This window comes from Vipera ursinii, assembly GCF_947247035.1.
Source record: "Vipera ursinii genome assembly, chromosome: 2".
NCBI lineage: Eukaryota > Metazoa > Chordata > Lepidosauria > Squamata > Viperidae > Vipera > Vipera ursinii.
In genome coordinates, this window is record NC_139513.1 from 97,837,375 (window position 1) to 97,981,553 (window position 144,179).

The window sequence follows — 144,179 nt, forward strand, 5'->3', positions numbered from 1 at the left end:
TTTAGGCTTCATAAATTGCCAAAATAGTATGTGTCAAACACAGAAAATGGGGGGGGGAGGGAGAAGCTAACAATGCGTACGGAGATGTATCCTATGGGTCAGTTCAATGCTTAATCTTAGAACAACTAATATAGGAATCTGAAGCTTATATTTATTTGAACACTATTTTGCATTTTTGCCCGGAAGAAACCGGGAAATACGAGTTAAGTAACCAATATCAGCCTGGGCAAACATAGCTGAAGGTGGGCAGGCACGCACCCACAGAGTGAGGAGATGGAGAAAGCAGCTCTAAAAAGTGACCCAGTGAAGGGAGGGAAGGGGAAAAGCGCGCGCCACAGAAGGGGGGGCAGCGGGCCACGAGCCCGGCGCCCCCCCCCCCCCCGCAGCAACGCGCGCGCGCGCGCGCTCCAGGGAGCACAGACCATTGTTGTTGTCTACTTCGCAGACGGTCGCACCTGGTCCGGAAGGGCGGGGCAAGCGAGCGGAGTCGGCCCAGCAGCGGCCAGAGGTTCGCTCCACGAAGGGCGCATCTTGACCGTACGGCGCTAAGACCTGGCAGCCTTCCTGAGGCGGAGGAAGCGGCAGCAGGGAGGGACTGCGCGGCGATTGTTGAGGGAGCCGGCTGAGAGGTTGACATTTGTGCGCCGTGGAGCGGCGCGCATCCCCTGTCCATACTCGGGGCCGAACCAAGCCGAGCCGAGCCGCGCTGGGAGCTTCCCGGCGCTCAAGTAGCCGGCTTGTGGCAAGCGAGATCGGCCGGGGGGGGGGGCGCACGTGCTGGCCGGGCTGTCTCCTGTCTGCCGTCGTTCATGCTCCGGACCATGGACAGACTCAGCGGTAAGGCTTGCCCGAACGAGGGCTGTTCCAGCTTTCCTCTCAAAGGCGTCTCAAAGATTTTTATTTTATTTTACAAAAATCTGTTTAGCTGGAGCGGCGGCGGGCTGAGGGGAACTGTCAGTTCGCGCTCCCGGGAAAGGGCGCCGCTGCTGCTTGCTGTTGCTGTGTGATGCCGAATATTGCAGCGCCGTCTCTCCTGACTCTGAGGGGACTCTCCCGCGTCGCTTTGGGAGGAAGGCGTGCTAACTTGGGGTGGGGGTGGGGGAAATGCTTTCAAAACCAGCCTAGGCTGCAAGCGCGCATCCCGAGACGGCCGAGCGCTTCCTCTCCGCGCGTTATCTTCTTTTGCACCACTTCCAATAGGTAGCCTCGTTTCTGGGCGCGAGAGCAGCAGTTTGCCCCCAGACTGAGAGCCCTCGTTCTGGTCTGGTCCGGGGAGGGGGGGGCGAGCCACGCCCACTCGAACTCGCATTCACGACACGTTCCGCCTGGGGCAATTCCATTGCGGGGCTCGAGCGCGAAGTGGGGGGGGAGAGAGAGAGGGAGGGAGGGAGGGGAGAGAGAGAGAGAGAGAGAGAGAGAGAGAGAGAGAGAGAGAGAGAGAGAGAGAGAGAGAGAGAGAGAGAGAGAGAGAGAGAGAGAGAGAGAGAGAGAGAGAGAGAGAGAAGGAAAAAAAAAGAGGACGGGTGGGGAAAATTTAGGCGGGCGTGGGAGCAGTGCAAGATTCGCGCGGCTGGAAGAATATTTGGAAGCCTGATTGTCGTAGGTTGCCAAATCGACTGTGCGCTGTGCCCAGAAGCGTTCGGGTCCACGCGCGTGCGTGTATCTTGATGAAACGGGCAGTCGGGACCACGTCGAGAGAGACACGGGGAAAGCAGAATTATGGGAAGTCTTTCTTGTGTGCAAACCCCCCCCCCCAAAAAAACACCTAAAAGCATAGCCAAGGCGAGCTGTGCGCACCCAAAAGCTTCCACCCCGGCATTGTCTTCTTAATATAGGGCTTTGTGTAACCTGTACGCCGGAGGCGGAGGCTTGCGGTTGCCAAATGGCGCTCCTCGAACTTCCTTGGCAGGCTGACGGCGTGCCTCAACATTGTTTCTTTGCCGTTACTAAAGATCCGTCGGGGACTATAATGCCTGATATTCGGTGCAAAGGCCGTCGAGGGGTTACATCTTTCTTAAACGTACTGGGGGTGGTGGGGAGGGGGGAAGGGGTCTGCTCGGACCAGTGCTTTTTTTTGTAAAAGAAAAAGGTGCCGGAACTCACACATGTCATACAACCCGCCTTGCCTACCCTACAAGGTTCCATCCAAAAAAGGTGCCGGAACTCCGTCCTGAGCGTTCTATGAGAAAAAAAGCCCTGGCTCGGACAATGACTCACACAACGTTGAGTCTGAGATGGAGAAGGCAAAAAATGATAGATCGCTGCGTGTAAATAGGCAACCCACTTTCCAAAAGACGTCGCGATCTTAAGACTGTGGCTCCGTCTGTTCGCGTATGCATTGTGCACGAGAAAGAAAAAAAACCCAATAACAATTCCTCAAAAAAGGGATCAGGAATGTTGCTTGAGGCTTTAAAGTGTGTCTGTGTGGGGGGGGGCATTAGTGTACAAAGACCAAGGAGATCTAGCCGTATTTACTCCATATTTATTCACTGTTGTAAATATAAAATTAGATAAGCCAATCCAAAAGTACTAGACAAGAGGAGACAAGACTTTTGACCTGGGTTATGTGAGCGCCTGTTACTCATCCCAGCTTCTGCCAACCTAGCAGTTCGAAAGCACGTAAAAATGCAAGTAGAAAAATAGGGACCACTACGGTGGGAAGGTAACAGTGTCCCGTGCGCCTTTGGTGTCTAGTCATGCCGGCCACATGACCACGGAGATGTCCTCGGACAAGCGCTGGCTCTTCGGCTTTGAATCGGAGATGAGCACCGGCCCCTAGAGTCGGAAACGACTAGCACGCATGTGCGAGGGAACCTTTACCTTTACCTTTTATGTGATGCTAAAAAAATGGGCAACTTGGTTCCTATTTCTGAGTTCATTTTGCTACATTACTTTGGGATAGCTGTTGAAAATGCTGGTGCTGTTGCTAGGTACAGAGACGTATGAAAATCAGCCTGGACTGAACTTAGTTCCCATTGACTTCTGGGCAGCCTGTCTCCAACTTGGTGTCTCCCAGATGTGTTCAGGAGTCCCATCTGCCAGAATTTCCAGACAATGTTGGCTCTGCTACCTAGAATTTTGAGAGCTGTAATCCAAACACACCTGGAGGCAAGACCCCTGTTGGGGAAGTTTACACCAGAGGCCTGCTCTTAATTTTGAAAGGTTTTTTAAGAGCTGTGTGTGCTGGGGTTCATGTATCATTATGCAAGTATCCATTAACCTGCATCTTGTGGCCATCTTTGGTCTAGCTAGTGATTAAGGCTAGAAAGCCAGAAATTGTGAATTTTAGTCCTTCCTTATGCATGAAAGCCAGTTGGGTGACCTTGGGCCAGTCACTGTCAGCCAACTCATTTAATAGGTTTGTTGTTGTAGGGAAAATAGGAGAAGGGTGTCTTGTTGGATATGTTTGCCACTTTGAGTTATTTGTAAAAATAAAGGTGGGATACAAATAAATAAACAAATGTCTCAGGTGTCCTCCTCATGATTTCACTTCAGACATAGGTAGAAGAATAAGGCAAAAAAAAAAAGGAGCGGGGGGGGGGGGAAGGTTAATTCAAGCATTCTTAGGCACACTCATAACTGATTGTGCAACCAGAAGATCCTTAAATTGCTTTGCATATTTTAAGACTACCAACAGAAGAGAATATTTGTAGCTCAGAATTGAACTTTTGGTGCCCTCTGAGGTTGCTTGTTTACTTGCAGATGTTTCATAATCCAACTAAGAAATCTCTTCAGGGCTGTGGGGAGTGGGGTTTGTTTTAATACACTGGCTTGGTTTGTGATAAACCCCATTTTCTCCTAGTTGGATAATGTAATGTTGCCTAGTTGGGTAATGAAACAACTAAGCTCAGAAAGCTCTAAGGACCCCACAATATTTTAAGATTACATTTCCCCAAGATGGAAACCTCCTGATGTTTTGAACTTCAATCCCCATAATTCTCAGCCAGAATGGTCTAGAACAAGAGTCTCAAGCCCGATTGCATTGCAGGCCATCACGTGACGTATCAAGCTTGGTTTGCCCTTGCAAGGCCAGGGTGGGCGCGGCCTGCAAGGGCTGGATGCAGGCCATGTGTGGGACATGCCAGGTCTAAAAGTTAGATCTAACAACTGAAAGTTCCCAAATTGGGAAATAGTGGTTGAGATGATGTGTCCATATTTTGGGGAGGTGGACTTTTGCAATTCAGTTACTGGACTAAGATAAAAAGATATTGTACCTTTATTTTTAAGTTTATTTTGGGGGGGGGCTTAGACTTTTTATTGTAATATTTCAGTGACAGTGACTTTTCATGCATTATCAGTCTTGACAACTTTCCTTTTATCTCTCATTTGGAGAGAAATTGCAAAAGACTCATGTGATAGCCATTTTGCCCTTCTTTCCATTATTATTATTATTATTTTATTATTTATTAAACTTATATACCGCCCTTCTCCCGTAGGACCCAGGGTGGTTCACATCTCATTCATGAGGCAGAACCAGATCTTGGAACTGCTTAGATTAGGAAATTAATTCTGATACACGTTTTTGCAGGCTACACCCCTCTCATAAGCTTCACAAAGCATTATTCTGAAATTGGATGGATGCTCATACTTCATAAGAGAGAACTTTAGAAAAAAAAGTTCATGGGAAGGATACAGAGGTAGTAACAATTACTTTATTAAGAGTGACCATCCATAGAACAGTTGTTGGGTGTGATATAGACATTCTTGTCTTGGTGAGCTGATTAACAGATGTCAGCATGATTTTTTTAATATGTAGCAGATTACTCTCTCTCTCTCTCTCTCTCTCTGGAAACTGGCATTCAATGGAATCTTAACTGTTCATGTCTGGAAATGCTATGTATATCTCCTCTATATACAGGGTGCACATTCCAACAATAGTCTGAGCAGCTGTGAGGACAGCCTTGATGGGATCCTTGCTATGATATGTGACTATAAATAAACCCTCTTTTGCACTTGACCACCATTGGCTTCTGCTAAAAAACGAAAACTTTTTGACGGAAGAGGAGTTTCAGTAGAAAATAACATAATACAGTACTGTAGCAGCTGGCTGCAGGGCACTGGCACCAAGAAATAGGAAAATAAATTTCCTCTTTCGTGCTTACATGGGTGGTACTAATATGATCTTACTTACCATGGGTGGTACTAATATGATCTTTGGTTTGGTGGGGTTGAAATCAGAGTGGAATAATACTGCAATCCTGGAAAAGCCAGCCCTGCTCCCTTTTCTTACAAAGAAAAAACAGTCTATAATGGCACACTTCCTTTGTAGAACATGGAAATGGTGATGACTCTGTCCCTGTCTCCTACCTTGAAGCTGTGTCTGACTATATTCAGGCCCTTATCCTGTTACACATTCATTGTTAAGGTAAGAATGAAGATCCAGTGTCTTTCAGAGGTTGGATTATTATTTCCATTATCTCTGTTCATAGCCCTGGCTTGGTTGGGGCTGATGGGTTAAAGTCCGTCACTCTCTGAAAAGACTTTCCTCACCCTGAACTCAAGGCTTGCCATTCAGAATCTCAGAATAACAGAGTTGGAATTCAGTTTTTCTGCTCCATTTTTGCAACCCTTCTGAAACAGAAAACAGTAAGAAGAACAGATAATATAACTCTTAGAAATGTTTTACTTACCACCTTGATCCCAGTAGAGAAGCTTCTTAAATGAAAATAAGTTCTGAAATATAATGAAATTGATCTGCAAGTGACCAAGTGTATACCTTGGTTACTGGCACAAACTGTTTATATATAGACTGGATTACACATTATTGTTTTTAACATCAAGTTACATTGTATTATAATTACAACTATCCTTTTCTATTAAAGCTCTAGGCAACTTATGTGACATGTCTTCCTTCTTTTTAACCCTGTAAATTAGACTAGGAAATAGTGACTTAACCAAAGTAACTTAGCATACTTCATAGAAGAGAAATGTTAGTCTATGGCAGACATGTCAAACACAAGGCCCGGGGGCCGGATCCAGCCCACGAAGTGGTTTCATGTGGCCCGCGAAGCCATCCTGGAAACAGTGAGGGAACGGCCCCCACTGCCTTGGCCCTGGCCCAGAGACCCTCCTCCTGCCAGAGACCCTCAGATCTGTCCCACTCCTGCCCGGGCCCCCATAGGCACCCTTGATGCGAACGATGTAGAGCTGGCCACGCCCACCTAGTAGGCCATAAGCACTCTAGCCATGCCTACCCAGTAGGCCACGCCCACCCTGGCCATACCCACCTGGCCCCCTGAGGGCAACCGCAATGCTGATGCGGCCCTCAATGAAATTGAGTTTGACATCCCTGGTCTATGGTGACAGAAATCAGCCCACTTCTCCTGATTTCATCTCATGAAAACTTATGCCTTTTGATAAAAGACTCCTGATTTTTTAACGGCTTTTGTATTTGAGGGCAGGTTGAACCTGCATTACTCAGTTCCCTTACAAAACCTTAAAACACTACACTGTGTCAAATAAATGGTAATGATGTCTATTACTGGAAGAAAAGAAGATGCATTAGATGGTGTAATAATGAATTTAGTTTGAAAAAGCTTATATGTACCACAGAATTACTAATGGACTCAGTCGTCATGTTGTCTATTAAGCACTTGAACAAACAAACAAACAAATAAAACAGGTACGGTAGTTCTCAACTTCTGATCAGTCATTTAGCAAGTATTCAAAGTTACAATAGACCTTCCTAGAGCTATTCAGGGTCTTCTTTGTAATCCATTTTTATACATTTATAATCACAAACTCATTTTCCAGTCCTCTGAATAGGTTGCAAAATGGGACAAGGTAGCCAAAGCTTGGTGATTGTTTATCTAAAATATCACTGAGTATGTTATTTAGAGTTAGGAGGTAGCAATATTTGTACTTTCTTTGGAGACACCTGTTTTTTTTGCAGCTTGCAGCACCTAAAATAGCATTACTGTGAACTTTTCTTTAGGCTGGTGGTTCCAACAGCTCTTTAATACAGTCACACCTTCAAAAAAATGGTTAGAACCAATTTATGTGTGTTCCTCTTGCCTTCTCTTTCCTCCTTTCCCTTGTAGAAGTAGTGTATGGACATTCAAGCCCAAATCTCTAAAACAAGTATTACAGAGAAGCAAGAAACAGAAATCCTGGGTGAGCTACTGAAAGGGCATATCAAGAATAGGGCATCTCAACCTAAAATGGTAGTCTCTAATCTTCTCTGCAGGACTTTTATTACTATGGCAACCTCCTGTTGAAGAGCCACTGTTTGTAGACCTAGCTTTATTTAAACACTACAGAAATGCCAGCATTTTAGGCTGCTTTAGCTTTTATTTTGTGGTAAGTTTAATGGCTTACATACTTAAAAGGAACAAGATTTATAATAAATTGCTATTGGCATCTGGACTGCCCTGAATAGGTGGATAATGTAAAATCTTGATATCCTTCCAAAACCTAACTACCTATCTTCCTTTGATGAAAGCCATGTGAGAGAAACAGGATAATAAGTAAATAGGATAGGTTGAATTCTTTCCAAAGTGTGTAGAAGAATAGACTTGATGCACCCTACAGATTCATGATTCCCCTGGCTATATAATTAAATGCCCAATTAATGGTTGATGTGGGTATAAAAATATAGGTTAAATGTGACATTAGCCAAAATCTGGTCGTTATATTGTCTATGATCTAGCTTTCTTGAGGTATTTTCAGTTAGATGCTGTGGCCAAGATATATTATAGCTATCCTCTGTTTTAGTCTTAATAATTTACAGTTGTACAAGAAAATACAAGAAATTGGAGAAAACACACAACAGTTACGAATGAAAGGCAGTATTGGAGAGATTGCATGATAAAAGCCTTGCCTGAAAGTATTAGAGTCATAAAGTCCAGACATGTTGTCTGTGGAGAGATTGAAACCATTTAGCAATCATTGTATTGATTCTTAGATTGAACTGTTATCTCATCTGATCTAACTTTATTCCCATGATAAGAGGATTTTTTTCTATGTCTGAATGCAGGTAAGATATTTGGCTACTAGCATATATAGACTGTGATAGGGAAAGGAAATATTTGCATAACTATTAAGTAAAGGTAAAGGTTCCCCCGCACATGCGTGCTAGTCGTTTCCGACTCTAGGGGCCGGTGCTCATCTCCGTTTCATAGCCGAAGAGCCAGCGTTTGTCCGAGGACGTCTCCGTGGTCATGTGGCCGGCATGACTAGACGCCAAAGGCGCACGGAATGCTGTTACCTTCCCACCGTAGTGGTCCCTATTTTTCTACTTGCATTTTTACATGCTTTCGAACTGCTAGGTGGGCAGAAGCTGGGACGAGTAACAGGCGCTCACTCTGTTACGCAGCACTCGGGATTCGACCCGCCAAACTGCCGACCTTCTGATCGACAAGCTCAGCGTCCTAACCCACTGAGCCACTGGGGCAAAGGTCATGGTTGGTTAAAACTATGTAAGTGGATTTTTGTCATGATGTCCCTCAGTTTGAAATGATCCCCTCCCAGCAGAATAGAAACTGGGAATCTGATTGTAAATTGCATATAAATGCAATTAATTAGCTATCTCTTCTTCATGGAAGTACTTCAGTGTTACAATGGCTGAATGAGCTGAGCCCAAAGCAGAACTGATAGAATAATCTGAAAGACCTCTGCAAAGTACAACTGATTCTAGCAACTTAATTGTCTTTTAACTAAACTCTGTGAAAATAAAATGGTGATGCCCTTTGTCTGAATGTCCTGTTGTTCCTAAATACATTTTCCTTGCTCTTTGGAAAAATTCCATAATCTTGCTTCATTATAAAAAGGTTTCTGATCAAATAATGAGTTATGTTCAAAGAAAAAATGGCCATAGTTATGCTGGCTGGCTGGCATGTTAATAACTTACTGTATTTCTACTCTCCACTGAACTTGTCCCGCTCTTGAGTCCTTTAGTATGTACAAATAGTGGGGAAGAAGAGGACAAAATCTTTGTTTCTTCATGCACAAAGAAAGTTGGAATGCTTCCAGACAAAACAAGAAAATGTTGATGTTAAGGTCCTTCCTTTTGTCTAAGCTGCAGATACAGGTAGTCCTTGACTTACATTTATTTAGCGAGTCTTCAAAGTTACAGTGGCACTGAAAAAAAAGTGACTTATGACTGTTTTTTACACTTGTGATTGTTGCAACATTCTCAATGGTCATGGGATCAAAATTTGAACGCTTGGTAACCGGCATTCGTTTATGATAGTTGCACTGTCCCGGGGTCATGTGATCAGCTTTTGCAACCTTCTGACAAGCAAAATCAAGGGGGAAGCCAGATTCACTTAACCAAGTTAACTTAAATCTGTTAACTGTAGTGATTCACTTAACAGCTGTGGCAAGAAAGGTTAGATGAGGCAAAATAGATGAGGTACTGGTAACGGTGTTTAAAGCCCTCCATGGCATGGGGCCGGAGTACCTTAGGGAACATCTGCTGCCGGCATCAAGCTCCCTGCGCCCTGTGCGTTCCCACAGAGAGGGCCTCCTCAGGGTGCCACCGATCAGAGAATGTCGATTGGTGGCCCCCAGGGGGAGGGCCTTCTCTGTGGGCGCCCCGGAGCTGTGGAATCAGCTACCGGTAGAGCTCCGGATGGCGCCCGATCTTCGCTCCTTTCGTCGCGATCTTAAGACGTTTCAGTTTGTTCAAGCCGGCCTAGCCTGATGGGGATTGGTGGGGTTTTTTATTTTTGGTGTCTTAATTTTAACTTGGTGTTTTAGAATTTTATTCCAATTGTTTTAACTTGGGCAATCAATTAATCTTTTTTTTAATGTTTGTATTTAGTATTTTATTCTGCCCTGTGAACCGCCCTGAGTCCTCAGGGAGAAGGGCGGTATACAAATATTATTAAATTAAAATTAAATTAAATTCACTTAACAACTGTCTTGCTTAGCAAACGAAATTTTGGGCTTGACTGTGGTTGTAAATTGAGAACTATTTTTATGCTTGGAGAAAAGAGTCCACAGAGAGAATTGGAGTGAGGGGAAGCTATTGCCTTCATCTCTTGCTTGTGAATCTGGAGGGGCGTCTGGTTTCCAGATGGGAAGCAGAATTCTATATTAGATACATTTTCTTCCCCTTCTGGATCAGCTGTTCTCAACTGGGGCCCTAGGATATTTCATAGGGGCCACAGAGGGAAAACATGTGGCAGGGCCACAGTACAAAATCAAATTGTGTTTGTTTGTTTATTTATTTATTTATTTATTTAGTTATTTAGTTATTTAGTTATTTAGTTATTTAGTTATTTATTAGTTGAATTTATATACTGCCCTATTCCCAAAGGGAATAGTACTAACATGTTGGTGCCAGAAAATGCACCTGCCACTGTCCCATGTTTATACCCAAGAATAGGACCTGGACAGGGGGAGCCACAGGAGAAAAACATAATTTGGAAGGGGGCCACGGGTGAAAACAAAAGGTTGAGAAATTCAGTTCTAGATGACGACATCTACAAGCTCTTGATGTTTTCATTAGATTGATGAAAGTGGTGTTGAAGGGTAATGCTACAATCCCTGCCTGTTTTGTAATTTGTATCCTGTGATCACACAAACTTATAAAATGGGATGGAGCTTGCAATGTAACATTGCAATGGAAGTGCTAGATCCTATGGATGCCTCTGAATGTACAGCACTGTTTTGTTTGTGATTACTTTCTGGATATATTGGTCAAAACAGACTTATCTGCTTCTGTTTTGGATGGCTGAAGTATAAGCCTTGAGCATTTTTAAGAGGCCAGAGGCTGTCTAAAATCTTTTGATAGCATAATGTAAATTGTATATTTCAATGTGTGTTCCTTGTGGCATGTTTTAAGTTCCAATTAAGAAGAATGTAGAATGAGAAAGACTATGAACAATACTATTTTAAAATGCCCCACTGTATAGACAACTGCAAGTTAATTACGAGGCTGTGGGGACTAATATCCAGATTCCTTGTAAGAGAGTCAGAAGCAAATGTCTTCCTATTTACCTAACAGTAGTTGTATATATATAAGTCTGGAGCAGTTACACAGCTACAAAAGGAAAATTCTTTCTGTTTAGCCATTTTCTTGATTTAATCTTTCCCTAAACCATGATTAACTTTGCAGTATATTTTAAAAGCATACCTCCTCTGACTTTACACGTATGCAGGAGAAAACTACGATGGTCAAGAATTGAGCAACTGATTCTGAAGGAAGATATATTACTGTCTATTGTGCTGTCATTCTGACAAAGTCTTGATATTTTAACTGAAGTACAGTATGTGCCTTTAATTTATCACATATTAATTTTCCTCCAGTTGCATATTCATTTTTGTTTTATCAGGAGCTGAGTGATGTCATGTAAGGAACCTTATAATTACTAACTTGGGTTTAACGTTTTGGACTATTATGCACATGTGGAGCTGTACAGCCCCAGAAGAAGGGTGACACTGGATTGGGTGGGAGGAATCCTGAATCATTCTTGATTAGTTGCCTAAAATCCACTATGGGAATTCCACCCTTTTGTAAAATGCAGCCAAATGTAAGGGTGTGTGTTTTGAAATGGGAAGGGAAGGGATAAGATCACCCCTCAGCTGTTACTGAGAACAGCAAGAAGCTCTCCCCCACACTGTTGCAATGTTTCCCTTAGATATTAGCCCAATGCACTAGTCAAAAACTCATTACAATGACAACTCTCTACAATATATTCCCTCCTCCCAACTCACACACACCCCCAAATTAGAAGGATGTAAAGCCATTTCTCCCATATTTGTTTTTCTCTACATGGCTTTGAAAATTTGTACTGAGATGTGAACATGAGTACTAGGAAAAAAAAGGGAAGTGTTAAATGAAAATTGAAGTGGTATAAATGTTTATTCACATCAGCTCAGAAAAGCTGTCCTTGCACTATTTTACCATGTAGATTTCATGACACCACAGAGATCTTCCTTTTTTTCCTAAAGGTGATATGACAAGCCTCCAAGAAACTGCAAATATTGCTATTTAACCTTTCCTTCTAGTGCTATTTATATATTCATGGGTATATTTATATTATGTATACTTACATTTCTGTCATGCAAATTCCATAAATCCACCCTTTTCCATTTCCTTTATTCTTTTCCCCATGTTTTTCCAGGGATGGATTAGTGGAGGGTAGTCTGTAGTGCTACTCAAGTCATATTTATGTGTAATATAACTTAAAGTAATTGTGGGTTATATAGGTAGTCCTTGACTTACGACCATAATTGAGCCCCAAATTTCCACTGCTACGCAAGACAGTTGTTAAGTGAATTTTGCTCCATTATACATTTCTTGCTACAGTTGTTAAGTAAATCACTGCAGTTGTTAAGTCAGTAACACGGTTAAGTGAAGCTAGCTCCCCAATTGACTTTGCTTGTAAGAAGGTTGTAAAAGGTGATCACATGACCTTGGAACACTGCAACCATCATAAATACATGCCAATTACCAGGCGTGTTAATTTCGATCATGTGAACACAAGAATGTTGCAATGGTTGTAGGTTTTAAAAAATAGTCACAAGTCACTTTTGTCAGTGCTGTTGGACTCTCAAATGAGGACCCAGATTGTTGGGGGCAATTAAGCTGACTTTGTAATAATGCCACTTGGGTGGGTGTGTGTGAAAGCCCTAATAAGCAGGCATATACATAGAATGAAGGCTACTGCTAAGCTTGTAAGCCGCCCTGAGTCTTCAGAGAAGGGCGGGATATAAATGGAATTAAAATAATAAAAAAATAAAATAAAAAATGGTCACTAAGTGAAAGATTGTAAGTTGAGGACTACCTATACCAGATATATGAGTAAGAAAATGTTTCCTTTATTATCAGCTGTGCCAAATAAGAACAAAATTGTGGAAATAAATCCAAACACTACTGAAGATCCAAAGTTTCACATGTGGGAGAGCTTTTAGCCAAGAATAGCATAGCTTTTTGATTACTGGCTAGCATTTATTTCATTGTCAAGTAGGCAAGCCCTGCTTATGCTTTCAGTACTTGTCTCTTTATCTATAGATGGTGCTGATGTCAGCAAAATCAATCAAAGAAAAAACCAAAGTATCCTTTGGATCCTTCTTTCTATTTCCTTGGTGGAGCAGCAGGCTAATGCCTCCTTAAGTAACACCAGCTGCCTGCAATTAGTGCAGGTTCAAGTCCCACCAGGCTCAAGGTTGACTCAGCCTTCCATCCTTCCGAGGTAGGTAAAATGAGGACCCAGATTGTTGGGGGCAATAAGCTGACTTTGTAATAATGCCGCTTGGGGTGTGTGTGAAAGCCCTAACAAGCAGGCATATACATAGAATGAAGGCTACTGCTAAGTTTGTAAGCCGCCCTGAGTCTTCGGAGAAGGGCGGGATATAAATGGAATTTAAAAAAAAATAAAACCACAGGATTTGGTAACACAATAGAGGCGCTTATTTCATTATCTGAACATGTGTAACCTGGAATGACAATTTTCAGAAGGAATACATAGCCTAATTGCCCAGCTGGAATAGATGACAGGCAGAATTTCTTGTTTGGCTATTGCTGATACAGCACTGATGAACATTGTAATCATGCTTGCATATAATTATACCATTGTAAGTTAGGACTTGAGTGTCTTCAAGAAATAAATACTATTACTATGGATGTCTGCAGGAAAAAGCATGGGCAGCAAATAATGAAATGTGCACAACTATCAGGATGTAAATACCGTGACAGCCATCCCTTTGTCAGATGTCAGACTGCCAATCCATAAGGCCAGAGTTTGCATGATGACATCCTTTGCATGCATTGTCGTTTTGATATCATCATGGTTTTCTGTGATCCTCACAGAGGCTGATAATAGTTATTTGAACTGTTGCATTTTTTTCAAATATGATTTGGAGAATTGCTGTAGATCTTGTACATACCTGAGCACAGCACCCCTATTCTGTCTACTAAACGATCCCATCTATTTTTACACTTCTTCATTAGTCTGAAGAAATTTGTGTCTGGTTTTAGGGCTATCCCCTTAAAACAGCCTTCTCATTTATCAGGCTTGTGTGGATACCTGAACAAAGAAAGTGTTTTAATGAGTAGCAGAGAGGTGCTGTTTTGCATGATATCTGAAACATTTCTTCCATATCATGTTTGAAATGTACAGGCCTGGATCTCAAAAATATTTTGCCTTTCATCTTATAACTGGGGAATAGAACGTGAGTGTTTTTGTCCAAATGGGTGGGCGAGAAGAAAGTTACTGTTGCAAATTGTGCTGACAGTGTGATTTCCACCTAATACCAGTGTCATTTTGCAAATTTGATTGAGCTCATGAAACTGTTAGATCCAGAAATAAATTGCCCACTTATCCCTGAAGCTCACTGGGTGATTTTGAGCCAGGTAATTAATATCTCTGCCTAACCTATATCACTGGTTGCTCTTGGAATAATTTTGGGGAGAGTGGGAGACAAACATTACATGTCTCGTGCTGATTTTCTTGGAATGAAATGCACAAATACATAAATATATTTTTGTGATGTGGGAACTCATATCATTAGATGCATCATGAATGATTCAGTAACAGCTCTGATGGTTCATCCAACGTTGTCTTTGTCTACCTACCTGCTCACTCTATAGAAAGGAAAACTGAGATAGGAGCCAATGCATGGTGGTCTATGCCACAAAAATAACTAGACACGATCAAAGCTTCAGATTTCCACCTGGAAAACATTCCTCAAACTTTATTCACAAATCCAATGCCATTTATCAGTGCTGCTGCTAAAAGGCAATAATCTTCCTCACAAGGGGAAAGGCTGTACTGATAGGAAGTGCCTTAACAAGCGCTGGTGTTCATGTTGCACCTGACTTGTCAGCAGTGCTTGGCAAGGGGCGGATATGACAGGCCTGGCCAGGAAACACACTAAAACTGCTTCCCATCCTGTATTAGAACTACCTAAGAAGAGCCTTGGTGGAGCAGTGGGCTAATGCCTCCTTAAGTAACACCAGCTGCCTGCAATTAGTGCAGGTTCAAGTCCCACCAGGTTCAAGGTTGACTCAGCCTTCCATCCTTCCGAGGTAGGTAAAATGAGGACCCAGATTGTTGGGGGCAATTAAGCTGACTTTGTAATAATGCCGCTTGGGGTGTGTGTGAAAGCCCTAATAAGCAGGCGTATACATAGAATGAAGGCTACTGCTAAGCTTGTAAGCCGCCCTGAGTCTTCGGAGAAGGGCGGGATATAAATGGAACTAAAATAAAAAATAATAATAATACAACGCAACTGATAAATTTGGGTGCTTCTTTACTTCGGGCCCTCTACCTCTGTCTGTAAGACTATGAAAAAGGTCTAGTTACCACACAGTTGTTATGGGCAGGCAGGTTTCCAGGCTGAGTGCCTCTCTAATATGGTTTTTGGTAGCTTTAACATATGTGGAATTCAACTCTCGGAATTCCCCAGCTAGTTGAGAATTCTGGGAGTTGAAGTCCATACATCCTAAAGCTGCCAAAGTGGAGAAACATACTTAATGGATCTTTTTTATGAAAGACAATGACACAACATTGCCAAGGAAAACCATAGCACAAGCCGCATCCCCATTCCAACTTGCTCTGACAAAAGGCCTGTGTGGCATTTGTCATCCCCACGTGATTGCTCTGCATGGGGACATAGGACTCATGTTGATATAACTATGTAGCCGTGTGAAGAGCATCAGGGCATTTGAAAAAGAAAACACAGAGATTTTATTTGAAGATAACAGTTTCAAAATTATCCTGTAAGGCTAGATAGACTTCAGAAAAAGAGCACCAGAGTCAGGGTTTCAAGAAAACTTTAGTCAGACCTTACCAAGTCAGAAAGTTAAATGGAGTCTGTACCTCTTTGAAGCAAATCTATTTATGGATCTTTACTTTGGAAGTAGCTGTTGCCCTGCCTCCATTGCATTTGGCCATAGTAACTGGGATGTCATCAGCCCCATTACAGCTGAAGGAACCAGGATGAGGAAAACATTACATTCATACAGGATGTTTATGTCATCTTTGCTCCATGATCTATCTTGGCCAGCACAATGCCAAGGGATGTCCTGGAGAAGCCCTGTTTGCAGGAATCTACAGTTTTTGAAGCCTGGTATAGGAAATGTCTAAAGCCCCGCCTAAAAGGGCTTTCATTTCCTGTTTGAAGGCGGATGGTAAAATCTGTCACTTTATATATGGAGGTTTAACTGCTTTACCCTATACACAAAAGCCCACAGAGAAACAGTCTTATACTGCTTAAAATCTGACAGTGGGATTCTGATTGTTGATGGTCCCATTTATTTGTTTTGTATTTTTGTTTTATGAAGCAAGAAGTGCTTATAAAAATCCACATCATTTTTAAAAACTGGTTGTGTTGGATATTGCCCTGGGGAGCTTAGTTTAGTTGGAATGCAGGATAATTTTTTTAACAATAACAAAGAATCCTCCTTTGGAGATTAGGGGCAGGACAATGCTTTACTCTGTCCAACAGTATTTGAATGCTTTTCCTTACCAACAAATAATCTAATATTACTAACAGGACTAAAAGTTTACTCTTTGTATTGTTTAATCGAGTGCTCAAGACTGGATGATAGAAAATCATATATCCAAGATGTAGATTCCACAAACAAATGCAACAACAAGATATTTTTGTTCTATTAACCTCTTTCTTTCTGCTATCTTGCATTTGTTGGCCTTGTTTTAATAGCAGCCACTGTTGCCACTAGAAGGATCTGGTTTTTGTAACATAATATACAAATGCAAAACAGCCTTTCCACATTCCTGGGGCTTTAATTCCTCTTTAAACTCTTATCAACTTTTCACCAATGTTTTCACTGCTTTTGATAATAAACTCTTTCTTATAGGGGTGGAATTCTAAGAAAACTGCTGCCTACAGTCCAACTTATCATTGCTTCAGGGCTGGAAATACCCAAACTTCAACAAGCCTGTGGTTTAGCATTCTGAATCAAAGCAGTTGTAAATATTAAAATGTGGAGAAGGTGATTCTGATCCTGCGACGTTAACCATGTCTTCTGAGAAATAAGGACATAGTTAGAAATAAGGGTTCAAGGAGATTTGCTCCCAGGTAATTGAATAGAGCAGACATGTCAAACTCGCGACGTCATGTGACGTTGCGCAATGTATCGGGATGGTTTTGCCATTGCCGGCAATGGGGTGGGCGCGGCTTCCGGATAATGCATCTGATCCGTGGGCCGGCACTTTGACACACCTGGAATAGAGGATTACAGTCACTGCAAATTAGCTAGGCCCAGCATATCAAAGCTGAGCTTGAAGCTTCTACTTCATAGGGACTAAGTGATGTTTAAGCTATCAACTTGGCAGTAGCATTCTTAAGATAAATAAAACCCTGAAATGAACTAAATCCTAGAATTGGGTGGAGCTCTTCATTTAGATGCCCTGCGGAAGCATCAGCTAGAGCAGGATTTCCTGGTATTACATCCAAGTTTTTTCAGTTCCTGTATCACTGTAGTGGAAGGAGCTTTTGTGTCTTGAGAGCTACTGGGTTTTCCAACTCTCAGCAACCTAAACTCAGTGTCCATGACAGGCTCTGGCCAAATAGTGCCCCCATTGCTACATTGTTGCTCTTGAAACCCTAAAGACCAGGACCCTCCCATCTAAAGAAAACACTGAGCTTCAAGCTACACAGCTAATTCAAAGTTAATTAAATCTGGAATGCTAGTATATCCCTTCCCCCAAACAAACAAAATTAATTATTGAAGTGCCCCAGAGCTTGGATATAAATATAGTTGTAGGCTTGGCAATAATCAGTACAGCTCAGGGAAAATATTTGAGGGCAGAGATACTAACTAGAAATATAGATCACACTTTTTGGTGTAAAGTAGAATACAACTTTATTTGTGACAGAATCCAATTTGAATAACTCCTATAGCATGCCAAGTGTTTTTATCACTTTCTGACAAAGATGCAGAGAATCCTCTTTATTTTAGACAAATAAAAGATGTTATAATCTGTCCTCTATTTGCAGATTTCAGAGAAATGACTGGCAAGCACAAATAGGAATAAGGTTTTGAAATGCTCACTAAACTTTTTGTGTGTGCTGGAGTTCTGGAGGAGAACAGTGGAACAGGAGAATTACCTGAAAATGTGGCCCCTTATGCCACAGTAGAATTAATTTCTAAGTAAACACATGATATTGCATTAAAGGACAGGATCCTTACGATCGAGATCAGGTAAAATGTATGGGCACATGCTCTCTGCAGGGTGAATGGACTTGGACAGAGTGGCAATGGATGCAGTGTGGAAAGACCAGGTTAGGGAACCTCATCAGGGAGACTACCTGTGTGGTCGCTAGGAGTAAAACAGCTGACTTTATGGCATATAATGACACGCTCCTTATTGGTATACTAGGTATCTGTGGGCCTGGATTTTAGCTTTCAAACATCTTTGCCTTTCCTCTGTTTCAGTCAACTCCTGTGAAAAACACAGAGAGCATTCCATGACAGGGTTCTCAAATACAAAATGATGCCCACAGGCAAGTTATTTAAATTCTCCTGTCACAATGCAGAATCACGGCACTTATTCCTCTTCAATCTCCTTCCCAACTCAGAGAAAAGAAATTGAAGCTGCTTGTCCTCCTCTTGAAGATGAACACTTCCTCTTGGTTGAGCTCTTCTTTGGTTGCTTCTCATTATGTCTGTTGGCCAGGGCTTTTTGCCGATTCTTTTCTGCAAAAACCCTTTTCTGTTTGTGGCTTTTATTCTTAAGCTATTTACACTGTACCTCTTCCCAAAAGCAAGGCTGCTACAGGGAAGAGCGAGTGCCCCAGAGCAGGAAATGTCATTCCCCTGGGCATCTTGGGGGAGCTTTAATTAGGGGGAGATTGAAAACAACACCAAAGAGGGGATGGCATTTCCCTCCCATCAGGGGTCTGTCCTTTGGCACTGACTTCTCTTTCAGTTCTGTGCCAAGAATCTGTTCTGGAGTTCAGTCTCCAATCTCCCCTGTGTGCTCTTATCTTTGAGTCCATCTCCTGTCAACTGGAAGGGTATGGCTCCAAAGCCTTGCAAGCCTGCTGCTTTTCCCCATTCCATGGTGATTGTTTTTAAGAGGCCCACACCAGAGTAGGCTTTAAAAAAGCTAGTTTACTCTAGGTTGTGTGTAATATTAACATTCTCCCCCTTTGGTCTTAAAGTTTGTTTTTACACATTAGTCAGAGCTGACTGTTTCTTTAAAAGGATGTGTTGGTTGGCCCTCTCTTCTTCCAAGCCCCTTGATTCTTCTTTTGTTATGCAAAATGTCAAGGAACAGGCTAGAAGAGCTTGCAATAATGTATACATATCTTTATACTTACAGTAAATTACACTGGCTAATGCTTCTCTAGTGTCAGGTTTAGGGTGTTGGTACAGCCAGCTAACATTTGACCTCAAGCAGCTGTAGCCCTCCCTTAGCTTTGTTCCCCAGCATGGAACAAAATGTGTTAGCCCAGGTTGCCAACTTCAGCTTTAAAAGATTTGGGAAACTGGGTGTGTTTCAGGGAAATAGCCTGGATGAACGAAAGAGTACTGTTACTAGGAAAACTTGTTCAGCATTTGAGGCTTTCAGAGTGGACCCAGTCTTGGGGCTTAGATGCTTAGGGAAATGGATGACAGAACAGCTTACAGCTGTTGTTACTAGTCTTCTGGTCTGTACTATACATTGTCTCTTTCAGTTCCTTAAGGTATATGGAAAATACCTATTGAAGAGCTAATTTGTATGCACCAGTGTGTGAAATGAAGCTCCCGACCTCAGCTCAATACAATCTTTCATCAGGATGGCACAGTCCCAATACAAACTAAATAGATGCACTACTGCTGATACTTTCTAAACTAACTTTCTGAATGGGAATTAGGATGGGGTAGAAATCAGCAAGAGAGTAATTTTCTGCTTCCTTCCCAGTTATACAATAGCTTTGGAATGGATCTGGTGGAGATGCCTATGCCATAGTTTTGCAATGTTATCTGGGAACAGTTTGAGTACGGTGGGCCTGAGAAAGTGGACAGGGTCCTTCCAACCACAAGCTTGGCCATCTACTCATTAAATCTATGCCCATTGTGGTTAGTTAACACTGCCTGGTAGGTGATATGTGGTTCTAGTGGTGGTGGATTCATCTTTGAGAGAGGAGGTTGTTCCTCCACATCTTAAAAAAGTCTTGGTTTGCCTCCTTCTCAAGAGGCCATTGCTGGATCCCACCTTACTCGACAACTTCTGCCTTTTTTTTAGGGGAGAATGTGGAGAAGTTGATTGCACAGCAATTTGAGCAGATCTTGGACTCTTTCCAGTCAGATATCAGGTCAAACCTGAGATGGAAACATTGGTTGTGCTTTTGGATAATCTCTGGTGGGAGTTGTGTGACTTGACTTGACCTCTCGGCAGCTTTCAATACCATAGTACAGGGGTCTTCAAACTTGGCCCTTTTATGACTTGTGGACTTCAAAGCCCAGAATTCCTCAGCCAGGCACACTGGCTGAGGAATTCTGGGAGTTGAAGCCCACAAGTCATAAAAGGGCCAAGTTTGAAGACCTCTGCCATAGTACCAACTATGATATCCTTCTGGAATGGGTCCAAGTATTGGGAGTGGAAGCAGAGTGTTGGGCTGGTTTTCTTCTTTCCTACGGGCCTGATACCAATTGGTGTTAAGCGGTAATGAGAAGTCTTGCCTTCTCCCTCTACTTTGTGGGGTGCTGTATGCAACGAAATTTCATTTTGATGTATGCCGATTGGTGTACATTCAAAGTGACAAAGTTATCATCAGTTTTTCCACTCCTGTCTAAATCTACATTTTTGGGATAAATACATGTCTATCATCTGACAAAAAATAATAGTAAAATAAAAATTAATAATTAAAAATAAATTATTTTTTTAAAAAACAAAAACAAACAAAAATTCACAGGGAAGATTGGATGGACCACTGGGTCTTTTTCTGCCATCAGTTTTTTTTGTTTCTACATGAAACTGCTAGGGAAGATCATCTGCCGCTATGGAGTGGGATATCATTAATACAGTGATGAAATTCAAATTATCTGTCTGTCTGTCCCTGGTAAATTAAGTGGTGATGTGGATGTCCTATCTTGGTGCCTGGGCCTGGATGGGGAACTAGGCTTCAGCTGAACTCTGGCAAGACTGAGTGGCTTTGGGTTCCAGGGCCTTCTGCATCTGGGACTTTACCATTATTGTTACTAGATAGGGTGGCATTGCCTCAAACAGACCCGGTGGGCAATCTGAGGATTCCTGCTGAACTCACAAATCTTGTTCGAGGTTGGTCAGAAGGGCCTTTGTGCAACTTTGTGTCACAGGTGAGTTTGCCACAGTGATTCCTGGATTGTAAGGCTCTGCTCATGTCACTCATGCCTGCTCATGGTCACCTCCTGAATGGATTATTGTAATGAGTCGTAGATGGGTCTGCCTTTGAAGAGTATTTGGAAGCTTCAACTGGTACAAAATGCATCAGCACGGGCAGTTATGTGTGCTCCTGGAAGGATGCTCTGTTCTGTGAGCTGCCTTGGTTACCAATTTCTGCCTGGGTCCAATTCAGTGTGTTAGTTTTGACCTTTAAATCCCTACATAGCATGGGGCCAAATTATCTGAGCAACCACCTCTCCCCAATTGTAACTATCTTTTGGAACATCATCTCCCCTGAGGTGAAAACAGCCTGATCCTCTGACCTTCCACAAATCCCTTAAAACATGGTTTTTCCAGCAAGTCTGGAGTTCTGCCAACAAGGAATCTATGTGTTGGTTGCATCATGTTTAATATTCTAATGTGTTCCTCTTTGTCACCTTGTGTTTTACTTATATTTCTTTTAATTGGTTTGCGTATACCATTTTAACCCTTGGTTTTATTGTATGCCTCCCAGTATCACCTTGCATGAGATGTGTGGCCTTATATATTTGATAAAAATTAGTTTTGAGCAAGTTCAAACAGTACTGATAATGGGGGGGAGAGTAAAAATAGAGAATAATTAGCTTTTAAAAAATGAAAGATAAAATTGAAAAAAATTGGGATGCAACAGGAATCTATTTAGGTGTAATGTGGAAGGGGAAAAAAACAAGGAAAAATGGGACCTTAAAAGTAGATGCCTGTTTGATTAAATGGAACAATACATTTGGTAAGGCATCTTGGAGGCTGTATGTACATAAGACCATAACCTATGGTTAATTGAGCAATAGTTTAAATCTGGTATCTGACATCAAAAGACACATTATGCAATTATTAGGGCTGTCCAGATAGCTAGATTGAAAGGGCAAAGTGATTTGAAGCTCCATGGGCATACACACAAAACATCCCTTGGCAGTCCCTTAAACCAATAGATTCCCAGAAGTTACTCCAATCATATCCACAGTGCTGCTCCTGATCATTTGACTCATTACTACAATAGCTGGGTTTGCACAATACCCTAAATCATAGTCTATCCAAACCCATTTTAGCTTAGCATGCCAATATGCAGCACTGTATGCTTGGATTTGCCAAAAGATTCAAGAGCCCTTAAGTGGTAAATATTCTTAATAGCTAGGAGCTTTTTAAAACCATTTATTAATTCTTGCTGGCTAACTAACTACAGAAATATTTAAAGATTTTTTTTTACGGAGTCCAATAACTTTCTTTTTCTTTCTTTCTTTTTTTCTTTCTTTCTTTCTTTCTTTCTTTCTTTCTTTCTTTCTTTCTTTCTTTCTTTCTTTTCTTCTTTCTGTTACAGTTTATAATTCCTTTCATCTTACACCATGCTAGAGCAACAGTTAAGCCATTAAATAGTCAGTAATATGGTTCATGCTGCTATCCTTCCACATAACTTGATGGAATGAATCTAAATGATTTTTTGTGCAGACTTGACTATTGAAAAAAGTGCATTTAAATATGTTGGTTACCTGGGGTCCTGGATTGTTGTGAAGGTTCTTTCATGTTGTATCCATTGCACATTAGAATAATTGCATGTTAGAGGTTACGGATTCCCAGTGGTGAGGAAAAAGAACATAAAATCTAGTTTCCATGCATATTAAATGTTGCTGTTTCCTTTTAAACTGCTTTTTCAAAACTTATTGGAACTTGATTAAACAGATAATTAGTTGTAAACACAATTACCCTTGATTTTTGCCTGCTTCAGTCACTGGCCTTTGCATCTCTCAATTGCTGAAAGACTCTAAACACCCCAGGCCAGAAACTGGTTTCTCCATTCCACAAAGTTACATTCCTCAATCTGATGCCCTTCAGGTTGCTGACTAGGTACCATAACTCTATGATCTCTAGCCAGCAAGTAGAAATATGTTGGTTAGAGTCTATCTGATAGGCAATGAATGTAAGGCTGAAAGTAACACTTTATTGACATTGTCAGATTGCCATACAAATAGTGTCTGAAATAAAAGCAAGGGACCACCCCTTTCCCCACGATTATTCTGGAGCCATCTAGATTGGCAGCTATATTTTGGCTCAGTATTGGCCACAGAACAGTGTCCACTATCGCACTGAAGGCCACAAGCTAACTTACTGAGAACAGACCGATTGCTTGATGAACGCACCTTTGGCCTTCAGGTAGTGGCTCTTCTTTTTTCATTTTTTTCTCTCCCAGGTTCTGGTTTCTGAAGCTAAGGTACTCCAGCCTTGATGCATTTTCTGCTCCGAGTTTTTCAGAAGGAATAGAATAAAATTCACAATACTCTTTAGAATTCCAAATCAAATACAAACCCCCAACTGAAATTATCCTATTTTTGCTTTTAACACAACCCAGTTTAAGGACTTGGTGTAGTTTTCCCCCCCACCCTGCCATTTGCTAATCTTTCCCCTCCATTTGCTTATAGTTTATAATTGATCATGGTTAGAGAGGACAAAAGAAAGAAAATAAACGGTGTAAATCTAAAGCCAATCTTTTGGATGGAACTGGTGAATGATTTCATTGGTAGCACAAGGAGCATTCAATTTTGAAGTACCCCGATGTTCATTATCCCAAAAGTAATGCCGAAAACACTCTTGGAAAATCATTAACTCTTCCATTAATGTTGCAGATTGAAATAGCTGCCAATTAGCTATGCCAGAAACAAACCATATCTTAGCTAGATATGTGAGGATATTGTTTTTCTTTATTATGTCATCAGTCTGGCACAGCTTTGTTTGTTTTCCTTTTTTCTGGGAGATCAAGCATTGGGTATTCGTGATCTTAAAATCCTGTTGATCTCAAATATACATATGTAAACTCACATACAGCCATCTTTTGAAACAGAGATTTAAACTAACTTTTGTTTACAAAGTACCCTTTTCTCTCCCATTAGATAGAGAAAAGCTTGCTGCGACAGGACATATAATACCTGTCAAAGGTACTATAAATCACTATTCTTGGTCCTCTATAAACATAGATGCAGGTATGTAAGAATCTAATCTAGAAGTTTTGGGACTAAAGTCCAACAAAGCTGGAGAGTGTCAGGTTTGAAAAGGTTGATGTAATAAAGTGAGTAAGAGACACTCTGAAATCACACAGTCTAGTATGTTTAAACTTGTGATCATTTTACTTTCTCTGCCTCTTTGTCTTTCTCTGGAATTCAGCAGAGAATTGGTCATTGCAAGGTAAATGAATGCCAATAAATATTTTGATCAAAACAGTTTTGAGCAATGGGTTAACACTGAAGAGGGTGATAACAAAAATCAGAAGTCTGGTTCACATAAGACAACCATAGAGTGGCTAAATCCATAATATTATGTGCTTGGGGTTGTTGTTTTTTTTTTTGGAATGTTGGACAAGCCAAGCATTGTGCTTGGTAAATCATGACTTATGTCTTAATATGTTGGGTGAACTCAGCCAATAGAGGTTTGGTCAATAAAACATGCCAAACTTAGAAAAACGTACAAACCCATTCAATAGCTTGAATGACTGTCTTAATTATAACAGGGATATGTAAGAATATCATAGAAGTAAACATGCTTTGAGAATCCAAAGCAATCTGACCAGGTAAGGATCAAAACAGATGTAGTTATTTCCATTATTGTTCAACTTTCAACGTCTAGCTCCAAGATAACTGATAGCATACAAAATGGGATACTGGGTAATAGCTTCACATTAAAGTAACACCTTAAGTGACCTTAAGTAACACCAGCTGCCAGCAATTAGTGCAGGTTCGCATCCCACCAGGCTCAAGGTTGACTCAGCCTTCCATCCTTCCGAGGTAGGTAAAATGAGGACCCAGATTGTTGGGGGCAATAAGCTGACTTTGTAATAATGCCGCTTGGGTGTGTGTGTGAAAGCCCTAACAAGCAGGCATATACATAGAATGAAGGCTACTGCTAAGCTTGTAAGCCGCCCTGAGTCTTCGGAGAAGGGCGGGATATAAATGTAATAAATAAATAAAAAATAAAAAGACGCACATATGGAGAGGAGCAAAGCTGATCCTTCCATTACTTTACATCTATGTGCTCAGCTTTTTTTACAAAAAAAAATATCTGCCCCCCCCCTCCAGATCATTTCTGTCTCCAATGTAGACTGGAGGGAAATAATTTAAAAGCAGCAACACAGGGAGACAGTGTGGGTAAGGATTTAACAAACACATATTAAATTGAAGTTCCATTGGCAAATAGGATTTTTTTAAAAATTCCATTTATATCCCGCCCTTCTCCGAAGACTCAGGGCAGCTTACAAGCTTAGCAGTAGCCTTCATTCTATGTATATGCCTGCTTATTAGGGCTTTCACACACACCCCAAGCGGCATTATTACAAAGTCAGCTTAATTGCCCCCAACAATCTGGGTCCTCATTTTACCTACCCCGGAAGGATGGAAGGCTGAGTCAACCTTGAGCCTGGTGGGACTCGAACCTGCACTAATTGCAGGCAGCTGGTGTTACTTAAAGAGGCATTAGCCCACTGCTCCACCAAGGCTTTTATTCCATTATAAATGTATTTCTTCAGTGGATTGGTATAGTGCAGAGCCAGTCAGGTGTAATAGTTAAGGCATCAGGGTAGAAAACTATGAGGGGAAAATGTGAGTTGCCCTCCCACCTCAGGCACAAAGCCAGATATTGACCTTGGCCTGGATACTCTCTCAGCCCTAGGAAGGAGGCAATGGCAAGCCTTCTGAAAAACCTGTCTAAGTCAATATTGATTCAAAGAGACCCCAAATAAATAATATATATATATTAAAGATGTTTAGAACTATAGTTTTTCATGCCTGTTGAGAAACTCTATGTTATTCTAGACATATGGGCACTCCTTTTCACAAGCAACTTCTTGTGAAAGGCATGAAGACACAAGTATGGTCCAAAATCAAGTTCTAAGCACTAGCTTAGCACTTCCTGAACACCTGTGCTACTGTGATACGATTACAAAGTCCCTAATACGAGTAACCGGATACCATATTTCTGTTCCAACTCGGTGACAGGATGTGATTAGAACAGAATTAAGAGATTAGGGCTGGACTAGAAGACCTCCAAAGTCCCTTCCAACCTATGATTCTATGACTCTAGAATTTAGGCTTTGTTTTCATTCTGAGCAGTGGAAGTAGCCTGCAGGAAGCATTTGTTTCTTTGTTCTGTTATTCTATATACCATAATATTGTTGAATATTTCTGTTCAGCTGAATACTTCTATCCAGCAGTGGCAGTTCATGCATATCCCACTGCAAGACCACCGGTCTTTTCTAATTTAACTAAGATTTGCAAAATTAGAACCTGTATGCCAAATCAGAGTTCCTTGCATTCTTGCCAGTACAATGTGTACTGAATGGAATTTACCAATGAAGCAGAATAACAAAGGCTTAAATAGGCTCTAGACTCACTGCAGGGCATTGGGGAATTTGATATCTGAGAATGCAAATATAAGCACATCTAGTCTAGCTTTCTTGGCTATGTTTTTTATCATCATTGTGGTTGACGTCTCGGGGCGGGGGGGGGATAGCAGAGATGAACCTGTTTTTTCTTGTTGGTTTAAAAAAATGGGCAGGTATGTTCCTACATTTTCCTCTCCCATTGGGAAGCAAGGTTATAAAAATAGAATACTTTGTGTTCTTTGGGTCTCTGTGGTATGTTTCAGTAAATGAGTACTACCACTTAAAACAACATCTGGCAAAATTGTCTCCTGTGTTTCCCATTGCAATTGATATGTAGAAATAATGCTTTCAGCAAATATGAAGACACTCTAAAGATACAAAAAACAGTTTATATGAGAAGTCTTGGATTCCAATTGTATGATTCTTGCAGTGTAATAGATAGATCCAAAATTGAATTAGCATTATTTGATCCTGTCTCCCCCTTCTTTGAAGAAGGGAGCGGAGCACTATTTATTTCTTGGTTATTTCTTTTTTTGAACTTTTAAAGCTTGTTCTGGATAACTGTCTTTCTCTTTCCGTAACACATCACCTCATTATTTATAATAATTGCATTCAAATCAGTTTGAAATAAAGTATTAAAAGGAAAAATAGGATTGTACATGCTTTTGAAATAATTTGGAAGAATGTTTAGGAATAGATGGCAATAAAAATGCAGCAGATCTTTAAAGCAACTGCATGTTTTTTCAGGTTTTCATTCAAGTAACTAAAAGATGTAGTTACTTTAATGAACTGACTCATATCGAAACACCTTTTTTGAATTAATTTAAAAGCACACAGTACCCTAGAAAAATATGGTTCACAAAATGTGATATAGATGGTTGTTGGGTTATTGGGAAAACTTTCTAGTGACAACTTTTTAAAGCAAAAATTAATATAAGTAACATGGGACATTTGAAAAGCCTGAACTTGTCCATAAGTATCCTTTTTCAGAGGAGTTTGCAAATCTACATCTTTGCCTTTGAAATAAAATAATATCCATTCTTCCAAAGTCTCAACATATGCTGTCTTGAAAAGTTTCAGATATTTTTTTTAAAATAGTCCTTCTTGGATTTAGACAATACATTCAGAAGTTTGGTGGAAACCACTAGTGTAATTTCAAACTTCCCAGTCTGCTTTTTAAATAACCTGTTATTGTATCTGCAAAATATGCACTACCTTGCACAGAATGCAAAACACCAAATTAAATGCATCTACAAAGTGTCTAGGGAGCAAACAAACAAAGTTCCAAAATAGCAACATCTGCAAAACTCTGTCTCTGTTTATATCAATTTCACTGTCATCCTACAGAAGAAGGAAGTTAGGAATACTCCTCAAAGCCATTGGCTATAAGATGAAAAATGATTCTCCATGTCAGTTGTTTATATCTTTGCAAAGACAGAACATTTCATCTGTGCCCCTTAGGCTATTTTAGATGTAAAATATAGGCAAATATTGCTACTGTTGTGCAGAAATAACTTTTGCATTCCCTATTGTACATATATTTCAAATGGGCAATATAGAATATACTGTATACAAGTCAAACTATTTGTCTTTCCACTTAGAATTTTCTATAGTGACTGATGGTTGCTGGTCTTCATTTTCTACCAAAATCTGGGAATACATGAGATTGAACTTGAAACTTTAACATTCACATTATGTTTTCTGCCAGTGAGCCCATGACCATTTCACCAATCATGTACAATATTTATCATATCTCTATTAATTTCACTAGTTGTGGTTGTTTATTGGGGAAACCCAATCAAAAACTGGGCCAATGAAAGTATGAATATGTCTTCAATCTTAATGTTGCTATCCAGATTCCTTTATCAGTCCTTTTATGTGCTCCCAAATCCTATATTCTTTCCACTAAGATTCCAAACACCAATTTATAGCAATTTCAAACTCCCAAAATGCACTAACATGCCTAGAATTTTTCCATATCCTAGCTTTGCAATGCTTAGTAAATTCAAGTAAAATTTCTGATTTTTCTTTTGCGGAGTACTTTTTCCCAAATCCTTCCTGATATATTCAGGTTGGAGGCACATCTATATGTTTGCAAATTAGAATTTGTACCAGATATTTCAAACAATCAGTGCCATCCTTGCTTCTTCATATTTGACCAATTGCTGAGTGACCTTTCTGTGGGCTCATCATGGCTATGGATAAATAACTATATCTTATTGGCCCTTTGTGTGTGGGGGGGGGAGACACACAATTTATTAGCATTTCTGAAATTCACTCCTTGTAATTGGCCACATCCGTTTGTACAGATGGTCCAGCAGTTTGCAAAAAACATCATGCCAGCTGACTGTTAATGTACTGTTCCCTCAGTCTCCTCCACCCAACACACCTGGTTTAGGAAGATACTTAACCTGAAGTCAGACCTCATTTCGCTTCACAATTCAGGCAGGCTTTGGAATGTATTGTACATCTGGCGTGATGGTGACCAAGCAGTCTTTTGAGACTTCTCAGTACATTTTTTGCTGTGTCTACACAAACACTGAAACATTGGAAGCTCTACAGATGCTTGGAGAAGATGTTTTCGCCTTCTTTTTTCTGAGTAGTGGTGATTGTTGTGGGATTTGATTGCTACTGTGTAAAAATGTATACTGGTTGATTAAACACAAACTGGAATGCAATGTGACTAACAGAAATTTAATCTGAGAAGAAGACAAGGTCCCCTCAGTGACAGTACAATCATGGCTGAATTTTGTCTGCTTCTGAAGATTGTCTGCTTCTGCTGTCTCCTCAGATTTGTGGTCTCTCTGTGTGAACAATCATGAATCATCTTTCTGTCATTAAAATAACTAAAATGAATGTGTTGTAAAAAAATGCTTATATGGTGAGGTGGCAAAGGACAAATCTAGTTTGATTTTTTTTCTGATTATATTGCAGCAGAGTGTTTTCAGCATAGACATGTGCACTCTTTCCCTCTTTATTTCTCCTTTGCTCCAGTAGTCTGTTGCTGGTATCTAATATTCATGTCGAAACATGGTAATTGGAAAGAATTCTATATTTATTGTCATACCAGAATAGATCAAGTAAACATAAAATACAGGGGAGGCTTTATTGCCTGAACTGCACAGAGGGTGTGTCAAACAAAAACACAGAGAGCACACTAAATGTGTGCTTTATACTCTTTTGAGTTAACACTTTTCTGTTTAAGGTTTGACCAGAAACAAAGTCAGAATAATAAGATAAGATCAAACAGTTTGTGTGTGCTCTGTTTTCCAAAGGAATGTTTTACTTTCTTTGCAGTACTCAGGCTCAGGCTGCTTACAAGCTATTCCTACTTCATTCCTGAGTCCTTTGCATGACTGAAGTCATTTTAGATACTACAGTACAGAAAGATCAGACAGTAGTCTGATCTATCCTTTATGGGCACTATGTTCTTATCTCTCACTTTTCTTCCAGCAGCAAAGCAATTCTTTCCTGCACATATATTAAAAATGTAAAGGTTCCCCCGCACATGTGTTCTAGTCGTTTCCGACTCTAGGGGCCGGTGCTCATCTCTGTTTCAAAGCTGAAGAGCCAGCGCTTGTCCAAGAACGTCTCCGTAGTCATGTGGCCGGCATGACTAGGCGCCAAAGGCACACGGAATGCTGTTACCTTCCCACCGGAGTGGTCCCTATTTTTCTACTTGCATTTTTACATGCTTTCGAACTGCTAGGTTGGCAGAAGCTGGGATGAGTAACAGGCGCTCACTCTGTTACGCGGCACTCGGGATTTGACCTGCCAAACTGCCGATCGACAAGCTCAGCGTCCTAACCCACTGAGCCACCATGTCCCTATCCCATATAGAACCAATACAAAATATATACTATACGTTGGGTTATATTCGAGTATTCATAAAAAAGAAGGAGGGGTCTAGACTTACTAGACACGTTATCCAGTAAATCAAGCTGGCTAGTTAGACATGACCACAGATATGTAAGAATCTCCACTCCCACCCTGTATTTTTTGTTCCCTTTTATAAAATTAATGTTTTTATAGTCATGATTCAAGGAAATTTTGTCAGGCTTATCAGAAAGTAGAACATTAATCATTCTGATTCTATAGAGGTAAAAGCCACAAGAGTCAAAGATCTCTTTTTGTTTTACAGTGAGTTCATCATAATGGAATTTTTCATCTCTTTTTCTTTTAATCTGGGCTGAAAAATGATCCTTTGATCTTTTAAGATTGATACATGCATAGCCCAGGTTCACTCTTCCTTGTGACAATATTGAGAGGTCAGCAGGTCTGGTTAATTTATTACATACTCTTATTTGTAAACCAGTTTTAGGTACTTAGTAATAGTATTCTTAGCATTACAGTCAGAATACAGAATGCAATTACTCAATTTTCCCCTTTTCCAACTTTAAGATATGAAAAAAAGATGGGAAAATTTTACAATCAAGGAGTTTGGGGAAGGATCTCATATGCAAGTTCATGTTTGAGAAATGATAATGTACAATCTAAAGTGTATTTGAAACTACTCTTTGGCTTGTTTACATATATACAGTGATGTGCTTTCTTCCTGTCTTCAAGATGTGAGGACAGCCTGTTGCTTGGAAAAATGATGCAAACAAGGTTCTTCTTGCTATGCCTCAAAATTAAGGCATGCGTCCTGTGCAAAACCGAAAAGAAAAACTGATTAGCTTATTCTCTTTACCTATTCCTTCTCTGCTTCTTTGGGGACTGTCACTGTCTATAAGGGAGTTGCTAGGAAAGCTAGAGGGCTAGATCCAGGACACTCCCATCCCCATGCACTTCCCCACCAAGGGGACAATCCCTCCTTTTGTAAGAATAGATGAAAAAGTTGGATCTACCGTAGACTTTGGAGATGAAGCAGATGTTGGGCCTTATGAAGAACCAGGGTCTCCTCAATGAGAACCTGTGTAGTAGCCGCAGCAACCAAATTGAAAATGCCCCCAAGAAGTGAGAACATATGTAAGGCACAAACCAGTTTCCTCTCTTCTCCCACTATCTGCCCATTGTGTCAAGGTTTCGATAGATAGAACCAAATAAATCAGAACTCTGACGTTTGAATCTTCCTCAAAGAACATGTTTATTGGATACAAAATATTGGCACAGTCAAAAGTGAAACCAAGTCTAAAATGCCTTCCAATGAGCTACACTATTACAAAATAAAAGTTCCCACCTGAGGGCTATGCAATAACTACGCTACTTAATGGAATAGTTTGGCGGGCTTCCTAACAAAACACTCAACCCTCTTCTCCCCAGTAAGAGAATGACCTTGGTTCCCATGGGACACAATATTGTTTAGGCTAACAGAGATATTCCATCCCCCTTCCCTTTTATGTGGCAACCTAAAATGAGCAAGATGGCTGCAGCCAGATTTGTTGTAGAGTTGACACATTGTTTCACAGTAGCTTCTCTATCCCCCTTCCTCCTTGCCCCTGTTCCTGATGTAGCTGCACTGATGCCATACAGACCTTGGTTCTCATTCATCACTTTCCACACCCTCTTCCTTATCTCATGTTCACATGCATGGATGTGTGGCAGCAGCAGTGGTTATCTATAGAAATAGAGACCTCATAGAATATAGCCCACATGGATGTTATTCGTACCAGGGCCAGAATGAGAAAAGGAAAACATTGGCTGCTCAGCAGGGCTCTAGGGAAAGTCACAGGAGTGCTGTAGCCAGATGGGAAAAGTATATGATATCAACAGTATATTATATCAACATTTCATTGTGGTCATGGACCAAGCATCCCATATAAGAAATCCTAAAATGTAGTAAAATATTCAACGTTTCATATGTAAGCAAGGTTACCTTTGCAAATAGTCATTCTGTGCCATGGAGATGGACCTCTCATGATGTATCCATGTCACTAAGTAGCAAAGTCCTGCAGCAGACCTATTAAAGTCTAAGAAATTACTGCTCTTGCTGATGGTATTCCTTCATATGAATCAGAATATTTGCATAGAAACGTTTGTTTGGATTTTTGTTGGAAAATGCTACTTTCTGGCCAGATCTCTTAGATCTAGCCTCATCAGCAGCCTGGCCCCAAGAGAAAGGCTCCATTGGGAAGACCTCTATAAATGGTAAGCAGCCCATCTCAGAGGGATAGTGTGTCCATAAGCTACTTACTTCCGTTGTCAGAGTTGCTTTACTAACAGAGTTATTTTAATAAGAGATTAGATCAAGAATAGTAGAACAGATTTAAATCTCCATTTGATGAAGATGTTTACTGTGGGACTCTTATCACATAGGTTTGTTTCTTACAAGGATAAAATGAAGGGAGATCTTAGGTAAGTTGTCCTAAAATGTACAGTATAAGTAAAGGTGAAGTAGAACATCAGCCAGGTGGTGGGTGTGTGATAACAAAGAGAAACAAGTTCAGTAAAAATAGGTTATCTGTAGCATATACAATCCTAACTTGAGAGCAATAAATGGAACAGGAAACTTCAGAAAAATCCAAATGAAACAGGATACTTCATATGCTATCTGTCAAATTTGTTCTTTATGTAATATATATATATATATATATATATATATATATATATATATATATATATATATATATATATATATATATATATTTGTTTAAATTACTAACAAAGAATTTAGGGAGGCTGATCATTTCGAACTCTTTTATGAATGAAATGAAAGAGTTAATTAGCAAGGTCCATTCAAAAAGCCTTGACAAATACTTAAACATACATTTGCCTTGCCTTCCAGCTAATAAAAAGGGAGAAAGAACCCGTGGCTCAGGACGTTAAAACACTGCCTGATATATATATAATCAGCCCAGGTTCGAATCTCAGATAAAGGGTATGACTAACTGATGAGAACATAAAAGAGTTCGAAATGATCATCTTAGCCTCCCAAATTCTTTATTAGCAATTTGAATAATTTGCACAAATAATGAGCTGTCATAAGTTGACTAGTTCCTGTGGATAAGCCCTGAGTCGGGCCAAAACAGGAATGAAAGAGTTAATTAGCAAGGTCCATTCAAAAAGCCTTGACAAATACTTAAACATACATTTGCCTTGCCTTCCAGCTAATAAAAAGGGAGAAAGAACCCGTGGCTCAGGACGTTAAAACACTGCCTGATATATATATAATCAGCCCAGGTTCGAATCTCAGATAAAGGGTATGACTAACTGATGAGAACATAAAAGAGTTTGAAATGATCATCTTAGCCTCCCAAATTCTTTATTAGCAATTTGAATAATTTGCATATATATATATATATATATATATATATATATATATATGTGTGTGTGTGTGTGTGTGTGTGTGTGTGTGTGTGTGTGTGTGTGTGTACATTTGTGTTTCTCTGTGCATCTTGTAGTAAACAAGTGTCATATGAAGATGAAATTATTGGATGCCACTAGGCAAGAAATTGCCAGTTGTGGCCATTCTGTGTGTACTTTTGTTTACAAATAAATTGCACGTGCAACACAATACTTTTAAGTAATTGATCATCTGCCACTATTTGGTTTAAATGGAATTAATCTATTATCAGAGTAATCCCCTTACTTCATATTTGTTTTGAATATAATTTATCCATCTCCTCCAAACTGAAATATATCTTTCCTGTGAATAATCTTTCAAATAAGCAGAAATCTTAGACATTTCTGCAAGATTTGAAACTTTAAGCACCCATTCTTCTATAGTGGGCAAACTATCCTTCTTCCAATATTGTCCCACCAGTAACCGTGCTGCTGTTATCATGTTCAACATCAAGTTAGTTTCTTTAACATCACAATCTACAACAATACCCAATAAAAACAATTGCGGGGAAAACTTTATCTTTCTCTTAAAAATCTTTTGAATGTTCCACCAAATTTTAATCCAAAAAGCTTTTATATTTCTACAAGTCCACCACATGTGGAAATAAGTAGCTTCTAAACTACTTAGAACATTCAAAAGAGACCTGCAATTCTTAAACTGTGGACAAATAGACTGATCCGTGAGGTTTCATAAAAAGATAGGGATATTTATTCTGAAAACACAATTCTTAAATAAGATGATTTTTAATTGACTTTTCCTTTGTTGTGGTGACAGCTTTGAACAACCTTTGGGCCATATCTGGCATTATGTTGTGCATAAATAATTTGGGTAACCAATATACATCACAGAATAGAAAGAAAATAATGGGCAAAAAGCAGCAAATATGGTCACAGAAGTAGTCTTTATCCTTTAGGAAATTCTTAAATTAAAATAAAGATGTGTAGAAAAATAATTTTGGATCATAGCGCTCTTTTTATTTTTTTTTGAAAGCAGGCAAAATAATCTGAAATATATCAGAATTATTCATCTCAAAAATTAGCTGTATTTTGCCTTTGGTTGAATAAATCTGCACATCTTTATTAGTGATTTCTTGCTTTTTCATCACTATCCCCACTCAAGCCTTATTTTGTGTGTGTGTGGTCAGCACTATTCAGTCTACTCAACTAAACACAGGAGAGAAAAACAATTAAGCGTAATTTCTATAGTTGTTTCAATGTATGTTAGCAGACAATGGGCAATAAAATTGTTTTATTCAGCAAACTGGAATTTCAGCCAACCTAGGAAAACCACAGGCACAAAGGAACAATTCTGGGAGAGTTATATTTCCCCTCGGTGGAGGATTTCCTAGAGGTTCTGGCCTTAATTCACATTCTTCCTTTCTCATTGAAAACATTTTATGAATGGAAAAGACCCGGGGGGGGGGGCTATTGGCAAGAGAGATAAACTTAGTTCTTGAATGTTAGTGTATAAGGGTTCAGTGCCCAAAGGTGGGCACTGAGACTAAAGTCCTAAAGGGCAAGAGAAATAGGCGAGAACACTTTGAAGGATTAATTTAAATCAAGGTATTGAAAGAGGTGGTGTTGTGGTCACTTTCACAAATCACTATTAGAATACTCTTCAATGATAATTCTTAGAAATTATGCCTCATCCACTGTATTTTCTCAGAAATAAAAAATGCAAGTTAACTGAAGATACTGACATGTCATAAAATTGATAATCTTTGCTTAATTTTCAATTTTATACATACACACACTCACTCCACATTTAGCATTAGGAAAGCAAGATAGAACTTTCTTTTGTTTATGTCCATGAAGTTTCTTTTGTTTATGTCTATGATAGGCCTCAATTTTTAGGGTAGGTAGCTAATTATTTTGAGGCCTGAGCAACAGGAAGTCCTTTGTACTAAATTAGAAACAATGATTATTCCCTGGCCCAGCCTTTCAGCCTTCACCTGCAACTGGAAGGAAATGCTTGCAAGGAAGACGGAAACCACAGGAACCGGGAGCTTCCAAAGCTGAACGAAGTTGAAAGATTCTAAATCAAGAAATCTGCAAACAGAGTCAGAGAACACTATGGGCACATGCACGGGAATGATTACATAACAGCTCTTTCCAAAACTTATCTTTTGTGTACATTTCCTCAGAATTTTGCCTCTTTACGGATCCAATCAAATGCTTCTCCCCGCCATCCCTTATATCAGGGGTCTTCAAACTTGGCCCTTTTATGACTTGTGGACTTCAACTCCCAGAATTCCTCAGCCAGGCACACTGGCTGAGGAATTCTGGGAGTTGAAGTCCACAAGTCATAAAAGGGCCAAGTTTGAAGACCCCTGCCTTATATAGAACAGGGGTGTGCAACCTTGACAACTTTAAGACTTGTGGACTTCAGCTCCCAGAATTCCTCAGCCAGTTATGCTGGCTGAGGAATTCTGGGAGCTGAAGTCCACAAGTCTTAAAGTTGTCAAGGTTGCACACCCCTGTCATAGAACATAGAGCACTTTCAATCGCTCCTGTTTTGTGCTTATGGCAGCCTAATTTTAAATTGGCTTAAGGAAAAACATGTATGGCTAAGATAAACAGATTTGAAAGTTATTCAGTCCCCACGGCAGACTACCTTACCCTCCTGTGCACAACTCCCCTGCTGCTGTGGTCTCTCACTGACTTCTGAACCTTTATCATCAGTGGTAGAATTGCACTGTGATTAGAACTTTGCCCAATGGGAGTTAAAGCACATTATGAATTTGGTTAATTTTATAATGGATAATTTTAGTTAGAATATGATTATTATATCTATAACCCTGTATTCAGCTCTGGGAAGTGGGAGGGGGAAGGGGGGTGGTTTGGGGTGGGTGGGTTTTGGGGATATGTATTATAAAAAATGTTTCTAAAACTCTTTAATAAAAAAAAGAACTTTGCCCAATGCAGGTAGTCCTCAATTTATGACTACAACGGAACCCAAAATTTCTGTTGCTAAGCAAGACAGAATTTAGCCCTGAATTTAGCCCTGTTTTACAACTGTACTTGCCACAGTTGCTTAAGTGAATCATTGCAGTTATATTAGTACCACAATTGTGAAGTGAATCTGCCTTACCCATTGACTTGGCTGATCAGAAGGTTGCAAAATGTGATGTGTGACTCCAGAACACTACAACTCTCATAAATACGAGTCAGTTGTCAGGCATCTAAATTTTGCTCACATGACCATGGACATATTGCAATGGTTGTAAGTGTGAAACATGGACATACATCATTTTTTTCAATGCCGTTGTAACTTCAAATGGTCACTAAATGAACTGTTGTAAGTCAAGGACTACCTGTACTGTATATGAATGTTTGCTGACTTGAAACCTTTTCTTGTCTTTTTTTTTTTTGAGCCAGCTAACTAAGAGCTTTTATAGAAAGGGAAAAGAAAGAAATAGTAGGTGCAGGTGACACCATTTTGTTGTTTCTTCAGTCACTTGAGGTAAATGGGTTTCAGATATCTAAAACCCACAGGAGCATTCAAGGCAGGAAAATACTACTTTAAAACCACACCCAGAGGTCAAATATGTGAGGAAACACTGAGGAGTAAAGGCTTATTGCCACCTGTTTCTGTCCTATTTTTTTTTTGGTTCTATCCTGGCCTCATGGCAACTAGGCAGCATGAATTATCCCAGACTTAACTGCTTCTTTATGAAAACTAAACTTTAAATATTGTTCTAGGATTAAAAGTTGAGCATCACTTTGCATTCTGGGTTTTCCTTTTACCTTTTTTTAATTGTTGGGTTGTGGATAACCTAAAAACTGATTGTGATAGAAATAAGATGTAAATCTAGGCTGGATTCTGAAATGCTGCTTGCCTCAGCAAAATACAGGATAAATTTATGAAGTGGAGCAATTTTGAACAGCTAGAATCCTAAGGGGGGAGGAGGGGGAGACACTCCTAATTTTACTAAGGTAACTGGTTATAAACATATGAAAAAGAAATCCATTTAGGCACTGAACTTTTCATTAATGCTACAGGGAGCCAGAGAAGATATTTTCTGTAGATTAAGACGCTAGGAGTCTCCTGCCTTGACAATTGCTCACCTGCTTATATGTCCTTCCTTCTATTCCACCCACTCTGATCTGCAGTAGAGTTCATCTAAAGGATGCAAAAACATCTTTTGATGTTTTCATTTGTTTGTTTGCTTTTAACATCTGAGGATGTTGTATCCGATTCCAATGCTATAGCTCATATCATTTATTGACATTGTTGCTTCCTGCATCTTTGAGGGAGAATTCCAAACTGGCTAGAGCCTTGCTAATTTGACCTTCTTCTTTTTGGATTTTTGGTGTTTTTTGTTAATATTAGATAAACAACATTGCCTCTGGCTGAAAATTTCTTAAAACCAAAATACTTTTCAAAGAAAACTATTAAATATTTCTCATTAAGAAGTATCATCTAAGAGCTACACTATTTACACAAGATAATTATATGGGAAAATTTATTTATTTATTTATTTATTAATTTAATTTGTATACCGCCCTTCTCCCGAAGGACTCAGGGCGGTGAACAGGGCAATACATAATAAAAACAAGATACAAAAATTAAAAAGTAATTAAACAGCAATGCCCATAATAACTTAGTACAGATTAAAAGTTAAGACCAATTTATAAAACCCAACCCCATCCCATCAGGCCAGGCCAGCTTGTTCAAAAAGGTAGGTTTTAAGATTGCGCCGGAAGGAGCGGAGATCAGGCGCCATCCGGAGCTCGACCGGAAGGTGGTTCCATATATTAATAAGAGTATTAATATAAGAATGATACTTGTCCCTATTATGATTTGGATCCAAAGTCCACCCTTCCAATTATTGAAGAACTGCTTCATGTTATATATCAGATCAAGTAAAGTCAGGAGTTGTATGGATGGTGTCGATAGCAGCATCCTTGAGTAGCTCTAGTCAGTGGTGGGATTCAAATATGTGAACAACCGGTTCTCTGTGTGGATGCCACTTTCAGAAGTCCATCTGGGCCTGGGCAACAAAAAATTAGCTACCGGTTCTGCCAAACTGGTGCGAACCAGCTGAATCCCGCCACTGGCTCTAGTGTACCAAGAACCTGACAGAATGCAATTGTTGATACCTGTCAAATGTTTTCTAACCAGTTATTTTAAGCAGCAGCATTAGTCACAGGCATGGTTTCGTTGACATCAAGTGAAAAAGCAGGCACAGGCTCTTTTTTCTCTTTAAAAAAACAATTGAGTAGAATATTGTTTGAGTGTTTTTCTTCCTATAATTTGTTTTTCAATGATCAGAGACCTGCTCTTTTTGTATTTGTTTAGTAACTAGGAACCTAGGATTAGGATCCACTTTTGAGGAGACGACCTGACTTTTAACAGCTATTTTAGCCATAGGTAAACCATATATATGTAGAAAACAACATTTCCTCATGCTATTTTCTACTAGGAAAACAAACATTCAGAAATACACTTGGTATATGTTCATCCTTTTCCTTACTGCTGCAATAGGTCTACCGTATATCAAGAATGCATTAAATACAAGTTGACAGTGCAGCCCATATCCATTAATTTTAAGATATTCAGATGGATTTTTACTTTCTTTGTCCTGTTCTACTGGCTATCATAGAAGGAGAACTGTCATAATTCTGATAGGTACACCAATATTTAATGGTATAAATAAATATATGATTAATGTAAAGCACAATTTAATAAGCACTAGCTAAAGTGAGGAAAAGGTTTCAGTAATTTTCTACATACTGCAGCAGGAACATCCCTTCAGTTATTTGATCAGCACAGTACTTTCTTTTTCTTTTCTATATCAAAAATGTTTTTACTAAGGAGAAGATTCATTTTATGTATAAGGACTCAAACTTTGAGACCCTAATTCTCCAGAGTAATTGCAAAGATCAAAAGGAAGGATTTTCCCAATTAACATGAAAAACAGTATATATTTTCATTGTGACATTTTGGTAATATCTAAAAAAATCGAATGCAAAGGCAACATTTGACTGTTATAGAAAACTAAGCAGAGTTGACCCTAGTTAGTATTTGGTGGAGGAATACTTGGGAATTCCAGGGCTGTGGCCTAGATTCTGAGAAGAAATCAGTACCAAATCACTTCTGTGTCTTATGAGGAAAACTGATACGTTCCTGTCCTCTCAAAGATTTATATGTACTTATAGTAACGTGTGTTTTCCAGTGAGATATAATTCTAAATACTATCTGGGCTACTTGAATTTCCAAGTGAACAATCCTGTGATGGAAATAATGTTTTGATATGCAAGTATTAAACTTGAATATACTGGACACAGTGTTTTATGTTATAGTATGTATGTATGTATTTATGTATGTATGTATGTATGTATGTATGTAATCTGTATGGCAACCCATCTCACAAAAAAGTGAGATGCATAATTAAAAAACATTAAATAAAAAGCATTCACTATTAAAAAAATATAAAAGAGAGGATAATGCTAACCAGAGCAAGGGACCCATCGCAAAGTCTTATTGACCCCCAGATTGAAGTCATATCCAGACCTTGGGGGACTTGGGGTTAACAGAGATGGAGCTAATCTCACTTCCAGGGGAGAAGATTCCATAAGATGGATGCAATGGCAGAGAAGACCACTTCCTGGGACATGCCAACCTGAGAATTGCAGCATGCATTCGCCTGGGGAGAGGTGAGGTTGTCCCTTAGGTAATCTGGCCCTCATGAAGTGTTTTAAAGATCTTTAAAGGTTAAAAACAGCACCTTTGAATTGGACCCTGAAATTTGCAATGTGCAGTTCTCAGAGCAGAGGTATAAAATGATCTGTTCTAGGGGAACATATAATTGCCTCACATTTTGCATCAGCTGAAGCTTCCAGATACTGTTCAAGGGTAGCCACAGGTCGACCACAATACAGTAGTCCAATTGGGAGGCAACTAGACATGAATGACAGTGAACAGGGCCCCCTGATACAGGAATGGGAACAAGAGGCACACAACACAAAACTGTGCAAAGGCTCTCCAAGTCATGATTACCCTCTGCTGTTTCAGCAGGAGTCATCAGTCTAGGAGGCTCCCCAGGTTGCAAATTGGGTTTATCTGACAAAGTGCCATCCATTCCAACATCAAAGATGGCATAGTCTTAAAACCAGAAGGCCCCAAACCAAAATGCCACTCAATTTTGCCAGAGTAAGCTGAAACCTGCTTTTCCTCATGTAGACCGTCACAGCCTCTGGGCCCTAGGATAAAATAAGAAGTGTGATGAAACCAGACCTTCTTATGATATAAAGCAGGCATGTCAAACTACCAGCCTGCAGGCCAGATGCATCACAATGAAACCACACCCTCCCCATAGCTGGCAATGGGGAAAAAGTCGCGATACGTTGTGCGACATCACGTGACGTCACGAGTTTGACATGTCTGATATAAAGGAACAATCCTCCTCTCACTAAAGGAAGAATTAACCACCATTAGAACTCCCCAGGCTGCTTTAACCAGCCAGGAGGGCCATGGATGTAAAAAAACAGATGTTTCAGCTCATAGTCCCAATGCCTCTGTCCACATGTTGATGTGGTTTCCTTTTAAAACATAACTCAGAAACCTATTTGGAATCAGTAGATATGCTTCAACCTTTCTTGGCTGTTCTCTTGCCAATAAGTAATGTTTGTCTTTTCCTTTTGCATCTCATTAATTGTTGCCCATCCATCTTAAGTATTAGTGTTCTAAAGAAATATCCTTATTGAAGATCAAGAAGTCAGAGTATTAGTTTATTTCAATCTGATGGTTAAAAATCTGTTTGATTTTGGGGAGGTATTGCAGTCTGAACACATTTGAAGGCAAGAGATGGGAGAAGATTGCATGATACCCTTCCTGAACCTTCCTGGTCCCATTCTCTTTTGGATGTTGTTGGGTTCTCCCAGCCACCACAGATAATCATGGCCAGGGGGTCAAAGATAGGAAGTCCAACGTCACCTGGGGACTACCGATTCCACATTTCCTGATGCTCAAATAACTCAACAAATAATTAAGTTCTCTTAGCATATGCTGTCCCAAATAATGTTTCACAAACATGTCCTTCAGTATATAAGCTAATCAGTCTTATCAGTGGATGGAGATTGCCCACCTCTGAGTGTTTTCCTCATTAAAGGGAGAGGATTCAAGTTCTCTGAAGCATGAAGCATGAAAACAAGTTATGAAAAGCCAGACAGTAATTGGTTATGGACATATGTATGGTTAATACTTCATAGAGAATAATCTTATATTGTCAACAATCTTATATTAAGAACTTCCAGGTTATGTTTTAATCTGAATTTTTTTTCTTTCTCTATCTTCTCTATTATTTCATATGAGAGGGAGAGACCGCACACATCCAAGACCCTTTTTCATACTGTTTTATATTCTAATGCTACCCTCTTGTGGAACACTCAGTGACTACAAAATATGCAGTGTTCTACTGTACTGTGGCTCTATTGTTCATTTAGGTACTCTTTGATTGCTGTTATCAGTAGATTGAATCTTCTACTTAATTACTTGATTTGTGTTTGCCTAGAGACTCATTCAAGTATGAATAGAAGCTCTCTTCTGGCTATTTCTAGGCTAGTGGTGATGGATGGGAACAGGAAAATAAGTGTTCTGTGTCATGCATCTTAAATCATGCAATTTCCACACCACTTACTATTTGTCCTAACTGGAGCACACATTTAAGAACTATATTTTTCTATTCTTATCCTTCCCAAAAATATTTATTGACTGCAACTGAATCTAAGGAGAAAGAGGTGCCTATCAATGCTTGCTCAAAGCTGCCATATTTGAGAATAAATGTCTAATGAGGTCAGGTATGAAGCATTTCCCCTTCGCCTTTCTCTCTTTGTCTGTACATCTAACACAAAGACACTTTAGTACAGTCCTTTGCCCATCCTTTTCTTAACCAGTAGTATACCTGCTGTTTAAGGTATTTATTAAAATACGGTGTTTATATTTAAATGAGAAGCTAATGCCTCCAATTACCACCTTACAGCAATACCAGAAGAGGAAGGGGGAAGAGAAATTCTAGATTTAGGAGTCCTTTCTTATTCTTCCTGAGGCGACTAACTCAACATTTCCTGATATCACTAGTAGGCTTCTCCTAGGTATAACCCCTTACTTGTAGGTGCCCATATCCTCTTTCTGGCATGTGCTTTCTTTATAGCCTCCTAACCTAAAACACTCATATTTTGCTTGGCTGTGAAGAAGGAGGAAACAGAAGGCTAGGGAAGATAAAGCACCTCAGCGGAGGCTGCAGGAAAACATTTATGATAGAGGCATCCTGAGCCTGCTGTGAACTTAGGTTCAGAATCTGTTCCCAGCAACAGGAGACCAAGAATCTTTGCATCCCAATGGTAGGGAGAGGGGTAAGGCAGAATGAAAAGAAGATTTTGGATATATATATTTAGGGTCACTTTCATCTCATGTTGCCATTTTTGTAGTGCATGTAAGGGGATTTTAGATGAAGGATGCAACAGTGGAAGGATGTTGATACTTTCAACCTCTACTTGGAAGTTTTCTAGGTACATCTGGTCAGCCACTGTTTGACATAAGATGCTGGTTTAGGTAGACACAGCAAAGAAAATCCTTCCATTCTAGCCTTGACCAAATACATTGAGGTTGAGATAGAAAGCATCATTCTGTATCCCCCCCTCTCTCTGTTATTTTTTTTTTCATTTCAAATTTTCCTCACAAATATTGCCATTCCCCAGTGGCCGGATTCACACAACATACTTCAGCAGGCCAATGATGGAAAAGCCTCTTGTGTGAACCTGCTGCTAGTACAGTTTAATAGCTAATACAGGTCAACACTTAGCAGAGAGGAGCAGCTTTAACACAGAACTTTACCAAGCATTTTCAAGTCAAAGCCCATTAGTCAGCCATACTACAGAAACTGCCAAATTCAGTCAGTTTAGGACAGGGTCAGTCCTCAAGAAAAAAAGAGAGTTGTTCAACAGCTGAAACGAAAGGCCTGGGTACCACAGAAGGTGCATTCCAAAATTGATTGCCTGTAGCCAAACCCTACCCTCTGTTTGCCAGAGTGGCCATGGGGGGGGAATCATTGTTATAATGAATTTTTCCCAATGCCATCTTGGTACAAGTGATTATGAGATACTACAAAGCCTTAACTCAGTTAACATAATTATATGCTTCTAGAACCAACTGTGAAGCATTATGTTTTCACTTGAGGCATGATGTGTGTGTGTGTACCCTGTATATTTTATAGGGTCTAGATTGGGTCCCCAAACAGTCTGTCTCCAGATATGGGAGATATTCTTAGGTTCTGTAGTGAAGATCTACATGGTAAAGCCCTCCTTGTGAAACCTTTGCATTGTAAATGAACAGGACGTTCACATGCCTCTCACATAATTCAGAAAAGAACTTAGGTTTTTCTGTTCTTGTGATGTTTCTATAGGAATGTGCAGTGTGTGTCTGAACAACCCTGCTTACCATTTCCCATAAAATGCTGAGTCAGCATTCTGGAATTCCCACCGTGGGCAGCTGTGCTGAGATCTTGCCTCTTGTGCAAGATTCATTCTCACAAAAACGTGATCTTAGTGAGGTTGTAACATAAGCTGGGATATATCTGATTCGCATGGAATCGTGGTTTGTTCATATTCACAAGTTGAAGAGATTAAAAACCAGTTCCCATACCTGGCTCACTTGGTTGGAGTATCTTGAAAGAAACTGTACAATGTCCAGTTGCAAAGCTCTTGTAATTGCAGATTCTCCTGCAGAGCAGGGGACAGTTTTGCTTCTGAATTCCTGTGTGTGAATCTTATTACTATTGTAGCCATATGTATCTGTGACAGTTGAGTCGATCCACTCACAGAAAAGTATTTTTCAGCTGCAAACAGTGTTGGAACTTAAGGTCAAAGCTTGTAAAAATAAGTCATGAGCATGAAGGATCATGGTATCTTTTTTGTGTTGAATACAGTACATAGTCCTCCTCAACTTACAACCATTCATTTAATGACTGTTCCTTCAAATGCCTAACTCAGCTGCTGCAATAGTGCTGAAAAAAGTGACTTACAATCCATACTCACACTTAAAACCATTCAGTGTCCTTGTGGTCAGGTAATCAAAATTCAGGTGCTCGGCAACCGGCACACTGTATATTTATGATAATTACAGTGTCCCAAAGTCACATGATTGCTATATGCAACTTTCCAAGTCAATGGGGAAATACAAATTTGCTTAAGAATCATGGCAAAAATAGGTAATAATATTGGTCATGACTCACTTAATGACTGCATCACTTAGCGGTAGATGATCTGGTCCCAATTGTGGTCGTAAGTCACGGGCCATTTCCCCCAAATGTTGGTTTAACACAGGGGTCTTCAAACTTGGCCCTTTTATGACTTGTGGAGTTGAACTCCCAGAATTCCTCTGCCAAGCATGCTGGCTGAGAAATTCTGGGAGCTGAAGTCCACAGGTCATAAAAGGGCCAAGTTTGAAGACCCCTGGTTTAACATCATGAACTCTGGATGTGAAAATGGGATTTATTTCTCAAGGCATTTGTGGCACATTCCAGGACGTTCCATGCAAACTGTTTCTCTTTTGCTCCTGTCCATATTTGGGGAGTCTGCAGCTTTTCATTTCATATTATTAATGCTTTTTTTCTGAAGAGTAAAGACTTTTGTTGCCTTAAGTCTCATAATTCTCTATTGCAATTAACAATGCAAGACATCATATTTATTACAAGCACATTCATTTTGAACTCTAGCTTGCTAAATTACAAGGCTATCTGCTTGGATTAGAAATACCTTCAGATCTGTCATACAAAGGGAGTTTTACAGTAGTGGGACAAATTTGTATCCATAGAGAAACATAATTATCTCATGCTCTGTGTGCCTCAAGGTTGGCATACATATTTAGTAGACATCAAATGAATGATCTTCTGTGAAAGCTTGGCACAATGCTCTTTTCTTTTAAAGACTAAGTATATTAGCTTTTAATTATTTGGAATTAATGTCTTCTGTTGCACCAAGAAAAGAAAGATATTTAATAGAATGATCCAGTAACAAAGAATTCATATTAAACAACAGCATAACCTGTTTTCATTAAACTATAAAAATATCTTTACCTGTACATCTATTCTTCCTTAGCCAGAGTTAAGGACTCCTACATCTTTTAAAGCTCAGTTGAAAAGTTAAGCATGTATCTGACTTTTCTCTCTCAGATCAGTAAGACCTGAAATGTTTCATTTTGAAGAGATCTGATTCAGTAGTATTCCCAACAGAGCTGTGACCAATTTTAAAATAAATATGCATTTTAAACCATTTGCTAATTTTTGAAATACGTTTTTCTCAATTAGATGATTTTTCTGCATGCGCATCTTTTATGAGACATTGTAAGCGATGCCTAAATTTTAAGGTAGTATTAGTCCATCTGTTTAAAAATTCTGAACATCCCACAGCTCAATTCAGTATTTGATAGTGATGATAGTGATGATAAATATAAATATGTTGGATAAAGACAGCCAGTTTGGTGTAGTAGTTGAGGCACCAGGCTAGAAACCAGGAGATTATGAGTTCTAGTCCTTCTTTAGGTATGAAAGTTGACTATGTGTCTTGGGCCAGTCATTCTTTCAGTCCATCTCACCTCACAGTAAACAGTCTACTTTTGAATTTGCAAATAGAGTAAATAATTTCATATTTTCTCACTGAGAATGTAATTATGGTCTGCTTTTTAACATTTTTGCCATAAATAAATAAACATCACAGTTCTTGTGAGGAAAATACTGTAGGAGGAAAGACCATTAGGAATGTTCACCATCTTCAATTATTTATAAAAATAATAAATATTGGATATAAATAAATAAATACAATGAATGAATGAATGAATGAATGAATGAATGAATGAATGAATGAATACAGATTCCAGGTCTGCTTCTTCTTTCACTTCTATTCTGGTTATGCTCTGTTGAGCAGTGTGCTTTTCTTTATTGGCGTTGTAAATATCTTTGCATAAAATTGGATATAATAGCTAACTAGACCACGCTGCTGTTCAGATGATGTTAAAGAAATAGTGAAGACTGAATCAAATATTTAGAAGTGGATGGTCTATAATGTAGCAATAGATTTTCAAACAAAAAGGCAGTTATTTGCTAAACTGTCCTAGAGTGGATAATGTATATTTGAAGAATACCACATTATATTCTAAACAGTTATGGAGATATGACTGAGCTCTGTTATTAAATGAGAGGGTGATGGAAATAAACCTTAAAGTGCAAGTAGGGGATTATAAAACAAGCCTTCTGTTAAGTACTGGGCTTTTGGAATATCACCACGTGCGTTGCTGGAGAACTAACGGTTCTCCAGCAACCCAGACAGGACGTCTCCGGTCCTGCAATTGGTCAACTTTGGGCGGCAAACATGGGTTCAATCCGATTGGTTGCTACCAGAGGGTCTGGCTATATATTGAGGCAAGGTGACTCCAAATCCTCAGTACAGTATCTGCTTAAATAAAGAATGAGTTTCTCTGTACTCAACTGCGTGTCTTCATTCCTGCTCACGACATAATACCTTCCAAGATAGCTTTATGGAAATGTTAGTTATTCGAGATAAAGGGTGTGTATGTATGTATTTTTATATGTATGGGATCTCAGTGTATAAATGAGGTGATAATAAATGGGAATCAACCAACAGACAATAAGCTAGCTCTAGTGGTAGACTAGAGAAGATAACATGTCACCAATGGCCTCATGATTCAGCACTGATTGTGGACTTCTTGATGATTTGATAGTTACTTTAGAAGATATTTCCATTCTTCTACAATATCAGGCAAGAGCATAAATAGCCACAGCCGCTGTTTGTGCTCCAAAAATCCTTCATTAGAACTCATGAGCAAAAGCAGCATATTAAGAAGGATTAGATAAATTCACGAAGGATAAGTCTCTCAATAGTTACTCGTCATTCTGATTATTTATTAGGGCTGTGCCAGGTTCAGATTGAAAAAGAAAGAAGTGCTTCAGAACATGCACGGATAAATATAAACACTTGGTAACTCCTTAAAGCAAGTTTGTCTGGGATGGTGCTACAGTTGGGGAAGACACAGCTGCTTTAAAGAGCTGCCAAGAAATGTTATGTGAATACTTCACTTGCTCCAAAGCAATTCCCCACTGATTTGAAATTGAAGCATTCCATAGCCCTACTAAACATTATTTCTACTGTCATAGGTAGTATACAGTATGTAATTATACATATCAAATGTCATAAATTTTCTGAGGCACGTAGGTGAACTCTTCCTCAGTTAATCATTCAAGGACTTTCCTTCATATTGAGCTATGGGAAAGTCTTTAGGAGAGCCTTTTTAAAAGGCACATGATAATGAAAGGATGTAGATTGACAGAGGAGTGAAGTAGGTGGGAAAAGAAACTGCATTAATACCTCTTGCAGCATTCACAGAATTCTAGCAGTGTTACAGAATTACTATTTCAATGTCCCTTCCTGCCCTTTCATTTCAGAAGTCCTGATAACGGCTAATGGCTCTGAGCCCCTAAATGTGAACTGGAAGAGAGCACATTTCTATGAAGATACAGAAGGATTTCTCCGCTCTTGGACTTTAAGATTCTAAGACAGATTAATATGGACATAGCTACAGCAACATTATAAATGAGCAAATGCAAAAATGACAAGAACTTGGAAGGCCAAGTAGGTGGGACATTAAAGAATTTTGCATTCCTTAATGTCCCACCTACTCATAAGCTTATGAGAGACCTTTTCTAGAACCCAGTGCCAATGGTTTAAATGAAGGAAGCTGCAATACCTGTCTCGTTGCCTTGTTAATCAAGTTGTCCTATGCAGGGAAATCAAGATGAAAGATGCGATAGTGGTAGTTTAAGAGATTACTGAAATGCAGTGTAAGATCCAGTGCTGGCCTAAAGTTTCTTCTTGAACTATAAAGTATTGACCAGCATCTCTTGTGGGGAAGAACCCAGGCCCACGTGAAACTTATCAGCACTTCCATCCCTATTCCTCTGTTCTTTTTTATTTGAACTAACTTTTATATCAGTTACAGCAGAGGTCCCCAACATTTTGAGCATCAGGGACCGGTTCTGTGGAGAGAGGTTTTTCCGCGGACCGGAGGGTGCGTGGTTTTGTGTGCTGCCTGCATCCCATGGATGGGCCTTTGTTTGTTTGTGTGGAGTGGTTGCTGGCATACTGCGGCCCACTACTGGTCCATGGACTGGGAGTTGGGAACCCCTGATTTATAGGGTTGGCTGAGGTGGAACTCTTCATTCTAAGATCTTCCTTTCTATCCACAGTACTGGATCAGCTCCTTCCCGAGCTGAATGTTCTGCTCAAACTCTTGGACCATGAATACCTGAGTGCCACTACAGTGGAGAAGAAAAACACCGTTTCAAATATCTTACAAAAGCTGCAGCCTCCAGCAGGTTAGGAAAGCCTCCCTGTCATATTTCATCACTGTGTTTTAACATACTGTTTTCTTCCTTTTTCTTCCTTTTTGTACAACCATAACTATAAAAAAATATGTTTGGCATGTTTTCTTCCTCGATTGTGACATGTTTTGGCTCCTGACATGTCTCGGCAGGTGTCAGTCTTTTGTTTAAGTGTTGGGGAATCACTGGAATAGATTGCAACATTTTTCCAGTTGTTTGCCTCCAGTGACAGTTGACAGTGATCAGTTGCCTGGCCAGCAAGTCCTGTTTTGCTTTTTAAAAAGCAAATGCCTCAGAATGGTCTCCCAGGGGCAAAAGGCAAGTTGAGGCTTTGTTATCGAGGACTGTCCACGATGCCAGAGAGGTATAAAAGTATATTTTCATGAAAGATGTTAATTCAGGCAAATGAGCTGTTCCTTTTCAATCAGCCCTTCACAATTCTCTAAATGCAACTGCTGTGTAATTGCTGCGAACATTAAACAAGGAGGCAGATACCAACACATTACGTACATAAGGGCAGATTAAATGCTTGCCCTCCAGTGCTTTAATCCTGCTCCAAGTAGGAGAGAAAGAGAGAGAGAGAGAGAGCTCTGAACTCTTATAGTAACCAAAGGATGTCTAAAACGTAGGTCTTGTGATTTCACAAATGAAACATGTGTACCCTATCTTTGTCTTCTTTACAGGAACAGGAGATTGCAGGGAGGGGTTCTACATCCCAGAAAGTTAAACAATTCTCTAAGGCAGCTTATCTCTAGCAACTTCTTCATATCTCTCCCTCCCTCCCTCCTGCATCTCTTTCCATTAAGGTTTTAATACTACAGTATCCTTGGCCCTTTGTTGTTACAAGTATCTGACTCCCTCTGGTGGAGCATTCCATGCTAATGGACTCCAACAGATGACCTTGAGGAGCAGAAATAAACAGGCATCAAACAATCACTGGCAAGAGATGACTGTTCTATTCTTTGAGACATTTGAGCCTTACACACAGGGTTTCTTTATATTTATGATTGTTCCCAGTACAGGACAAATGAAATTGTAAGCCTTTCAGGGTGGATATTTTTCTACTTTTAATTTTTGATACTGCATCTCATGTCAGCCCATTACTTTTTGGGAATTTGTGTAATTAGTTCTATATTAGTATTTCCAGATGGGATGGGTTATCTGTCAGAATTCATGGAGTGTCTCCATCTGTGTATGCATGTGACTTTGTGTGGACACGCATGTGACTCTGCGTGTGTAGAAGAGCAGAACCCTCAGATATTAACCTTGCTTTAGTTGGCCGGGAATTGTTATTTTCTTTCCTGTGGAAATGTATGTTTCCACTAGCCTTCCTGCTGACTGATTTCTGCTGAGACAGAAGATTTCCATAGGAAGAGCAAATGGTTCGCATTCTCTGATCAGGAGATTTCTCTCTTCTGTCCTACAGCAACATCCAGCATATATATTCTTTATAACTCTGGATCACTTGAAGCAGTTCTGAAATGGCCCTCTCTGAAGGAAAATGATACCTCCTCAATTTGCCTGATACAATTCAGATATCAATTCTTCCTCTTGAGTATAGGCATGGCTCCCTTTGACCTTCTTTGAAGTTTGTCTGAAATTTCTATTTAACTAGACTGGCTGAAGTTCTGGGAACTATAGATACATTAAGTATCTATACATTAAAAATTTTCATTCAGATAGCTGGAAATATAAATGCAACATTTGTTCAGATATTGTGAACTTTACTGCAGTCTTATGAAATCATGATACAAACCAACAAGCAATTTAAAGTGCAATGGGCAAATCTGGATGGTCTCATATCTGTTCTGTGAAGTCATGATGGAATAGTCAAATCTATGAATCAAATCTACAACTTAGTAAAACAGTACTGATTTGAGAGATAGGGAACTCAAGATTCTGCAAGGACTGAACATCTGTTTGGCTGTATTGGATATTTTTTCCTATAGATTTGGAACAGGAGTTTAAGCTGTTCTTTATCTTTATGTTTCATGAATGCTCACCAGTTTTTACCTGTTAAAAGATCACACATGGCAAGTAAATTTTTATGGGAAAAATGCTACCTCATTACTACTGATTGCTTCTTTAAAATGTACAATAGGAAACATTGAGTATGTTCTGCAGTCTTTTGTGTACATTGCAGACCAATGAGAAGCCCAAGAGTTTAGCTTCCTGCATAAACTAAGCTTCCGGTAGAAGTTGTCCTAGCAATGGCTTGCAGTTGTGAGAGGGAAGGTCAAATATTAAAAATTGAATGTTATTTTTTGTGTGTTTATTGTATCATTTCTGCCTTTCAGGGAAGGATGCGAATTACATGTATATGAATACAACAGCACTGCATAATGGTACTAGTTTTGTGGAATCACTGTTTGAAAAGTTTGGTATGTACAGTGGATTGATGTGATTATATTGTCACCTATAGATGTGATTATTTTTGTCCCATTCAGTACCTGAAGTGGAAGAGTAATGAAAGTACTATAAGTGATAGAGAACCCAGAAGTTATCAGAAAATCAGGAGGAGTCTAGTATCCCCTTTTCTGACTAACACATTTTATTTAAAAACATAAGCTTTCATGAGTTGCAGTTTACTTCATCTCCAACAATTGATTGATTTGATATACATATGTGTAAATGTATATGTATGTGTGTGTGTGTGTGTGTGTGTGTGTGTGTGTGTATAATTTACCTGTAGATTTTGACAAATTTAAATACTACCATTTTATTCCTAGTGGATATAGGTTTAGGAGCGAATACATTCCCTCCCTGCTTTAGTTCTAAAACACAATAGCAATTTTGAATAAATTATTTGTATTGGAGAAGAATTCCCCCATCTAGTTTGATCTTTTATTTCATAGTTGTATCCAACTTAATACTTTCAAATTATAATTTTCCCCAGGGCTAACATATCACAGAATCAGCACAGATTGTCATCAGCATAACTATCCAAGTCTCATCCAAGACATCTTCTGTTTTTCTTGATCATCTCTTTACTTCAGTAAGAAGACAGCTGACTCTCTCTTTGTGTCTTCCTTTCTCTGTCTCCCATAGAGATTCAGAGGAAAGAGGCTACGTAAATCTCATGCCCCATACCTTTGTGGGCCCAAATATTAGGATCTGATGTAACAGTGACTATACATGTTACTGTACTACTCTGGCTTCTAATTTTTTTTTCTCAGACTGTGACTTGGGCAACCTTCAGGACATGCAAGAAGATGATGGAGATGGTAAAGAAGGTATCAACTTGGAGCTCTCAAGGAGTCAATCAGCTAAAAATGTAAGTTCCATCATTTCTCAGTTCCTCATTCCATAACACATGAGACTATTTTATACTAAGCACAAACACCGGTCATCTACTTCAGTGCTGTTCATTTTCATGTTCTCTAATTTGGTGCTCTCCAGAAATATTGGAATTATAGTTCCCTCAATGCTGGCTGGCAACATCAGCACCTTCTATCTTAACAGAACTGGCGGGCACCAAGCTGGGGAAGGCTGGTTAGCAGTGATTGACTGTGACATTTAAAATTTTGTATCTGAGACTTTCTTAGCTGATAGATTGAAGAGGCCATTTGTGGGCGAGAGGTTTGAACTCTGCAGAGGAGATATTTTCTGTACTTTTTTATTTCTTTCTACAAGCTCTTATAAGGCTGGTCATGGTGGAATTCTCTGGGCACTTGATGATGCCTGGGATGGAGCTACATTATAGATCCCTTCAGGTAAGCAAAGAGACAGAAAGAAATGCTAAGAACCAAAGGATCACATCATGTCTGAAAAAGTCTGCTTATTTTGACGTTTGCAAGACACAAAGCTTGGAAAGAAGCCATCAGAACATTTATTTCATCAACTATTTTCAAAGTTCTGGTTAGATGATAACATTCTATCCAAAGAGAAACAAAAACCCATTCCTTTTTTATAGGCAAATTTAGGCAAATTTATTTCACAAAAAAGACCTGATATGCAATCAGATGCAAATATAATAATATGGAAGAGGCATAATAAGATTGGAGACAAAAAATAATAATAGAAAGGTGGTTTTTCTTCCAGAAATAGTTAAAAAGAAGCATTGCTACACATGAAGACATATTCACTCCACTGAAGCAACAAATATTTGCAAATGTTAGTATTACTTTTATCCAACAACTGTGGTAGGATAAAAGAATTGTATGTGTATGCATTGTAGAGAAGCAAAGAACTATCTCTCTCTTATTTAAATGGAATAGTTCTTGTTGCTCAGAGCAAGATTAAACAATGGTCAACCTAATAATTTCTCCTTGTTTCCAACTGATTGCTCTAAGGCCACACACACATCTAGCACAACACTATGGGCCCTTAAATATGATATTTTTATTGTGCAACTGCTCCACATCATTTACAGAGTGATATTGGGGGGAGGTTATCTACACTAATATCCTTGAGTTTTCCCATTGTTTCTTTTTTTCTTTGTTTCCTACTTGAGAACAATCAGTTAATGTTAGAAAGCTAGACTGGGTATCTTCTGTTAGGTAGTTTAATGGGGTCTTCCAATGGCCATTGAAACTATCTTATCCACACTGATACTATAGACACAAGAAGAGAAAGTAAATGGCTTGAACAAAAACAAGAACATGATAAGATTTCCTGCTGATGCAGCTGACCCATTGCACGTGTGCCATGAGAAACATGAGGAAAGAATAAGATATAAGGATTCTGGAAAGACCCTCCTGTATTAAAGTCAAGAAGGAGAGGCTGTATTGACGTGGTTTTGGCTCTGGGACTCAGCCCCCTGGGAACTCTGAACGAATGTGAAGAACAACCAAAAGAAAGTGGATGGCATACTGAGGTTGTTTAAAGGCAGAGTATGTGCTTTTTAATAATTTTTAATTTCTCTGCAAAAATACCTCCATTTGGAAGATGCATTCAGAGCGGATGATAACAGTGCAACATTCAACCCCATTTGAATACTGCATTCTTTCTCTCACAGGCTTCTGGGGAGCCACCTCCACCCTTGCCCACGACTCCTCCTCCAGAAGATTATTATGAAGAGGCTCTGCCATTGGGCCCCGGCAAAGCTCCTGAGTACATTACATCTCACAGTAAGCCTTAAAGAGGGCCAGCTAAGGAAGGAAACAGCTGGCATTCTGACACTCTCCTATCAGTTAGGAAAATAAAGGCTCCTCCCAGAGGTGTCTGGCAGCTGACAGGCTTATAATTGGTACCCGGGGCAGGCTTTCCTGTTCCTTTCCTGGGTTTTTTTTCTTCCTCCCCAGTCTTTGGTTGGTCAGATGTCACAAGCAGTTGTTGTTTGTTCAGACTTGCATGGAAATGTATAGTAAATCTTGAGTGACAAGAAAGGAAAGGGCCTGCCTGAGAACAATGTCATTCTCTCTCTCCCGTAGCTTGTCTGAGAGATTAGGGGGAGGCAGAGAAAAGGGCCCAGCACCTGTTCTTACAATCACTGAGCCCCTAGTGAAGCCATTTACAGGTCTTGCAACAAAAACAAGAACATTATAAGATTTCCTGCTGATGCAGCTGACTCAGTGCACGTGTGCCATGAGAAACATGAAGAAAGAATAAGATCCTGTTATAAGGATTCTGGAAAGACCCTCCTATATTAAAGTCAAGAAGGAGAGGCTGTTTCGACGTGATTTTGGCTCTAGGACTCAGCCCCCTGGGAACTCTGAATGAATGTGAAGAACAACCAAAAGAAAGTGGATGGCATACTGAGGTTGTTTAAAGGCAGAGTATGTGCTTTTTAATAATGGTTGCAGTAAGGAAAAGAATGTGAGAATAAGGATCAGAAAGCAGTTGGGAACAGATAATTATGACTGGCACCCAATGAGCTCTATTTTATATTTCTTTTGTGATCTATAGTATCCCTTTAAAGGTAAAGGTTCCCCCGCACATGCGTGCTAGTCGTTTCTGACTCTAGGGGCCGGTACTCATCTCCGTTTCAAAGCCGAAGAACCAGCGCTTATCCAAGGAGGTCTCCGTGGTCATGTGGCCGGCATGACTAGACGCCAAAGGCGCACAGAGTGCTGTTACCTTCCCACCGTAGTGGTCCCTATTTTTCTACTTGCAAGTTGAAGTTATGACAGATAATTTATCAGTGAGATGGGTGGCACAGAAATTAAATATAAAAAAATTGTCTCAACTTATTGTTAGTCTTTGTGCTGACTTATTGGTAATAAAAACTTGTCTATATCCTTCAGAGTTGACTTACCCTGCAAAGTCTTTCTCACTGCTTAATTTGTACAATTTAAAATATTTCTTCTGCTTTCTGTACAGACAGCTCCAGTCCTCCCAATTCAATAGAGGATGGATACTATGAGGATGCAGATAGCAACTACCCTGTCACCAGAATAAATGGAGAGCAGAAAAACTCTTGTAAGTAGCACTGCAAGTATATGTGTTGTGTACATCTGTTGGAGGAGGGGAATCATCCTGACTGTAGAAGACTCAGGCAGTCAATACAATTTTATGGAAATATTATACGCTTATATCTTTTTGGTTGTTGTTAATGTTGTTACCATTAAGCCACAGTAGCTTTAAGAAGGAAAGCCTCTTCTTATTTCTCTTGTTTTAGTCATAGCCATCTTGGATTTTAGGAAAAGACAAGTCTACAGTACCTCTGTATATTTTTTCTTTCTTGTCCTTCTACCCTTGAATTTCTCTCCCAGCTTCTCCATTATTATTCCAATGCATCCTTAGTGTTATTGAATCTTTCTACACCACTAAAGAGATTAAGGCTCTCACATGGAGTTCAATTTAAGTTGACTATTACTAATCACATGTATTCATTATTTAAAGTTCTTTCTTCCTCACAGTCCTGGAGATTTTCTTACCTATCTAGCACTCTTCTTAATCACTGTTAGTAGATTAACCTCTTAATCACTAAATCACATCAAGATGTTTCCTTTGTCATTGTCTCTCTTTTGTCTGTTTGGCCTTGTTGATTTAAAGGTTGCCTGTGTTCAAAGAAGAAATAAAACCTTGCATGGGAGAGATATGTCATGGTAAACAGAAAGATCCCTGTGCTATACTTCTCCCAATTTCAGAATTTAAAATCTAGTATCATTACCGTTTGCTCTGTGTTTGCAAATTTCTTTAACAGTGCCATAATCCTCTTGTTTTGTTCTTTTCCATTTATAGATCTCCTTTTTATCCTTATAGAACAATTCAGATGGCTTAGAACACACCTAGTAAACTATTCAAAACCTCTACTGAAAAAGGTGTATTTTTTTTCTACACATGAGAGTGTGGGAGCCAAATATATTTCTCAAAAAGAAGTAGTTTGTATTTTGGAAGCAGCACTTAAGAAGGCTTAGCCCAGGTGCCTCAAAAAGCAGCAGCATTTTTTTTAAAAAACGACCTTTTAATGTCCAGACAGGTTGATAGCAGGAGAGACAACATGGTCTATTTAAGCAAAACCAAATCAGTCCTATCTTAGGACACCATATTTTGAGGATCTCTAATATGTTGAATAGATTATGACTGATTTGGCATAAAGAGCCTTTCATATACTCACATATGAGTTTTGAACCCTGGCATCTCTGTCCTGATCCACACCCAAATCTGACTCTTTCTAGGGCTGCTGATTACTTGCCTCATCCATAAATTGCCTACCTTCTCTGAGACGTCAAGAAGAGAGACGATGGCTCCTGGCCCACCAACACTTTCAAAATGCCAAGCTAGGCGTTAGTTCTACCAAACCATTCTGTTCTGATTCACCACCCAGAACCTTCTGGATACCATCACACAGACTTTAGCCCAAAGGGGCTGTGTTGTAGAACACAAATATTAGGAAGAGATGCCTACTTGTCTAATCTCAGGACTATTCTAGACAACTTGATAGCATCCTGGGCTATATAAATAATTGAGGGTACACCAAACAAAGTGGCTGAATATATCTGGCCAGCTTCCTAATTCACTTGGTTCTTTTGCAGTTTATTTTCTTTCTAGTCTTTCCAGCAGCAACTAATTGTTTTCAAAGGCTTACAATGGGTAATAATCGTCTTAATTTATCATCTTCTATTTTATATGGTCTTATTCTTTTAAAATCTTCAAGTTTTAAATTTTTATATGATGCAAAAAAGGGGAATAGATAATATGTTAGGTTCTTACTTCTATGTATTATGTCCTACCTTATATAATACTCTTATATATATATTTTAAATCTTAAAAAAAACCTTAAAAATAGAATGTATTTTCATTTAAAAGTACAGAATAATACTGCTAGGAATATTGCAAGGTATGGTTTGTTCAGAATATCAGTATATTACTATTTCAATTAAATAAGTTCCTGTCTCTGTGCTGCTCTCATGTTTCTGTAAAATAAAATTCTTCAGATTTATATCTGCTAATTAAAGTAATAAAACATTTGATAATGCAGATAAGGCATTTTTACAAGAAATATGTTCTACTTAATTGGGGGTGGGGTTTTGGTAGCATCTGCCTACCTATATTTACAAAATTAATGGGTTATATTTGCCATTCTCTTTTATTTTCATGATTTATATCTTACGATGTAAGAGTTCTGAAGCTAACCATAGTTAAAGACTCATCATGTCTTAATCTTGCCTACCAGATGCAATCCCTTAGATAACCAGCATATGTAAAATGTTTAGGACTTTGTTTCCAAAAAACAGTAATCAAGGGTTTGTTACAATACAACACTGAACAGTTAGGTTAGTTGTTGCCAAAGTTAGCATCTTTCCATTGTTCCCGATATGTTTCATGGGTAACCTCGTGTAGAGGTAATTGCAGTTAAGCTGGAATACAATCAAGGCACAAATAATTGAATGATTGTAGTTAATACATGAGATAAAACTATACAAACACACCAGTGGTGGGATTCAAATATGTCAGTAACCGGTTCTCTGTGTGGATGCCGCTTCCGGAAGTCCATTATGGGCCTGGACAACAAAAAATTAGCTACTGGTTCTGCCAAAGTGGTGCAAACCAGCTGAATCCCACCACTGAAACAACTCTTTTGCCATTGCCATCACCTGAGGATCTAGAGATAAGATCAGGAAGTATTTTCAGACAATATCCTTGCTCTTTCATGGAATAATACAATCCAAACTCATACAAGGTGAATCCCAAACCTCTTTTTCATTGCCCAACACCACTTCAACTTTATCTGGATTTAATTTATACTTGTTTTCACCTCACCTTGTTATCAAAGTTGGGCAACATTCAGTGGTATCATTAAGAACTTTCTTGGAGTTAATATGGCAGGAAATCCATAGAAAAGAGGAATAATAAATATTTTTGCATAATGAATAAGGAAGTTTTCTATTAGCTTACAGTAAGGTTGGGCAACTTGTTCAATAGTGTGATGTGAGCAATTAAGCATCAGCCAAAATAAATGTCTTCAAATATAATTTTTATTAATTCGGTTAAGAAATTGTTGCTTGCAGTTTTTTGGACAAAAATGCTTTAGGAACCATATGTAGTCATTGTTATCAACATTTTTATCCTCTGCTCTAAAGTCAATGACCAAATTATAGCCAATATAGCAACAATTCATGCCATTTCCAATAGCTTGTAGAAATCTGTCAGTTTGTTTATGCCTTTTCATCAACTCTGTAAAAATTATTTTAGTCAAAAGTTATATATGTTTTAGTCAAAAGTTGTTTATGGTAAAACAAACTTTGGAACATGGAAATGATCTAAACTGGTATATTTACTGTAGCTTGAAAGTTGATTTTTTTCCCCTAAACTTGACCAGAAGAATGATGAAAATGCAGGAAAAAAATAAAACTTTTATGAAACTCAGTACAGTGGAGTACTGAGAAATGATAGCACGTATGTGCCCGTTTAGATTATGAAAAATGAAAATTGCCCCACATTGAGGCAGAATTCATACTGTATCTGCAGGTTGCTTCACTATGAATCCCAGTTGAACACATAACTATAGATACTTTAAGAAAAAGGTTATCACCTGAGTTTAATGATTCACAAATTGATGAGCAAAGCCAGCCATAAAATAACAATTTACTTTAATGAGATATATTCTTTAGCTCCTCATACCAATTTATTTGTATGCTTTTTGTAGGAGATGGCAAACTTATAAAGTGCTGGTCAAACTCCTTCACTATTTTTATTTTCTAAAAATGGCCTAATGTAGGATTCCAGATACAGTCTTAGAAATAAGATGAGGTTAGAAACTGGTGGGTGCTTTTGTAGAATGCAAATTTGATTTCATTTTTTTTATATTAAAGAATGTAATAACAATAGTTCTATGAGAGGAGTTTGAAAGCAGTAAAAAAAAAGCCCAGAGGCACATTTTAGGCAGATATTTACAATACTGAAATTCCAAAATGCCAGTTTGGAAGTTGTTTTGCATGGCAGGTTACACTTAGCCTCCAACTATTGCAAGACAAGTTTAAATAAAACAGTAGAAATCTTGTAAACTATCAGTATACCAGAAATTAACATGTGATTCTTACTTGCATAACTCTAAAACAGGTGTGTCAAACTCACCACATCATGTGACATGTCGCAATGTATCTTGACTTTTTTCCCCCTTGCCGGAGCTGGGGTGGGCACGGCTTCCTGCTCTCAAACATACTTACAGACTGTGTGTGTGTGTGTGTGTGTGTAGAAATAGCCTCTCAAGTAGAGATAGTATTCTGTTACATATATTAGGGATGCTGGTGATTCCTCTCAAATCTAGATAGGATTGGAAAAGTTTCAAACTGAAATCCTAGAGACTCATTGTTAGTCAGCGTAGATCAGGGGTAAGCAAATTTCTGGCTTTATTGTGTAACCTTGAGCCACAGTGTAGATACAATTTTTGAAAAACAAATTGAAATCTTGTTAGATCCTATGAGAATTCAGCCACTACTTTTTCTTTTTTAAAAGAAAAATAATTTACTTTGGAACTGTGTAGATTCAGGTAGTTGCAGGCACCTTGCTGCCTAAGAGCACCGAACTGATGATCTCTAATATAGGAAATACAAAAGTAGATTAACTTGTAGTATGACTCAGTAAAAATAGCCTCTCTAGTCCTATCAGATTAGCAGTGACATTATGGAGGATTAAATTCTCCCTGTTTCCTCATAGACAATGACTCTGATGCAATGAGCAGCTCCTATGAATCTTACGATGAGGAGGAAGAGGATGGGAAAGGCCAGAGGTTAACGCACCAATGGCCATCAGAGGAAGCTTCTATGAACCTGGTGAAGGACTGCCGGATTTGTGCTTTCCTGTTGCGTAAGAAGCGCTTTGGACAGTGGGCCAAGCAACTGACAGTCGTTAAGGACAATAAGCTTCTGGTGAGTCAGTGGTTTTCTAGAATACCACAGTGACAGGTCCTTTTGAAGAAGACAAATTCCTCTCCAAATTACATACTAAAATTAATTTGTCATAGTACCACTGGTTATAATTAATCCCAAAGGCCTCCTGAAAGAATGATGTTTTCACCTGCTTCTAGAATATCACAGATATCCCTCGCTACAGGGAAAAAATATTCCAAAGAAGGGAAGTTATTATCCTGGTGGACAAGGACTCTTAGCAGGTGCTCACTAGATATTCAGTGGGATATGCGGAAATTGTTGGGAAAAGGGGATCTCTAGTATAATAGGGACGCGGTGGCTCAGTGGGTTAGGACACTGAGCTTGTCGATCAGAAGGTCGGCAGTTTGGTGGATCAAATCCCGAGTGCCGCGTAGCAGAGTGAGCGCCTGTTACTCGTCCCAGCTTCTGCCCACCTAGCAGTTCGAAAGCACATAAAAATGCAAGTAGAAAAATAGGGACCACTACGGTGGGAAGGTAACAGCGCTCCGTGCGCCTTTGGTGTCTAGTCATGCCGGCCACATGACCATGGAGACGTCCTCGGACAAGCGCTGGCTCTTCGGCTTTGAAACGGAGATGAGCACCGGCCCCTAGAGTCGGAAACGACTAGCACGCATGTGCGGGGGAACCTTTACCTTTTTTAGTATAAAAGGATAAGTAACATTTAGATATTGTGCTAATGGAGGTGTGATAAATTTATGCTGCAGATATTGATAGGATAGACAGTTAAGGAAGCATGCTGGCTATTGTTTTAAAGGCTTCTGATGTACATTGGCAAAGGCATTTATTATCTGGGATTTTCTGAAATCCCAGTTTACAGGCATAAACATTTGCAGCATAAAAATCACCAATGTCTTTAGAATTTTGGTATGATACTCTGATTAAAATATCTAACTGTCTTATAAATGGTGACTTGGCTATTTAAGAAGACATCAGTGGAAATGATGCTGTGCTCAATTTGATGCTCTTTATCATACATTCATTGTCTGAGATTCTTCTTGGCTATATCATATACTATTGTCATTACTGTGTCTAGAGAGGTGATAATGGTACAACTTCTCCTCCAGCCCTTTTCCCCATTTCAAATAAAGAGGTCAGCTAACACAGATGTGGCTAAGTCTACAAGAAAAAAGTAACACGCCTGTACCATAATTTGAAAAGGTTAATTCATGCACTGGCTTTTATTTCAAATAGTCTTCCTCCCATATAAAGAACAGCACTAGGCACACCAAAGCATTTGAAGAATATTTCTTGGGCATTTAGACTTTCCCCTGATAGATGGAGGATTATTCCAAGGGCTTTAATAAAGCATATTACTAATTTTAAATTGTGCCCATTGAGTGACCAATTTAATGCCTATGATCTTTCAGTGAACACCATTGTTTTTATAATTAATCTCTAAAGATTGATTGTCAAAGTAGGAAGTAAGAGCACAGTATGTTCTTTGTAAACCTACTTGGGTTTTAGGGACAATTACCACATCACCTATGCAAAGGCATATACCAAGACGAATACAAGTGAATTAATATGTAAATTGAACAATAATGGAAGCAAGATGCAGTTCTACCTAATTCTCCTAAAGTTTGAAATGTTTTGGGTAAGGTGCCCTAGGACATTGCAGTGGATCTTAAATATAAGTTTTTATATCCAAATTACTTCATTTGATGTTGAGAGAATTTCTCAATATCAAATATAATATGTATCTAAAATCAAGAAACACTGTATAAAATGCAGTTGGGGGATATGTTCTTTTGCCAGACGGTGCAATATAAAAGCTGAATGTAAAACAGAGTGGCCTGGTTGAAAGCCAAATTTTTCTGCCAAAGATTTTCAGATTCCATCCATTCCACTAATCATTGATACAGATTTGCTGACTCTACTAGACAGACTTAAAAGTCTCTTAATTTGGTGGCAGCTTTTTCTTACTTTATTGTACATTGGAATTATTATTGCCATCCCCTCATCTTTAAGGATATGCATAATGCAGTTAATGAAAGAGAAGAGAAAAGCCAGAATTGGGTTCTCCACTCCAGGTTGTTCCTGATTACCTTCTCTTAGGTTATATAATAATACTGAGGGACTTTAGCAGACTTGACATTTATCATTCAGAAATGTTTCTGAGCAGGTTACTGATGCCCACTTTAGGGAACAGTCCATGTCCAAATGTAATGGGATAATGGCTTCTTTCTTGCTCTTATATAATAGTCAGGAATGTTCCGCTCAAACTGCTGAAGGAATAAAGCCATACATCCATCAAAAAAAAAAAAAAAAGATTGTGAGCCTTCTCTTTATGGGGAAGCACAATAATGTCAAAGTCATTGCTGGAACAATCTTGGAATCAGCCAGCCATTCCATCTTGTTTGGACTGAGTCCAGATCTTGGCAGCCTCCATATATCAGGTCATGATTTCCACTGCATCTCCCAGTGAGTCCAGGGAAGAGATGTATAGCTGAATATCATCTGCATATTAATAATACGGTACCTTATTCTGAACCAATGGATAACCTCTCCTGGTGCATTCACCTAGACATTTTTGATAAAACCTTTGTTCTTCCCTCTAAGAGATCTATAGGTAGCACTGACTAAAGATGTACTTGTCCAGCTCACCAAATATCTCTTTTAAGATGAAAATGAAAAAAAATATCCAGTCAAAATTCTCTAACTGGAAAGTTCATTATGGACTAGAAAAGCACAGAGTAGGGGAGAGTTTAATTCTTTCTTCATCTAACATTTTCCTGTACCAATACAGTATCCACCTCTTCTTATCCTATTTAGATAAGTATTTGGTCAGGAAGTGGACTGGCTTGCTCTACCAAATTTTGCTGCTTCCTGATCCCCCTTTGGAAGCATACGTCTTAATTTCTTTCTTTAAAACCACCTGAGAAATTTAACATACATTGATATAGTATTTCATGACATATGTATGTGTCAAACAGAACATCAGATTCAATGTACCTTTTGCTTCATGTAGCAAAATGTTCTGGTTTGAAGGCTGTAAGGTTAAGCTTTGGGAATCTTCAAATTTTTCTTCTTTCTCTGACGTCTGGTGTGTGAATCCCAGCCATCTCCAAATAATAATAAACCTTTATTGTCAAAGTACAACATGTGTACATTGAGATTAGCTGAGCCTCCCCCCGTGCTCTCTCCCCCCAACACACAGTGACAACAAACCCTCCATCCTACCACACCATGTGAACCAACTACACCACACACCGGCCTCCCAAGTCAATTCTGCATAAGATTATGTCCCATTTACTGTAAAAGCCTAACAGCCCACGGATAAAAGCTATTTTTCAGCCTGTCGGTACGGCTGGCTATACTCCTATATCTCCTACCGGATGGTAGGAGAGTAAAGAGATACCGTCCAGGGTGTGAGTCATCCCTGAGAATCTTCCTCACTCTTCCAAGGCAACGAGCCCTGGCGATGTCATCCAGTGGTGTCAGGGGACAGCCCACAATGTCTTGTGCTGTGCTCACTACCCTCTGTAAATGTTCATCACCACCCTACCATACTTTTCTGCTTGTTCTTACCACATGGAGAACAGGTGAGAAATGTGTGCAAGAAAGACTGGCTGAATGAAACCTCAACTCTCCCTTCTTTTTCCTGTTAGTGTTACAAAAGCTCCAAGCACAGACAGCCACACCTTGAAGTGCCTTTGAGCATCAGCAACGTTGTCTATGTGCCGAAGGACGGACGCCGGAAGAAGCATGAGCTGCGCTTCTCACTGCCAGGAGCTGAGGTCCTGGTGTTAGCAGTGCAAAGTAAAGAGCAAGCTGAAGAATGGCTGAAGGTATCTCTCGCAACTGCAAAAGACTGTGATTCCTCCGCAAGCCCCTTCTTTTCCTGCGGCTCATATTTTCTACATTTGTTATCCTTTTGTTGATTTGTTTACTTATACTGCCCGGGATACGCTTAGCAATCCGGCTGTGGCTGCTTTTTGATTTGAGCAAATGAGAATGGATCTCATAGGAAGTGGGACTTATCTTCCTCCTGTTCAAGGGCTTTCTCCTTTCCAGCCCTCTTATCGGGCCTGTCTGATTGCAACACCAGCTGTGGAGACAATATCCACCCATCAGAGAAGACCTTTCTCACCCGATTTAGAATTGCCTGGCAGGGGGGATGTTTGTTTACCCCCACTCAGTCTTTCCTGCTTTTGTTCTCAAGCCTGAGCTCATAAACTCAGTGAATCTCTAGGAAAGGTAGAATTTGCCTTCTCTTCCTGGAGAACCAGTTCCTTCAACTCAGCTTTCTCTAGTGTCACCTCTGCCCTCCCCAGGAGTAGCAACCCAAATATACTTGGAGAATGGCAGATTGGAGAAGGCAGATTGCAAAACAGGAGCCTGATAGATGGAAAAGTAAACAAGTCATTGTGACTAACCTCATAACGTGTGGTTAGCCATATGCTGAAGAAATCAGTTTAATAAGTCATAAAGATTTATCAGGCTTATTGTTGTTTTTGGTAAGTACCTATTCTAGGAAGATAAATGCAAAATGGTCTAAAAGAAAAATAATAATAATTCCCTTGTGGATCTAACAAGTTTAGGACAGAGAAAGGAAATCTGCAGACATAGAGCCTCCCCATGCAGCCCCTAATTTGTGGCTTCTCAGCAGCCCAAGAAATGCATTTTCCTGTGGCAGGATTATTTGGGTTTCGGTATTTTTGCAAACTTGGGGGAAGGGGACAAATTGTTTCCATTTCTACCTAAACCCCACCTTTCTAATCATAGCAGTGTCTTAAAATTATATTGCTAAAATTCTGCCATTGAAAATGGAAATATAATGGGGAGGGGGCATTTTTTAAATATTTATGGGAATTCTAAAGTAGGAATAGAACAAGTTTGCTTTACAGATGTTGCTTGTTCCTTTTCTATTCTTGATCCTCATTGAGAACTGAGAAGAAGAAAAAAAAATCAGTGTTCTCTAGAAGATTGGAAAGTCAAATTGTATCCCTAGCCCTTCAAATGCTCCAAAAGGCCTTGGAGATATTAGTAATTCAGTGAAATATCTACAGTATACTTATAAACAGAGCCTAGTGGAAACAGCCTTCTCCTTGTTGTTTTATGTTTACTTGGTATCACATTATGTATTCCCAACAAAAGCAATAGAATTATTTGGACTGAAATATAACACATGTGGGGGGCAGTGTTTGAGGAAGACTTGTTTAACATTTCGCTTCCCACTATCTGAGTTAGTGCCATCAGCTGATCACACAGTAACTTATTTCTTATGTAGCCTGAAACAGAAGTGTGGAGTTAAACAACTAACAGCATTTGACATAGACAGAAGATGCCTACAGAAGGAGTTGGCCGATTCTACTGACTCAACTTTATACCATAAAAAGAGAATCTGTGACATGGGGGCTTGGCTTCTTTGTAATTTGCCCATCCTCACATGGAGATATGTACTCTCTTGGAAATTTCATGGGGCATTTATCTGGGAGAAGTTTAATGAAATCTATAAACTAAGTAGTTTATATCAGAACTGCAGGGGTGGAAGTTTAATGAGTTGGGAGTTATGTTCTGTTTTGGCAGAGCAAGTGTTCTTTGGCTTGAGTACTGTCAGGAAGATCAGAGTTAAAAGTCTTTGTTCTTCCTTATATTACTGGCTGATTTTTTTTTGTTATTGTTTTTAGTATTTTCACATCTTGCCTTTACTGCATATATATTAGTGAAAGCATTCCCCACTCTGGCTTGGGATATGAAACTGTTCAGATCCTCCCTTCCTCAGAATGTTAAGTACTCTCCTGGCCCTAGTCCACCTGACACTTCAATGGGCTGGATAAATCCAACTTTCCTTTGAAAAACCACCTCCCTGGATTAAAATACCTGATAACCGAGTCAATTAGGGTTGTTTTGGGATCAGAGAATAACGCAATGTGAATGAGATAGAGCAGGAACTGGATGCACTTCCTGCCCTATAAGGAAAAGACTACTGCCCTGTATTGTCAGCTCTTATCTCCTTCAAACATGTGTCAACATTCTCTGCTGAAATATTAGAGAATCTGGGAGTGGAAAGAATAAAAATCAGCAAAACCTTGTTAATGAATGAGCTATTGAATGAACTTTATAATTTTGTCTCCTTCTTCCGGTATGTTAGGAGGCATAAGAAAAACATTATCTTTAGTTAGGACCTGTTAGCCAAATGGTACTCTTAGGCATAAAACTGATGTCAGTTTAACATAACAATCAGGAATAGGTGACATTAGAAACTAATCCTCTAAACAAGCTGAAAAATTAGATGTTGATTTGCCTTTTTCAACCTGATGCTGATCATGTACTGGGTTTCTAACTTCCAGAATTCCTAGCTAAGAGTGGTCCCAAATTATCTGGAGGACACTAGTTCTTAGTAGGCTTGTATATATTAATTTCTATTTCTCAAAAATTGATCACATTTTTATTCCTCAAATTTGGCAAACAGTGATCATAGTTCGTAGCTCCTGGATTAAGAGTTGGCTTTTCAGTTGCTAACTGTGATCCCAGACAGAGTTTGCTTTATTCCTTTGTAGGGCAAGGAAACCTGGATGGCATTTCTGTACTTGGGAAAATGCAAGCTAACAGTTTGAAATGAAGTGAGCTTTTTATTATAACAGAGGTGTATCCAGTAGTGGGATTCAAATATGTGAACAACTGGCTCTCTGTGTGGATGCCTCTTCCAGAAGTCCATTCTGGGCCTGGGCAACAAAAAATGAGCTACCGGTTCTGCCGAAGTTGTGCGAACTGGCTGAATCCCACCACTGGGTGTATCCCTGTTTTCAAAGTGGTGGAATTAATTACTGTCATTCTAAACTCTTATCTCCTGCCCAGGTGATAAAGGAAGTAAGCAATCCCACTGGAGGAGGACTAAATGGAAGTGAAGTTACTCTATCTCCGACACTTACCTACAAGATGGACCACGATAAGGTAAAATTTCCTAAAGTTCTGTTCCCAGGACAAACTGGACATCATGCACATAAGATTCATAGTGTACTTTTCCACATAGAACTAGCAACTGGAAGAGGGTAGAATTTAACCCTTTTTTAATCTGTTTTTATCTACACTTAATTTAAACAATACCCCATATGCAAAAGAAAAGGCTGCATCCTGGTGGAAGTAGCAGCTGGAGGAGGAGATTTTCATTGGAATCAGAAAAATTCTATCTATAGGTAGTCCTCAACTTATGACTATAATTGAGCTCAGAATTAAGGCTATACGTTGTATTGGTCATTAAGCAGGTCACTATGTGACCAAGCCCAATTTTACAATCTTTGTTTGCTGGTAGTTAAGTAATTAGTGTGGTTGTTAATTGAACACATTGGTTGTTAAGTTAGTCCATAATAGGCATTTTTTGTTGGAAACTGGAAGAAAATACTGATTTTGGGCAAAAATGTTGTAAATTGTGATCAGATGACTGTAGAGCAGACATGTCAAACACAAGGCCCGGGGGCCGGATTCGGCCCGTGAAGTGGTTTCATGTGGCCCACGAAGCCATCCTGGAAACAGTGAGGGAACGGCCCCCACTGCCTTGGCCCTTGGCCCAGAGACCCTCCTCCTGCCAGAGACCCTCAGATCTGTCCCACTCCTGCCCAGGCCCCCATAGGCACCCTTGATGCGAACGATGTAGAGCTGGCCACGCCCACCCAGTAGGCCATATGCACTCTAGCCACGCCCACCCAGTAGGCCACGCCCACCCTGGCCATACCCACCCGGCCCCCTGAGGGCAACTGCAATGCTGATGCGGCCCTCAATGAAATTGAGTTTGACACCCCTGCTGTAGAGCATGGTAAATAGCCATAAACGTGAGCCAGTTGCTGAACACCCGAAATGCAATCACATGACTGTGATGATGGGGCGGGTAGCTGTTGGAATTTCCAATCTGGTCATGAGTAGCCCTGTGGAGAGGTCCATTGTAACTTCAAATAATTGCTAATCAACTGGTCATAAGTCGAGAACTATTTGTAATTGCACTACATTCTTTATCTGCCCGTCTCCTTTTGGAATGCTTTCCTAGCACCCCTCCAGTGCCAAGAGTGGTTCTCAGTCTAAATAAACCATGCAATCTTTATCTCAGAGCTGTAAGACCAGCATGAGGCCCACTTATAAAGGAGACACCTGGCTCTGATATGAGGATTTTGGAAGAAGGCAACTAATCTTCCCTGAGGGAGCATAAAGCAAACTCTTCAAAAAAATAAAATAAAAATAAGCCAGTTCTTAAGTATCCAACAGCAACCCAGCAGGTGGAAATGACTCATTTTTGTCTGTTGGTTAATCAAAGTATCTATGCTGCTCTTCAAAACTAACTTTTCCCAGAATGACTTACAAGTCTGCATTTTCAAAGTAAGGAGCATTGTGAGTGCTATTTTGGATAGCAACCAAGATCACTTTCTTCAATGAGCTTTGCTCAGTGAAGGCAATTAATCTATAAGCAAATTGAGCCAGGAGAGGAAGCCCTGGGGAAAATAAAACACTGACAACCCCTGGATGTATGTTCTTCTTTGACCAGAAGTCATCTCAGGATAAACATACTTCTGACTCGGACAGCATTGCAACGGCAGAAAATGGTTCTTCTTTGCCCCAAAGGGAGAGCCATGAACAAGGTGAGTGATATTTTCCCACTTTATAAGAGGAAAAAAACCTGAGAATTAGAGCACATACAGTAGGATTTACTATAGTCACTAACACTGATAGTGTTACCTAGTTTGGGTGATTAAATGTCTGCAAGAAAACAAGGTCAGAGAGCACCAAGGACCCCTCATTTCAACTCTGAGCTATTCTCCTTTACTGATACCACAGAGGTATAATTTAAAATCTATCGAGTGTTTCTAAGAATTCACTAGTAAAAGATAATTTCAAAAAGCTCGATCCGTTCTAGTTTATCCATCTGGGAGTTACTACTTTTTTTTACTCAGGATTTTTCCCTTCAGCCCAACTCTAGGTGAACTAGAAGGGATATAGTTTTGAATCTTCCTGCCCAAAGCCCAGATACACAAAAACTACAAATGGACTAATCCTAAAACACAAGAGGTAACTGGGTAATTGTGTACTGTTATAATCAACAGATATTTTAATGAAATAAATTAATCAGACAATTCCTTCAGTGATGCCAAGTAGACATAAAAAGAGTTTGCGGAGAAAAAGAAATGTAAGGAAAACAAAGGGAATCACACAGAAATCCATGTAGAAGCAGTACAGCCTTGTACCTGTTTTGAAATGTTTTTGTGGCAAAGATCCTAAAATGACCTAAGCTTAAAGGATATATACAAAACAGATGTTTTCCTAAACTGTTTTCTGCCAAACAATCGCCTTTACGTCAGCTTTTAAGAAGCCCACTTTTTCTATACTCCCTTATCTTGTTCCCACTCATCTGTTTATAACACCTAATAAAATAATTTTCCTAAAATTTATCTCTGTTCCTTTCTTTATCACCATTAAATGAAGCACATCATGAAACTATCACCAACTAATAAATCTGTAGTTTCACACGCACCTACAACAAGTTCATACTATATAACATACATTTTCCCCATTTGTTTCTAATTAAACCTACATGCTTTTATTTCCATCAGCTCAGCTCTGCAAAATCCAACAGCTTCATCCAGATCTTTCATTATTTTTTTTCATTTGACAAATATAAAATATATGAATGGCTATCCTGCAACATACTGTTGCCCATTTTTCACCTAGTAAGTAAAACGAAGCAAATACTTTTTTAAAAGCTAGAAGTTGAAAACCAAGATTTTTTTTAAAATAGAAAAACAATTAAGAGACAAAAGCATATGATCCCAGAATACTATTTATTTGATAAACACGGAGCTATTCTCTAGATAACTATGGAGAATGGGAGGAAAACCTTTAATCTATTTGTGAATTTTTGCTGGCTCAGCTAAGTCACATGCAAACTTCATATTCTGTTCCTTCTCCAAGGGAAAAGCAAAAAAAGTGGCTTGGCTGAGCTAAAGGGCTCTGTGAGTAGAGCTGCTGGGAGGAAAATAACCAGGATAATCAGTTTCTCAAAGAAAAAGGCTTCCCCTGAAGATACCCAAACATCCTCTACAGAAGAAGACATCCCATGCTGTGGTTTGTATTAGGATATGAATAGGAGCACATTTAAGAGGGAATCAGTCATTGGGTAAATTGGGGGTAAGGGTGGGTAGGGATAGAAATACTTGCTCAGCTACCGTATTTTCCAGTGTATAAGACGACTGGGCGTATAAGACGACCCCCTACATTTCTTGTTAAATTATAGAGTTTGGGCTATACTCGCTGTATAATACTACCCTTCTTCCAACGCACACCAAATAAAAATTAAAAAACATCAGATTTGATTTTAATATGGTAATTTTAATTCAAATGCTTATGACATGCAGGTACTTAGTAGGAAAACTGTCACTTATAAACATAAGGCTGTTTGTCATCAAACATGTAAACATAAAACAGTGCAAGTGGATTAAACTTTTCCTAATTCACTCTAAAGCTTTCCCTGCGCAGACCAAATGGGAGATCCGCTCCAGGTTTTCCAGCCAGCCCACCCAGTTCCTGAGTCAAATGTGTCCTTAGAGCTAAGCAGCTGCTCTGGCTGCTGCATTCCCCACCTGCCTTTCAAGTTGGGATAGACTGCAGCTGCTCTTCAACTTTAGAAGGAAAGACGCCCAGACCCCAGCCTGTAAAAAATCACAGACTGCAGCTTCTTCTCCAATTGGTCCCGCTTTCCCTGTGCAGACCAAATGGGAGATCCGCTCCAGGTTTTCCAGCCAGCCCTGTCCCTAAAGTTTCAGCACCTGGTGTATAAGACGACCCCTGACTTTTGAGAAGATTTTCATGGGTTAAAAAGTCATCTTTCTTTGCATTGCAAGTAGATAATAAAAGTGACAGATAAATGCACATTCATTTCTTCATGAAGTTGTTATAGTAATCTCATGCATCCCTGGGATAATTCCCTCCCCACCTCCTTTCCATGTTCATAAAACGATAAAACAGTTATAATTATTTTGCAAGACCTTGCTGCTGACATCTATATATTCCGATTGGTCCAATCCAAGGGTTTTACAAAACTACATTGTTTCTCTTATTTTACGATGTACAGCAAATCATTTAGAGCAAAGGTGATGCTATTCCGAATTCATGCTATACAGTATATATGTAAAAAAGAGAGAGAGAGAGAGAGAGAGACGTATGTACTCAAGGAAAATATCTCATTGATAAAGCTGGGAAGGGGAAACTTGTAACCATCCAGATGTTGCTTAAATCCAAGTGTCCAACTCCAGTGTTAAAAGTCAATTACATCTGAACAGCTTCAGGTTTGCCCTCCTTTAGTCTGAAGTAATTTTTGATTTGGGAACCAACTGAATCATATCTTAAGTGCAACATTTTCTGATAGCCTAGGAAACAATCTCTGGAAGTTTATATCTCTCTCTGTGTCTCTCTCTCCCTCCCTGTCTCTCCCTCCCCCTCTCCTCCCCTCTCTCTTATGTTGGACATTGCACTAGTGCTGATCTTCTTTTATATCTCCTGGCAGGCTACTTGCATGTTCTTGTTAACCAGTGTTGGAAGGAACGTTGGTGTCGTTTAAAAGGCAACATGCTTTATTTCCACAAGGACCGCACAGATTTAAGGACCCATGTGAATGCCATTGTCCTGCGGGGATGTGAGGTGGCACCAGGACTGGGCCCCAAGCATCCCTTTGCTTTTCGTATCCTTCGCAATGGACAGGAAGTCACTGCCTTAGAGGTAAAGGAGCTTTCAGTTTCCTTAAATAATAAAAATGCTTTTATTTACCCCTGTACACATGTGCATTTAGGAGGGATATTTCACTGTGTAGGTTCAGTGTTTTCATACCCTGTGACCCATCATAGTTTATTTTCACTATGGTTTGTTGTATAATCTACAGCAAATGGCCATATTGCACTAATTATTTCTAGATGAGTTGTTGAATTCACACAATACACTAAACCAAAATCAGACAAATGATTTAGCATGTTATTGAATCTATTCACTGCATCCAGTAGAAATAAATAAATGGAGATGGTCTTTATTTGATTAGGTAGAAATGCTGTAAAGTTATATCCTTACCTTACTTGCAGGAAGAAAATATTCCCCCATTGCTTCTCAGAGAAATATTTATGATTTTACTCTTGTATATCATCTACTCATTTAGGCAAACAGCTATGAAGATCTGGGACGTTGGCTTGGATTGCTGCTGGTTGAAACTGGTTCCCAGACCACTCCAGAGACCTTGCATTATGATTATGTAGATGTTGAGAAAATAGCCAACATAATCAATGCTGTGAGACATTCTTATATGTAAGAGCTCCTCTTACTAATATATTTGTGACTTAGCCAAGCTGATGCGGTATTCTGTATCTACCTCTGCAGATTGCTTTCATAGCTTTCTCCTGGTCAGTGACAATAATAAATTTCCTGGTATCTCTTAAAACATTTTTGAATCTAAGTGACAAATGGACAAACATGGAATATATAGGCCTTTTAGATTACAAATATAGTGATGAGAAGATGCCAAGCTAATGGTCTCCACGGCTGAGTTCTCTTCCTCTTCTTTGAATCAGCAGAACATTATTCTAGTGTGACATTTGATGTTACCTGTGCCAATTTCTGTCATGTCTCTGTTCCCAGTCAATACTGGTTACTTTCGATGTTCATTCATGGTAATGAGTGCCTAGCAGATTTTAGCTTGCCTTGAGGCTGCCCTTGGGTGGTGTTGGAATTGGGGGGATGGGATGGGGCTAGGAAATGTTGCTTTAGCATTGCTAAAATGGATGACTTACACCAGTCTTACTCATGGGCTGGAGATATAATGAATGCAACGTCATGGGAGCATGATACAAGAGATTTGCTAGGTCATCTGTGACAAGGTTAGTGGAGAAACAGCCTAACACAGATAAATCCACATTCATGATATTTGACTTACTCTTTGATTCTTAAAAGTAAGCTACAAAGCTACATTGCCAAAGAAAAATTTTGGACTGTACTTGGGGAAAAAAATAACTGTATACTACTCTCTAATATATGAAGTATATAGATACAGTACAAATAGTCCTCAATTTATGGCAAGTCATTAAATAACCACTCAAAGTTATTGCAGCCTAGGAAAGAATGTTTTACAGTTCATAAAACATGTAAAACAATGAACTATCCCCCACACCTCCCCACAGTAATGCGACTGCATGTCAGGCACTTGGCAACTAACTAGAATTTAGGACCTGTTGCCAGGTACCCCATGATCATGTGATTGCCATTTGCAATCTTATCCACTGGCTTCCCCAGAAAATCAATGGGGAAGCCAGCAGGGAAGGTTGCAAGTGGAGGTTACACAAGGGAGGGGATATCCTCCAACAGATTGCAGAAAAGGAACTGAAATATTCAGAATTTCAACTCCATTCCTGTAGCCCCCCTCCCCCCCCAAAGGATTTTCCTTCTGTGAAAGCAGGGGAGGGAAAATCCTTCAGCGTTTTACAGGAATGTTTGAGAGCAAAAGAGATGCTTTCTGGGAGGATTTCAGATCGTGAGAGTTGAGGTCCTCTCAGCAGGCTGCTCTTTGGCTGTGTTTCGATTTAGTTTGATGTATCACGTCCTTATATAACAGCAAACCCAGATTTGTCATAGGGAGAGGTATCCCAAGGGATCATTTCTCTATTTTGGATGTGCACTTTACATATTTTATGTTTTATATTTTTCTGCCCTTCAGAAATGCTGGATTGTATCAATTCCAGTCCTATAAACAACAATTGCAGGGATTCAATATTGATGCAACTAAAAAGTCTGGATAAAGAAAATCTGCATGATATTTCATATGATATATCCTCAAGAATCAAAGGCTAATTATCTCCTCCACTTTTGGGGGTTTTCCACTTTTTAGAAGGCATATTCTCTCCTGCCTAACCAAAAATACTAGCTTTGGGTAAATACAGTAAGATGTGACATTTGTCAGTGAATTCCAGAAAAGTGTTTGGATTCAGTTAATAGAGGGTGGAGAAAGAATCGAATCTTCTTTACTTATTAAGCACTTGCTTAGAAAAATTAAAGGTGCTTTTAATCTATTTCTTCCTCCTCAGGTGGGCCAGCTCCTCTCTTGATAACCAAACAGAGCCAACTCGTGTATTATATGATGAAGTCCCCTACGAGAAGGTGGAGGTAGTTTATAAAAAGCAAAAATATTATCCTGTTTCCTTTTTTTTTAAATTTTCTTGACATCACTATTCTTCCAGCTTGCATGTGACCCTCCCTTCCCAGTTGCTTGGCAACTTGTGGGAAACTGTTCCCAGGCAGAAATACTAGGATAAACTGTTTCTATAATCTAGGGCAAAACTGGATTTCTTACAGATATCCTCCTTGGTAATGATCTTCATGATATCACAGTTGTTTTTGTTCTTTCTTTCCTTTGTGCAGTCAGAAAAACCAGGGTGGCCATCAGGATCCCAGGTGAAGCGGCATGGCTCTTCCTGCAGTGAAAAATCACGTCGTATAGATCCACAAGTTAAAGTCAAGCGTCATGCGTCAAGTGGGTTGGATGGGATTCATCTGTCATATTTGGCATTATGCCTTGGATCAACCAACTAAAAAAGAGGGAATGGGGGGTAGAGGAGTGGGATTCATCAGGAACTCCCATTCTTAAAAATAACAAGAAATCCAGGTGCATAGGATAACATATCGAGGCATAGAACTCATTCCTTGTTTGATGTTTCTGCTTTTGTCAAATTTTTGATTTCATATGACTTGCATGCTGCTTCTTAACAAATAAGGATTGCTTAAATCAGGGGTCCCCAACCCCCAGTTTGTGGACCGGCAAGGGTCCGTGGCATACCAGAAACCGGTCCGCGCAAACGAAGCCCCATCTGCAAGAGGGAGGCAGCATGCGAAACCATGCTCCCTCCAGTCTGCAGAAAAACCTCTCTCCCTGGAACCGGTCCCTGGTGCCCAAAAGGTTGGGGGCCACTGGCTTGCATCTCTGATAATGCAAGAATCCCAATTTGCAGCACTGGGCCAATTTCCTTATGAATTTAAGCAAATACTGCTACTGTCTTTTCCCTTTTATAGTGTTTCCTTCTTACTTGGGATATAGGCTTGAAATAGGAAAGTGTGAATGAAAGTTCCCAATTTCTTTTTGCAATTTCTTACGATGCTGTAAGAACGCTGGGCAGAGTCCACCTGGGATTCCTGTGCTGCAACATGATCTTCTGAAATTTGGTCTATGAGAACGGTCTACTGCCATAGACATTTTCCTAATAGCTATAAATCATTTTATAAAGGATGCTAGGCTAGGCTACAGTTGTAACAAGCTCGTTAGTAATTCATTTATCAAGTGCTAGAAATATTAGTAATAAGCAATTTCCAGAAAACAATAAGGGAGCTATGTTGGAAGTATGGTAATTAGTGATGACACTTTTGGTTTGGTATGAGTTTTTTAAGGGGGAATTGTGTCTCTTTGAGCCTCAGCCTCATTCACTTCTTGGCTGCTAAAAAAGAGCTAGACACACTAATCCCCTCAAGAACCTATCTATTGTGTGTGAATGTTTGTGCAGATGCCAATAATTACAAGTATGGAAAGAACCGGGCTGAGGAAGATGCTCGGAGGTTCCTAACAGAGAAAGACAAGCTGGAAAAGGAGAAGGCATCCATTAGAAATGAGCTTATTGAGCTGCGAAAGGAAAAGCGGGAACTACGGGAGGCCATGAAGAACAAATCAGGTACAGTCCTACTTCAAGGGCAGTGAAGCAGTGCCTTTTCTATTGTCCACATTATAAAAGCTGATATTTCAAAAGTCAAGGTTCAATAGGCCTGTGGCAGGCGTAGGCAACCTTGGCTCTTTTATGACTCGTGGACTTCAACTCCCAGAATTCCTGAGCTGACATGGCTCAGCATGGAAACCTCTCCCTTTCCCCTCAGGGTGGCTGGCTGAGGAATTCTGGGAGTTGAAGTCCACGAGTCATAAAAGAGCCAAGGTTGCCTACCCTTGGCCTATGGAGATGGGTTTTTTGTTCAATATTTTTGTTCAATATGTAATAGGATCTACATCTAAGTCTCCTCCCCTGGCTTCTGGAAGATTTTCTTCATCATCAGCTGCCAGACACTTCTATATGAAACATAGCATCCCACCTGCTATGACCTCCCCCAAACCACCAGTGCTCTTTGACTCCCTCACTATTCCCTCATTCACTATGACAATCTAACTATTGATAAAGAAAAAAAGGTGTCAGGTGATTCCTGCAAAAGTCTACAGGTAGTCCTTGGGTTACAATAATGTCTTCATCAACCATTCAAAGTTATGATAGGGACTTACAAAGGCCTCTCAGAGTTACAACATCCCTGCAGTCCTAACATAGCAATTTCTGATGTCTTCTGCTGGCTTCCTACCAGCAGTCAATGGGAAAGCCAGCAGGAAGTTGAAAATCATGATCATGTAACGTCCTCACTTAATGACCCATGCAGTTCATGCTTAACAATGGCTAACCAAAACTAAGCAATGCAATCATAAGATATCATGCTTTACAACCACATCAGCAAGAGTTCCCAACTCCAATTGCCCTGAAAACCTGAGCTCTACCATTACCTTCACATTATTCAAAGGTAGAGCATGCTTTGCATCTTGTTCCTTCCCATTTAATGGTAGATATATTGCTAAAGTCTCTTCAGTCTGCCAAATCCACACAGCTTCCAACTGATCACTGAAACCAATCCTGCCTTGCGGAGATGAAAGCTCAGGTGTTCCACCTACTGGGGAAACCATGCTTTTCATAAAAAAAGGTGAACACTATTATCTGAAAGCTTGGAAGGTAAAGGATAGTAAAATCTTCTATAGGTAGTCCTCAACCTACGACTACAATTGAGCCCAAAATTTATGTTGCTAAGCAAGACATTTGTTAAGTGAAATTTGTCCCATTTTTAGACATTTCTTGTCACTGTTAAGTAAATCACTGCAGTTGTTAGGTTAGTAACACAGTTGTTAAGTGAATCTGGCTTCCCTATTGGCCCACAATGCCTTAATAGGTCACAAAAGGTGATCACATGACCCTGAGACATTGCAATTGTCATAAATATGAGTCAGTTGCCAAGCGTCTGAATTTGATCATGTGACCATGGGGATGCTACAACGGTTGTAAGTGTGAAAAACAGTCATAAGTCACTTTTTTCAGTGCTGTTGTAACTTCAAACAGTCACTAAATGAACTATTAAGTCAAGGACTACCTTTTCCTTAGTTCTTTCCAGGGCACTTCTGTGCTAGTATTGCTATTGCTAATTTCGAACTGTAATTGTGATTATACCAGTACTGCATCCCAAAGTACTTGTAATAATAGAAAGATATGGAGAAATTGAAAGAGGTTGCATGTATAGGAGGACCGGATATCTCGAAGCATAAATATAATGCAGAAAGCCAATGTCTGGACTTTTTGAAACTCTTTAAAAATATACTACATATGCAGCATCTTATACACGGGAAAATAATGGTAACCTCCGCAGCCCAGGGCATGCCTGTGAGGGTTGCCATGCCGCCTGGTGCAGGTGTCAAGTCCCTGTGGGCTTGCCACTAACGGGGGGGGGGGGGGCAACATTGTCAGCCGGCTGAACTTCTGGATTTGCCAGCTCAGCTGTTTGGCACTCCACTGAACAGCTGATCGGCATGGAGAAACTCGCATGCCAGAGCGTCTTTTACAAGGGTGCGTCTTATAGACGGAAAAATACAGTATGTAAAATGTGGGTGCACCTGTGCAGATTTTAAAATAAAAGATTGCATGGTTATTCTCAGTGTTCTAGGCTGATACTGAATATTAGGCTGAGAAATGATCACAGATCTTGTCACAGAATTAGGAATAAAAGACACCCATAAATATCTCTCATCCAAGTTCAGTAAAAGATGAATAAAAAAATTATAACCCCTATATCCACTATAAACACACATCCCTAGAAAACCTTTTTACAAAGCTATTATGAAATGAAGTAGGATAAAGGGAGAGAAATAACACCAGGAAAATACAACCACAAACTATTTTTCTAGAACAAGTGTGAAGTAAACAATCAACAAAGTTATTAACCTATTTTTTCAGCTCTTATCATCAATGCGACAAAAATAAATTTTCATTTTTATGTCCATGTAGTATTGTAGTCCTTAGCCTTCTTTATTCTTTCTCGCTTCTTCTAAGTTTAAAACCACATGTGGTATTCCTGGGCTCACTTAGAAGCAAGGGATTAAATGGAAGATCAAGCCCAGTATTCTGTTGGGCCCAGGAAATTCAGAGCTAGAAATTAAATTGAGTAGATTTATCCGCAGGGAAATGGAGAACAATTTTTGACCAGGGGCCTGGACTAGAAGATCTCCAAGGTCCCTTCCAGCTCTGTTCTATTCTATTTATTATTTATTGCTTATATTCTAACCTCAAAATAGACCATTTCTTTATAGTGTGATTTTCTACATAAATCACAATTCACAGTGGTGTGGTGTTATTGAACTTTGTTAGGTTCACTGGTACGGGACGCGGTAGCTCAGTGGGTTAGGATGCTGAGCTTGTCGATCAGAAGGTCGGCAGTTTGGCGGGTCAAATCCCGAGTGCCGTGTAACAGAGTGAGCACCTGTTACTCATCCCAGCTTCTGCCAACCTAGCAGTTCGAAAGCATGTAAAAATGTAAGTAGAAAAATAGGGACCACTACGGTGGGAAGGTAACAGCATTCCATGCGCCTTTGGCGTCTAGTCATGCCGGCCACATGACCACGGAGACGTCCTCGGACAAGCACTGGCTCTTCGGCTTTGAAACGGAGATGAGCACCGGCCCCCAGAGTTAGAAACGACTAGCACGCATGTGCAGGGGAACCTTTACCTTTACCTAGGTTCACTGGAGAACCATTTTGGAAAGACATATGAACTTTGGATTCTACATAGTTTCAATAGTTTAATTTGCTCATGTATGTTACTCTGTGGTAAGATGTGCAGCAAACTTAATAATAAACAAACCTATCTGTGTTGGTAACAGGGAAAGAACTGAAGGAGCTGGAGCAGCGTGTTGCAGCCTTAGAGGAGCAGTGCAAAACCAATGAGGCACGACGGGTGGACCTGGAGCTCAAACTGACCGAAGTGAAAGACCAGTTGAAGCAGTCACTAGCAGGAGGGCCAGCCCTGGGGCTAACTGTAAACACCAAGACTGAAAACAAGGTAAAGAAGAGGCTGCTTGCTTTTCCACCCTCACATTACAAGCCATTTCAACATGAGTAACCTACATAAGGACAAAACAAAAATGATGACAGTCATGAAAATCCTACAGCTGTTTTGTTTTGCTGGATATTTACAAAGGCCAATATTTGAAAGGACATGCATTCTTGTGTCATTTTGTACGTCGAAATAAATCCATTGTATCCAACTTCATAATGTAATGTTTAACTGTGCACTTACTGTGCATCAATAAAACCAAAGTGCCTTTAGATTCTGAGTACACCGTCTTTCCACTAAAGGAGAAACAAAAGGCATGCTGTGAGTTTATAAATGTGAATAACTCTGTTTTGTATCATCTCCTACAACCCTTAGCAGTCAATGTACAGTCTAATTTGCCGGGGTTTATATTTTACTGAATATTTTTTAATCTACAAGTTTCTGCTGTAGGCACCTGCCTTTGTTACAGCATGTTTAGTGAGACGCATTGCAAGAAGTTTGAAGAAGACAGTGTGTAGATGTGGGTCTTCTCCATACACTGCCCCTGCATGTTCAGCCGAAATTATTGCAAGGTGGTATTGCCCTCTGAACTTCCAGGAGATGCAACATCTTGGATGACTCTGATTGTCTCAGGCATCTCTCTGGAAGAGGGAGGTTAGCTGGCCTTTGGGGAAGTAAGCAAAAGCCACAATAATCGAAACTAGAGATTCCATTTTAGGGTGCTTATACAGAGGATAAGCCAAGATATTCCATGGTAGAAAGGCATCCAGGAAAATGCTGCTGGCTTGTTAGAAGAGCAAACAGGGGACAAGATATCAAGACATCCTTCAGTATCATAGAGATAGTGATTGCACAAAGAGGAAAAGTTATTCTTTTCATTTCACTCCTTTATTTGTTTCAGAGAAAGAGGGTCCCCTTTTTTAGGGGAGTCAAGGAATAATGACCATATGCTACTAAATATAAAGCACATAATAATTGTAAAATCATAGCAGCTTATTAATGATATTCATTTAATAAATCTTTGCATGATATGGGAAAACATTTTTTTGTGATGTTGAAAAATATTTAAAAAGCAGGTGTCAGACAAACCTCCCTAAGGAGACCATTCCAAAGATCGTTTAACCTAGGACATGCTAACTTGAGAAGGCTGTCCCTACTCACCAGGCCTTTAAAGATAAAAGGCAGCTTTTGTCACTGGCCGATTTATATTGGAGGAGGTAGTTCTTTCCATTCCTAATTTTCTTCACATAGAGAAGAAAAGGGAGTAACTTCTTGGAATAATAAGCATCTGTCTTCTTCCAGTCTGAACAAAGTTTGCTAAATATTTTGAGATTAAAACATTCTGATCCTGAACATTGCCCAGAGATTAGAACAGCCTGGCTGGATCTCATCCAGTGTGGAACAAGCTGTTCCAAGGTCATCATGGCATTCCAGGATTGAAACATTTTGACTTTGAAATGGCACACCTACTGTATATGGCCTTAACTATTTTCCATATTACTTGCCTTTTTACAGGACACTGTTACTCAGCCAAATGGAAACCCTCCAGAGCATTTGGTCCCAGTTAACTGTGCAGCAGAAATGAGGAAGCGAAGCCCCTCTCTCCTTCCTGCCAACAAAGGGACTGTGTTGCAGAAAGCAAAGGTATGGAGTCCATCTTCATACAAGAATACCAGCCCTTTCCTTCTCCATAAATTCAAAGTCCTTCTATTATATCCCTTTCACATAAACTACTGCTTCCAACTGGTTTATAACTAGCCTCTTCTCTGGTCCCTATCCCACTACTGCCCTGAATATATTGGGAAATGGGCAGTAGTGGGGTTCAAATATGTGAACAACCGGTTCTCTGGGTGGATGCCACTTCCGGAAGTCCATTCTGGGCCTGGGCAACAAAAAAAATTAGCTACCGGTTCTGCCGAACTGGTGCGAACCAGCTGAATCTTACCACTGGAAATGGGCACATAGAATGGCTTCCTTCACTTTCTCTCTTTCTCAAGAATAATTTCTCAACTTGCCTCCAGCAATGCTGGCCACAATTAGTAGAGAATTTAGATAAGGGACCAAGCATCGACCTTCTTCCAGCCATGTTAAGCGAGTTATGTCTGTGAAAGAGATTGGAGAGTAGGTGTGCAAGCTGCCCTCTTCTTTGCCCACCCCAAAAAATAGCGTACGTTTGGGTCTAGAGGGGCTAAGCGGGGTGGTGTTGTTTCAGCTCCTCCACCCTCAGTGTTTCTGATTTAATGGTCTCTGATTCCAAAAAGCAGGTTACTGCACTGCCGGTTTTTCTGGCCTAGTTACAAACCTGCTCATTGGTATAGTCAAAGCCATTCACACCATAACACCGAGTGAGGCCATTGTCTCAGGAAACTGTTGCTAGGGGATTGGAAACAAGACAGCTGGGGGCACCAACTTGTCTTCTTTTGAAAAGAAATTCAGATGCTAGGTCCTGTCAGCTCTACACATCAAATGGAAGGATGCCATCTTGCCTTTTGCCCATAGTGCAGCAAAGTTAGGGCCAGTCCTGTCAAGAGATTGATGACTTTTTGGTGAATTTTGTTGAGAATGCTTTTGGTGAAAAAGCAAGTTACAAAAGTCCCTAAAGAACTCATCAGCAGCATCCAAAGGATATTTGAAGAACAATATTTATCCTGGATACATAGCTGTGCCTCACTAAAATTTTGCCTCCATTATGAAAGTTCAACTAGACCCAAGATATCTATTCTGGCTTCAGGACTCAATTTCCTCATTCCTTTCTTCAATTTATTCAAGCTTGGGTATCTCCTTTGTAACACCGGGACCCACAATGTTGCTTTTTTCCCCCTTTTTCTAGGAATGGGAAATGAAGAAAACATAAAGGATCTCTGGGCCTTCATCCCTGAGATGAACTCCTCTTGAGTACAGGGACACTCTTGACAAAGGCTAAAGCACCACAAGAGTCTTTCACCCTGCAAAGAAATTGCAGAATACTGAGGAACTTGGTTCCTCCACAGTGAGAGCAGCCAACTTCCACTAAATGAAGGATTAACAAACAGAAGAACTTTTGAAAACTGGCATGGGTAACGGAGGGAGGGGGACTTTGGGAAGCAGGGTGGGGGAAGAGAAATCTTTTCAAGGATTTATTTGTTGTATGTGTGTCCTTAGAGTACACTTTGTTGAGTGGCCTAAGAGGAGCAACTCAGTAGGGTTGGCCTGCCAAGCAGTAGGTCTGATCCTTTTGCTCTTGGTAATAAAGCAACCAGAGTATAGATATTTTAATGATGAGGATGATGATGGTGGTGGTGGTGGTCGTGAATTTGTTCGGAGATCCTCATTCAAAACAAAATAATCATCTAAAACCTTGGACAAATCTTGTTGCAACTTCTCACACACAGGAAGCCAGATGAATATCCCTCAGTGCTAGGAAATGAGGCATGACATGGAAGTGCCTTAATCAGTCCTCTTGGAGGATATTATTTAAGCCCCCGATTCTGTCAGCCTAATTCAAATCTCATTTTTTTCTGCCAAACCATATCAGGGCAGCAACTGTTGAGTAATGAGGGAACAATAGAGTCCCAAAGAGAGAAGGCCTAGTCAGAATGGTGTTTTTAACTCAGGACTGCCAATTAGGAATATTCTCACAGTCTCTCTCTCACACACACTCACACAGGCTGCTATTTAAAATGTTCAATGTGTTAAATAAGATCAATAATGGTAAGAGGACATGGAAAGTTTTCTGGGTTTGGTTTGGTTTTACCCAGGACCAATTATGTCATTCTGCCTCAACTATTTGTACAATAACCCCTTCCATTTTTCTATATAATCCAATTTGTAATGAGAAAGAACAGTGAAGAAATTGATGGCTATAGCAGGAAAATCAGCTTCTGCAAATGTATATAAATTGCTCCAGAGCTATATCTTAAAAGGTGCTACCTCTGGTCAATGGGACTGCTGCTGAAGGACTTCCCCAACAAATCAGCCACTGGAAGATGTTATGCTTGTTCATAAGTTATCTTCTACTCCCATTTCCAAGAAAAACCCTTCTTTAAGGGAAGCAGTGGACAAGTTCATTTTACATTCATTTTGCACTAGATGAAGGTTCAACTGCCTTAATGAGCATAAGATCTCTGGTCAGTTTTAGGCTTACTAATTCCTGGAAGATGTGAAGAAAACCAAAACTGGAGCACAGCCTGAAGAGAAGACCCCCAAGGGAAACCCCAATCAATACCTAAAATTACCTTCCTGCTGTGCTATTCCAACAGACCAGAAGTTATAGTGGTTTGTCTTTCATTCACAAACATTAAGTAATAGGTGCTTTTTTCTTTCTTTCTGGATGCATATTGTGACATATCTTTGACTATTTAAGAACTGTCTGCACTTTAACATCTGGATCCTTTGCTCCACTCTCTTTCAATAAAATATGATCTCTGTACAGAGCGATATGTATTCTTCAGTTCTTCTTCAACCTTTTACGGCAATGTTGGGTTGCAAAACCATACACTGTATCAGTCTTGCCAAATTTTGTACTTTCCAGATCTACCTGATCTGCTCCCTTAATTCACCATGAGCCTTTTCACTGGTCATACTGGGAGAGGCTTATGGGAGCTGATCTAACATTTGTGAAGGCATCAGGTTGGAGAACACAAAACCAAAGCTACAGATCCCTCACAGACCCATCACTTAAAGCAAACTAAGTTTGGTGTCATGGTGAAAGTGCTGGCCTAGAAACCAGGAGACAGTGAGTTCTAGTTCTGCCTTAGGCATGAAAGCCAGCAGTGTGACTTTGAGCCAGTTACTATCTCTCAGCCTAACTCACCCCACAGGGTTATTGTTGTGGAGGAAATAGGAAGGAGTAAGAAAGGATTATTGGGTATGATTGCTGCCTTGACTTACTTATGTGAGATAAAGAATGTATGAATCTTAAGGTAACAATTGAAATTGATCTACACTAGAAAATGGGTCAATAACAGATTCTTGGCAACTGAAGAGGTAATGCAGTGGAGCTAGGCTCTGAGACACTAAAACTTTCCACAGTATATTGGCTACCCAGGTCTTCTGAACACTTGCTTCAGTTAGAATACTGCTCTAATTATATCTGTAGCTGACTTTTTCAGAGGAGATAACGTGGCAGCTTTATGAAGAAGGGAGCAGTTCTCTAATTTTATTCTCACAAAGATAACCCTAAGAGGTGGGTTGCACTAAGATACCGTGTTTCCCCAAAAGTAAGACCCAGTCCAAAAGTAAGCCCTAGCTTGATTTTGGGGGGTGGGCCTAATATAAGCCCTACTCCAAAAATAAGCCCTAGTTTTGGGATGAGGCGCACGCCTAAAAATCAAGCTAGGGCAAGGGTAGGGGGGGTGTGAAGCTGCTCCACACACCCCTCTTATCTTACCGGTAGGACCGCCGTAGCCAGGCCTCCCACACCCTGACACTTGTCAAGCTGCGTGGCTCATCACGCCAGTGCCACCGCTCACAAAAGGTTGCACAGTGCTTTGCACCGTTTCTGCTGCTCACAGCAGGACACTGCACAGCTCTTCAGACTGTTTCTGCTGCTCGCGGTAAGAAGCCACACAGCCCTTCAGGCCATTTCTGCTGCTCGCGGCAGGACGCTGCTTGGCTCTTTGGGCTTAGGACACCACGTAGTGTCCTGCCATGAGCAGCAGAAACGGCCCAGAGTGCCATGTGGCTTTTTGCCACAAGCAGCACAAGGCGCAAAGCACCATGTGGCCTCCTGCCATGAGTAGCGGCAACAGTGTAATAATGCACCACATGGCATCAGGCCACAAGTGGTGGCAAATGGCTGCAGATGTCAAGCAGCGGCGTGACAGGTGTTGGGGTGTGCGAGGCCTGGCTGTGGTGGTCCTAAGGCAGACATGTCAAACTTGTGACGTCACATGACATCCCGCAACGTATCAGGACAGTTTTGCCATTGACCACAATGGAGTGGATGCAGCTTCCGCATGATGCATCTGGCACATGGGCCAGCAGTTTGACACCCCTGTCCTAAGGTAAAACATTCTCTGAAATTAAGACCTAGTGTCTCTTTTGGAGGCAAAAAAAATTATAAGACTGGGTCTTATTTTTGGGGAAACACGGTAATCTGCATATAGTCACCCAGTGAGATCTGAAGTCACAAAAAACTGAAGTTGGATCTAATGGGTCAACCATTGCAATAGAGTAGTTCTAGTGTAGGTTAAGCTAAGCCTATTGTATCTGGGCTGCAATGCCAAGAGCCTTGGTGGAGCAGTGGGCTAATGCCTCCTTAAGTAACACCAGCTGCCTGAGATTAGTGCAGGTTCGAGTCCCACCAGGCTCAAGGTTGACTCAGCCTTCCATCCTTCCGAGGTAGGTAAAATGAGGACCCAGATTGTTGGGGGCAATAAGCTGACTTTGTAATAATGCCGCTTGGGGTGTGTGTGAAAGACCTAATAAGCAGGCATATGCATAGAATGAAGGCTACTGCTAAGCTTGTAAGCCGCCCTGAGTCTTCGGAGAAGGGCGGGATATAAATGGAATTAAAATAAAATAAAAATAAATAAATACCTCCAAGCGGCAAGAGACACAGAAAAACCAGATTGCCAAACAAAGATCATCGGAATTTTCGCACTTCAGATACTAGTCAGAAGTCACAGAGGACAGAGCTGAGAAAAAGCAGATGCACACCCACAACAGCAGAACTTGCTTTAACTCAGGTAGTTGATTCAGTTCCGTGAGTCTTATGATGAGTCATACTCGCTTCCTCCTAGGAAGTGTGCCCTAAAATGGTAATTTCTTCGACAGCATATAATTTATATATAATTCTTGGTGCAAGAAACAATTCTTATGTTTGAAAAACGAAGGGAGCCGAATGGGGTGGCAGAACCAAGAAAAACCTCTCAATTCACATACAATTCAGAGTTAGTCTTCTGAGCTTTCAGACGTTTGCTAGAACCCAACTTCATTTTGGTGAGACAGAAGTTCCCTGAGGAAGACTAAACTTCTGGTCCAAGTGACCTGACCCAAATTGGATCCTGTAATATTAACCTGGGACCTGTATTCATAAATTTCTTGTCAATAGCAATTGGGACTGATAGAATATGATACCAAAAACATCTGGAAGGCAACCTATCTTTGATGTGGGTAAAAGTCATCACAAAAGGTACAGTATTAAAAACTAGATTTAAACCTCAATTTCTTTGCCTTTGTACCTCTTTATTTCTTCTAAAGAACTAGAAACCAAAATTAATCTTTTGATGTTACATAGTAAAGTCTACAGCTGAGATTGGATGCCTTAGATTTTTGGCTTTGAAATCTAGGACAACCAGTCTTAAACATATGGATTTTTATAATTTGCTGCAAATGAAGCATTGGTTTGAGCATGACTGAAATAAGAATCCGTCAATTAGTTGAAATGTGGCATAGTGTGACCTATAGTTTTTAGGAAGAATATTTTATCTTCTGATGAATCAAGTTCCTTTTATTGGACAATTTCATAAAATTTTAATAATTATTCAGAATATATCACAATGGAGAATAAATTACATATTTCAGGCAAACAGTATAATAATTTTAGGATCATCTGGTTGATGAATTACCTACATGAAGTTGGTGTTGTACCTTGATGAAACTATCTTACAAGTTCTGTTTTTGGCTTTCTGACATTGTATGTACGGTAATTGGAACTTTCAATATGTCTACCCACCCCAACACAAACTATGTATGAAAATTACATATATACACACAAATCACCCATCCATACGTATATGCAAAAACAAAACAGAAACCCTGTAGTAGAAAATTTTATGTCTAACCTAGAGACCAATGGGAGAAATCTGGGTTGCTACCTTGCGATGTAACACAAAGCCATATCACACTTTTTTCAAAAACAAAAAAAAAGTATACTTGTCTGTAAGTCAGATATTTCTCCACACAAAAAACTATTTATAGTGGCCTATTTCGATTTGGTTTACAGTGCCAATTTGTTAGAAATGGGTTTTGTTAGATCTGTATTGTAATTTAGAGTTTTTATAAAAAGCTGCAATTACGTAACATAGGTTTGTTTAATGAAACCAATCTGTTTACATTCCTGTGGATTTATTACGTTGGTTATTAAACTGTTCACCTATTAAAAAAATAATGTATGTCGAAACCGGGGAAAGTATTCCAACCGATCCAGCAGGAAGGCGCCCGTGCAATATTCCTCTGATATGGCTGAAGAGGAAACCACACCAGCCCGACTTTCGCCTGCTAACATTCTAAACCAGGGGTAGGCAACCTCGGCTCTTTTATGACTCATGGACTTCAACTCCCAGAATTCCTAAGCCAGCCAAGCTGGCTCAGGAATTCTGGGAGTTGAAGTCCATGAGCCATAAAAGAGCCGAGGTTGCCTACCCCTGTTCTAAACCTAACCTCCTCATCCTTCCCACGAAGTCTCCGCCCTAAAGGCGGAGCACTTTTTAGCGCGAGGCCTGGCGGGACTTGCAGTCTGGCCTTTCATTCAAGGGCGCAGTGGCCGCCGGTTGTTGTAGTCGTTCGATTTGTTCTCATTTTTCTCCCGTGAGCGTCTGGAAAGCCGCGGTCCGTTCTTGTTTTTTTGTTCAGTCTGACGGGAGGGGACGGCAATGGCAGCAGCGGGCAGGTCTGTGCGAGCGGCGCGGCGTTGCTTGAGCCCTTTTTGGCTCCCCTTGAATTACCCTCCGTTCCACTCCAACAGGTAAGGGGGCCCAAGTCATTCTTTTATCAATGGACGTTAGCTTTCCGACCCGGTTCTCCTCCTCCTCCTCCTCCTCCTCCTCCACCGCGGCGGGCTTTCGCGCCGGGACGGACGGGCTAAATAAAGCTAGTCGCTTTTTTCTTGCCGAGCGCTGGTTCGAAGGCGGCGCGCCTGAGGTCGCGGACGGGGCGGGCGCGCAGCTCTGTTGGCGTGCTTATTTGCAGACGGGGTCTCCGGAGCGAGGCTCCCTGGGAGGAGGATTGTTTCGATTTCAATCGCTTCCCCTTGGATGCCCACCCCGCTGCGGCTCTCGGGAGAAACGCCAGGCCATGCCTCCCAGATTTCCCCCGCTGTGGTTTTTTTCCCGCCTGTGCTCAGGAATGGCATCCAGCCTTCAGCGCTAAGAGGAGGGTGGGGGGAGGACGGGCGCGTCCTGGCTCCCGGCTGCATCTTTTTTGCAAAAAAGCGGCCCCATCCCGAGAATTTGGGGTCACTTGTCTTGAGTTTCCTCCTCCTCCTCTCCTCCTCCTCCTCCTCCTCCTCCTCTACAGAGAAAGGGGGGGGAAATGCAGGTGGATCTGAGTCGTTTGGGGGGGGAGGGCGCTGAAATGCTGCTGCAACTCCCAAGATCAGGGGTCTTCAAACTTGGCCCTTTTAGGACTTGTGGACTTCAACTCCCAGAATTCCTCAGCCAGCAAAGCGAAACGAACCTCGCCTCTCCCCACCCACACTGAACAAAATGGCTCTTTCACCCGATTGAACAAGAGGGACGGAGCACAGCCTTGCTCTTTAAAAGCTAGCGACCCGCCGATCTTCGCATCCATCTCAAGAAAGGCCATCTTAGGGCAGGGGTCTTCAAACTTGGCCCTTTTAGGACTTGTGGACTTCAACTCCCAGAATTCCTCAGCCAGCTTTGCTGGCTGAGGAATTCTGGGAGTTGAAGTCCACAAGTCCTAAAAGGGCCAAGTTTGAAGACCCCTGTACTATACCTTCACATAACAGGTTTAATGTTTAATATTAAGATTGTGTTTGGTTTGTGAGCTGCTCAGAAAACTTGGAAGCAGCTTGAAGACATGTGGTAGAAAAACTCCACAGCCTCTTGTTCAATCGGGTGAAAGAGCCATTTTGTTCCGTGTGGGTGGGGAGAGGCGAGGTTCGTTGCGCGTGACTCCCTGCAGTTTACGAGCCAGAAATCTGAAATCCACTCTTCCCGCCCCACGTGGTCTTGTGTCGCCTTTCTTTCTCTACCTTCTCCCTCCGCACAGGCTTGTTTCTTTCTCCCGGCACGCTTTAAACGAGCTAATAGTTTAGAGCCCCCCCCCCCAATTGCCACGTTTACCTCCTCCACCACTTCTGGCATTTTATCTCAGAAACTGCTAGAAAGCCGGAGAATTCCCTGCAGAAGAGATTGGGGAGGGGAGGGGAGGGGGAGGATCGACTTGGGGTGGGGGAGGAAGAGATTTCTCAATGAAAAGACAGAGGCTGTGGAGTTTTTCTACCTCATGTCTTCAAGCTGCTTCCAGGTTTTCTGAGCAGCTCACAAACCAAACGCAATCTTAATATTAAACATTAAACCTGTTATGTGAAGGTATAGTATGTAAAAGACTTAAGCTTATCCTTGTGATACAAATTTATTTATTTAGCGTGTATGGCTGGTCACACACAGAATTAAAAGCACTTCATATTTACAAGTTTTACTATTTATTTTTTATTTTAATTCCATTTATATCCCGCCCTTCTCCAAAGACTCAGGGCGGCTTACAAGCTTAGCAGTGGCCTTCATTCTATGTATATGCCTGCTTATTAGGGTTTTCACACACACCCCAAGCGGCATTATTACAAAGTCAGCTTAATTGCTAAAACAATTTTTTTTAAAAAAAGAAGCAATTATAAAACCTAAGAGGAAAACAGAAATAACATTTCAGAGTTTAATGTTGAGTTTGGAGATCCAGTCAGTAGTTACGCAGAGGAAGTCCTTAAAATCTCCTGGGTATCTTCTATTAGTGCATTCCCTCACTATATGTTGGATAGTCTGTCGAGCCCCGCAATCACATTGTGCCGAAGGTGTCTTTCCCCATTTATACAGAGAAGTTCTAATTCTATTGTATGTCACCCATATGTGTTGGGGTAGATTTAATAATAATAATAATAATAATAATAATAATAATAATAATAATAATAATAATTTTATTTGTATACCGCCCTTCTCCCGAAGGACTCAGGGCGGTGAACACGGCAATAAATACCAATACAAGAATACAAAAATTAAGAAAAAATTAAAGTGCCCAATACATTAAAACAAGTTAAAATACATTAAAAGCAGTAATAAAACCCAAAACCCATCAGGCCAGGCCGGCTTGTTCAAACAAGTAGGTCTTAAGATCCCGTCGGAAGGAGCGAAGGTTGGGCGCCATCCGGAGCTCAACCGGTAAACGGTTCCAGAAATCCGGCGAACCCACAGAGAAGGACCTCCCCCTGGGGGCCGCCAGACGGCATTCTCTGACCGGTGGCACCCTGAGGAGGCTCTCTCTGTGGGAGCGCACTGGGCGGAGGGAAGTTGATGCCGGCCGCAGGTGCTCCCTAAGGTACTCCGGACCCATGCCATGTAGGGCTTTAAAGGTCATTACCAGCACCTTGAATCTCACCCAGAAGACAACTCCTGGAGGTATACTATTAGGATTAATACGCTCAGAAATATCTTGGGAGGTATAGCTACTCCATGATACAAAGGTAACATTGATCTCCAAATGAGTGGTTTGCAGGCAAATGCTCTGAATATGCTGGTTAGAGCAGCCATTATGATACTCTTCATAGAACCTTCTAATCTCTTTTGTTGCTATTCCAGTCTGTGGTTTCTCTTTAACTGTATACTTGAAAGTTAAAATTAATTGATTAACATAAATATTTAAAATGACACTTAATTTCATTGGTACTAATATTAGAATAACATGGACAAAAGTCTCAATGAAGACTCATCCAGGCCAAAGGTATCTAAAGGTTGAATCATGGCAACTGGATCAAACTTCTGAGCAACTTCATCATGCAAAGCAAAGCAATTTGGGAAGAAACCCCTGAAGTTGGTCTGGCAAGAACTGGTACATTCCAATGACTCTCTGCCTAACTTTGCTTTGACTGATCAATTTGCTTGGTTGGATGAGCAACAAAACATCTCAAATTAACCAAGTTTGGTCCAGTTGCTATGATTTAATTTTTAGATAACAGGGACAAAGCTTTCAGCCAGTTGAACATTTATTCAGAAACTTAAATAGCTATACTGTAAAAACGAGAGTAGGAGTTTTTGATGAATTATTTGATTATATTGTGGGAGTGTGCTTAACACTGAATAAGAACATGTTTTATTTTGTGTAGAGTATATATTTTTGTTGAATAGTATTAATAATATACATTTATTTTATATGTTCTCTGAAGGCAAAACACTTCTGATTGCAAATGGTCTTAATACAGTGATAAAGTAGGGGGTGGGGCTAGAATATCAGGATTCAGGCTGGAAATAGTAACATAGATCTCTGAAATAGTTTTGAAACCCAAGTTCACAATCAAAACATTTAAAATACTGTCGATGATCAACATGAGTTTTAAAAAGTTCCAATAGTTGGGCTTAAATCTTTGGAATAGTTGTTGAGTTTGTTCAGGTAGGTTAAGACACACTATATTTTTCACCATCTCCATTGTTCTGCAATACCAACTATTACTGGTAAGCAAGCTGTGCATATTAATGTAGAGCATAATTTATAAATGAGAAAACAATTTTTAGGGGCTTTTGTTGAGTGCTGAGTTATAGTGCCATCCAATTATCTACAACAATATTATACTGGCATGAAATTTGCTGATCCTTTTCCTGCCTCTGTCCCCTCTGTTTCACCTGAGCTCCCACCAGACATAAAACTTAGCAGATTTTAAACATTTTGATGTCTTTAAATGATATTAAAATAAGATGAACATGCTGCTATGGATAAATAAGGCCTGTCTAGCTCATGGGCCAAGGACTAAATAAAGGCAAGATCATTGAGCCATGCCAAAAAAAATGTGTAGGGACATGTTTGTGTCATTGTTAATTACAAATGGGGAAAATCCCATGTATGTACACACGCAGTATATGTATATGTGTCTTCTCTGCCATGATTCCTGTCTTATGGAGTATTCTTCCCTCTTCCTGATAATTAGATTAGGTCCATCCCTTTTGACATTCCCAAAATCCCTCAAGAACAGGCTATGTCATCAGGCCTGGGGCTTCCAGAGACCTGGAGATATGTTTAGGTGCCTCCATTGCTAAGAGACTTTTCTTATCCTCTCTTTGAGCAATGTTATTTATTTGCTTTTATGGTAATATTTTTTAATCTGGATTTTATATTTCTTGTTTTTATCAGTGTTGTTATCCAATTGTTGTGTGCTGCCTAGAGTTGTGGTTTGTTTGATGGGTGACTATACATATTTGAGGGATAAATACTTGGACACACAGATGAATAAACCAAAGTAGCAAAAAAGCAAACTAATTATCCTATATGTAAGTAAATGATTTTACAGCAAATTCTATAGTTAAACATTGAACTTCCTTTTTGAACTTAGTAAAGGATTGTCAAATACCTAGCATGTGATAGACTTATGTCAACTGTGCAAATATCTATGTTACAAAAGACATGTCCATTCCCCAGTAACTTAGATTTCAACACCATTCTGAGGGTACGTTGTTCAATTTTACTGAGGATGTTCACCCCAGTGTATCAAATATATTATCTCTTGGAGATGATTACTGGTCAAATTAAAAGGCTTTCTGCCAGTTACTCATTCCCATTGTCTGTCTGATAGCAGAATGCTTGAAGCAGGGCTTCTAGAACAAACAATTCCTGGGCAGACTCATACAGAAGGAATCAACTGTTGAGATTTCCAACTTGGATTTTTAAAATTCAGAAGATCAAAAATTCACCATCCTCTATTGAACCCTACATTAAATGGTTTGCTAATACTTAGAAGCATCCAGTCAGAACTAACCCTATTGAATCAATGGAAGCTTTTGTATTCTTTTTAACGATAGCCTCATCACACAGAGCACAGCACTGTACAGGAATCTGTTCTAGAATTGGAAGTGCTGTGGTAATTAAAAACACAAGAGTGCTCACTGTGATTTAATGTTTTGGAATATCTGACTTGTTACTCTGACAAAGTAATTTTTCAGACTCAGTTGAAAACAGTGGTCCTCCTCTTGCTGTTGTCAGTCAGGCAAGTCCCTTAAGAATTGCCTTCCTTCCTTCCTTCTTTTCTTGTAACTATGGTTCACACCCAAGGCTCAGATAAGTAATGCAACTTGAATATGTCACCATTTAGACAGGTTTTTCTAGCTCCTGATACATATGACCAGGTAAAGACACAGGACAGCTCTTTTATGTATATATAAACATCAATTTGCCTACAGGGGGAATAGGTCGACAGACGATGCCATAGCTACTGCTTTACACTCTGTAGCAAGTCATCTTGAGAAACCTGGAAGCTATGTCAGGATGCTTTTTGTTGATTATAGCTCAGCTTTCAACACCATTTTGCCGAGCATTCTCATCAAGAAGCTGACTGACTTGAAATTTTCCCCCTCTATCTGCGATTGGATTCAAGACTTTCTTAGGGACTGGTTACAAACAGTGAGGGTCGGGTCTGCTTTGTCCACCTCCCTGAAGCTTTGCACCAGCTCGCCACAGGACTGCGTGCTTAGCCCCTACCTGTACTCTTTGTACACATATGACTGTGTGTCATCCGACCCATCCACTGCGATAATTAAGTTTGCAGACGATACTACCGTGGTGGTTCTTATTACAGGTGGGGATGAGACAGCATACAGGGTGGAGGTACAATAACTATCCATATGGTGTTGTAACAACAACTTGCACCTGTACATCAGTAAGACGAAAGAGATGGTGCTAGACTTCTGGAAGAAAAAGGAGGAACCTGCCCCACTTTACATCGGGGAGGACTGTGTGGAGAGAGTTTCCTCCTTTAAATTTCTGGGAGTCTACCTCTGCGAAGATCAGACCTGGAAAGTTAACACAACCCAGGTGGCCAGAAAGGCCCAACAGAGACTTCACTTTCTCAGGGTCTTGCGGAAGAACAGGTTAGAACAACGGCTTATGACCCTCTTTTACCGGTCTACTATACAGGGAGTGCAGAATTATTAGGCAAATGAGTATTTTGACCACATCATCCTCTTTATGCATGTTGTCTTACTCCAAGCTGTATAGGCTCGAAAGCCTACTACCAATTAAGCATATTAGGTGATGTGCATCTCTGTAATGAGAAGGGGTGTGGTCTAATGACATCAACACCCTGTATCAGGTGTGCATAATTATTAGGCAACTTCCTTTCCTTTGGCAAAATGGGTCAAAAGAAGGACTTGACAGGCTCAGAAAAGTCAAAAATAGTGAGATATCTTGCAGAGGGATGCAGCACTCTTAAAATTGCAAAGCTTCTGAAGCGTGATCATCGAACAATCAAGCGTTTCATTCAAAATAGTCAACAGGGTCACAAGAAGCGTGTGGAGAAACCAAGGCGCAAAATAACTGCCCATGAACTGAGAAAAGTCAAGCGTGCAGCTGCCAAGATGCCACTTGCCACCAGTTTGGCCATATTTCAGAGCTGCAACATCACTGGAGTGCCCAAAAGCACAAGGTGTGCAATACTCAGAGACATGGCCAAGGTAAGAAAGGCTGAAAGACGACCACCACTGAACAAGACACACAAGCTGAAACGTCAAGACTGGGCCAAGAAATATCTCAAGACTGATTTTTCTAAGGTTTTATGGACTGATGAAATGAGAGTGAGTCTTGATGGGCCAGATGGATGGGCCCGTGGCTGGATTGGTAAAGGGCAGAGAGCTCCAGTCCGACTCAGACGCCAGCAAGGTGGAGGTGGAGTACTGGTTTGGGCTGGTATCATCAAAGATGAGCTTGTGGGGCCTTTTCGGGTTGAGGATGGAGTCAAGCTCAACTCCCAGTCCTACTGCCAGTTTCTGGAAGACACCTTCTTCAAGCAGTGGTACAGGAAGAAGTCTGCATCCTTCAAGAAAAACATGATTTTCATGCAGGACAATGCTCCATCACACGCGTCCAAGTACTCCACAGCGTGGCTGGCAAGAAAGGGTATAAAAGCAGGAAATCTAATGACATGGCCTCCTTGTTCACCTGATCTGAACCCCATTGAGAACCTGTGGTCCATCATCAAATGTGAGATTTACAAGGAGGGAAAACAGTACACCTCTCTGAACAGTGTCTGGGAGGCTGTGGTTGCTGCTGCACGCAATGTTGATGGTGAACAGATCAAAACACTGACAGAATCCATGGATGGCAGGCTTTTGAGTGTCCTTGCAAAGAAAGGTGGCTATATTGGTCACTGATTTGTTTTTGTTATGTTTTTGAATGTCAGAAATGTATATTTGTGAATGTTGAGATGTTATATTGGTTTCACTGGTAAAAATAAATAATTGAAATGGGTATATATTTGTTTTTTGTTAAGTTGCCTAATAATTATGCACAGTAATAGTCACCTGCACACACAGATATCCCCCTAAAATAGCTATAACTAAAAACAAACTAAAAACTACTTCCAAAAATATTCAGCTTTGATGTTAATGAGTTTTTTGGGTTCATTGAGAACATGGTTGTTGTTCAATAATAAAATTAATCCTCAAAAATACAACTTGCCTAATAATTCTGCACTCCCTGTAGAGAGCGTCCTCTTGTATGGTATTGTGGTTTGGTATGCTGGTCTGACAGCCACGGACAGGAAAGTATTACAGAGGGTGGTGAGCACAGCACAAGACATTGTGGGCTGTCCCCTGACACCACTGGATGACATCGCCAGGGCTCGTTGCCTTGGAAGAGTGAGGAAAATTCTCAGGGATGACTCACACCTTGGACGGTATCTCTTTACTCTCCTACCATCGGGTAGGAGATATAGGAGTATAGCCAGCCGTACCAACAGGCTGAAGAACAGTTTTTATCCATGGGCTGTTAGGCTTTTGAATGGGAAATAATTTTATAAACTTTATGCATAATTGACTTGCGAGGCTGGTGCATTGTGCAATTAGCTCACATGGTGTAATAAGATGGAGGGTTTGTGTCACTGTAAGTTGGGGGTGGGGGCACGAAGGGAGGCCAATCTCAATGTATACATGGTTGTACTTTGACAATAAAGGTTCATTCATTCATTAAGTATTTTTAGGATCTGGCCCTAAAGACTGAAGAAGATTGCTAATTTGAAAAAAGCAAGAAGTGTTATAAATTAAGCAGGTATGTGTTGCACTGCAGAATTTGCTGAGCTGATAAGAGTGCATGTCTAGACAGTAATTTGCTTTAAGTAAGTTTTTGGCAACGGCTCATTCATAGTCGCTGTCACGCAATAAACAGCATGTGCAGTTATGTTCAGATATAAACAGCCAGCGAGAAAATGTAAGCATTTAAAGGGCAGCTTGTTTCAGAGAGGAGATTGATGAGCTGTTCTGAATGTTTGTGAACTTATTTTAAGCTTGTGTCGGGACCTGAAGACTTGGCTCTTTGAGCTTTTTGGCCTGGACTGAGAGTATTAATTGGGGTTTTACTTGGATTTTAATTGGGGTTTTATATTTTTTATATTTATTCAAGGTCATAATAATAATAATAATAATAGTAATAATAATAATAATAATAGTAATAATAATAATAATAATAATAATAATAATAATAATAATAATAATAATAATTTAATTTCTATACCGCCCTTCTCCCGAAGGACTCAGGGCGGTGTACAGGGCAAAGTAAAAATACAACATAGAAAAGTTAAAAAAGAATTAAATAATACAGCCCAATTCCAATAAAATTAATACAGTTAATATTAAAAAAAACCAAACCCATCAGACCAGGCCGGCCTGTTCAAATAAGTATGTTTTTAGGTCACGTCGGAAGGAGCGAAGGTCGGGAGCTGTCCGGAGCTCCACCGGTAAACGGTTCCAATGGTCTGGCGCGCCCACAGAGAATGCCCTCCCCCTGGGGGCCACCAGTCGACACTCTTTGACCGACGGCACCCTAAGGAGGCCCTCTCTGTGGGAGCGCACTGGACGAAGGGAAGTCGATGCTGGCAGCAGGTGCTCCCGTAAGTTAAAATGTCATCATTTTAACTGTTCTTAATTTTTGTAATTGTTGTATTGTTATTTTAAAACCCTTGTGAACCGCCCTGAGTCCTACGGAGAAGGGCGGTATATAAGTCTAATAAAGATAAAGATAAGTGGCTGCCTCACTAATCTAAGCCTCATTCAGGTGTTTGCCTGAACCTGTGGAGACGAAATGTGGCTTGCACATACGGTCCTCCAGCTTTTATGCCTTCCTTCAAATGAGACGGCTGAGAAGGGGGCCTTTGTGCTAAGAATTAAGATAATTCAAGGGATCGGGAATCCTACTTATCTGTTAATTTGTCAAGTTTAAGATTTTAGTTGATTTAACTAGTTTTCATTAATTATGAATTAAAATATGCTTCTGGAAAAAGCAGGAAAAAAATAAAAGGCAAAATACTCCCTGGTGGTAAACTCCCATTGCAGTTTATTATATGGCATGAGACCAAGCATCTATTAAGTTAGACCTGTCCAACCTTTTGACTTATCTGTACCGCATTGAGTGAAGAATTATCTTAGGCTGCATATAATTATAAAATGTTAAAATTTACGATCTTGTGGGAATGCATTTCTAGCTGTCCAGGACCACATGCAGCCCATGGGCCATGCAGTGTACACCCCCCTATGCTAAATTATAACTTTTCTTTTAGCAAAATATATCACCTTTGTTTGTATATCTCAAAAGAAAATTCCTCTTCTGTCCATGGAGATTTATTCATGCACAAGCGGTCTTCATTTAGCAACTACAATTGGGATTGGCAACTCAGTTGTTAAGCAAAGCAAGTGAAATTGCAACTGTGCTTATGATCTTACTTCAGCTTTCCTTTGCAAGAATTGGTCACAAAATTAATTTGTCACCACCACTGTAACTACAGTCGCTGTATGAGGCAGGCATTAAAGAAGAATTACCTGTATTAAATGAGTATATAATTGCATACTTGATATGTAAATTATATACATATGTAAGTGACTCTTAGGGAAATCTTTGGCAGTTCCTTTCCTAAAAACCCCCTCAAGAACTGAAAGGAAATGCCAAAACGTTTTCTAAGAGTCACTTACATATATATATAATTTTTAAAAAACTAACTTTACAATGCATTGCATGATGTCATACAGGACTTCTTGACAGTAAATACACACACACACACATATACATATACACAGGGCTTTTTTTCTCATAGAACGCTCAGAACGGAGTTCTGGCACCTTTTTTGGATGGAACCTTGTAGCGTAGGCAAGGCGGGTTGTATGACATGTGTGAGTTCCGGCACCTTTTTCTTTTACAAAAAAAGCACTGCATATACGTATGCATATCCATATCTATAACCATATCCATATACATACATACATACACACACACACACACACACACACACACACACACACACACACACATATATATATATATATATATATATATATATATATATATATATATATATATATATATCTTGGTTTTTCGGGTTTTTCCCCGCGTAGAACTAAAGGTGTAGGCGCAACGTTTCAACGGAATCCCATCCGTCATCATCAGGCTGGTGGCTTTAGCTTCCTTCTTCTGGGAGATATATATATTGGGGTTCTGTTGTAGAAGGCGGGGGTAGCAATAGAGAAGACACACTTTCTTGGGCCACACAATGAGCATGCTTAAATGAACCTGGAGCACATCCACTGCCAGAATGTACTCTAGCAGGCACAAATAATTGGAGATAGGCAGACTTTGAGACAACCAGGCCCTATGTTTTGAAGGACATTATAGGTGATAGCCAGCACCTTAAATTGCACATGGAAGCAAGCAGGCAACCAATGCAACTTTACGGGTTGCTGCTTACATAGCTGCATTTTGAACTTGTTGTAGCTCCTGGATGGTCTTCATAGGTAGCCCAATGTGGAGTACATTGCAATAATCCAGTCATGAGATGATAAGGATATGAATGACTATCTGAAAGGCCTCTGCTTTGAGGAAATTTTTATTTAATAGTAAAGTGTTAGCAGCAGGTGGAAGTATAACTGTGTATATGTGTAATGGGGAGGAGGGAGTGTGGAATATAACCTTTACTAATGCTTTTTGTTTGTTTTTCCCTTTAAAAATTGGCTGGGGAAGAGAAATAAAATTAACAAAATCCTAAAAGCTAAGGATTTTGTAGGCTGGGAGAGATTGGCTGGAAGTCTGAACTACATTCCACATTGCATTCTTATTAATTAATGTCTGGCTCCACAAGCTCACTTGCTGCTATCCTTATTGTCCAAATTATTAGCATAACTTGTCAATGGGTTTAAAAAAACAGTTGCCCCACCCAGTTACCATTAGCTGAATTGCAATATCTAAGCATCTAAAGGATCATTGAGGAAACTGAAATTAGAATTCCAAATAACATTACCACATCTAATTAAATGCCCATGTGACTATTTATCATAAGGATTCCCACGTTGCTGCAGCTGATAATGAAAAGGATTCAGAGCCTATTCATTACTGCATGTGTGGTTCTACACACAAAGAAACAGTGGCAAAACTGAGTTTTCCTTACTGAAAGCAAAAACTATCATAGTAGTTAATGTCCTTCGATAATCATGGAGTACTATCTGTAAACAAGGAAAACCTGAGTCAAGTTTCCAGACTAAGTTGCATGTGCCTAGCTATTCATTTTTTAATCTAATTCTGTGAATAAGTCCTTTTTAGATTGGCAAAAGAGTAAACAAAAATATCCTTAACTTGTAGTACAATGCTAAGGCTAGATTCCTTGATACAATCCAAAAGCTTTGCAGCCACCCCAGTTAATAAGTGAATCTTTATTTTTAAAATAAAGATGAAATGGAAAGGCTTTTTGCAAAAGTATGTTTCTCTACATTATTTGGTCTTTGTGTTGTTTCAGAGGTTTGCTTTTCGCCTTCAGTACCGCTGCACAACAAAAGAGCACAGGGGATGATTGTGGCCCAGAAGATCCTCAGAATGAACCTAGACAGATCTCGAGGGGGGAAAATTTAGAGCATAAGACCATCAAGCTAGAAGAACAACTCCGCGTCTTAACAGTAAGTAACTTTTTTGAGTTTGATATCCTGAATAAGGGACTGCACGTCTAAATTTCTGTGCATTTTCTTAAAAGATTCAGCCCTATAACTTATATAAAGTATTTTTTGTAATTCATGGAACCATATAGAACAGTGAGGGTGAACCTTTTAGAGACTGAGTGCCCAAACTGCAACCCAAAACCCATTTATGTATTGTAGGGTGCCGGGTGGGCGTGGCCCATTGGGTGGGTGTGGCCCATTGGGTGGGCGTGGCCCATTGGGTGGGTGTGGCTGCGATGGTAATAGCAGACTGGGTGGGACTAAAAAGTTCAATCAATTCCAACTTTGTGAGATCTTTTTTTTTCCTGCAAGAAGTTGAAATTGATTGATTGATTGAACCTTTTTTTTTTGCACATGGCGGCACGGGCCAAAAGCGAAAATATTTTATAAAACCCAGCTGAAGGCCTAAGACTGGGGTGAGGGCGTGTGTGCCAACGGAGAGGGCTCTGCGTGCCACCTGTGCCATGCGTGCCATAGGTTCTCCACCATGGATATAGAACATTTGTCATTGACTAAAGCTTAATAGTGCTGCTTCTGAAATTGAACATGAATTATAAATACATTGTTCCAAATAAAATAGCCAAAGATCAGTTTGGCTATGTCCGGCTTCTCATTCCACAGTAGGAATGAACCCATTTGATAACTATTTTACTCCACCAGGATGCTAGTGGGAGAGATGAAGGATACTAAGAGATCCAAGAGAGAGTAGTTGGAGAGATTGTAGAGAGGGTTATGCTGCAAAGACAGGCATCTGCTTAAACTGTTTTTTGGATGAGCAAAGGCCACTGCTTATCTAGAAGAAGGCCTTTTCTCTCTGCTTTGCAGGTTGGGAAGTTAAGGACACCCTTGGTTATCCATGTGTTTCATGACCCAAGTAATCTATAGCTAGATTTTTCCATCGTTCTGAATATCAGTTCTCAGATTACATTATGCACTAAAAAATTGTACTTCTCAAAATCATTCCAAATCCAGCCAAGCCTATAAAACAAAATAGCTCAGACTAAATAGATGCAGAGTTCTTAAGAATCTACTAATTATATGGTGGAGAACAAAAATACTACCACCTTTATCTCATACAAAATTTCTCACTCTACATTTGGCATTCAAGTTGGAAAACACATTGCTGTGGTGTATACAACCGGCAAGAGACAGCCTTTCCTTCCTTCATAGCAATTCTGTAAAAGACACAGCTATCCAGGTGGAACAAGTGGAACATTATAAAATAAATACATTCAATTTATTTGATGCTAAATTGTTATTGGGAATACTGCTGTAGTATGTCATTTTTCTGTAAACTGTCTCCAATGAGCAAGAATAGTAGTTGAGTTTTCTCTGGTGTATCTCTCTGGTCACTGGAAGATGGAACTGACAAATCCCACCCTATATAGAAGAGGATTAGGAAACTAAGCAGGGTTAGGATATGAGCTATTTGTCTTTCACTAACAGTTACACATTCTTCCATCTTCATGTGTCTTAACAATATAGTGGAATATACAGTAAAGGAAGAATTGAACCATACTCAGCGGAAGTCAATACATGTGACTGAAGGGAAGAAATTTCCTTCATGGGACAAGAAGTCTTAAGTCCAGCTTCTAGCTAGAAGAGGCGGAGTTAACCTTTTCTTGTCCTGGCCATCTTCCAGTGACTTACTCCATGGTAAGTCCAACTACTGTTTTTGGGCAGCAAGTGAGGAAGAAGTCTGCAGAGTTTAAAGCTTGACTCCTGGACACTTACAGGATACTTCCAAGCAAGTTTCTTGACGTGATGAAGAAGAACTGCCTTTTGGAACTTTTGTTTTATTTTATTTTTCGCTCTCTCCATCCTTACCCCTTTTCTTGGCGCACACAAGTGGAGTTCTCAACTCTGCTTAGCTTTCTAGATCACCCACCCATGCTATTTGCTGAGGCTGCTGAAATAGCTTTTAAATAACTTTGCTGTCTATTAACTTGGCAATAATGTTTTCTTCTGGCACGCCTTGTATCACAGTTGTAAGAAACAATTTATGTAAGAGCCCCGTTTTCTCATTTTTCCAATTTTGTTATTGCTGTTGTATTGCATAACAGTTGAATGATGATCTATGTCAGTGGTTTTCTCAGGACCCATTTATATTTTTAAAAATAACTGAGCCGCCCCCCAAAGCCTAGGTTTATATGGTTCATACCTAATAATATTTACTGTGTTAAATATTAAAACTTAGAAATTTTACTTATTTGACTTCAAGGACCCACTGATTGGGGTCTCTTTTTTATTTTTTTTTATTGAAAAGTTTTACAATACATTTTGTCTTTAACAATCCCTCCCCCCACCCTCCCTCCGCCCACCCCTTCCTAGCCCTCCCCCCCTTCCCCCCTCCCCGACTTCCCAGAGCTAAATACAAGGTATAAAAGCAGAAAACAATCATAAACAACCATATGCTAACAACAATAAACTATTGAGTCTATCGCACTCTAGCTCATATGAAATGACTACAAACAGTACTAATATTACATTAAAAAAAGAAAAAAAAACTTATTCAAATGCTAAGTGAAACTTTTTAGTCCCATATTTGTTCTGGATATAATCAATCCACTTTTTCCACTCCATAATATAACGTTCTTGCGAATGATCTTTCAAATAAGCAGAAATCTTTGCCATTTCCGCCAGGTCAGAAACTTTAAGAGTCCATTCTTCTATAAGATTGGGGTCTCTTAAATGGTCCTTTTTTTAACCTATTTCTCGTGTATGATTATAATGGTAAGGCTAAGCCCATAGGATAAAAAGTAGGAAGATTTAACCACCTCCTCCAAGCCTCCTTCAGATCTACAGTACACACTGCAGTCCAATTCAACCTTAGTATGGTGATTGGTGATTCATGCTGCCACCCCATATCTTCCAGGGAGTGCTTCATCTAGGGCCACCCCCCACATCCCCAACATGCAAAAGACATAGTGACCCCACACCCTTGTATTATTTTCTGGCAAATTTAAAGGAGAAAAAAAAAGAAATAATTTCTGTATCGTTACTTGCTGCCTCTAAAGTATTGGAGCTATGGGGCTCAAATTAACTTTTCCTTCTCTGTCCTTTGGTTTAGGACAGGGGTAGGCAACCTCGGCTCTTTTATGACTCGTGGACTTCAACTCCCAGAATTCCTGAGCCAGCTATGCTGACTCAGGAATTCTGGGAGTTGAAGTCCACGAGTCATAAAAGAGCCGAGGTTGCCTACCCCTGGTTTAGGAGATCTTGTAAGTGATAATTAAAAATTAAGCCTTGTTGTGAAAGAAAAACAGCAAAAGAGAAATAAAAATTCTTTAGACAGTCAGAAGGAAGCATTCAGTGGCAAATGAATGGCAAACTTGCCCAGAGCTCCTCTCTGAGGGAGATGGGCAGTTAAGAGTAAAGGAAGAAGGGAAGGGAAGAAGTTCAAATCTCATATGGAAACTTAGGAGGAACTTTGTAGCAAAGGTGATGCTGTTCTCCTATTTAGGGCCGCTAACCGCTACAAAGAGGGTCCAAATTGCAAACAACACAGAATTACGGAACTTGTGCAAAGAAATAAACACCAGAGAAAATAAATTAAAAAAATATACTACCCAATCAAAATAATTCACCTCATGCAGAATTTCTAGCTGAGCTTGTTGCTTGTTTCCTAAGACAACCTAATGCTTGATGCTAAAGGTCCCTTCTCGCTTGCCTGGATTTATTTATTTTTCAGCTTCTTGCAGATTGTGGCCTTTCTTGAGAGGTTTTTGCTCTATTTTTAGTTTACGAAACTCAGCTACAGTTTTAAAAAGAGCTGAAGCCTGGAGAAGGAGCGGTTATGGGGGTGAAACCTAGAGAAAGAGGAATTGTGGGGAATATATTCTTTTGTTATATGCTAAAATAAGCATCTCTTCTCAGGAGGATCCCGTTTAATTCAGGGCCATGCATTCCCTATCTAGGAATTAAGCTGTCAGTTTTGTAAATGCCAGGTGGCATATGCCGCCAGAAGAAGTGGAAATTGTAGGGCAAATAGATATCAAGATAATATTTACTAACATGGCTTTGTACCAGTCTACCCCAATAATTAACAAATCTATTGCCTACTGTATGAATAAGCTGTCTGACCAAGCTGCATTAGATATTATTTGCAGCAATATGGAGAACTCATTCTCTGTTAACTTGGATTAGAATTCTTTTGCCTGATTCTGCTTCTTCCTCTGAATGTAGGAACGATATCAAAGAGCCCTAATGGATTCTGAAAATGTCAGGCGTAGAACACAAAAGTTTGTTGAGGATGCTAAGATTTTTGGTAAGTAAACAGACATGCCAGTGTTGTGCCAGACCTTAATGCAGTGCTGGCTTTATGTATCTTCAGTAGTATTTCTTACGACTGTGCGTGTATTGAAAAATCATTCCTAAGAAATGCTTTGGACCTCACATGAGTCCAGCACCTCTTCTGTTCATTGAAGGAGTCCAGCAATGTTTTAACTTCAGCATAAACCTGAAGACAAAAAAAAAGATTCCACTAGTTTAGATTCTCCATACTTAATGTGATTCCTAATATTTATCACACAACAATTTACAATGTCAAGTGAAATAAAACAACAAAATACACAGTAAAGCAACATAATGGTTAAAAATTAAAGCTGCGGTGAAAACACCATCTCAGTGCAATGTAAGAGCAATAGCACTTAGACTTATATACCACTTCACAGTGCTTTACAGCAGAGTCAGCATATGGCCCCCAACAATCTGGCTCATCATTTTAGCGACCTTGGAAGGATGGAAGGCTGAGTCAATCTTGAGCGGATGAGAATCGTACTGCCAAACTGCAGGCAGCTGGCAGCCAGTAGGAAGTAGCCTGCAGTACTGCATTCTAACCACTGCACCACCACAGCACAGTAAGATATTGGAGTAGAAGTATAGAGGCCTAAATTCAAATTTCCTGTCAACTGTGGGAGCCTACTGGGTAACTTAGGGCCAGTTAACCTCTCTCAGACAAACCTGCCTGTTGTTATGAAAAAATAGAAGAGAGTGTTGTGTTCACAGTCCTGAGTGCCAGAATGAAATTTTATTTTATTTTTTTATTTATTTATTTTAATTCCATTTATATCCCGCCTTTCTCCGAAGACTCAGGGCGGCTTACAAGCTTAGCAGTAGCCTTCATTCTATGTATATGCCTGCTTATTAGGGCTTTCACACACACCCCAAGCGGCATTATTACAAAGTCAGCTTAATTGCCCCCAACAATCTGGGTCCTCATTTTACCTACCTCGGAAGGACGGAAGGCCGAGTCAACCTTGAGCTTGGTGGGATGTGAACCTGCACTCATTGCAGGCAGCTGGTGTTACTTAAGGAGGCATTAGCCCACTGCTCCACCAAGGCTCTAAATGCAGGTTATAAATTTAATAAATGATTATTTGGAGATTGTGGGTCAGACTATGTGATACAATTTTATTACTCCATATTGCTAAATAAAATGGAGTGTAAAACAATTGGGTTAACTCATTAGCAACCTGAAGATGACAACAGAGTGAAACCTACTTTAAAAAGATAGTTGCTGTGACTGAGCAGCTCTTTACAGGTTAAAAGAAATATATTCTACTGATGCAAGCATGTCTGGATTTACAGTTTGGTGGACGCATCAAATCGAATCAGCATAAATACGACTGCTCCTGAGATCCAGGAAGTCCTTCTATTTAGATAATCCAAGATACCAAAATGTTTTTATCCACCTTAACTATTGTTATCTTGATTTTTTGCCTCTCTTTGTGTCTGCAGGCATCCAAAGTTTCTGCAGAGATCTGGTAGAAGTAGCAGATATCCTGAATACAACCTTGGAAATTGTTGTAGAAGAAGATAATGACCCAGCTCTGGCCCTGAATAAGATCTGTGAAGGCCTGACTCTTATAGAAGTCAAACTACAAAGCATCTTTACTAAACACGGTCTGCAAAAAATGAACCCCATTGGTGGCAGATATGACCCCTATGACCATGAAATAGTGTGTCATGTGCCGGCAGAAGATATGCAACCAGGCACTGTGGCTTTAGTGACACTGGATGGTTATAAACTTCATGGCCGCACTATCAGACATGCACATGTAGGTGTGGCAGTAGAATCTCAAGAAAGTGATGAACCTGCATCTTAGTAATTGGGATCCTATGAACTTATTTCTTTTGTCCACATCATTACTGCTGCTTTATTTATTAAGCCACTCTGGTATGATTTGCTGGTCTCTCAGGATTGGCATGATAATTTGGCCTTCCCTTTCAAGATGTAGTTATTGAATGCGAATGCAAGTTTTTCCTGTTGTGTAAAGATATTTTTTTTCGATTGTGTCACAAATGTAAGGAGTGGTGTTCACTTTTATTTTTGTTAATTTTAAGCCCGCATTAAAAGGAATGTAGGATTCATTCCAACAATGCACAGAAAAGTCAGTCAGTAAAATCCCATTGATTTCAATAGGTCTATTCAACAGTGACTAAAACTGGAACCTGTTCTCTGAAAAAATTCTTTCCTCCGAGATTTATTTTTAATCTGCTTGTTAATCACGCTATTGTTCCCATTTTGCTTTTTTATAATCTGTGGTATACATTTTATCTGAGCTTTATTTACAGTAACCCAGAGTCATTCTTATTTCAATCTGGTTTCTTTTTTCCATTTATGTTTTTATTCATGTATTATTTGAAACATTCTCCTTAAGCAATACAAGACTAATGGATTTTTCACCTTTAAATATATGGACAATGACAGCTCTGTGGTTCTTTTATAATTGGCCAAGAACATGTTTTGGAGAAGATTCCAGAAGGCACCATTTAGCCACTTAAGTCCAAGACTACCTTCCTTCTGAACCTGTTTTTAACTGTACTTGGACATTTGTGTTTTGATGTGACCTGAGCACGTATGTGCCACGTCTATGTGGTTTGAAGCTTCAACACTTTTCTTTTTGAATGTTTCTTAGATTTGGTTTTGCATCTCAAAATTTCCCTGAGTGCCTTGGCCAGTAAAAGTATGTTCTCAGTCCTAAATTATTTGTGAAAATGGATTCGTAAATATAATTTTTGTTTTCTTGAACTTTTCGAGAAGCTGCTTTTAAAGCAGGGATATGATACCTGTCTATCTTACAAGAATGGTTTGGCTACTTAAAAACTGTAGTGTGTTTTGAAGATGAACAACTCTTTGGGGTACTGAGTAATACAGGAGTTTCTTATGCCCAGCCAAATAATTTATTAATTTGTTTTGCTCTAAATTAATTTTGAATTTGGTCTTCCACATTATGATCTAGCTAGTCCAAAACCTCACAAATTCTCCATCAAGATTTTCCACATTTCGTAAATTGGCTTAATTCAATAAAAGTCCTCTAAATGTAGCATTTTAAAGAGGGAAAATCAATACTTAGTATAAAACACATGTCTTACATGGAGCAGATCAGTTTGTAATATTTCAAGTTGTAGAATTTCTTGTAACTATATTGTGAAGGAGCTTCCTTTGGGACTATGTACTGTACTGTCTAACAATGACTGGATTAGATGAACCAGTGAACAGCAGTGTAAGAATAATTTGTGAACTGTTAATAATTCTGCAGATGAATCTGCTGCCATTTTCCAGCACAGCTTGACATATTATCACCAATGATGAAAAGGGATGGTATTGGCCCTTTTCAATTTTGGGATAATAAATACGCAGATGTTACTGAGAAAAATATTAATTTAGAAATTAGATATCATCTGTTTTATGTTTAATTTAGTCTTTTTCTAAAAAAAAATAAAAGTTACAGAATCACTGAGTAAATTTAATGTAATTAATGATCAAGCCTGAGAATGTGAGCTTTGACAAAAATGGGACCTAGCTTTATGGAGCTATTCAACTCAGAATAAGCCCATATTAGACTGTTCACCTGAACATCCTTAACTCGAAAGGGAGGAAAAAACACTATGACCTTTATGCAGCATAGTATTGTGATGGGTGTGTAGTGCCTTTAGAAGGATTGAGTGTTTTATAGGATAAAGCTAGCCAAATCATGGCCTCAAGACTGAACAAGACCAATATTATGTAAGAGCCTTGGTGGAGCAGTGGGCTAATGCCTCCTTAAGTAACACCAGCTGCCTGCAATTAGTGCAGGTTCGCATCCCACCAGGCTCAAGGTTGACTCAGCCTTCCATCCTTCCGAGGTAGATAAAATGAGGACCCAGATTGTTGGGGGCAATTAAGCTGACTATAATAATACCGCTTGGGGTGTGTGTGAAAGCCCTAATAAGCAGGCATATACATAGAATGAAGGCTACTGCTAAGCTTGTAAGCCGCCCTGAGTCTTCGGAGAAGGGCGGGATATAAATGGAATTAAAATAAATAAAATAGGAAGTACATTTGGGTGAAGTTGAATGAAGAAATTCCACTTCATGTGCAAGATGTTGACAGAACAAACACTGATGGTCATGACTGTGCATACAATAGGTTGGTCTGGTGTTAGTCCAGAGGAGTATTTTTATTTATTTATTTATTTTAATTCCATTTATATCCCGCCCTTCTCCGAAGACTCAGGGCGGCTTACAAGCTTAGCAGTAGCCTTCATTCTATGTATATGCCTGCTTATTAGGGCTTTCACACACACCCCAAGTGGCATTATTACAAAGTCAGCTTATTGCCCCCAACAATCTGGGTCCTCATTTTACCTACTTCGGAAGGATGGAAGGCTGAGTCAACCTTGAGCCTGGTGGGATGCGAACCTGCACTGATTGCAGGCAGCTGGTGTTACTTAAGGAGGCATTAGCCCACTGCTCCACCAAGTCCCAGGAGTAGGGAGGAAAGCCGTCCCAGGAGGGTTATTTACTAACAAACATACTAGTATACCAGTTTCTCTACAACAAAAGGACTGACGAAGTTAAGAAATGCAATAACTGAATCCTTTGGTCAGCCATAATGATGTGATAGATCCGGATATAATGTGAATTTGCCATACTTTGGCATATATTTCTAGCTCTCCTTCCCAAACCATACAATGACAGAGCCTGAGATGGAGGAAAAAAAGAATGGATTTCTAAATAGGAAAACTAAACACATCTAACTGATCAAAGAGAGAATTAAGGAGAAAGTTCCTAACAGGACAATTAACCAGTAGAACAGCTTGCCTTCAGAAATCGTGGGTGCTCCATCACTGGAGGTTTTGAAGAAGAAACTGAACAGTCACTTGTCTGAGATGGTATATATTCTCCTGCTTGAGTGGGAGGCTGGACTAGAAGACCTCCAAGGTCCCTTCCAGCTCTATTCTATTCTACTGCAAACAGGACAATACTTCTGATTCAGCTATTATTCATTGAAACAGCAAGTGGTTGCACCTAATTGCCTTGATTGATATAAAACAAGAAGGGTCACACCAAGAGTATTTGGATGGGAGATCAAAGCCATTCCAGTTGTCAACCAGATTGGGAAATTGGGCAAATGCTCTGAAAGGAGGTTATGACAACTCATTTCCTTAATGTTGCTAGGAAATGAAGTTGTTATGGAGTCATCCGGAATCAAGATTAATTTATAGAGGTACTGTTAGTCTTCCAGCAGAATTGATTTAGGGAATGAGCATGCAGGAGTTATTTAGAACAGAAGGAAAAGAACTGTTATGCAGTGCATGGAGTAAAAACTGCAAAGTGTGAAAAAAATATATGCTTGATGAATGACTGGGAAAAATACACTTAAGACAATGATCAGTGCAGAAAAAGTAATGAAAAGAAGCTACTGCATTATTTGTAGAGAGAGAATATCATAATTACATAGAATGTAATTAGAAGAACCATTCCAAAGGAAGGAATGATTAAGGTTACGAGGTGCAAAGACGTGCAGAATGATATTGATAAAAATAAATTGTTTTGGGAGTGGGGGGTGGGGGAGAGGCTTAGTAGAGTGAATACAATTTAAAGACCTTAGGGAAGAAATGGCAAACAAGGCTGCTCTCCAAAAAGCAGCAAATAGACTGGCTCTTCATAATTCCTCTGGATAAGGAGAGGACTTGAAATTGTCCACAAGTGCTCAAGATAGCAGTCTCTTGTGGGTTTATAGCTCTAAGAGAAGGGAATAGCCATATTGTTCTAATCATGGTTGACACCTTTAAAAGGCTACTGGGTTGTAATCACTTTCAGAAATTGCTTGTTAATTGCTTTTCTGCTACTAGAAGGATTTGATTCTGACCAGTTTCCTTTGATCCTTAGCTAAAGAAGTTTTAACTAGAAGATAATTCAGGAAAGCTTTATGTAGGAATGTGCCAAGCAGATTTCTGTTCATAACGTAAACAGTGAGTGTGAGAAAGAAAACAATTGTATAATTGCTGATTTAGAGAAAGAGTATGATAAAATTAATGGGCATGAATTGTGGAATGATATGTGCAAACATGGACAGAAAGGTTGGCTGCTGATTGTGATAAAGGTATATGAGGGAAGGAAAGTGTGCATGAAAATAAAGCATGCATGAGAACATTTACCATAGCAAATAGCTCAACACAGAGTATGGCATGATTGCAATGTTCTTTCATTTGTTCAGGAATGCTTGTAGAGATATCTGAAGTGTGTGGGTTGTGGAAGTGAGTATGTGTGTACTTTGGTATGCCGATAACAATGCTCTTTGCTGAGAGCCCAAATGATTTGCAGGTACAAAGTTGGATGCAATTAGGAACATCTAACTGAAAATTAGTTTATGAAAGACCAAGGTCATTGAGTAGACAACTGCAAGTTTTACATAAACAAGTGAAAATTTAGAGCAAAGGGATACATTTGTGTATCTAGTTGGAATGTTTCCCAAGATGAGTTGATGAATCTAGAAATTTTTAAATGTTGGTAGAAAGATATTGCATGGCATATGGTTTGTTGTGAAGAATGTTTTCCTAAGAAGTAAAAATGACTACGCATAAAAGCATACTTCAGCCCACTTAATTCTATGGAAGTGAGAGCTGGATATACGGAGGAGGAGAAATGGAAGCTGGATGGAGTTGGGAAAAGTATTTAAGAAATATGTATAGTAAAACAAGAGAATGACATAATAGTGAATGTTGCTGCTATAAATAAGATGTAGCTGTTTCCTTTTCTTATGCAATGCCCCCTTTGCACTTTGTGTAATGTTGCTTACTTAAAAGGAAAATAAGAGTCATGGATATATATATATATATATATATATATATATATATATATATATATATATATATATATATATACACATATACACATATACACATATATATACACATATACACATATATATACACATATACACATATATATACACATATACACATATACATACACATATACACATATACATATATATACATATACATACACATACATATACATATACATATACATACACATATGTATATGTATATGTATATGTATATGAAAGAGTTAATTAGCAAGGTCCATTCAAAAAAGCCTTGACAAATACTTAAACATACATTTGCCTTGCCTTCCAGCTAATATAAGAGAGAAAGAACCCCGTGGCTCAGGAGGTTAAAACACTGCCTGATATACAATCAGCCCGGGTTCAAATCTCAGATAAAGGGTATGACTAACTGATGAGAACATAAAGAGTTCGAAATGATCATCTTAGCCTCCCAAATTCTTTATTAGCAATTTGAATAATTTGCACAAATAATGAGCTGTCATAAGTTGACTAGTTCCTGTGGATAAGCCCTGAGCCGGGCCAAAACAGGAATGAAAGAGTTAATTAGCAAGGTCCATTCAAAAAGCCTTGACAAATACTTAAACATACATTTGCCTTGCCTTCCAGCTAATATAAGAGAGAAGGAACCCGTGGCTCAGGAGGTTAAAACACTGCCTGATATATAATCAGCCCGGGTTCGAATCTCAGATAAAGGGTATGACTAACTGATGAGAACATAGAGTTCGAAATGATCATCTTAGCCTCCCAAATTCTTTATTAGCAATTTGAATAATTTGCACAAATAATGAGCTGTCATAAGTTGACTAGTTCCTGTGGATAAGCCCTGAGCCGGGCCAAAACAGGAATGAAAGTTAATTAGCAAGGTCCATTCAAAAAGCCTTGACAAATACTTAAACATACATTTGCCTTGCCTTCCAGCTAATATAAGAGAGAAGGAACCCGTGGCTCAGGAGGTTAAAACACTGCCTGATATATAATCAGCCCGGGTTCGAATCTCAGATAAAGGGTATGACTAACTGATGAGAACATAAAGAGTTCGAAATGATCATCTTAGCCTCCCAAATTCTTTATTAGCAATTTGAATAATTTGCACAAATAATGAGCTGTCATAAGTTGACTAGTTCCTGTGGATAAGCCCTGAGCCGGGCCAAAACAGCAATGAAAGAGTTAATTAGTAAGGTCCATTCAAAAAGCCTTGACAAATACTTAAACATACATTTGCCTTGCCTTCCAGCTAATATAAGAGAGAAGGAACCCGTGGCTCAGGAGGTTAAAACACTGCCTGATATATAATCAGCCCGGGTTCGAATCTCAGATAAAGGGTATGACTAACTGATGAGAACATAGAGTTCAAAATGATCATCTTAGCCTCCCAAATTCTTTATTAGCAATTTGAATAATTTGCACAAATAATGAGCTGTCATAAGTTGACTAGTTCCTGTGGATAAGCCCTGAGCCGGGCCAAAACAGGAATGAAAGAGTTAATTAGCAAGGTCCATTCAAAAAGCCTTGACAAATACTTAAACATACATTTGCCTTGCCTTCCAGCTAATATAAGAGAGAAGGAACCCGTGGCTCAGGAGGTTAAAACACTGCCTGATATATAATCAGCCCGGGTTCGAATCTCAGATAAAGGGTATGACTAACTGATGAGAACATAGAGTTCGAAATGATCATCTTAGCCTCCCAAATTCTTTATTAGCAATTTGAATAATTTGCACAAATAATGAGCTGTCATAAGTTGACTAGTTCCTGTGGATAAGCCCTGAGCCGGGCCAAAACAGGAATGAAAGTTAATTAGCAAGGTCCATTCAAAAAGCCTTGACAAATACTTAAACATACATTTGCCTTGCCTTCCAGCTAATATAAGAGAGAAGGAACCCGTGGCTCAGGAGGTTAAAACACTGCCTGATATATAATCAGCCCGGGTTCGAATCTCAGATAAAGGGTATGACTAACTGATGAGAACATAAAGAGTTCGAAATGATCATCTTAGCCTCCCAAATTCTTTATTAGCAATTTGAATAATTTGCATATATATATATATATATATATATATATCTTTGGTCATTCGGGTTTTTTCCCCACGTAGAAGGTGTAGGAGCAACGTTTCGACGGAATCCCATCCGTCATCCTCAGGCTGGTGGCTTCAGCTTCCTTCTTCTGGGAATGACCAAAGATCCACATACAAACACCCGCGAAAACCTCAGAAAACACTAATAAATCAGTTTTTGTAATTTGTAATTATACAAATAAGGTTCCTGATATTTTAAGAAAAACAATTCCAGGGCAAAAGCAAAAGTTCTAGTAGTGCCGGGGGAGATCTGAAGGCTCAATTTTTCTCCCTTCCTTACTGGCTTTGTCCACCCAATAGACTTACATAGGGGTTGGATCTACTTGAACATCAGACTATAAACTACATGTTGGCTTGTATGTATGTATGAGGCTAGAACAAGTTGGTTAATTTCTAGTTCAGCAGACTGTGGTTCAGCGTGTTATGCATATCTAGCCCACTCACCCTATTATATCTAGCTAGATGACTTTGCATGGGAGGCTTAAAGTGATGTAATGTCGCTTTGAGTCAAACTCTGGTGACTACATGGACATATCCAGGCTGGGGAGTGTTGCAATAACATAGAACTGAATTGCTCCAGCTGTCTGGGGATTTCATGCAACCTCATGAACTTACAGATCTCATTTGTAAGTACTAATCCGCTCTAACCAACTTATCACAGGTAGTCCTCACTTAATGACAGCAATGGGATTGGAATTTCTGTTGCTAGGTTGTGCAGTCATAAATGTCACACAGTTGTTAGATGTCATGCAACTGCTCTGCTTAGCAACAGAAATTCTGGTACTTCCATTTGCCATTAAGCAAATCACTGGATTGTTATGTGAAGATAACATGTGGTTGCCATTTGCAACCTTTTGTGGCTTCCCTATTGACTACTATGCTTATAGGAAGCCAGCAAAGATGGTTTTAAATGGCAATCGTGACCATGATGATACTACATCAGACATAAGTATGAGAGCTAATCATAATTCCCCTTCATTCAGCACTGCAGTCCCATTGTAAGTGAATGCTTGCTGAATGAGTAATCATTAAATAAGAGCCATTGGTATTTATTTTATTTACTTAAATTTATTGGCTGCTGAACTTTACTGGATTCTAAGCAATGCACGAAACTAAAAAAAGGTATAAAACAGTTAAAGGTATTAAATCAATAGGCAACTGGGACTAAAATGCTGATAATAAAATCCACAAAACAAAGCAGGGGCTATTAAACAAATAGCAAATATCAACTCCAATCCAAGGATCGAAGCCAGGTTTTCAAAGCTTTCCAAAACCTCAGGAGAATGGGCTTCATCTTTATCTCTGGGAGGATGCTGTTCTGGAGGTTGGGGGCCACAACAGAGAACACAAACCTCCTCAGTCCCACAAGTTGGCAGTGTTCAATAGAGGGAACATGGAGTGCATCCACACTGCTGGAACCTATTGGGCAGCCTCTCAATTATCCAGGTATCTTAGTTGTTTCAGTTAAAGACAGTTTAGTGTTACCTGTGACTCTGGCAGAACCTGTGCAAAAATGTTTTCTCAAAGAAGAGGAGACTGGGCAGCCACTTGTCTGAAATAGTATAGGGGTTCCTGATGGAGCAGGGCTGGACTAGAAGACCTCCACAGTCCCTTCTAACTCTGTTATTCTGTTCTGTTGCAAGTTATCGTTTGGGGCACACCAAGGAAATGTGGCGGCTACTTCGTGGTTCAGCGTGTCTGGCAAATGCGTTCTAGGTTGGATAAATTCTGGATTTAAGTAAGTAAATAAATAATAAACAAACAAACAAACCAGGTGCTTCAAGTGCTACCTGACCTCGTGCACCAACCATTGCAGGAAAATCTCCGGAGCCAGAAGAACTAGTCAAGGAGAGAAGCAACCTAGAACTAAGGAGAAACTTCCTGACAGTTAGAACAATTAACCAGTGGAACAACCTGCCTCCAGAAGTGGTGAATGCTCTGACACTGAAGGTTTTTAAGAAGAGATTGGACAACAATTTTTCTGAAATGGTATAGGGTTTGCTGCCTGAGTAGGGGGTTGGACTAGATGACCTCCAAGGTCCCTTCCAACTACATTATTATTATTATTATTATTATTATTATTATTATTATTATTATTATTATTATTATTATTATTATTATTATTATTATTATTATTATTATTGGAGCGTCTCTTCCCTTTTAAGGTTCAGTCAGTTCCTGGAGAGTTGCGCCTCTGCAGTGCAACCCCAAAACAGTCCTCCCCCCCCAGGATAAGGTAATAGGCGTATGGGCGCGTGGGTATTTCACTCTTAAAACAGGGCTCAGTAACGCTAACCTGGGAAAGCAATACAAGCTTACGGCGCTGAGAACCAGGGCTTTTTGCAAACAGCGATCGAGGCGGCTTCCGGCGGCGGCGTCTCCGGCAGAAAGCTGAAGTTCGGGGTGTAGGTTGAAAGCGCATCTCACCCTTTGGCGTTTCGGGACTTCCTGCAAGGGGCGCTCGCACCGGAGCGAGTCGGAAGACGCGGCCTCCTCCGCTAGCAAAGCACTTCCCCCTTTTTTAAAAGGGGTTGTCTCGTTCGCTGCGACTGCCTGCCATCCATCCGCCAAGCGAAGGTCAAAAAAGGCCGCGGGAGGCGCAGCCGATGGTCAGCCGCGGTCTCCCCAAATCTCGGGAACCGCGCAGGGCCTCCGACGGGCCGGAAAAAGCTGCGAATTCGCCGGAGGCTGCCGCATTAGCGGGCTGCTTTCCACGGTTTAGCTGCGATTTCTGTCTTTTGCAGCCGCCGCCCCTTTTTTTCCCCTCCTCGTTGCCACCATGATGGCAGAATTTCCTTCTCCCCGGTGGTGTTTGTTTCTTACCGTAGCTCTAGGGGGGATGCGAACGGAGCCCTCCTTCGCCGAGGCAGGGGATGCAGCTCCGCCGGGCAAAATAGGTAGGCGTTCCTCTTTTCATCGCAACCGGCGGCTTTGACGGCTCGCTGGCTGGCGTTAGCCCACCACGAGGCGCCCCCAAAGGTGGGCTGCTGCGCCCACACAGCCTGGAGCTCCCGCATTTGCACCGGGGAAAATTGAGCGTAAAAGCAGCGATGATGGGGCTGAAAGTGGGGCTGCTCTGGCTCTCTGCAGAAACATGCTAGGCTTGGCGTTTGGGTGGCCATCCTGGAGGGTTCCTATTCCGACACGTGCTTTGAAATTTTATCCGATAATGCTTTTTTTTTTTAAATAACCAGGCAGGCCAGCCCAATGGCAGGGTCAGTGTATATAGTTCGTCTCTGCTTCTCTTATGTGAGCGCTGTGTATGTGTATTGTGCTCACAGAGACAGTGGGGGGCGGATTTCCTCTGCCCCCTTTCCTTCTGCTGGGACCACTGATGGTAGCATATCCCTTCTCCATATACTTTCGGGTACACGGGATCTACTGTGCCAGAATTCTCAGCAATTGGCTGTCTCAGCTAGAAATTCAAAATGGCAGAGCCAATACATTGAGAGATTGAGGAAGAAGAATGGTATATAACAAGTAGTTTTCACAGTGAGATAACAGTGTTGGAGTTTGATTGGAATGCATTTGATCAGACTTAGCCAGCAAACCTTTTTTTTATATATCCTGTGGTTTATCGGCAGGAAGGACAAAGGAGACGCGTCTTCGTTAACAGGTTTATTTTAGACAGCCCGGACAAACGGAACAGTGAACAAACATGCTTTATATAGGCAGCTGTCAAACGGGACAGCAAATCAGCTGGGCGCATTTTCCCTCCAAGAACAGGGGGCCAATCAGTCAGCTGTTAGGGCAGAATTTCCCCAGCGACAACGCTTAGCGGGTAACTAGGCAGGGGATCCTGTCAGCTGGTTTTGGCGGGCGGCCGGCGTTTTGACAGCTCGTCGCCGCGACTGCGCATGCGCCAACTTTGACAGCTCGCGGCGGCCGCCAGGGGCTTGCCGCGAGTTTGACAGTTGGGTAGTGAATGCGCATGCGTCAGTATTTGACAGCTCGCGGCTGTCGCTGTGGGATAGCCGCGGTTTTGACAGCTCGCGGCTTAATGCGCATGCGCGGCGTTTGACAGCTGTCAAACGGCCGCGTGTACTCGCGGGAGCGTCTGCGCATGTGTCATCTTTGACAGCTGTCAGTGCGGCCGCGTAAATGCGGCCTATGACAGCTGTCATTATGGTTTGCAGTATATTGCACCCCTTTCCCCCCCCTTGAACTGAACAAAGTAATTTGAATTAACTTTTAACAGTGTTGGAACTTGTTGGCGCACTCCCGGCCCATTCGAAGTCCAGTAAGTATGCTGGCGGCCTTTTCTGTCGCGTGGATCTGCGAGGTGAAGGTTTTTCTATTGTTGCGGGGGCTTCCTCGGGAGGAAGATCGGCTGGAGCGGGGACATTCTCTGGGTGAACGGTGCTGGGGGGTGCAGGTTCTTCCGCCGCTGTTTCTGGCGTGGAGGTGTTGGGGGGTGACCTGGGTCGGAGTTGATCTGCGTGTCTCCGTAGTGTGAGTCCCGTGCCAGCATTGATGGTGTATGACAGGGGGCCGGTTTGATCGAGAACCACCCCCTGGGTCCATTTATCCCTTCCCCCATAATTTCGGGCCCAGACATTTTGTCCCTTAGAGAATGTTTTGTGTGGCAAGTTGTTGGTTTTTTCGGCCGCTGGCCTGTCTGGGTGCAGTCTGTCAAGTCGAGTGACCAGTCGGCGACCCCATCTTAGTTCTGCTGGAGATTTACCGGTGGTGGACACGGGAGTGGAGTGGTGAGCGAGGAGGAAGCGGGCGAGTCGACGGTGCCAGTTTCCGACGATCATTCTGCGCAGAGAGTCTTTGGTGGTCTTTACCATGACCTCTGCGAGGCCATTACTGGACGGGTGGAACGGAGCCGATGTTGCATGTCTAATACAGTTCCTCCTCGTAAAGATCTGGAAATCACGGGAGGTAAATTGAGGTCCGTTGTCAGTGATTATGACATCTGGTAGACCGTGGGTGGCAAAAACTCCCCTTAATGCTTGAATGGTGGCCTCTGATGTGGTGCTTGAAACCGGGAGAACCTCCAGACATTTAGAGTAACTATCTACAATAATTAAAAAGGTTTGTCCCTGGAACGGTCCTGCGTAATCGAGGTGGATGCGGGACCAAGGATTGGAAGTGGTTTCCCATTTGTGGACTGGGGCGTGTGGAGGGGAGGGTCTGGTTTGCTGGCAGAGATAGCAGCCGGCTACATGCTGCTCGATGTCCCTGTCTAAGGATGGCCACCAGATGTAGCTGCGAGCCAGAGCCTTCATTTTTGAGATGCCAGGGTGGCCCTCATGTAGTGTTTGGAGAACTCTTGCTCTGTGGCATGAGGGGATTATTACCCTGCAGCCCCAAAGGATGCAGCCTAAATGTGTTGAAAGCTCTTGTCTTTTTGCAAAATAAGGTTGGATGGGGGGTGAGGGGCAGGTTGATTGCCAACCTGATGTGACCCATGAGAGTACCCTGCTGAGGGTGGGGTCCCTGGTTGTGGCAAGTGCGATGTCTTTAGCTGTTACTGGGCATTCTGTGAGTTCTTGTATGGCCAGGACTTGGCCGGCTGGAGCTGGATCAGGGTCTATTTGGGGCAGTGGGAGCCTGCTAAGGCCGTCTGCGTGGGACATTTCCTTCCCAGGCTTGTAGATTAACTGATAGGAGTAGGCAGAGAGGAATGTCGTCCAGCGAAGCATTCGCGGGGATAAAATTTGCGGGGTCTGGCGGTCCCATGTGAATATGCCCAGGAGAGGTTTGTGATCTGTATAGATTGTAAAAGGTCTGCCGTAGAGGTAATCGTGGAATTTTTTAATTCCAGCTACAATAGCCAGGGCTTCCTTATCTATTTGCGCGTAATTGCGCTCGGTTTTTGAAAGTGTCCTCGAGTAGTATGCGATTGGGGCTTGCGTGCCATCGTTAAGGGAGTGGCTGAGGACTGCCCCGATGCCATAAGGTGAAGCATCGCAGGCGATGCATAGAGGTTTGGTTTCGTTGTAGTGCGATATGGTTGTATCGCTGGAAAGTAATTGTTTTAGCTGTTTAAAACTGTCATTATGAAGTGGGGTCCACTGCCAGGGAGCCCCTTTGTCCAGGAGTCTATGGAGTGGCTCCGCTATTGTGGCTTTTCCGGGTAGAAATGAATGGTAAAAATTTAGGAGCCCTAGGAATGCCTGGAGCTCCGTTTTATTTTTAGGGGGGGTGCGGCTTGTATTGCTTGTATTTTTGCGTTGGTGGGGTGAATGCCTTTGCTGTCTATTTTGTACCCCAGGAACTCTGCGGAGGGTACTCCGAATGAGCACTTCTCGCGTTTTAATTTTAAGCCAGCTGCGCGGAATCTTGAAAGGACTTCGTGCAGCCTGGTTGCTAGGGAGTGGGAGGAGTCGCCCGCGATGAGGACGTCATCAAAATACGGGCAGACTCCGGGGATGCCTTTGAGAGTGCGCTCCATGACTTCCTGGAATATTCCAGGTGCCACGGAGATGCCAAATTGGAGGCGGTTCACTTTGAACGCCCCTCTGTGCGTTACTATGGTTTGGGCTTCTGCGGTTTCCCTGGTTACAGGGAGTTGCAGGAAGGCATGTGCCAAGTCTAATTTGGCGAAAATGGAGCCGGACCCTATTTCTGATAGAACATCTCTTACTGACGGGACTGGGTACGCATGTGGGTTGAGTGCGCGGTTGAGGGTCGCTTTATAGTCTGCGCAGATTCTGACGTCACCATTGGGTTTGACAGGTGTCACTATGGGGGTTTCCCAAGTTCCGCTGTCAGTGGGTTCTAGGACTCCTAGTTTGAGCAAGCGGTCTAGTTCCCTGTCTATTTTTGGTTTTAGGGCGAAGGGAACTTTTCTGGCTTTTATTCTAATTGGTCCGACCTCTGGTTTGAACTTGAGGTCGATGGGGGGGCCATTGTATTTGCCCAGTGAGCCGTCAAACACATCCGCAAATTTTTTGCAGATATTTTCTAAAGACTCGGTTTGGATGCGGTGTGTTCCTTTGAGGCGAATGCCTAATGCCTCAAACCAATCTAGTCCTATTAAGCTAGTTCTTGGTTGCTTGGTTATTTGGGCTGTTAAGTGGCCTGAGAATTTTTTAAAATCGACTTTCAGGACGGCTTGTCCCTTTAAATCTATTTGCGCCCCTTGAAAATCTGCCAGCAAGACCCTGGAGGGTTGAATTGGAATGCGGTGATTTGTTTTGTTGGCTATCTTTTGGAGGGTGTCCCCTGACAGGATGGAAACGGAGGATCCTGAGTCGACCTCCATTTCACAGGGGATTCCCTGTATTTTGACCCACGTTCTAACTTTGGCTCTGGGGATGTTGTTGGCGGGAGTTTTTGTTAGGGAGCATACGGACCCTATAACCCTTGGTTGAGGATGGGGGGGGACTGTCCTACCTGCGGGGATCTCGTCAAGGTCGTGGAGGGTCTCCCGGTTTAGGCTGTGACATGCTGATCGGATGTGGCCGGTCTTGCCACAGCCGTGGCACTTCGCGTTCCTAAACCTGCAGGTGGCTCGGGCATGGCTTCCGCCGCAACTGGCACACTTTGCTCTGGCGTTGGTCTGCGGCTTCTTCGTGTTGGGGCCCGATTGTCGGTCTTGGTTGCGGCTCCTTTCCCGGCCGGCGGTCATCCGGTTGAAGCGGGAGAGGATCGCATCGACCCCGGATTCGGGCTCCGGCGGCCCCTGGTCGAGCTCCCTGGCCTGATGGACAGAGTTGCCCGAGTTTTCGCCAAACGACTCGATTTCGTCGCGATGGCTGTCTTCGTACGCCATTATCTCCAGCGTGAGCTCTGCGAGGTCCATTGTGGGCTTTGCCACAAGCTTCCTCTGCAGACGCGGGTTCTGGAGACCGGCGATAACTTGATCGCGGATCCGGTCCTCCAGGTCGGGGAAATGGCATTTGCGGGCGGCGTGCCTGACGGTCGCGATGAAAGCAGTGGAGGTTTCACCCGGCTGCTGCTTCCGTCGGGCGAAAGAGAGCCGCCAATACAGTTCTGACCGCCTTGGCATGAAGTGTTTGCTGAGGCGGTCTATGAGTTCGGCATACGGAACGGTGGCGACTGGGTCCGGGCTGCAGAGGCCAACGGCGATATCGTATACCGCTGGCCCGCTCAGGCATAGGAGTGCGGCGGCCTTGTGGCGGTCCTCCGTGATTTTATTCACAAGGAGGTACCCCTCGACCTGGCCCAAATGCGACTCCCATCCTTCAGGGTGCCGGACGTCGAACTCCCTTATGTGTCCTAGGTTTGCCATTCCGGGTCCGCGGTACTTTGGGCACCTAGGAGGTTGGCTTGTCCGGTCGGTGACTTAGCTAGTGACTTCAGCGGTTGACCGGACAGCACGCTCCTGGCCCATGACTTCAGCTAGTACCGGGATCCCACCCTCGTCGCCAGGTGGTTTATCGGCAGGAAGGACAAAGGAGACGCGTCTTCGTTAACAGGTTTATTTTAGACAGCCCGGACAAACGGAACAGTGAACAAACATGCTTTATATAGGCAGCTGTCAAACGGGACAGCAAATCAGCTGGGCGCATTTTCCCTCCAAGAACAGGGGGCCAATCAGTCAGCTGTTAGGGCAGAATTTCCCCAGCGACAACGCTTAGCGGGTAACTAGGCAGGGGATCCTGTCAGCTGGTTTTGGCGGGCGGCCGGCGTTTTGACAGCTCGTCGCCACGACTGCGCATGCGCCAACTTTGACAGCTCGCGGCGGCCGCCGGGGGCTTGCCGCGAGTTTGACAGTTGGGTAGTGAATGCGCATGCGTCAGTATTTGACAGCTCGCGGCTGTCGCTGTGGGATAGCCGCGGTTTTGACAGCTCGCGGATTAATGCGCATGCGCGGCGTTTGACAGCTGTCAAACGGCCGCGTGTACTCGCGGGAGCGTCTGCGCATGTGTCATCTTTGACAGCTGTCAGTGCGGCCGCGTAAATGCGGCCTATGACAGCTGTCATTATGGTTTGCAGTATATTGCACCCTGCCTTTATTATTTTTTATAAATAACTCAGAGCAGCAAATACACAATAGTCCTCCTTCCTCCTATTTCCCCCAGGAGAACGGCGCTGTGATGTGGGTTGGGCTGAGAGAGTGTGACTGGCCCAAAGTCACTCAGCTGGTTTTCATACCAAGGCAGGACTAGAACTTGGTTTCCTCCTTTCTATCCTGGTGTCTTAACCACTAGGCAAACTGGCTCTCTTTATTATTTTTATTATATGCCCACTGCTAGACAAGAGATGTGGTCTGAGCAATCCTCTTCTCCCTGGGAAACTATATTTGTTGAAGGTGGATGTTTTTATGGTGGTTCTTAACATGCTTGCTTTGCTTTCACAGCTGTGGTGGGAGCTGGAATTGGCGGCTCCTCGGTGGCTTATTTCCTGCAGCAGCACTTTGGGCCGCAGGTTCAACTAGATGTGTATGAAAAGGCTGTGGTGGGGGGTCGCCTAGCCACAGTTACAGTCAACAAGCAGTCCTACGAAAGTGGAGGGGCCTTCTTCCATTCTCTCAACTTACACATAAAAGATTTTGTGCAGCAATTGGGTAAGAGACCATTTAGATTTATAAACTTCAAGCTTGGTTTCTGCATATCCTTTGATTGCCTCTGAGCTTGGCTGGTATGGGAGACTTTTGGTTCCTCTGGCATGGTAGATAGATGAGATCAGGAATTATCATTGTTCTATTACAAGGGAGCTCAACCTTCTTGTTCTATTCAGCCAGCCTGTAATTTCCTGCCCAAACATTCCATTCCATTCCCATTTGTACTTTTGGAGTACAATTGGGACTATTTGGGGGAGATTCCAACTTTGAAGTTCTTTTTCCCCCTAAGATTCTTCCTTTTTGTGAATGAAGGGTGATGGTTCACTATGAATATATAAAAAGGTAAAGGTTCCCCCGCACATGCGTGCTAGTCGTTTCCGACTCTAGGGGCCAGTGCTCATCTCCGTTTCAAAGCTGAAGAGCCAGCGCTTGTCCGAGGACGTCTCCGTGGTCATGTGGCCGGCATGACTAGACACCAAAGGCACACGGAACACTGTTACCTTCCCACCAGAGTGGTCCCTATTTTTCTACTTGCATTTTTACGTGCTTTCGAACTGCTAGGTTGGCAGAAGCTGGGACGAGTAACAGGCGCTCACTCTGTTATGCGGCACTCGGGATTTGACCCGCCAAACTGCCGACCTTCTGATCGACAAGCTCAGCGTCCTAACCCACATCATAGCAATATGTTTAATCCATGTTTAAATATAAAGCAGTGCTGAACTGAGCTGAGGGAAAGCTAGAGTCAAACCTCCATACAACATGGGCCTCATTGGGTGACTTTGGACCAGGTTCCTTTTCTCAGCCCACCTTCTGGCGGAGTTTGAGAATCTAAATTGAGGGGAATCTTCATATATATCATGCTTACATGGCTCCAAAGTTGAGGTAGCCATTCTTATTTTCCTTTTGCCTAGAGTTTGTGTGTTTGTTTTTTAAATTTGTTTTTTTAAAGGATTTTTATATTTTTTTAAAAAAATGTGTTTAAAATATAACATGTTTTTATATCTGTTGCTGTCTTTGACTGTTGTGCACCACCCAGAGTCGACTTTGGTGAATGGGCAACTCCATAAATTTGATTAATAAATATATCAATATATGCCGTCTTCAGCTGAGCCTTTCCACTCCTTCAGAAGAAAGGTCGAATGTAAATATAAGGAAATGTACCTTAATGTATTATACATAATATAATGTAACAACTATAACAACAGCATCAAATTATTAAATCTGCCTTGGCACAAAACTGAAAATAGACAATCAGTCCTGTATTATTATGCTATTTAAGGACTTAGAGTCCCCACTTTCACTCACACTGAAGGAAGCATATAACAGACGCCCTCCTCTCTTTTTTCCCCTTAACAGCAACATTGTGAGCTAAAAGTTGGGTTGGCACATATTGACTGGCACAGATCTCAGTGTATGATTTGGGCTGAAGGTGAAAGGAGGCAATATGCCAATCAGGGCAAATTAATTGTAGACATAGTTCTGCCAGATTCCAGCAGAAACCAAGTTGTTTTTACTTTTAAATAAAGTTGGGAATTGTCTTTATTTTCCTAACTAGTCTTCGCTGATTTTTAAAATTCAGTCTTCTATTGTAAAGAGCAACATGAAGCACAGACCCAGAAAAAAAACAAAAAGGCTGTTGAGGATGAAGGTGAAGCATATTTTTTGGTAATAAAATCTGGCCACTGTCATAGAATCTGCAGTGCCAAAATGGAAGACGCACGAGTGAGTGTGATAGCAAATGAGAAACTGTATTAAAAATCACGACTGAGAGTTCTCAGAGTCATATTAGAAGTAGACAGCAAAAGAGAGCGAGAAGGTCAACTCTCTCGCAAAGCCCATCATGATAAAAAGGACGTAGGCCAACCTTACAGGATTTTGGTTTTTTGTTCTGTAGGATTGAAACATCGTCGAGAAGTGGCAGGAAAGAGTGCCATCTTCACTGGGGAACAGTTTGTCCTTGAGGAGACAGACTGGTACCTGCTCAATCTTTTTCGGCTCTGGTGGCACTATGGCATGAGCTTTCTACGTCTACAAATGTGGGTAGAGGAAGTAATGGAGAAGTTCATGAGGTAGGTGACAAGGAGGCCATCACTGGTGCCTCTGGGGCAATGAGAAAAAAAATATAGGACAATCTCCCTTTGATCAAAATTAGCTTATATCCAGTGGTAGCAATTTAGTATAAGGGAGGGTCTTAAGATTCCGGTAAAGCTCATAGGGAATGGCCTTGAAGGGCAGGACGAAGAGCCACTAAGTTGGCAGCAGTCAGTTAAGAGCCTTGGTGGAGCAGTGGGCTAATGCCTCCTTAAGTAACACCAGCTGCCTGCAATTACTGCAGGTTCGCATCCCACCAGGGTCAAGGTTAAGTCAGCCTTCCATCCTTCCGAGGTAGGTAAAATGAGGACCCAGATTGTTGGGGGCAATAAGCTGACTTTGTAATATTATTATTATTATTATTATTATTAATTTTATTTATATACCGCCCTTCTCCCGAAGGACTCAGGGCGGTGAACAGGGCAATGCATGTTAAAAGACAAAATACAAAATACAAAAATTAAAAGGGATTAAACAGAATGCCCACAACTCTTACAATAAGTTAAAACACAATAAAAAAGTTTTCCACTTCAAAGCAGCCAACAAATTTGTTGTTGTTGTTGTTGTTGTTAGCTGCGAAGTCGTGTCCGACCCATCGCGACCCTATGGACAACATTCCTCCAGGCCTTCCTGTCTTCTACCATCTTCTGGAGTCCATTTAAGCTCACACCTACTGCTTCAGTGACTCCATCCAGCCACCTCATTCTCTGTCGTCCCCTTCTTCTATTGCCCTCGATCTTTCCCAGCATTAGGCTCTTCTCCAGTGAGTCCTTCCTTCTCATTAGGTGGCCAAAGTATTTGAGTTTTAGCTTCAGGATCTGGCCTTCTAAAGAGCAGTCAGGATTGATCTCCTCTAGGACTGACCGGTTTGATCGTCTTGCAGTCCAAGGGACTCGCAGGAGTCTTCTCCAGCACCATAGTTCAAAGGCCTCAATTCTTTGGCGCTCAGCCTTTCTTATGGTCCAACTTTCACTGCCATACATTGCAACTGGGAAGACCATAGCCTTGACTATACGTAATTTTGTTGACAGGGTGATGTCTCTGCTTTTTAGTGTGCTGTCTAGATTTGCCATGGCTTTCCTCCCCAGGAACAAGCGTCTTTTAATTTCTTGGCTACAGTCCCCATCTGCAGTGATCTTGGAGCCCAGGAAAATAAAATCTGTCACTACCTCCATTTCTTCCCCATCTATTTGCCAAGAATTGAGAGGGCCAGATGCCATGATCTTGGTTTTCTTAATGTTAAGTTTCAACCCAAGTTTTGCACTCTCCTTCTTCACCCGCAACAAGAGGCTCTTTAGTTCTTCTTCACTTTCTGCCATTAGAGTGGTATCATCTGCGTATCTTAGGTTGTTGATATTTCTTCCGGCAATCTTAATTCCAACTTTTGATTCATCTAGCCCTGCCTTTCTCATGATGTGCTCTGCATATAAGTTAAATAGGCAGGGTGACAGTATACAGCCTTGCCGGACTCCTTTCCCAATTTTGAACCAATCAGTGGTTCCGTGTCCAGTTCTCACTGTTGCTTCTTGACCCGCATATAGGTTTCTCAAGAGACAAATAAGATGGTCTGGTACTCCCATCTCTTTAATAACTTGCCACAGTTTGTTATGATCCACACAATCAAAGGCTTTAGCATAGTCAATGAAGCAGAAGTAGATGTTTTTCTGGAACTCCCTAGCTTTCTCCATGATCCAGCGTATGTTGGCAATTTGATCTCTAGTTATTCTGCCTCTTCGAAATCCTGCCTGTACTTCTGGTAGTTCTCGATCCACATACTGCTGAAGTCTAGCTTGTAGGATTTTAAGCATGACTTTACTAGCATGAGAAATGAGTGCAATGGTGCGATAGTTTGAACATTCTTTGGCACTGCCTTTCTTTGGAATTGGAATGTAAACTGATCTTTTCCAATCCTGTGGCCACTGTTGAGTTTTCCAAATTTGCTGGCAAATTGAGTGTAGCACTTTTACTGCACTGTCTTTTAAGATTTTGAATAGCTCAGCTGGAATACTGTCACCTCCACTAGCTTTGTTGTTGCTCAGCTTTTCTAAGGCCCACTTCACCTCACATTCTAGGATGTCTGGCTCGAGGTCAGTGACCACCTCATTGTGATTATCTGGGACATTAAGCTCATTCTTGTATAGTTCTTCTGTGTAATTTTGCCACCTCTTCTTAATCTCTTCTGCCTCTGTTAGGTCCCTGCCATTTTGGTCCTTTATCATGCCCATTTTTGCATGAAACGTTCCCTTCATCTCTCCAATTTTCTTGAAAAGATCTCTGGTCCTCCCTATTCTATTGTTTTCTTCTATTTCTTTGCATTGTTCATTTAAGAAGGCATTCTTATCTCTTCTAGCTATTCTCTGGAATTCTGCATTCAATTGGGCATATCTATGTTTTTCTCCCTTGCCTTTCGCTTCCCTCCTTTCCTCAGCTATTTGCAAAGCTTCCTCAGACAGCCATTTTGCTTTCTTGCATTTCTTTTTCTTTGGGATGGTTTTGGTTGCTACCTGTTGTACAATGTCGCGAACCTCTGTCCATAGTTCTTCAGGCACTCTGTCTATCAGATCTAATTCCTTAAATCTATTTGTCACCTCTACTGTATATTCAACAGGGATATGATTTAATTCATACCTGAGTGGCCAAGTGCTTTTCCCTACTTTCTTCAGTTTAAGCCTAAACTTTGCAAGGAGAAGCTCATGGTCTGAGCCACAGTCAGCTCCTGGTCTTGTTTTTACCGACTGTATAGAGCTTCTCCATCTTTGGCTGCAGAGCATATAGTCAATCTGATTTCTGTGTTGACCGTCTGGTGATGTCCATGTGTAGAGCCGTCTCTTGGGTTGTTGGAAAAGAGTGTTTGCTATGACCATCTTATTCTCTTGACAAAATTCTATCAGCCTGTGCCCTGCTTCATTTTGTACTCCAAGGCCAAACTTGCCTGTTATTCCAGTTATCTTTTGGCTTCCTACTTTAGCATTCCAATCCCCCATGATGATAAGGACATCATTTTTTGGTGTTACTTCTATAAGGTGCTGTAGGGCTTCATAGAACCGGTCAATTTCATCCTCTTCAGCACTGGTGGTTGGGGCATAGACTTGGACTACTGTGATATTGAGTGGTTTGCCTTGGATTCGAATTGAGATCATTCTGTCATTTTGAGGATTGTATCCCAGTATTGATTTTCCTACTCTTTTATTGACTATGAAGGCTACTCCATTAATAAAACCCAACCCCATCCCATCAGGCCAGGCCAGCTTGTTCGAAGAGCTAAGTCTTTAGATTGCACCGAAAGGAGTGGAGGTCGGGCGCCATCCGGAGCTCAACCGGAAGATGGTTCCATAAATCCAGCGCGTCCACAGAGAACGCCCTCCCCCTGGGGGCCACCAGTCGGCATTCTTTGACCGGTGGCACCCTGAGGAGGCCCTCTCTGTGGGAGCGTACTGGGCAGAGGGAAGTTGATGCCAGCCGCAGGTGCTCCCTAAGGTATTCCGGACCCATGCCATGTAGGGCTTTGTAGGTCATTACCAACACCTTGAATCTCACCCGGAAGACAACTGGAAGCCAATGCAGCTCACGGAGCAGAGGTGTAACATGGGAGTATCGGGAAACTCCCAACACAACTCTCGCGGCTGCATTCTGTACCAGTTGGAGCCTCCGAGTGGTCTTCAAGGGCAGCCCCATGTAGAGATGCCGCTTGGGGGGGGGGGGGGGCGAAAGCCCTAATCAGCAGGCATATACATAGAATGAAGGCTATTGCTAAGCACATTGATTTGTGCTTTAAATTGTAAGCTGCCCTGAGTCTTCGGAGAAGGGCGGTATATAAATGGGATTAAAAAAGAAAAGTTGAACTAGAGCTGGGCCAAGGAATTAAATGAAGAACACATCTTAAGACAAACCCCCTCCTGCATGCACACAAAGTGAGGGAGGAGGAAGCACATTCAGACTTGCAAAATCTGTTGCTAGAACTGTTGCAATAAATATAATCCCTTGGCCTTGGTTCCTTAGTCTGGTCTACCCTGTAGGGCTGTCTTTTCCTAAGAGAGAAGTCATGCCGCTCTACATTTTTTCCCTTTTTATGCTCTACAGAATCTACAAATATCAGGCCCACGGCTATGCATTCTCTCATCTTGAGGAGCTCTTGCGTTCACTGGGGGGTGACACCTTCGTCAACATGACCCAGCGCTCTGTGGTAGAGTCCCTGCTGGAGGTGGGTGTCACACAACGTTTCATCGATGACGTTATCATGGCCATTCTCCGGGCCAATTATGGCCAGTCAGTACTGGTGCCTGCATTTGCAGGTGAGTACTACCCATCTTCTATTGCTCCGGTGTTTTTCCAATAGGCCATTGTACAGCTTGGGAGACGAATATGTTGTAAGGAAGGCTGGTGTTTTACAATTTGGCTAGTTTATTCTCTGACAGCTGTCCCCTCTGTACTTCCTTTTTTTAGGGGCCATGTTACTAGCAGGAGCGCAAGGCAACCGATGGGCAGTTGAAGGTGGCAACAAGCTGGTGTGCGCAGGCTTGCTGAAGCACACAAAAGCCAACATAATCCATGCCACAGTGACAGCTATCTCTCTGCACAGTTCAGGTATGCCACACGAATCTATCTTCATCCAAAGATCTCCAGGTAGCGGGGCTGGAGATTTTGAAGAGCTGCTGCAGACCACGTAAACACGCTGGGATGAATGAATAGTCTTACTTTGTGCAAGACAGATTTCCCTATTCGTATGGATGCACTTTAAATCCGGAGAATTGAATTTTAAAAGCAATTTAGAAAGAAGTGGTACCTGGCTTTCAATGTGGATGGGCCGCACCTTGGATGATGCAGTTGACATGGAGATTTGTGAGAGAATTGTAGCCCAAGAGGTGACCTATCCGAGGACTTAATGGAAGGAAATGTAACATATTTTCATTCTCTCACACCTCTGGCTAATTCCTCACTTCTTGAGCTTTTATTTGCTTTTCAGGGAAGGTTCTTCAGAAAAACCAACATTTCTGAGAGTGCCTTTTCTGAGTGGTGGCAAGGAACAAACACACACACACCTGGTTCGTTGTATTCAATATCACCTCTGGTTTAATCCCAGAATTCAGATATTGTTGCTTCTTAGGAGATATACATGCAATAAATATTGACCGGATACTGTGCCACATTTTAGAAAGAGACCTTCTTATGTTGAACTAAGCATTAGAAATGAAGTGTCACAAAGCAGGTTAGCATGAGCTGGGTACCTCTCCTCAAAGCTATACAAGACCCATATCTTCAGGAAAAAGCATGGCTGCTTTGCAGCTTTCCCCAGTTGTTGTGGATATCTGTTTGTGCACAGTTGTTCCATTTTTCTGCAGGCCCAGCGGAAATGTTCATAATTCAGACCAGTGTCTGAAGCTGCTGAGTCTTCCACAGTATAATAGCTACTTTAATGTATTAAGGAGTTTCTCTTTTTAAAGCTCTGTAGGCTACAACTACAGGTACCATAGTCCTTGGCTTACCATTTATTTAATTTATTATTTTGACTTATATACCGCCCTATTCCCGTAGGACTCAGGGCGGTTTACAGGGCAATTAAAATCATACCATACAAAAGTTAAAAATTTAAAACAATTAAATTTAAAGCCCAAAATTTAAAAAGTTAAAACATTAAAACCCCTCAGTCTAGGCCCGACAGCTCAAAGAGCCAAGTTTTCAGGTCCCGGCGGAATGAGCGGAGGTTGGGGGCAGTCCTAAGTTCCTTCAGAAGTTGGTTCCAAAGGGCAGGCGCACCCACAGAGAAGGCCCTCTCTCTGGGAGTCACCCGCCGGCACTCCTTCACCGCCGGCACCCTAAGAAGGCCCTCCCTGTGGGAGCCTACAGGACGATGGGAAGTTGATGCCGGCAGCAGGTGTTCCCTCAGATAATCCGGACCCAAGCCATTTACCAAGTTCCCCCGAAAGTAAGACCTACCCCCAAAATAAGCCCTAGCTTGATTTTTGGGGGTGGGCCTAATATAAGTCCTACCCCGAAAATATGCCCTAGTTTTGGGTCGAGGTGCATGCCTAAAAATCAAGCTAGGGTGGGGGTGAACCTTACCATTGCAGCCAGGCCTCCCACTGATTGACAGTGGCGTCACCGGCCCACTTCTGTGGCCAAAGGAGCAGCTTCATTCTGCAGCTGAGAATGGAGCTCTGGCCTGCATTTTGCAGTCAGGCCTTTCCGGAAGGCCTGTGCATCTGAAAACCAAGCTATGGATTCAATCTGTAGCTCAGTTCTCAGCTGCACAGGCCTTCTGGAAAGGCCTCTGACTGGGAAATGCAGGCCAGAGCTCCATTCTCAGCTGCAGAATGAAGCTGCTCCTTCGGCTGCAGAAGAAGTGGGCCAGCTGGGCAGGGCTGTCAGTGCCTCCACTGCGAGGTGAGTGGAAAAGACACACACACACACACACACACACACACACACGAAAATAAGACCTGCCTTTTTGGGAGGCAAAAAAAAGACTGGCTCTTGTTTTCGGGGAAACACAGTACAACCCCAATTGAGCCCCAAATTTAGGTTGTTAAGCGAGGCAGTTGTTAAATGAATTGTGTCCCATTTTACGATCTTTCTTGCCACAGTTAAGTGAATTTCAGTTAAGTTATTAACACGGTTAAATGAATCTGGCTTCCCCATTGATTTTGCTTGTCAGAAGTTCTGAAAAGATGATCACATAACTCCTTAGACACTGCAATGTCATGAATATAAGTCAGTTGCCAAACATCTGGATTTTGATCACATGACCATGGGGACGCTGCAGCAATCATAAGTGTGAAAAATGGTCCTAAGTCACTTTTTTCAGTTTCTGTTGTAACTTTGAGCGGTCACTAAATGAACTGTTGTAAGTGGAGGACTACTTCTAGAGGGAGCAACCTAGGCTCCAGTTGGGAACTATAAGGCTAAAACTGGGAGAAATTGGGGGGGGGAGATGAAAGTAGTAAAATGCAGGAAGGTTATGGACAGTAATTACTATCAGCTGGACCTGCTTTAAAGAATTCTGAATAATTGCACTTTGGGAGCCCCCTGAATACCTTTGATGTAAAGTATCCATTGATGCATGCAGAGAAGCAGGCAGAACATAACACAGACAAGGTCTTTATACTGTAGGAATGTTCAGATGACTTTCTTCTTTCACTTGCTTTAGAGGCTGGCATATTTATTGCACAGAGACACTTGAAATTTCCTGAGTGTTCACAGTCTTAACTTTTTTTTAACTAAGAAAAGATTATGTTTCCTGTACATAGGGTATTTATTGTTGCTGTGATCACTCAAAGCATAACCATTTAAGCAAATGTGATGCTTTTAAGAGAGGATGTGATGAAACGGTAGATTACTTGCATTCTACTAAAACCGATAACAAATTAACCTTATAAGGAAGAGGGGCAGAAAGCTGCAAGAAGAGAAAGACCATTTTCAGGCAGACAGAATAAAAAGAGGGAGCAGAAAATAAAAATAGATAACGTGTGCATATAATGTGTAGAATCTGTAAAAAGAGAAATATTGGTGGTCCTTGTAAATATACTATGGATCCTATGGATCAGCTGCTGTGGTGGTGTACCTCTAGATAGAAACAACTTTCAGGCTATATTATTTATTCATAAAATATTGCATTAAATAAGAATTTAAGATAATTCAGACACTCGCCACTGAATACCTAAGATATTAAACTTTTAAGATATAAAAATCAATAGCTTAGTATATAATTTTATTATAAGAACTCTACATAACATTTGGGAGTGATAGTGAGATTTTAAAGAAAATAAATGTAGGAAAAAAATGTGTCATTGCCGAACAAATAAACTCTGCTTTAACAGAGGATATAATTGGCATATATTTTTATTCCTAAAAGCATCTTGAAAAATGTTTATTTTGATTTGCGTTGAGTGAGAGCCTAGATCAGGAGTCAGCAACCTGAAACAGTGAAATAGCCACTCGGAACCGGTTCCCTCACAAAAGGAAAAACTGGGAGCCGCAAAAAATGTGTGCGTACGTGCGCGCATGCGCAGAACAGGGTTTGACTGAAGAGTGGAGCCAAGGCGAGATATGCACCTACCCTGCATATTTGAATTGATTGGTCGAACTTTTTTAGTCCCACTTTTTTTTTGGGGGGGAACTGCACATGGCAGAGGACTGGGAGCCACAGGAGACAGCTGAAAGAGCCGAATGCGGCTCCGGAGCCGCGGGTTGCAGACCTGTGGCCTAGATAATAAGGATCCTTATAACGCCTATTTCTCTTAAGTGCTGGATAATACAAAGTTGCATATATATATATGTTTTCTGAGGTTTTCGCGGGTGCCTGTATGTGGATCCTTGGTTTTTCGGGTTTTTCCCCGCGTAGAACTAAAGGTGTGGGCGCAACGTTTCGACGGAGTCCCATCCGTCATCATCAGGCTTTAGCTTCCTTTTTCTGGGAGATCATCAGCTAAAGCCTGATGATGACGGATGGGACTCCGTCGAAACGTTGCGCCCACACCTTTAGTTCTACGCGGGGAAAAACCCGAAAAACCAAGGATCCATATATATATATATATATATATATATATATATATATATATATATATATATGCAAATTATTCAAATTGCTAATAAAGAATTTGGGAGGCTAAGATGATCATTTCGAACTCTTTATGTTCTCATCAGATAAAGGGTATGACTAACTGATGAGAACATAAAGAGTTCGAAATGATCATCTTAGCCTCCCAAATTCTTTATTAGCAGTTTGAATAATTTGCACAAATAATGAGCTGTCATAAGTTGACTAGTTCCTGTGGATAAGCCCTGAGCCTAATTAGCAAGGTCCATTCAAAAAGCCTTGACAAATACTTAAACATACATTTGCCTTGCCTTCCAGCTAATATAAGAGAGAAGGAACCCATGGCTCAGGAGGTTAAAACACTGCCTGATATATAATCAGCCCGGGTTCGAATCTCAGATAAAGGGTATGACTAACTGATGAGAACATAAAGAGTTCGAAATGATCATCTTAGCCTCCCAAATTCTTTATTAGCAATTTGAATAATTTGCATATATATATATATATATATATATATATATGTGTGTGTGTGTGTGTGTGTGTGTGTGTATACACACATATATATATATATACACACATATATATATATATTTCTTAAATAGTGTTCTGTGGAATATCACCCTCCTTCGTGCTGTTGTAGCCACAACTTTTCATTTCAGGCCATTGGGGACTTTGTTCTTGTCATACTGTTTAGCATCATCTAACTTCCTACACGAGATATATAGTTTTTGATGGAATATTCCAAACTCTTAATGGCAGCAGATGTACACAACTCAACCCAGTTATTTTCACCTACCAAAGTCAAAAACTACAATAAGATTTCCCTTTTTTTGTGACCAGTCAGGGAAATCTTCTCTATGCTCTTTGATCAGTTCCTACCTGCTATTTTTACAAGTTGTGTGAGTCCTTCTTGCAGCTGGTTTAGCTAGCCAAGTTAGCATTCATAAATAAAACCAATAAAACCTGCAGTGAGTAAGCAGCATAAACAATGGAATCAACCCAAAAAAACAAGGCAAACGATGAGATCTTAACAGAATTGTTTCTCTTTGAAGGTTCATCTATTCAGCTTCTAAGACAGGGGTGTCAAACTTGCAACGTCACGTGACGTGTCGCCATGTATCACGACTTTTTTCCCATTGCCGGCAATGGGGTGGGCGCGGTTTCGGCATGACGCATCCGGCCGTGGGCTGGCAGTTTGACATCCCTGTTCTAAGATAATGATGATGACTTGCTTGTTAGCTGTCTTAGTTACTGTTTTTTCCCCTGTTTGTTTCCTGTGCATTTTTATCCAGAAGGAAAACCCCTCTACCAAGTGCACTATGAAAGTGAAGATGGTCCAGGTTCCAACTTCTACGACATAGTGGTCCTTGCCACTCAACTACATGACAGCAAGAACAATATTACCTTTCAGAATTTTGATCCTCCTATTACTGAGTTTCCTGGATCCTTTCACACCACATTCACCTCCATTGTTCATGGCTACCTCAACTCCTCATACTTTGGCTTCCCAGATCCCAAGCTTTTTCCTTTTGCCAGTGTCCTCACCACAGAAGCTCCTGGTCTCTTCTTCAATTCCATGGATAACATTTGCCCTGTCAACATATCTAATACCTTCAAGCGAAAGCAGTCCCAGGAAGCTGCTGTGTGGCGTGTCCACTCTCAGCATCCTTTGGAGAAGCAAGAGCTGAAGATGCTGTTCCGTTCTTATTATTCTGTTCAGGTGACAGAATGGCAGGCCTGTCCCGATTATGGATCAGTCAAGAACCTCCCACCTATTCTCTTGCATGACAGCCTCTACTACCTCAACAGCATGGAGTGGGCAGCCAGCTCCATGGAAATGTCTGCCGTGGCAGCCAAAAATGTGGCTCTCTTAGCCTACAATCGGTGGAATCATGATGTAGAGAAAATAGACCAGAAAGACTTAATGCACAAAGTGAAGACTGAGCTGTGAACTTAGTGAAACAAGACTTTATTGCATGCAGAGTGAGGGGGGATATTTGGGGCTACTAAGTGCCATTCCTTGACCTGCTGTATTCCAGTTATATTGGATTGCAGCATTTGGAATTCCCAGTCAGTGTAGTAAGAGATTCTGAAATTTGTGGTCCCACGCATCCCCAAATCCTCTAAGTCAGGGATGTCAAACTGCCGGTCCGTGGGCCGGTTGCATCATGCGGAGGCCGCACCCACCCTAGCTCTGGCAATGCGACACATCACGTGATGCGGTGAGTTTGACACCCACGCTCTAAGTTAAAGAAGGTTGTACTGCATATTTAACAGAAGTAAAGCAGAGCACTGGCAAATCCATGTATTTATACATTCATCTGTTATCTATGGTCCTGGCAATCTCTCTAGCATAGCATCACTCTTCCAAAGAGCCTGTGAATTAATACCTCTAACTAGTTGTTCAGGGTTCTTCGGTAATCATGGAAGAGGATTGAAACCAAATAGTGTCAAATTCCATTTGATTTTTACTTTACCTGCTGAATCATATTCATACAGCCCAATTGTGTATATCACCCAACATGCTACAACTTTGGATTCAAACTTCCTTCTTGTGTCTTCATCTGTGGCCTTCCTACATGACTTATACTGGACTGAACTGGACCTTCTTGTACTTCATCCCCTAAGCTAAAGGAAATGGCACATTTATGGTCATAAGACCTTTTATAGTTTTTTGATTTTACTGGTATCCCAAGGACTGTATTGCCTTATGTTTTATTACAAAACCCCATGAATTTAGATCAAAGAATGGTGAAGCAAAGGACCTTGTACTGGAACATTTACTGTGAGAAAAGCTAAGCAGCTTAATGAATTGCGACCTTTTATCCATTATCTTGATAAACTTGCGTGCTCAATGGCTGATTTGAAGTTGCCTTGCCAGCCATCCCATGGGCCTTTTTTCCTGATTTGAAATAGATTAAGCATGCTGTCCTCCGGCATTTGGTTAAAAAAAGATTGCCTTGATTTCTAAACCAGGAGAAACCACTGAACTAACATTATGGAGTTTTCCTGAATAGATTCCACAATACCCTAGCCCGGAGAAGCGGGTGGTGGTGGTGGTCTTCAGACTTGGCCCTTTTTATGACTTGTGGGCTTCAACTCCCAGAATTCCTCAGCCAGGTTGTGCTGGCTGAAGAATTCTAGGAGTTGAAGCCTACAGGTCATAAAAGGGCCAAGTTTGAAGACTCCTGCCCAAGCCATTTGGTTAGGCTGATCCTGTAAATCTTGAAAAAAGTGTCTCAAAGGCTTGAATATTTGCTGCCTGCTGCTAATGAAGCTGGGCTCTCAGCTGTGTAGGGTAAACTTGCTTTTGCTAATTCCAGATATAATAAAATGATGAGGCTCCCTATCTTTCTTCCTAGAAATTGAAGAAAATACTTAATTTCAATTGTTACCTTGCATACAGCATGGATATTGATAAGGTTTTCTTTAATGAGCTTTGTTAAATCAATAACATTTGCAGAATCAGGTCAGCAACACACTTTATGATCAAGCAGCAAAATAGGTAGGCCTAGCAGGTCTCTAAAAGAGATTTTTCTACTGTGCCTTGAGTCATAGCCTTTAGTTGGCTGGGAAGAACCGGGAAAATGAAAATAAAGTTACCGGCTTGTTTCTTCTGAAGTTGTGACATTCTAGCACATAGACAAACGCTTCGATCAAGGATAGCAAACTGTTTGCAGCTGGTTGGCAGATAAGGAACGTTGGCATATTGTGAGTATTCTCACAAAATGATTGCCACAGTCAATGTGGCTAGACTCAAAATCCTCCTTGGTCAGGTGAACTGAGAAACTTCTCTGTCATTCAGTTGATCTCACTTTACTAGATCAACTTACACTTATCCTTTATCTGAGTAGATGGAACAAGCAGTAGACTATAGCTATCATATGTAATGTCTAAAAAGATCTGAGATTTTTGGAATTAATGCCTCTGGGCCCCACATAAGATGGAGGCAGATGAAATTGGAAATATGCCCACAAAAATAATTAACAAAAATAATTAAAAAGCCAGGTGCAGCAGGGATTTGGCAGGTGCACAAGCCAGCTACTTACCATTATATCAGTGCTTCTTGGCATCTGATTGGGTAACTGCCCTTTATTTTGCTCTATTGCTTCATAGCTTATAATGGTGATGCATTCCCATCCATGAAAAATTGTTTCTGGGGAAACACCTTGCTTTGGATTCAAAGATTTAGACCTACATACAAATTTAGACCTACATACAAATTTAGACCTACATACAAAACCCAAGGATTGGATTCAGGCTTCTCTTCCTGAGGAGCAAACCATGTTGAATAATGGCTTGAATAATGGCAAGCTTCCTTTCTGTAGAACAGATGCTTATAGAGCTGATGCTTTTCCTGTATTATAACAGTTCTTCAGCTGCTTATCCCACATCAGGATGTTTCCCAGTCCTGCTATTGGAAGAATCCCCTGGGCTCTTCTGCAAAAGACTATGTGCTCAGCCCCTGAGCTGTGATTCCCCTCCATTGTGAAGGCTAGGTTATTAAAAGAGATTATTACAGAAACTTGGGTCCATTCACAATGTGTGTGCATAGTAATAAGCATAAAGGATTTCTTGGGCTTTCTTGCTGCCTTCTCTATTTAACTCTTGGTAAGAATACCATCCTTAACGTTCCTCTAGTTTCCTGCTGATATGCAAGCCATATTGTCAGAACTTTGAGCACAGGATTCTTGGGGCTGTTGGCATTTAGATAAGGCTTTCTTGATAGTATTCTATAAGGTGAATAGTAGCCTGCCAATCTTGATTTAAAGAGCCTCTTAGACTCATTCTCTGCTGTGATCTAAGAGGCAATGGAGCACTGTTAAAACTCTAGAGAAGTAGGTTCTCATGCTAACCACAGTGGGATGGGGCTTATGTTTTGTGCGGATCCAAACAAGTATGGTTTGGTAACCAGACATATGAATTCTTATCTACAAAGTGTGAAGCCAGCTAGTTCGTTCTGCCAAATTGTTCTATACGCAGTGTCCCAGTACTGTCTAAAAAGGATACTCTGAAACGTGTTTTTTGAATGCATGAAGCCAACTGGATGACTTTGAGCCAGTCACTCTCTCAGCCCTATGAATAATGTAATGGCAAGCCACTTATGAAAATCTTGCCAAGAAAAACTGCATGGAATTGTCCAGGTAGTTGCCAGGAGGAATTAAGACTGACTTGAACATACCTACAAACAATGATATAACTGGTCCAAGATATTGATTCATCTCTAAAGGTTTGGCCCAAACTCAACTTTATATGCTAAATTCTCACCAAACAGTCTGAAGGCCTGAAAATAGGTAGACATTTTAACCAATAATCTTTCTTCTGCTTTTTCTCTAAATTCCTAAGCAAACAAGGATGCCAGATAAGAGAAAAAAGTGAAAGTGGGAACCGTGGCTATGGCATCATAACAAGTGCTGTTTAAGTGAGGAAGTAGCCTGAACTATTTAAACTGGACTTAAAGCATTACTGAGGCACAAAATGAGTAATTTGCCTGCTGGATATACATTGCCAGCCTTCTCGAAGGTAATGCAGAGATGGGAGCTGAGCAAGTGAATTCCGTATCGAAAATTCCATTGGTGTTTCCTCATTTGTCAAAAGGACAGAGCGGTTTAGAAGAGCAAAAATAGTACTTCATCCATAAGAATAGGAAGTCCCTTCCTCCTGAGTCCTCAGAAGATGCAAGTGCAGCCCACCGCAATGGTCTCCATAACCATCTTGTACTCTTTGTGGCACTTTTTCTTCTTCCGGTGTGACTTACTTGGCTCACACAGCCTCCGTCGCACTGGGATTTTGCTGTAGATTGGAATGCTGACCATGGTCCGGTCCTCCTGCATGGTGAAGGGATTGATGCATCCTGCGCACAGACAATGTGCCTCTGGGATGTCAGCTGGAACCCGGGATGCATCATGGTTTACCCTAAAGGAAAACACGTTGAGATCAAAACATGCATATTTTTCTTGATGGCTGGTAGGACTGTGCAGCAATGTGAATGTGGAGAGGAAAAAGTGATTCAGGACATCCCTGTTGCGTCTCCTGGCTCTTTAAAGAAGCTCCTGCTTTTCCTGGTCATCACACAATCCCAAGAAAATACGTTTGACTGAAAAGGTGCCATCTTATGCAACATGCCTGTCTCCCTTTTAAAGCCAGATGATGGGTGAGACTAGGATGATATTGCATCACTGGAAGATATCCCAGAATAAACAGGGGCAAACAACCACTCACTATCAGTTATTCCAATGATGCTTTTCCACAAGGCAACTGGACTTTCTTGTTTTTCTTTGAAGAGGTTTTGCTTCTCATCCAAGAAGCTTCTTCAGAAGCTTCCTGGATGAGAAGCAAAACGTCTTCAAAGAAAAACAAAGTCCAGTTGCCTCATGAAAAAGCCTCTTTGGGACAACTATGTCTGAGAATCTCCATAGATAACAGCTACCACTTGTAGCACACCCCAAAGCTTTTGTAAGGAACTGACATGGAATTCTTTCTCCCATTAGAAAATTATATTTTCCAGATGGGAAGAATATCTGCATGTAACCTGTTCATGGGAAGAATCATGGTTCAACAGAGAGACAATAGGGCCAACATCATCCACATAGAAAAATGTTGCAATAGGTAATTGCTTCCACTTGTGGAAGCGCAAGCAACCTTTCCCAATCTGGTATCTTCTTGAAATGTTGAGATGAAGATTTCCAGAATTCCCAATTAATGGCTTTGTCAGCTAAGAATTCTTGGAGTTATAATTCTCAGATTGGGAAAGACTAACTAACTTAGATGAATGCCTTCTTTTTAAACAATTGTAGATTTGTTCCAGAAGATGATGCCATTCTATTAAGATTATTTAATTAAGCTGCAGAACTAAACAGAAAGTTGTACCTCCATGGCCAATTCCCGGAAGTTCTTCTGCTAGGACTAGGTCAAGTAGGTCGTGTTGTCCACCACCACCATCAATGTACAGTAGTAGCCTCCATGTGCTCTCAAGCTTCCACGTCACACTTTTCGTCTGTTAGAACTGGAGCTGGGCTTAGTAATAGTTGCCCAGAAGCCCTTATAGCTTAGATGCCACATTTTGTGGCTGCTGTTACTGTTAATCATAGGTCAGAAGCTGATAACTTGTAAGCCTGATGTATCATCACAGCAAAGCTAAATGCCAGTGAAGCAATAGTGATTCCATGCAACGCTGGAAATGATGGGAATAGGCTGCATTCCTTTGCTTCCCGTGAAGCAAAGTGTAAATGAATTCAATTCTTTTACTTCTGGATCTGTTAGAGTTTGGGATCTCCAGTTCTTAGTGGATGAACGAAATTACTTGTTCAATGTTCAGAAATACAGCAAACTCAGACCATTAAAAACACCAAGCGGCTAATACAGCACCACTCTTGATCTGAATATTGGGCAGCATTGGATATTCAAACTAATTCAGGTTTGCTTATGCGTGAGCTGCAGAATTGCAGCTGCATATAGGCTCTGCTAGATAGAAGATTCAGTTTGACCATTATGTTTTAAGTTCATTATAAGAGCAGATAGCCCTTGCTTAACTATGTAACTGGAACTGACTGCTAAGGAACACAGTTGTAAAATGCAGCATCTAGGGGCTACACTGACTTACAATGGCAATTGTAGCAGTTCCGGTTGTGCTCATTAAACAAATCCCATGTGGTTGTTAAGCATGCTGTCATGTCATCACTGTGACCTTCTGCCAGCTTCCCCATTGTTGGAAGCCAACAATGAAGGTTACAAATGACAATCGTGATTTTGGGATGATTTGCCTGTTGTAACTGTGTGTCATTTGCTAAGTGTCTTAGTCACGGGAGTGCTAGGACAGCTGTGGACCAGTTATAAATATCCTTCTTTAGCGCCATTGTAACTTCAAATAGTCACTGAATAAGTAGTCATTAAATGAGGATTCCCTGTAAATCCTGCTTTATCATCAGCAATGCATGCTGCTAGGATGCTTTTTGGATGTAGGATTCACCTTTTGATGATGCCAAGATGGCTTCCTTCCTGTCACTTCTACTCTGGACAATTCAAAGGTCCCAGTTAACAATAATTAAACCAGTGATGCTGCCAGGCTGTGAATTCCAAATACAACCTCCCCAAAGGACCAGGCTTTTACTAGTTCTATTTGAGGTTCAGTTCTGTTATATCCTACTTCATCCCAGGTGAGTTGAGTTGGGTAATGCATCTGAAGCATTAAACCAGTCTCTGAAGTTTGGGATTACACATGGCTACATTATAGTAAAATCCAGTTTTAGTTCAAAGTTCATAATTTCTATTTTACTCTTCCAATTTCACTGCCTTAATAGCAATCAAAATATTTTTTTTTATTTAGAGAAGTTATTTAGGAAAATACTGAAGCTGTTCCCAGTGCAAGATTCTAAATAAGAACACGCAGTGCACGCAGTGACTGGATCATATACTTATGCTATTCTAACCCAATCTACTTAATATACAGACTGAAATGTAACCTTGTTGTTCAGATGATCCTTAGCAGTCTGAATAATATTAAACAGAGTTAAGCTACATTCCTCTAATCCCCAGAGGCTGTAAGATTTCTCATATTTCCCCCTTTGTTGACTGAGAGGGTCATCAAAACCATTTTTGAGTTCCCATAAAGTCTCAATTTCTATTCTAGTTCTGATATTGGACCTCTTCCATCAGAAAAAGTGAATATTTTTGATGGATCCACTGTACTTAAATCCCCCTTAGCTTCCTGACAAACTAATGTGTAATCTAAACCAGCCAGGGAGACAAATGTAAATTTATTCCCCAAGTCCTCTCCTGAAGAGACAGTTTGGTGTAGTGTAGTGCTTAAGGAATAAGACTAGAAACCAAGAGACTATGAATCATAGTCTCACCTTTGACACAAAGCCAGGTGGCTGACTTCGGGCCAGTCATTCTCTCTCAGCCCTAGGAAAAAGGCAATGGGAAACCACGTCTGCCAAGCAAACTGCAGGGATTTGTCCGGGCAGTCACCAGGAGTCAAAGACTCACTTGAAGACACACGTGCACGTACACACACACACACAAAACTGTCCTCCCTACCCCAATCCTGTTTTACTTGAGCCTGTTACTTTTCATTATGCTTTTGGCTTTTACTCTTGTGTGCAAAGCCACCAAGCTCAGTATAAATGTACGATCTCCTCCCCTCCACGGCAAAATAGATTGTTAACTCAAGGACTGCTTTGAGCATCATGTTGACAATAGGATACTACAGGATCTCGAGCCTGACAAAGCTGAAAGTTTCTGCGAGTGAGTGAGAAAGACTCCCACAGTTACCGAACTTTGTTCCACCTCACCTATAGGCCCATGGAGACAAACTCCTCTTGTTGGACATCCAGAGTCTCAGATTGACCTGGCATTTACTGTCCAGTAGCTCAGAGCTGTTTCGCAGCTGGTTAACCATCTCCTGAATGCTCCGCTCATAATCCTCCACAAAGGTGTACTCAGTGAGGGCCCCCAGATTTACCCTCAGCACAGGGTCAGGTGAGGATTCCTGTGCCCTGACTTTGGCTGAGCCTCTCCTTCTTCCTTTTGTTCCTCGGCTTTGCTCTTTCGATTCAGGGGCAGCCTCCAGGGCCAAGGAGAGGCAGAGAGCACAGAAAAGCAACTGGGGGGGAAAAAAAGAAAAAAACGCAGACTTTATTCATTCATTTGCATGAACACAGGTGCTATAAATACAGCATATCGCAGGATGGTTTTAAAATAAAACAGAATCCCTAGCAAAAAAACAATATACAAACCAACCCAAAATAAGAGACACTAGCAAACAAAGAAGCAGCAGATGTTCAAAACATAGCAAAATATTGTTGAACATTTAATAAAAATCTGATTAATATTTTTTTTTATTTCTTACTGATAAACCTGGGGCATCCTCGCAATAAACGTTTGATAGTAACCTAAAAGTTGGTGGTTCACTCAGGATTTTTCAGTGAGCTTCAGGACTGAGTGTCAACTGGATTTCTCCTTAGTCAAAGACTATCTCTGATAGGGCTGGCTGCTTAACCAGGGTCCAGGGTTCAGAGACACTCTGCTCAAAAATCTGTTTGCTTGCTTGCTTGCTTGCTTGGGTGGAAAGGGTGGAAAACAACAATTTTTCCATGAGATAACTGACAATAATTTATGTGTCTCATCCAGAGAGAGCCTATTTGATTGATAGGGCATTTTGAACATTCCCATGTTTTCCAAGCTCAAGTATTTTGTTTCAAGGCTCCGCTACAGGAAGCAATAGGAACATGAAATAAGCCCTGATCCTTTTTGTTCTC

At 40.9% G+C, this 144,179-nt stretch overlaps 4 protein-coding genes across 4 annotated transcripts in view; 3 read left to right on the forward strand and 1 right to left on the reverse strand.

The window, feature by feature from the left end:
• The first annotated feature begins 652 nt into the window (after positions 1-652).
• AFAP1L1 (actin filament associated protein 1 like 1) lies at positions 653-84,130 on the forward strand. Its single transcript, XM_083352978.1, has 19 exons — positions 653-837; positions 49,206-49,334; positions 51,638-51,721; positions 52,517-52,614; positions 54,298-54,409; positions 55,602-55,700; positions 60,384-60,595; positions 64,225-64,404; positions 67,418-67,513; positions 69,093-69,186; positions 70,514-70,666; positions 72,105-72,316; positions 72,744-72,889; positions 74,659-74,737; positions 74,993-75,104; positions 76,126-76,290; positions 79,568-79,746; positions 81,256-81,384; positions 82,571-84,130. The coding sequence occupies exons 1-19, from the start codon at positions 810-812 to the stop codon at positions 82,592-82,594; spliced, it is 2,331 nt and encodes a 776-aa protein (XP_083209104.1). The 5' UTR covers positions 653-809; the 3' UTR covers positions 82,595-84,130.
• Positions 84,131-88,212: 4,082 nt separating this feature from the next.
• Positions 88,213-108,356, forward strand: GRPEL2 (GrpE like 2, mitochondrial). Its single transcript, XM_083351305.1, has 4 exons — positions 88,213-88,408; positions 100,424-100,580; positions 104,805-104,886; positions 106,359-108,356. Exons 1-4 carry the CDS (start codon positions 88,317-88,319, stop codon positions 106,724-106,726), a joined length of 699 nt encoding a protein of 232 aa, XP_083207431.1. The 5' UTR covers positions 88,213-88,316; the 3' UTR covers positions 106,727-108,356.
• Positions 108,357-116,217: 7,861 nt separating this feature from the next.
• PCYOX1L (prenylcysteine oxidase 1 like) lies at positions 116,218-136,750 on the forward strand. The gene is made up of 6 exons (XM_083351304.1): positions 116,218-116,712; positions 123,093-123,299; positions 125,191-125,365; positions 129,468-129,679; positions 129,831-129,971; positions 135,213-136,750. Exons 1-6 carry the CDS (start codon positions 116,595-116,597, stop codon positions 135,869-135,871), a joined length of 1,512 nt encoding a protein of 503 aa, XP_083207430.1. The 5' UTR covers positions 116,218-116,594; the 3' UTR covers positions 135,872-136,750.
• Positions 136,751-139,589: 2,839 nt separating this feature from the next.
• The window catches only part of IL17B (interleukin 17B), a gene marked incomplete at both ends in the record, with an annotated part of 5,435 nt that continues 845 nt past the window's right edge, over positions 139,590-144,179 (reverse strand). Inside the window, 2 exons of the mRNA XM_083357236.1 lie at positions 139,590-139,836; positions 143,214-143,524. Of these exons, the coding sequence (XP_083213362.1) occupies positions 139,590-139,836; positions 143,214-143,524 (558 nt within the window). The remainder of the gene's footprint in view (positions 139,837-143,213; positions 143,525-144,179) is intronic.

Coding starts and splice junctions, on each gene's coding strand:
- AFAP1L1 (XM_083352978.1), top strand. CDS start 810: ATGCTCCGGACCATGGACAGACTCAGCG. Junction 64,405..67,417: donor AAGCTGAAGAATGGCTGAAG/GTATCTCTCGCA, acceptor TCTCCTGCCCAG/GTGATAAAGGAAGTAAGCAA. Junction 67,514..69,092: donor ACAAGATGGACCACGATAAG/GTAAAATTTCCT, acceptor TTCTTTGACCAG/AAGTCATCTCAGGATAAACA.
- GRPEL2 (XM_083351305.1), top strand. CDS start 88,317: ATGGCAGCAGCGGGCAGGTCTGTGCGAGCGGCGCGGCGTTGCTTGAGC. Junction 100,581..104,804: donor AACAACTCCGCGTCTTAACA/GTAAGTAACTTT, acceptor CTCTGAATGTAG/GAACGATATCAAAGAGCCCT. Junction 104,887..106,358: donor TGAGGATGCTAAGATTTTTG/GTAAGTAAACAG, acceptor TTGTGTCTGCAG/GCATCCAAAGTTTCTGCAGA.
- PCYOX1L (XM_083351304.1), top strand. CDS start 116,595: ATGATGGCAGAATTTCCTTCTCCCCGGTGGTGTTTGTTTCTTACCGTA. Junction 123,300..125,190: donor AGATTTTGTGCAGCAATTGG/GTAAGAGACCAT, acceptor TTTGTTCTGTAG/GATTGAAACATCGTCGAGAA. Junction 129,680..129,830: donor ACTGGTGCCTGCATTTGCAG/GTGAGTACTACC, acceptor TCCTTTTTTTAG/GGGCCATGTTACTAGCAGGA.